General features: G+C 41.1%; 2 protein-coding genes across 4 annotated transcripts; one reads left to right on the top strand and one right to left on the bottom strand.

The window, feature by feature from the left end:
* Positions 1–32,617: 32,617 nt before the first annotated feature.
* On the bottom strand, positions 32,618–98,537 carry acvr2aa (activin A receptor type 2Aa). Its single transcript, XM_030081220.1, has 11 exons — positions 97,210–98,537; positions 70,944–71,157; positions 66,511–66,623; positions 58,643–58,797; positions 49,191–49,334; positions 46,179–46,322; positions 43,593–43,738; positions 43,343–43,457; positions 40,832–40,970; positions 37,354–37,484; positions 32,618–33,504 (listed from the first exon to the last, which is right to left on the bottom strand). The coding sequence occupies exons 1-11, from the start codon at positions 97,262–97,264 to the stop codon at positions 33,310–33,312; spliced, it is 1,551 nt and encodes a 516-aa protein (XP_029937080.1). The 5' UTR covers positions 97,265–98,537; the 3' UTR covers positions 32,618–33,309.
* An 11,953-nt stretch (positions 98,538–110,490) lies between these two features.
* On the top strand, positions 110,491–140,293 carry LOC115380144 (uncharacterized). 3 transcript variants are annotated; one of them, XM_030081232.1, is made up of 9 exons: positions 110,491–110,682; positions 133,748–133,910; positions 134,164–134,225; positions 134,567–134,655; positions 135,159–135,268; positions 135,902–135,925; positions 136,005–136,072; positions 136,172–136,243; positions 136,331–137,009. In XM_030081232.1, the coding sequence occupies exons 2-7, from the start codon at positions 133,773–133,775 to the stop codon at positions 136,005–136,007; spliced, it is 426 nt and encodes a 141-aa protein (XP_029937092.1). In that variant the 5' UTR covers positions 110,491–110,682; positions 133,748–133,772; the 3' UTR covers positions 136,008–136,072; positions 136,172–136,243; positions 136,331–137,009. The 3 variants fall into 3 exon arrangements, with proteins under 3 accessions (XP_029937092.1, XP_029937091.1, XP_029937090.1); XM_030081231.1 differs by having other exon boundaries at positions 136,169–136,243; XM_030081230.1 differs by lacking the exons at positions 135,902–135,925; positions 136,005–136,072; positions 136,172–136,243; positions 136,331–137,009 and adding an exon at positions 140,020–140,293.
* The last annotated feature ends 3,886 nt before the right edge of the window (positions 140,294–144,179 follow it).

Below are 144,179 nucleotides of genomic sequence, written 5' to 3'. Positions count from 1 at the left end.
CCTTAATGTCAGACCTGACTACCAGGCTCATTCTTGATAAGTCAATAGTTGTCTCTGGAGCTTCATTTTTTGCTTGTGTTGCTGGTGGCGTCTGTGTTGAGGTCAGTGGGGACTGGCTAGCTAGTAGGCGACTAGCTATTGACTGGCCTATCTGACTCCCTAGTTCACCAATGAGGTCATGTAACTGTTGAGTAGTGTCAACAAGAGGTGTAGAGGACTGAGGCCCGAGGGGTGGAATATCATCAATATCATCTGGCTGCAGTGGTCCCCCTCTAGCTAACAATGTAGATTCACTTTGGACCATCTGATCAAATGAACGGTTTAGCACACCTCTGCCTCTCCCTATGATTGGTGTGAAAACAAACGTATCCTGATCTTTCCCTGCCATATGTCACAATACACATTAACTTAATATCAAAGAACACCGAACAAATTTGTAACAGTAGTGGAAGAACAGTAATACAAAATTCACACAAAATCAAACTTTCAGTAATATGGATTCTTAACGAAACTTGGCTTATTGGCACTTTAATTGCTTGCTTTTTTTATAGTGTCCAACCAACTACTTAAACAGCTAACAGAATCCACGGATCCACCAACTTGGCATCACAGAAGTCACGTGCACACAGCTGAACCTCGGCGATCGGCGGCGGCTGACCAATGGATCCGGGTCACGGCACCAGTTTTATGTAGCAGACTTGAGGTGGCTCAAGCAGGCAGGCAATAAACCACACAGGTGTCAGGATCTGCACATTTATTCCACCTGCATAGCAAAGGGGGCACAGCCAGCACACACACGCACAGTCAGCAGTGAGGTCTCTCCTTCCATCACAAGAAGCTGTCCCATTCTCTTTTTTTTTTTAGAGCACACAGAAATAATTATACATAAACATTATACAAATAAAACATGTCATACTTTTTCCAACTTATGGTCACCATAAGTTCACAAAGGACAAAATAAAATATTTCGACAAAAGTTTTTTTCTCTTAGCTAATAGTGCAGTCATTTTTCTGAAGTGCATAAAACTCAAAACAATAAACATGAAAACGTCTCAACACACACCTGCATAGCAAAGGGGGCACAGCCAGCACACACACACACACACAGTCAGCAGTGAGGTCTCTCCTTCCTGTCGCGGATCAGAAGACATGCAAATGAGGGAGGAGAACTCCGCGAAAATTTTAAGCCGATTAAAACTATTTTTAAAACAATAAAAAACAATATTCTGACTCTTGTATGCTTTACAATCACTCTTTCCTGAAGTTTGTGGTGAATTTATCGAGTTATAGAGCGGCTAGCTTAAACAATGAGGGGGAGTGTTTCAACACGTCTTACCATCACAAGAAGCTGTCCCATTCTGCCGGGAAAATGCAGCTTCTACCTGTGTGTGTGCGGGGCGTGCATCACCAACTAACGTCCCCCCTGCTACAACAGGTAACCGGAACTACCAAAAAACTTGCATATACAACCAATATAAAAAAACAGTATAAACGATATAGACAATATGGACAGTATAGGCCAAAGTGGTGCTGAGGCAGCCAGTAATATTCATTTTTAAAGCAGAATGTTTATAGGTTTTGAGAATGTTCACAAAATACATACCACAATAATTCACTATAAAATATTTACTCAGCTACATATATTATAGGCGAGTTAATTCGGGAGGTGGAGCCACATGTGTCCAAGTGGACGTATCACAAGGTTGTACTGATTGAGTAAAATCCCACAGACACACAAGAGGCAGAGGTGGAACTATGTGTAAACTAATTTATTGACAAGGTAGATTGGGCAAATAAAATATTAAAAATAAAAATAGGCTATAGCACAGCTGCTGGCTTATGATAAAACAATAAAACGTGCTGGCGATAGTGTCCAATTAAAACGGTCTTTCCTCTAAACAGTCTATATGAGTAATATACTCAGTCCATTCCGGCGGCGTCCCGGTATCAGTCCGACCGTGTGCGTGGCGAGGCTCCGTCGGGGCGCGCATTGAAGCTGCCTGGGCGCGCTCTCGTAACAGCCCAAACTTGGTGTGTGCGCAAGATAGCAACTTTAGGGATAGCGCATGAAACACGCCCACGGACACACCTCCAGGCGCAAATGACGAGTCGGCATAACGGATAGCGGGTAGCGGGTGGCGCAAGATACCGTTTAGGGATAGCGGAAGTTCCTAAATCCGCAATTTGCGGGTAGCGGGTAGTGGCAGCGGATAGCGGGTGGCACAAGATAGGGCCCTATGGGTTCTTGCCAGCAAGTTTACATTCATCAGCAAGAATACTGCATCCTAAAGTAGTGGAACCTGTGTGGCTCAGTGGGAAGAGCAGTAAGCTTGTAATCAGAAGTTCAAATCCCATCCCCAGCACAGTGTGCTGTGGATGGAGATGGCAACAACATCAACCACTATATGCATAGAGCAGCAGGCACAGTCAGAATTTCCTCTGAATTTTATGTAGTTATTATTATTATGGACACTTTTCAGCATGCTACTCCTCCTGCAGCTTTTGCATTTCCCCCACACAGCAAATTCACAAAATGTGCGGCCCGTTTGTGAGAAGTGTGATATTACTTTTATAAGCTATCTGACTTACGGATTTTTCACAACTCCACCTAAATAAGGCTCTACCTCGCAAAGATTTTGTGCTACATCCATGCACAAAATACAAAAAAACATGTGTCTTGTGGTGAAGAAGTGGTGTGTCAATTTTCGAACCGATCTGACTTTCAGTTTTTTCGCAATTCCAGTTTAAAATCAGCATTTTGACACAATACACACTAATGGCGAAGAGCCTAATGTTCGGAGAGCCTGGCAGGGAGAAAGTCCCCTCTCACTGACACAGAGATACACACGCGGCTCTGTATCTCTCCTATTCTGTCTCAAGGGCCACTAGCACTGCAGCCAGTGCATCCCAGCACTCACCCCAAACTTCATAGCAAGTCCCTAGCAATCACCCCAAACACCCAAGCAACCCCATAGCAACCACCCTAAGTACCGTAGCAACCAAGTAGCAACGCCTTAGCAACCACCCAAAACACCATAGCAACTGCCTAGCAACACCCTTGAAACTGTTAGGACCACGATAGCAAAGCCCTTGCAACCACTCAGAACACCATACCATCCGCCTGGCAACACCCTAGCAACCACCAAGAGCACCATAGCAACCGCCTAGTAACAGCATAGCAACCATCAGGAGCACCATAGCAACCACCTAGCAACCACCCACAACACCATAGCAACTGCCTAGCAGCACCTTGGAAACCATCAGGAACACTATAGCAACCGATTAGCAAAGCCTTAGCAACCAACAAGAACACCATAGCAACTGCCTAGCAAAACCCAGAACACCATAGCAACTGCCAAACAATACCAACCACACAGAACACCATATCAACCACCTGGTAACCACACAGAACACCATAGCAATCACATAGCAACACTCTTGGACACCATAGCAACAGCCTTGCGATATCTTTGCAACCATCACGAACACCATAGCAGCCACCTACCAACGCCCTAGCAACCACCTGGAAGACCATCACAACTGTCTAGTAATGTTATAATAATGATAACACCATATTTGAATGCTCTGCCGCAGTTGCTGCTAGCCTGGATAGATTTTGAAAGTAAATGACTGAGGTTCAACGATATTATATTAAGTATCTATGATTTATGATACGCCGCTCGAAGGTTGTCAACATTGTGCTAACCACACAGGTTTTACTAGCAACAAACACATGCTTTAACCATATGGAACACGAAGCCATAGCATGGCGGCAAAGCAGGTCTGTTTGGCACTTTGTATACCACAGCAACAGTTTAGCAAAACAAATACACAACCACCTACAGCATAGCAAAGGGCTGGCTGTTTAACGCATGGCCACATGGTTGGCAATGGAGACAAGCACATTTCAAGTTTCTTCAGAAACTTTAGCAAAGTCTAGTATTTTCATAATATTTCTACATTAAAAACAACATACAGTCTCTAATATTTTAAAAACACACAATTCACATAGGAAAAAAAGACAGTGTACATATAGTTAGGTCCATAAGTATTTGCACAGTGACACAATATTCATAATTTTGCCCTTGTACACCACCACAGTGGACTTGAAATGGAATAATCAAGATGTGGTTGAAGTGCAGACTTTCAGCTTTAATTTCAGGGGTTGAACAAAAATATGGCATTAAACTTTTAAGAATTACAGCCAGTTTTATATATTGTCACCCCATTTTCAGAGGCTCAAAAGTAATTGGACAATTGCAGTTTCATGGCCACTTGTGGCCTTTTCCCTCATAATTCCATAATAAATTAAGAAAGTAAAAGGTCTGGAGTTCATTCCAAGGGTTTGTATGCATTTGGTAGCTGTTTATCAGAACCCCCAACATGCGATCCAAAGAGGTGTCTATGCAGGTGAAGGAGACCATCATTAGGCTCAAAAAGCCAAAGGAAAAAAAAAAAACTTTACAAGTAGCCAAATCAATGGTTTGATATATCCTGTAAAAAGAAGGAATGCACTGCTAAACTCAGCAACACCAAAAGACCTGGAAAACCATGGAAGACATTTAAAGTGGATGACCAAAGAATTTTTTCCCTGGTGAAGACAAACCCATTTACAACGTCTAGGGAAGTCAAAAACAATCTTGAGGAGGTAGACATATCATTGTCCAAATCTACAGTCAAGAAATGTTTGAGAGAAAATAAATACAGAGGGCATACAGCAACGTGCAAACCACTGGTGTCAGTCTAATCAGGAAGGCCAGATTAGACTTTGCAAAAAAAGCTCGTCCGATTCTGGCACAAGGTTCTCTCGACAGATGAAATGAAGATGAACTTGTACCTGAATGATGGGAAGAGCAAAGTGTGGAGAATGAAAGGAGCAGCTCATGATCCAAAGCAGAGTACATCATCTGTCCAGCATGGTGCAGGCAGTGTTATGGCATGGGCATGTATGGCTGCCAATTGAACTGGCTCACTAATGTTTATTGTGATGTGACTGCTGATGGAAGTAGCAGGATGAATTCTGATGTTTATAGGCCTATACTATCTGGTCAGATTCAGCCAGATGCCACAAAACTGATAGGATGGCGCTTCAGCAAAGAAGTGAAATATTCTTCAATGGCCAAGTCAGTCCCTAGACCTCAACCCAGCGGAGCTGCTTTTCACCTGCTGAAGACCAAACTGGCTGAAAGACCCACAAAGCAGCAACTGAAGGCAGCTGCAGTAAAGGCTTGGTAGAGCATCTCAGGGGAGGAAATGTTGGTGATGTTGTCCATGGGTTCCAGACTTAAGGCAGTCAGAGACTGCAAAGGATTTTCCTCCAAATATTGAATATAATCCTTAGAATTATGTTATGTATGATATGTATAATTCATCCAATTACTTTTGAGCTTCTGAAAATGACAATGTATAAAACTGGCTGTAATTCCTAAATGGATAACGACATGTTGTTTAAGACCTTAAATTAAAGCTGAAAGTCTTCAATCACATCTTAATTACTCCATTTCAAATCCAGTGTGGTGGTGTGCAAGGGTGAAATTGTGAATATTGTGTCACTGTCCAAATACTTATGAACCTAACTGTACATACAAATTATTAAACAACATCTGATCGAGACACTATCAATCTGGCCAATCCGCATCTTCCCCTTTCCAATAGCGTGTAAGCATGCGGAGCTGTGTTTCTTTGAAAGAGACATCAGCGATCAGGGCATCATACATATCTTAGACAGCACAAAATCTGGCTGGTCTTCATCTACATCCAAATTATGTGAGATATATATCTATATCTATATCTATCTATCTATCTATATATATATACACACACACACACACACACACACACACACATATATATATATATATATATATATATATTGCGTTTAGTTGGACGATCATTTATTTCTCAACAGGACAATGACCCCAAACACACCTCCAGGCTGTGTAAGGGCTATTTGACCAAGAAGGAGAGTGATGGAGTGCTGCGGCAGATGACCTGGCCTCCACAGTCACTGGACCTGAACCCAATCGAGATGGTTTGGGGTGAGCTGGACCGCAGAGTGAAGGCAAAGGGGCCAACAAGTGCTAAACACCTCTGGGAACTCCTTCAAGACTGTTGGAAAACCATTTCAGGTGACTACCTCTTGAAGCTCATGGAGAGAATGCCAAGAGTGTGCAAAGCAGTAATCACAGCAAAGGGTGGCTATTTTGAAGAAACTAAAATATAAAACATGTTTTCAGTTGTTTCACCTTTTTTTGTTAAGTACATAACTCCACATGTGTTCATTCATAGTTTTGATTCCTTCAGTTAGAATCTACAATGTAAATAGTCATGAAAATAAAGAAAACGCATTGAATGACAAGGTGTGTCCAAACTTTTGGCCTGTACTGTATATATATATATATATATATATATATAAAGATATATATAAAGCCACCTTGCTTGACCCTCAGTTGAACCCCTGAGAAAATCTACCGCCCTCTCTCCATCACGGGTTTAGGATTTAGGATTTAGGATTTAGGATAGCGCAGCCGGCCCTTAAAGACAATGGCACCTGGCACACTGATTGGTTTAATTGGCATAACGCCCAAAACACGCCTATGCATAATATAGCGGGTAGCGCAGGTGTTTTACGGATAACAGGAGGTGCGCAAGATAGCAACTTTTGCGAGGGAACGCCTCTTGTGCAATGCTAAATCCTCAAATAACGGGTTTAGGGACTCTGGCGCAAGATAGGGCCCTAAGTCTTTCCATTGGAAAAGTTTCTCTGTGCCATTGCATTACCAATAGGGTTTTTCTTGGATCCAATTAAATAGTATGCCTTTTCTTGCAAGACAAATAAGTTTGTTCAGTAGTTTAGATCTACAAGAGTCAAGCACTCCTGTTTTGGAAGGCAACCCCAATAAAAACTGCCCCAGGTCGAGCCTGAAGATAAGCAAAGAAATCTTTCTGCGCAACTCCGAATTTAGTTTTGACCATATCAAATGACATAAGGACATTATTATCATCAAACAAACTCCTATTACTCTGATCTCTATTATATCATGATCGGAAGACTGAGCTTCTAATTCCAGCAGGGAAGTTCCTGTTGTTTGAAAGTGGAGTTAGAAGAAGATATATGAAGAGGTATTCTTTCTACCCATATAATTTATTATTTATTGCCAAACCTTAATATGATTTGTAAGTATTGGATTGTCTGCTGTCCTAGGATGTAGTTTCTTGATACATGTAAGTTCCCCTAGTAATCCAAAGGGGGCACACTCTCGGCCTCCAAAGGTTCAGGTCCCACTCTAAGATAGCACTGAGACCACTCATGAAAATATTGATCATGGTATGCCCAGTTGTAATATATAATATTTGGGAACATTAGACGTTTATGTTTTGGTAACTGCATAATCTTCATATTTAATCTCGATTTTTTTTTTTGACCATAAAAAAAAAAAACTTTGTAAGGCCTGAATTTCCTTCACTTGTTTCCTCGTTATATGTAAAGGGAGCATCTGCATGGGAGAGAGAAGACCAGGTTCTAACCATCCATGAAAGAGGTAAATCATGCCATCTATTGAGGTCACTTCTGATATTTTTAAGTACATTATAAAAGTTCAGTCTTAAAATATTCTTAACGCTGGGAGTTATAGTAATTCCCGGGTATGTGAATCCTGAGGTAGACCAAGAGAATGGGAAAACAGTTAAGTTAGGTGTACCATCATATCCGAGTGGCATAGCTAATGATTTGTCAAAATTTATTTTGTACCCTGATAGTGAACTGAAGACCCGTATGATTGTCATTATAGCTGAGATGTATTCCTGTGGGTTGGAAAGAAATAGGAGGACGCCGTCCACATTTAAGGCAATGCTTATCTTCTGGCTCGACACTATATCAACACAGATATTAGGTTACCTCAGGACAGATCTCTTCTTGGGCCATTCAAGAAATCTATTTGCAGTACGCAAGAAATAAAGGTTATTCAGATGCTAAGGCATATCAGACAGTAACCAGGTACTTCCTGTTTTTAACCGCCATTAGATACAAAATCTAGACAGGAACTGAAACTTAGTGATAGTGTCACGGGGTGACAAGGGCAGTGGGAAGTGTCCATAATGTTTTCTATTGTGTGTAGATTTGGGTTGACATTACTTATTATGGGTTATTGTGTGTTGCGTTTTTTTGTGTATAGATTTCAGATGCTGTGAATTATTTTGGTTATTGTGTGTTGTGTTTATTTGCATGGATTTAGGTTGCTGTGGATTGTTTCTATTTATTTCAGCATTACGTTGTAGAGACTTGTATGGACAAACTGTACACGTCACCTTTCCCCCACTACACCTCCCCTCTGCCCTAATTGTTTGCACCCTATTGGCCCACAGCTAGTCTGCTTCACTTTAAGACAGGTGCGGGGCTTCAGCAAAGCAGGCGAATCAACCCAAGCAGCGTGCAGGTGTGCCGGGAGACGCGTGGCAGGCGGCATCCAAACGTGAGAGAGGACAGTGGCAGTCTTTCCCCGGACGGACCAGGACTCTCCCCTTGGCTGCAACTGAAGGTGCATCAGTTGCAGGTTGTGTGTTTGTGAGAGCGCAGCTCTGGTAAGAGGAGAGCCTGCCGGTGATTGTTTTTTTCATTCTGTTCTTAGCGGCCCGCTCTGGCCAGGAGGGTGAGCACAGTGACTGTGGACCGCCGACGGAGCCACGCCACGCATGTGACTGCGGACTGCGGGACTGCCGACGCCCGACGGAGCCACACCACGCATGTGAATTCGGAACTGCTAGACTGCCGACTGCCCGGACTGAGCCACACCACGCTCGCGGCTGCGGGACTGCCAGGTTTCCCGGACGGAGCTACGCCACGTTCACGGTTAGACTGCGGCAGCCGACCGGAGGACTGACGCGGGACATCGCCACAAAAGACTGAGTATTGCTCACACTGTTTAGAGGAGAGACTTGACTTGGTTATTTAAGCCAATGTTTTATTGTTGTTTTAAGCTAGCAGCTGTGTTTTATTTTTATTCAACTTTTTAAATTGCTAACTCTATTTCTTAATAAGTTATTGTAAACCAAATTCATCTCTGCCTTTTGTGTCTGTGTGGTGTGGCCCGGGGATTTTTACCAAAACTAGTACAACCTTGTGACAATAGCACCTCTGCTGAGTTCTTACTGTTATAAGGTTACTAAGTCAAAGGTAAAGAGAGCATTTTCCATTACAGCTGAACATCAGAATTTTGGTCACCAAATGAGTGAGAGGGTGAATTCTCAGCCTGTGCCACTGTGCCATTCTGTAAATGATGACAACAAACACACAAAATAGAAAATGGAAAGGATTTCAGCACCAGTAATATGTAATGGAACCATTATTCATGAATTGGGTTGATATTGCATTCATAAAACATTACTAAAAATAGACAAAAAATATGATCTTACTGTTTGGTCCCACAGCTCTGCAACATCATGTATGAGACACTGGAAAATTGCATCTCTCTCCTCCTCTCTTAGGAATTGCAGCTTCTTGAATCTTGTATCCAAAGCAGATGCATTGTGTAGGATTTGCTGCATGTCCACATATCACTGTTCAAGCTCCCTGGTCATAGTCTGCCTCATTTCTATTCCAAAAGTGGAGTCTCTATCTGAGATACTGAAATGCTCAAACAATTTAGCTTTAAGTGATGCAGTGATGCACACACTGCAACTTGTTGTTCCAGAAACCAGTAAATCGAATGAGCTATTCCAGTGTGTGCTCCGGACTTGTTTTAGTTGTGTTCTGGAAGTCCACACAACTTCTGCTTCTTTTTCAAAACTGCAGTTGCAATTGTGCTTCAATGAACAAAATGACATGACCCATCTCACTCGTCCCAAAACATGTGCTGCACTCACACATTTCGGGCCTTTCTCTGTGGCCAAGTTTATAGTATGTCTGAAGCATTTGATGTGTGGTGACAGATCTGGCAATGGTCATGTTACTGACATTGTCTGTTATGAGTACAGGTGTCTTGTATATTCCACTCCTCACATGCTTCTTTCAAAACTGTTCTCAGATTTGCTCCTGTGTATGCATCATTCAAAATCTGTGTCTGAAGAACATAATTCTTCATTTCCCAGTCAGTGTGAACATAATGACAGGTCACAGCTATATATGCTTGCATTGTACATGATGTCCACTAGGGCTGTGCGATATGACAATATATATTGAAGGTCTCATCAAAAAAATGAAGCTTTCCACCTGCCCCCTGGACCTCCCTCCCTACAGCACTCATCAAATCAAACCTGTCTGCCATTAGCCCTCTCATCACACAAATAATAAACCAATCGCTAAACTCTGGCCATGTCCCACCTTCACTCAAAACTGCTGTTATCAAACCTCTTCTGAAGAAACCCAACCTCGACCCAGAATGCCACTCTAACTACCGACCCATCTCTCACCTTCCATTCCTGTCCAAGGTGCTTGAAAAAGCTGTCGCTGCACAGCTACAGGAACACCTTCAACACCATTCACTGTTTGAAATATTTCAATCTGGTTTCCGCACCGCCCACAGCACAGAGACAGCATTGTTGAGGGTAACCAACGACCTTCTTATTGCCGTTGACTCTGGATCCCCCTCCCTACTCATCCTCCTTGACCTTACAGCGGCATTTGACACCATCGACCATCATATCCTCCTAAACCGCCTCCACACAGGCATGGAAGGGCGCAAAGGCGTAATTTTGTCTAGGGCACCAACACAGTTAAAGCCGGCACTGCTGGGGTCTGCCAGGTCTCAAGCAGCCCCCGTGTGGTGTCCCCCAGGGATCTGTCCTTGGACCCCTGCTCTGATTTTATACATGCTGCCACTGGGTCATGTTATCAGCCGTCACAGCATTTCCTTCCACTGCTATGCCGACGACACTCAGCTGTATCTGCGAACCGACCCCAACCAATGCTCTACCCTGGCCCCTTCTCCATCATCATCATCTGCTTCTTCTTCACCATCAGTTCTGGCCCTCTCCAACTGCCTGGAGGAGATTAAGGCATGGATGAGTCACAATTTCCTCCAGGTGAACAGCTCTAAAACCGAAGCCATACTAATTGGTACTCCTCGTCAGGTCCAGTCATCTCCCATAACTACCACCTCTTTTTCCGGTCAAGACATCCCCCTTTCAAACACAGTTACCAACCTTGGTGTGAAGCTGGACCCACAACTGACTTTTGCCAACCACATCAAACGCCTGTACAAAACCTGCTTTTTCCATCTCGGGAACATTTCCAAACTCCGCCCCTTCCTCACTTTCTCCGATGCAGAGAAACTCATCCACGCCCTAATCTCCTCCAGGCTTGACTACTGTAACAGCCTGCTCATCGGTGTACCTGGTAAAAATCTTCAGAAACTCCCATTCATTCAAAACTGTGCTTCCCGAACTTTGATGAAAGTTTGCAAAAATGATCACATCACCCCCATTCTTCAGAACCTCAACTGGCTCCCCATAATCGCAAGAATTCAGTACAAGACTGCCCTCATCACCCACCTCTGCATCTACAGCCCCGCCCCACAAGACCTCAAAGAGCTCCTTACCCCTCATTCATCCGCTCGCAACCTCCGGTCCCAAAACTCCAATCTCCTTCACCCTCCCCACACAAGACTCCGCACTATGGGAGACCGAGCTTTCTCCTGCGCTGCCCCCCACATCTGGAACTCCCTCCCTGATAATCTCAGAAAACCCCAGTCTGTGGACACCTTCAAAAAAGGACTTAAAACTTTCTTGTTCAGGCAGGCGTTTTTAAGCTGTCCTTAGCTGTCCTTGTATTTTTATCCTGTGTTTCTTACTCTTCCTTTTAGCTGTTTTCTCCCTGTTGATGATTTTTACTGTTTTACTGCTCTCTGTGTTTTTGTTATGTTATTTTAGGTTTTTGTAGCACTTTGAGATTCTTTTATGAAAAGCGCTTTACAAATAAAATTTATTATTATTATTATATCATGCGATGGTAAAAAAATGGTAGAAAAACATCAGTCATTCCATGTTTTGCCTTGTTGTTTATTTTATCATGTCACAAATTAATTCTTTGGTCATTTATAACGGGAGTTTATGTTCTGTAGTTTGGACGATGCTTAGCATTTCTCTGCACTGCAGCCTGAGTGTAGGCAACATAAACTGACAGCCTAACAAACATAATAACACAGTGTAATATAAATCCTGTGTGGAAGTGTAGCGGTAGCGGTCGACACGGTGTGAGTGTCACACTTCACTGGTCACTACAACACTGACAGCAGTGTCATTTTATTAACTCTGTGCTAACGAAGCTCCAGTAAACACAGCAGAACTCGTGGCTGCATCCACTGAGACAAAACGTCCACTCTGAAGCAATGTTTTCATTTTTTTTCTCACCATGAATTTAGTGACTCCTTGCACTCTGTAGAATTTGGGAATGAGCCACCAACATCAGAACAGATACAGAACAGATAGGCAGACCTCCTCAGTTCCAGCTGCTTGACGAGACATGCAAACTGGCATCATGCAGGTACAGTTTTGGACAGGAGCAGGAAGCCCTGGCAGCAGCCACTGCAGGGGCTACACACACCTGCAGCATAGCTCTGGTGGCATTTTGACAGAAGTAAATGGTCTGGGTAACTCACTGAAGAAGTGTTGCTCCATGTGGCATTTTCATGGCACTATTGTTGCCTGGGGAAAAAAAAGTGCCAGCACTGGAAAACATGTACAGATCACTGATAGACTCCTTCCTTCATTACACTTCTATTTTATATATTATATTTTGTTTACTGTTGAATTGAAAATTTGCACAAAGGTTCCAAACAAAAGGAGAAAAATAATAATTTTTGTCATGTATATAATTCAAAATGTAATAAGAAATAGGCCTCTTCAAGTGGTCATTTTACATAGAGTACTTATTCATCTAAGTTAGTGAAAATGTGCTTTATCATGATGTATATTGTTATCAGGATATGAAATGACCTATATTTAGATATGAGATTTAGGTCATATACAGAGGTGGGGAGTAACGAGTTACATTTACTTGAGTAAATTTTGAAAAAAAAAAAAAAGTACTTCTAGGAGTAGTTTTAAAATCACTATATTTTACTTGAGTAGATTTGTGAAGAAAAAACTGTACTCTTATTCCGCTACATTAGGCTACGGATCATTTTAATGTTTTATTTTGAGAGAGAGAGAGAGAGAGAGAGAGAGAGAGAGAGATCCACCAGGATGCAGCCTGCTGACAATTACCTAACTTACTTAACTGCTTAATTCCCCCTTCTGGAGGGTCACGCCATTTCTCAATGGCCTGTTAACGCATCTGTCTAAGGTGCTTCTCATTAACATTTGTGTGCACAAAAAAGTACTGCATCATCAACTGAATAGTACATAAAATAAAAATAAGCATATAAAAATAAATAAAAACATATTTGTTGAAATGTAAACATGACTGACATGACAAAACATTACATCAACCTGTCATCTGCTGTCAACACCACCATTCCTCCCAGGTGTCAGGCTCCTCATGACAGGGACAGCAGTGGCTGCTAGCTTGTTTGTAGACACACTTAGATGGAGATGGAGATGGAGATGGAGAGGGTGAACTAGTTTTGCAGTTGAGAGTCGAGACGACCATCACAATTTAAACAGTCAAAACAGGACATAAAACAAGATACATAAGACAAGAGACAAAAAGATAGAAAGAAAGTGCTGCAATCCATGAAATGAATAAAAGCAAAATAAAAGCAAATAATTAAGGTAATAATTAATTAAAAGACGCCAAGAGCAAATTCTTACATGTATGGGTTAAAAGAATAAGAACAATTCCATAAATTAAGACTATAACATGAGATAAAATCAATCAGTCAATGAATAAATAACTAAATAAATAAAGAGAAGATATGTGCTCCAAAGTGACTTGTGCAATTTCTACAGCTTGTTCACTAGTGTGATTGCAGCTGAAACAAAGCTGTTCTTATGCCGTTTTGTTCTACAGCTTGGGACTAAAAACCTCCGTCCCGAGGGAAGAAGCTGGAGCTCACTGTGCAGGGCATGCAAACTGTCATTTACAGGGCTTAAAGTGAAAAATTTTCCTGAGCCTGAAACCTGAAAACAGGGGGGGGGGGGTAACCCATTGACCCACAGGTACCTCAGTTTTGCTGATTACTGTGTAACCCCCCCCCCCCCCCCCCCAAAAAATAAAAAAATAAAAAAAAACGGATCTTTTGTAGCACTCAGGGGATATGATATGATATGAATATGATATGATAACTATCTTGAAGGAGAAGAGGTTTACCAGTAGGCTTGACTCCAATAATTTTTTTTTTTTTTTTATTACACCAAGTGAACATAAAGTACAGACAGTAGACATACAGTACAAAACACAACAGCCAGCACAATTGCAGTTACAATGACATGTATATAGGAAGGGTGTGTGTGTGTGTGTGTGTGTGTGTGTGTGTGTGTGTGTGTGTGTGTGTGTGTGTGTGTGTGCGCGTGTGTGTGCGTGGGTGAAGTAACAGAAGGTATAGTGTATTATATCCGATATGGTATAGATAATATAATACGGATAACTAAACAATAAAGTAAAGATCAAATTTAAAATAATTAAATTAATAAATAAATAAATAGATAATAATAATACTAATAATACTACTACTACCACTACTAATAATAATAATTTAGGATAAAATAAAAAAAAAAAAAAAAAACATACAGATATGCACGCACAGACATACACATACATATGCATACACATATTATATGTATATACAGTAATATAATGAGAGGTAATATAATGCATTATGATGTGATGTAGCACAACATGATATGACACAATATAATATAATATATATAGCACTATAAGAAATAATATTACATAACATAATATTTCACTGTTATATAATTAATATTATAATTATAGCACTATAATTATATACTATATGTAATAACTGTATAATTATATTATATATAATAGTTATAATAATCACAATCATATGTTGTATAATTATAACATAACCTAATATAAATGAATATAACATGGCAGCGACAATCATCAGAGTAGTAACTGATTAATGTATGTATTTATATATTGGTATATGATAATATGTATTTAGATATGTTGATATATATTGCAGCAGGGGATGAGATCAGACTGGGGCATCAGGGGGGCAAGCAAGAGGCCCTCCCACCAGGTCCAAGTGGTACGGCCGGGTGCCCCAGAGGGAGAAAGGCGAAACGGTAGTAGGTAAAAGCCCCCCCTCCCCCCTCTTATTTATTTATTTTAATTTTATTTTCCCCTTATTATTAATTTATATATATATACATATACACATTTTTTTTTTTTTTTTTTATATATAGTTTTTAATTTGGGGGCGATCATGCCTTGGGCCGCACCCAAACCCAGAGGTGGCTGCTGGCTCTTTGCAGATCAGGCCTCCTGTGCCTCTCCCTGCTCAGGGCAACTCCCAGACCCTTGGGAGGGGGTCTGCCCACTAAGGGGTGGCATTATTTTGTTTTAATTGTGTTTTATTTTATTTATTTATTTATTTATTTTTGGGGGAGAGGGAGAGAGGTAGGGCCCAACCTCTCCGCCCCCCACCTGCCCCCACCGGAGGTCCGTTGCGCCCCCAGAGAACCAGGCAGGGAGCTCCCGCTCACCTCCACCCTCAGCCAATCCAGTCCGGACCCACCCCCTGCCTATGTTTTATTATAATGATTACCGGTAAGATAAATTAAAATAATAAACGATAGTTATGCTGATGATATTACAATAACGATAATGACAACAACCATTAGAACAATTATAATTGTAGTCATAATTATATTAATAGTACTAATATGAAATAATAGTAGTAATAATAATATAATCAGTATCATCACACTAGCAATCACAGTTCGGGAAAGAGAAAACACCGATAGTGCACCAAGCTTGATCGCGAGCAACTAATAGTATACAATGTAATACAATATGATAAGATATAATGGTATTGTTAGGGGCTGCAATAATTTAACAATATGTTAAATTATTATTTGTTTTAAACATGTAAATTACTTATCAAACAGACCTAACAATTCAGTGAATGAGCAGGAGTATGCCTGTGATAACATGGTTTGAAAAATAAGCCGAAGTGATACCTCTTCTTTGAATAGACAAGCTAAGCTGTCAGTGTGCTGCTGTTAGCCAGTGAAAATAGAGTAGAGTGGCAAATAGAGTGGCGACTCTTCGCTTTGTTACACAATCTATGTCAGTGCGCTGCTGTAGCTGGAAAGTTTCTCTGCCTTTTGGACTCGTATGGTGCCGGTGCAGGTGTTGTAATGTTTTTTCTTGGTGGTGCAGTTGCAGGTGAAACCACTGGAGGGGTTGTGCCACCCAGATTCTCTCCATGTAATTTTCTCCAGATATATGTTCATATCCCACACAAAACAGCATTTCATTCAAATTATGTTAAATTCCGCGTTAAAAATAGATTCCGTTTTATTCGGCTAATTCCGCGATTCCGTGTTCGCGGAAATTATAGGGCCCTAGTTAAGTTGACCCTTAACTGCGCTGTTTGCATCCTTGTAAGTTGCTCAATATTCTTCAGATTTGTACTCATTGACCCATCTATATTATATCAATCTATATTAACAGAATAGGCTCTGGTCGTGAGTAACAGCAGCAGTAGTGCTTTAAACGCCCGTGTGGGCAAGGGCGCACATTTCCCTTAGACATTGGGGGGGACACATTTCGCTGGGGGTCAGGGGGTCCTCCCCCTGGAAATTTTGAGCATCTTACATTTAATTTCCTGCATTCTGGTGGATTTTTATGCATCAGTTTACTAGGAAAATAGGCCTATATTTCATAAAATGTAAAGGGAAAACAACATTCAGCTAAGCTAGCCAAGTAAACACCATGGGCTCTATTTTCCCGGCGCAGCGCAGGGTGGCGCAGTGAGGCGCACCCCGCACAAACCTATTTTCGACCAGCGCAACCCGTGGGGCGCACAGTTTCGTATTTTCGCAGATCTAGGTGCGCCGAGATGGGAGTGGTGGCGCAGCAGGGGGAGGTGTCAACAGATTCAGCTTGGCGCAGTGACATTTTCGTGCCAAAATGCTTCACTGAGGTGCGCCAAAAGCTCGCCTCCTGAAACCAGGTCTACTTTCAGCGCAAGGCACAGCGTGGCCGGCGCAGTGGAAGTTTGGCTGACAGGCGAGCAGTGCGCACACGTCACCAAAACCTCACAGATTGTCAGGCACAGTAACAATGCAATAAATACTCACAAAAAACACTATTCAATGCTATAATCTCAATCAGCGCATAAATGTATCTCCATATCGACTGTCCCGTCACAACTGATGTCAGATCAAAGGAGATTGGCACCGTTTGGCAGCGTAATGAAAACCCAACCTGATCACCTGTCAGTCAAACAATGTGTCCAGTACGGTGATGTCTTTTTTCCAGTCATGGTGTCTGGAGCTGCTCCTGTTAACTACACAGTTCTTCTTCCATATCTATAAATATTCCACACTGGGTTTCCGTTATCCAGTAATCACCGGACTTTGACTGGTAAAATCTGCCAAAGTCCGGAAATTTTTAAATGTCCAGTGAAAACATTCCCTCTAAGCACAATTTGAATTTTATTATTATTTTATTATTTTTAAAACAGTCAATTCCCACGAAATTTTATTTATTTATTTTTCTTAAAAAATAGCCTGCGTGATCCCTAATCTGTCTCCAGTGTGCCGGAGAGGGAGAGAGAGAGAGAGAGAGAGAGAGAGAGAGAGAGAGGCTTTTCTCTGCAGAACCGGATCAAAACAGCGCAGCGAAGTCGCCTGGGGGAGAACAAGGTCACAAGACTGATGCGCATTGCAAGTTGTGGAGAGACACTTGAGACTTTGGATTTTAATTCAGCTGCTGAATTAAGCTTTATTGCATCTGTTGGATTTCAAGCTGGCAGCACGCCGCGTTATTAAAATGGTATGAGCCAGTTTTTTTTGTTTTGTTTTTTTTTTTTTGTTATTTTGTTGTATTTTTTTGGCAAATTGTAGTTGCAATTGCTTGCAATTGTATGCAATGTTCATGTTAAAAGAGCACAGGCTTGTGCAATATTTATTTATTTAGACGTTACGCACATGAGTCAATTGACGGCACTTATTTTATTTGATATAGCCTACTTTTCAATAAAAAGATTACGCTATAAATTGACATGCCTCGATATCATTCTTATATAATATATAATATATATAATTTTAAGCTCAATCAATTCAGATAATATTTGACTGGAATTTCAAACATTTGTCCGGTAAATTGAAAACCTGTTTTTTTTCCAGGGGGAACCCCTTATTCCACACAAATCGAAAATGTAAATTGCATCACTTCCTTGCCAGACACTGGACGTTTAGAACAGCAAATGTAAAAGCTTTACTGGATTTTGTTTAGTCTCTAGTGTGCTGTTGCATCAGTAAGTGATGGAGTAGAAAGTTGCAAATCAAACATGTATTTATATGAATATGGCGAGGATTATCCTTTGAGGTAAAAACATTCATTAAAAACGGGGGCTTCACAGTTAAATTTGCTCGTAAAAATGCACAGACGTGTCTTTGTTTAGACTGTGAGAATGTTTCAAACTAAGCCTATGTGTAGGCATGTTTTTTGCCTTTTGGGCAAGTTAAAAAAGGAACTGTCTAAACTAAGACTGATAAATGATCAAATTAGTAAGATTCACTAAGTTTGTTATTGTTGTTATTTTTCTGTTTGTTGAAATACTGAAAGGTAAAATTTCTCAGGAGATGAGTTAAGTGATATTCAGCTGAGATTAAATTGTGTACAAATATTATCTAATATTATCTATCAAATATTATCAAATATAATCTCTGTCCTGTCTGGTCACTTATGTAAGTGAGGATAAACTTTGCTGTAATACAGTCTTGGCTTTCGTCTGGTTTACAAACATGTCCACAGTTTAATTCCACAGAGCTACAAACCAAAGAGCATAATTTACGTTCTGGGGTCCGTTTCACGAAGCAGGTTCAACAAACTCCTTTACCCTGAACTCTGAGTTGATCTACTCTGAGAGAGGAAACTCTGAGTTTTCGGTTCCAGAACAGCTGATTTGAGTCAGTTTGATCAACTCGGAGTAGTTTCACCTGGAGTTAAGCGCGTGACCCACAGCTGTAAAAAGACAGCGTCAATGGAGCTTCGATTTGGTGATTCACCATGGCAACGGGGATGTGTCGGGCTGCGTTTTTCGCCCCAGTTGAATTGGAAATCTTAATGCGTTCATACAGCGAGTTTGTACGGAGCCCCTAAAGTCCCAAAAGGTTTTTTTTTTTTTTAATCTTGTGCGCACAACTTATTATCTTGTGCGCACTATGAACTATACTATACTCATGCATCTCTAACGACTTCAGATGCAAACAGCAACCATATAATGGAGAAAACTAAGCTAATCAAGTTTTATTTTCATCTTGGAATGCTGTTTGCTGTTTGAATCGGAAGTCGTTGGTTCATAGTGCGCACAAGATAAATAACTTGTGCGCACAAGATAAAAAAAAAAAAAAAAAAACTTTTGCGACTTTAGGGGCTCCGTAAGTTTGAACATTTTTTTTTTTCGTTTTTTTTTTTTTTTTTTTTTTTTCTCAAAGGTGAGGGAGACGGCAAGGGAGAGCATTGCTGCTCGGGTCAGTGCGTAAGTTTAAATGGAGTCCGTTGCAATCACAATAATATTACAGGGGAAAACTGCTTGAATGGTAGCCTATTAATTTATTTAATTTAGGTGCAATCCCGCGGGGGAGAAGCGCACTTGGCAGCAGCTTAAGATGAAATATAAAAACACTGTTCAAACACGTAAAACATCTATGCGCGGTCTTATAACCATCTCCCGACGGATATTTAATTCTGTGCGCAGTAACACTGCACCTTCATCCACGGGATCGTTGTCGAAAGGACATGCCATGTTCGTGAAAAAAAGTCGCCACCTAACTACTAATGGACTTCTAATAAAGGCCTACTGACTGTTTTTTTTTTTTATTTATTTTTAAAAATTTTTTAACAACAGACGGCAGAGCTAATAGGCTATACCACGCCAAAACTCGCCTGCTGACTGAATGAATGAGGAAGTTAAATATGGTGTGTGGCTGAAAGAGGGTGGACACAGAGAGAAACTCTGGTCCCGACCAGGTTAGTTTCATGGAGTCTGTTACTGCGGTAACTGACCGAGAGCTTAAGTTACCTCCCTCTGTGAAACAGGCTAGAGTTACCCCTCTTTCTCTGCTTTGAGTTACCTCTCTTTGTGAAACGGAAAACTCAGAGTTTCCCTAATTTCAGGGTTAGACTTTATTGAGTGTTCACTAAACCTGCTTTGGGAAACGGACCCATGGTGTTACAACATGCTAGCATGCCATCGTTACATTAGAGGATGTATAGCAGGCTGTTTAAATACGATAAAAGTGCTTTGTTCGGGTGTCCAGTAATTATTACAAATATTTAGCATACGGAGTACTGCTATAATATGAAATTATATATTTAAAAAGGAATTTAATCCTTACCAGACAGCAGTGTCGTTGCTTCTGTGGCCGTATTTACTTCCTATCTACCTATTGACATAAGGCATGCAGCACAAGAGGGGGTGCCAAAGTAAAAATGGTATGGTCCAAGCATAGGGGTGTAAGGTTTTTTGGAAAACAATTATGAACGATTTTACAAGTGTTTTGTCACTCTGTATTGTTATATTACCTGTATTAGTAAGGGGTTTGTATCTCATGATATTTTTTTGGGGGGGGGGACAAATTTATCTTTTATAAATATTGGGGGGGACTTGTCCCCCCTGACACCCCCCTAAATTTACGCCCTTGCGTGTGGGCGTCCATTCGACTTGGACCGGGACCGGAGGAGTGCAAACGCACTCATCTTCGCCACTGGTGCTCGACTCAGGCTGTCGCGCCATGCGTTTAAAAAAACGCCGATATTTTCGCCTGTTTTCAGGAGGCTGGAGCCGACGCAACACTAATTCTTTATTTCACTTAAGTGGGTACAGGTGTGATCCTCATCTGATCTCCTCTCTCTGTCTGCATATGGATGAGTGCGGGTACAGAAACGTGACGTTAAATTAATTCTGTTGTGATTTTATTTATTTTTTACTTTGAAAATTAATTTAGCGTGTCGGGGGGCGGGCGCTGCGCCCCGCCAATAGAATGATAGGGGAAACACTGAATGTATTTTGCTTCCATCTCTCTGCCCTTCTCTACTCTACTTCAACGTTGCTTAGCTCCACCGGATCTATTCTACCGGACGGTAGACTGCCGCATCCACCTGTTGCACAAAACGCACAAGGCATGCTGTTCTTAGACCCTCCCCACTCAGCTCTTATTGGCCAACTGAGTTTGATAACACTATAGGGGAGAGTGGGGTAATTTGTGCCAAGGGGCAAGTAGTGCCACCCCTGTTATCTAGAAAACCATAGAAGAAGTTGGTCATGTGACCACATATTTTTGAAGAGGCATCCATTTCACTCATCCTGCAAAGAAGGGAGACACATGGCTTGAGAGGAAAGCACATTTAAGTTCAAAAAAATTTTTTTTGCCCTCCAAAGTAAAATTTCTATGATCAAGGTTTTTTAATTGCTGTGTTTGAACAATTATAGAAAACTTTGAAAACAGTTCACACAGGTTTTAGTACTTTAGTAAGCTACACCATGAGTCTATACAGTTAGCATGATGTTAGCTCAAAACAGCTGGGGGATGCATTTTTTTCAAAATGGTGGGCTTGGGGTAATTTGTGCCAAAGGGCCTTGGGGTAAGTTGTGCCAGTGGCACAACTTGTGATTATATACTATATATTACTTTCTTGTATTTTATTGTTATTGTACATTGTCTTCTTACCTTTGATCACTAAAACTATTCAGAATCAGATGAAGATGATTTGCAGGTGCTCATTTTGGAAGTTTTATTTTGTTCTGGGTATGTGTTCATGTGGCGCTAGGCCTTGTTATAGAAAAGTGGCCTGTGGTCTTGTTAAAATAATAAATAAATGTTTAATAAATAATTTTATATTGAATTTGTTTTGCTTTTATATAGCATTATCATTTGTGAGATTAAAATGATCTGTTTTACTTCAGTTATCAATGGCACAATTTACCCCAGTGTATTCTCTCTAATGGCACAATTTACCCCGCACCGGGGGCAAGTTGTGCCACAAAACCACTTTTTTTTTGAAAGCTATATTTCTCAAACAGTTTATATAAGATCCAAAGTGATTGTTCCCAGGGATGCACAACATCTTAAACTATATGTGCATATTTTAGTTGGAGGCATTACTGTAATCCCCTCACTTTAAAGGCACTTTAAGTAAAAATTGGCACTATTTACCCCACTCTCCCCTACTGCTTCGCTGAAAATCAGAAGATCATTCGTTAAATGCTAACTTAAGCCAAATTGTTGCCACAAAAAAAAAAAAAAAATGCCCGTCAAGCCGGAAATCCGGCACCATGCCGGAGTACTTTAAGCCCTGCATTTAAAATGGTCATGGCTATCCGCTGTAACTGTTCAGTATACAGGGAAGAGGGGTTCAGCTGGGACTCGCCGATCAGATTACTTGACCGTTTCACAATTTGATTCAAGGAGTTCTTGTTCTTAACAGAGAGGCTTCCGAAACATTACACCAAAGAAAAGGATAAAATGTATTCAATAAAAGCATGATAAAATAGGGTCATCATGGTATTATCTACATGAAAATAGGCCAATTTTCTCAGACAGTACAACCGTTGTTGTCCTTTTTTACACACAGCCTCATAGTTTTCGTGAAAGTTCAGTTTAAAATCAATAATAGTCCCAAGGTATTTGTAGGATTCCACACATTCCACTGACTGACCTTTTATGGTTGTGGCATCATGTGTGTGGGTTTGCTTGCTAAAATCAATTAACATATCCTTTGTTTTGGATATGTTAAGTTGAAGGTGTGACTCTTCACACCACTGCACAAAGTCATCAACTGTAGGGCCATGGCCTCTTTCATTTTTCTGGAGCAGACTCACAATAGCAGAATCATCTGCATACTTAATAATTGTCCTATTTTGATATTTGCTCTGGCACATGTTTGTGTAAAGGATGAACAGAAGCGGTGAAAGTACACATTCTTGTGGGGAGCCTGTGGAGCTGTAAAGCTGACTAGACAGGACTTCATTCACCCTTACTCTCTGTGTCCTGTTAGTTAAAAAATCCAAAATCCAACCAACAAGATTAGAATTAAAATTAAATTGTTCTAAAAGGCACTTGGCCAGAATGTGGGGTTGGATAGTATTAAACGCAGATGAAAAGTCAATAAAAAGCATCCGAGCATGAGATCCACTTCCTTCCAGATGCTTAAAGAGCAGGTGAAGCAAGGTGACTGTGGCATCTTCTACTCCCCTGCGTGGCCTGTAGGCAAACTGCATAGGATCAAGTGCATTTTTAGTGATCCTTAAGATTTCTGACGTAGAGGCTGGCACACATTACAGGATTCTTCAAACCTTCACAGATTTAGAGACCACACACTTGATGATAACAAAAGACAGATCGCACAAGATCTCTCTCTTCTGATCTTATAGTGTGTGGTGTGCACTACAGACCACACCACACACTATATGTTCTGTCCTTTCTAGATGTTGAAATGGCTATCCAGATAGACAGACAGCGAACAGCAAATGAGAATGGTTTTTAACTCTTCTTTAATCCAGTTGAGTCAGTGGTACATGTCTCACTCTTTTTTGTAAAACTATAAAGAAAAGAAAATACACCAAACAAAAGGCTATCAGTGTCTCTTCCTTCAATATCAAATATTACTATAGCTTAGTTACATGTCCAATATGTAAGACCTATGAATTTCTAAACAGAAATCTTTTACATGAATTTACACAAATTGCATGAACTGAATGAATCAGATGATTAAATTGCATATGCTCAATACAAAAACGCTAATTAGATGCAAATGAGCAGTCATCAATACAAAGAATTAGCCAGTCATATGCTAAAAGGCAATACTTTGCACAAAATGAAAATGCTAACAAGCTAACATTAAATGCGGCTAGGTAACATGCTGAGGCTAGGAGCTAACATAGCTAGCACAGTATCCAAATGGTCACAAAGTTGTTAGATCAACAAACAAACTAATTCCTTGAAGTACTCACATGCTGTGGGCATATTAACATAAATGATCGACATTCTTATGAGAAAGGATAACTTACAGACACTTGTGGGCCAGATTTCACCGAGAGACAGAACCATGTGCGTGCTCTCAACTAATGCTACAGGATGATGCAGTCTTTCCTGTTACAAAAGAATACCAAGAATAGCCAGAAGATGGCGCCAAAACACAAAGACAGGCTAAATAAAAGCACAGATTCATAACTATTGAAAAGTAAACTGACTCAGTCCCAACACACTATAAGATTCTTCAGCAGAGTATCAGGTTCTTCACGCTCAATATTCTAAATCTTGCATAGTCAAATGTGACTTCAGTGTAAATAAACATGGCTGACGAACAACAACAATAATAATAATGATAATAGTAATAATAATAATGAAAATGACAAAACCCTAAATGCCACTGTGTGTGTCATCTAGCCAATGACAGGCAGAATAATAAGTATCACTTCATTGTCATGGTTAACAACCAAGTGAGGTAATAAATCAATGATATCCTGTTCCCCAGATGAGGAATTGAACCCCTGGTATCCTGCATGGCAGGCGAAGAAACTAACCGCTCTGCCACTGACAACCGTATTAGCTTTTTCAGTTTGTGTTGATTGTCCATTCATGTTGATAAATTACGAAAAAAAAAGGATAATAACAACAACAACAACAACAACAACAACAATAATAACAATACCGTATTGACCCGCATAAAAGATTACCCTGATTTTAAGATGACCCCTCTCTTTCAAGACCCTTTTTTGGAAAAATACTTGGACATGGACAATATCTTGTTTGAATAAAAAAGCCACCCGCCGGCATCAGGTGGATGGCCGCGGCACCGGTCGGCATCAGGTGAGCCGGCTGCGGCACCAGCCGGTACCGCACCCACCCAGTCAGGTCTGCCGGATCTGACAGGTGAGCGGCGCACACATACTGCCATATGTAGCCTACCTTTCATTATAAATCAACTTTTGTTCATACGCGGCTGCAGCAGCACAACGGACAATGACACAGACAACATGGTTGATTATTGACTGTGCAATGCGGCCATTCGCCGGTAATTGCAGCATCAGGCAAGCCTACCTACTGGTTTACATATGCAAGCAGCCTACAATACATGTGTATTTGCTTAGACCCCCAATATTAGACGAGGGCGTTTTTTTAGGGCATTTTCAATGGAAAAAAATATCGTCTTATATTCGGATGAATACGGAAATAAAGCTAAAAAAGATCCGGGGCTTAAGTAACTCTGATTGCTGACAGAGAGCCTGCTCGGTTGAAGCCCGCATCAGTGAGCTCAGTTATAGCCTAGTAACGGTGCATTTTATTGTCAGTAACGGTAACAGCGTTATAACGGGGGAAACTGAGTTTTTTGAATACCATCCGCCCATCGGCCCACCAGGGAAATCCCCGGTTTCCCCTCACACCACTCCGCCCTTGTATGGGAGACTGGGGTAAGTTGAGCCAAAGGGTAAGTTGAGCCACCCCCTGTTGCTAGGAAACGGTAAAAAACATTGATCATTTGACCAAATATTTAGGAGGAAGGCATCATTTCACGGAGTCTGTGAAGGTAAGAACCACATGGGTAAAGTGGTTAGACATTTATTTCCAAAAAAACATTTTTTACTCTTGAAAGTGAATTCAGTCTATCATCAGTTTCATGAGAATTGTGTTAAGACCAAAACAGATCATTTAAAATTTGTTTTATACATCGGTTGTGGTATCTATGAGCTACAACATGAGGTCATAAACCTAGCCTAAAAGTGCACCATTTTAGTTGAGGGGACTAAAAAAGTCAAGATGGTAGCTCTGGGGTAACTTGAGCCGCCCCAGGAACAGCTGGAGAAGAAGTGTAGAGGCAGAAATGTCGGAGAGTGGGCTCAACTGGGGAGAGCTTGAGCAAAAAGCCACGAACAGTGAAATGGAGGATATTTGTCAGTGGCCTATGCACCCAAGAGGAGCAAAGGGCTTAAGTCAAGTAAGTCAAGTTGAGCTGGAGCCCCATACACTTAATAAGTGTATTTCGGCTGTAGCGTAAATGTCTTAAATATTAAATAAATATGAAATAATGAATGAATGAGTAGGGGGGGAGTAGGGATACGGCTCAACTTACCCCACTCCTATGCTCAACTTACCCCATACACGGGGTAAGTTGTGCCACGAGACCACTTTTTTTGGTCATGCTATATTATGGAAACAGTTATGTTTACACTCATTCTGTTTGTTTGAAGAAATGCACAACATCCTGAAATATATGCAGATATATTAGTTAGGGACAAAACTATGATTGCCTTGATGTAGTGATCCTAAATATGAAAAATGGCTCATCTTACCCCAGTCTCCCCTATTGTGCTTGCTCGGCCCCTCTCAGAGCACCCCACATAGTCTGACAATTTAAGAACGTTACTGAACAGTTCTCCACATCTATTTTGCCAAGAACACACGCAACAAAGTAACACTTTCCGTCTCCAACCTTTTTACACAAACCACAAGGAAATAATCTCTGACTATTTAAATATTATTTACCAGCTCTCCAGCAGCAGGGACTGGGTCTACTGATGCCACCGCAGGCAGAGGCAGGTGGATACTCTCCCCGGCTGCTCTCCGTTGTCATGGTTGTGGTGGTGCTTTTTTTCACAGGTGGTGGTTTCCCGAAAAAATCTGAAATTCGTTTTTGTGCCATATTCTTGAGCGTTTGTTTCTGTCATTGGACTAAGACTGTGTAACTAGTTACTTTCTTTCACTCTGCTGCTGCCGCTATGGATATATGCTGAATGGAGCAAGCAGGAAACCTGGGGGGTTTTCAACGACGTTACGATACGTAACGTTGTGTGACGTTGTCTCACTGAATGATCTGTTTGGTCGTAACATTTTGTAACAGAGAGCAACATGCCTCGGAGGTAGTTTTCCTCCGTTTTGTGGGCGTGTCACAGGTGTTATCCAATCAGCATCAGTCTGTATTTAAGCCTCCGCGATTTAAAACGACAGTGCTCCATTATGGCTTCCAAGATAGCATTTAAGTGTAGTCAATGCTTCAAATGTTACCCATCATTTGAAGAGGTAAAAGCACATGTATGTGGTAAGTATGATGATAGATCAGACATAGATGATTGTTTTTCTTCAATAATATGGCAACTTTTATTCAACTTAAAACACAGTGGTTAGAAAAAAAAAAAAAAACACTTTTATTCCATTTTATAAACAGTGGTTGGTAAGTCTATGTCTAAGTGATAGTTCAGCTCACAAGAGGTGCATAAACACAGCAGAGTACAGCAGATCCGTCACCTGAAATGTTTCTCTTCTCATCCTAAAATGAGCAACAAAGGTCGGGTCAGTGTAGTTTGGAACTACAGTTTCCACATAACCACCGATCTGGGCTGGAGGTCTCCTCCTGCGTCTGATCGCTAAAGCAGTGGCAGTGATGTCCAAAGTCTTTTGCAGTGCCCCTGTTATTAGTGATCCATTTAAAGTAATATCCTCAGTCAGTTCTTCCACCACAATCGTGAGGAGAATGGCCCTCTCAGCTTCCATACTTCCAACACTTGTGTAATGCAACAGGTTGTTCAGAGCTTTATCGTTTCTGTTAGACTGACGTTACGTACCGGTACGTCTACGTTGAATACACCCCTGACGTTGACAACGTAACTTCCGTGAGCTTGTGTTGATTAGGCCTAAAAATAATTAAATTAAAATCTAAAATACACATAATAGCCTACATGTGTCAAAAATCATTTCCCAAAATATTCATAAGGAATTTATAAATTTTGCAAAATATTTTAATAAATTTTTTAAAAATCTCCCCCTCGCCATTAGGGGGTGCTGCAGCACCCCCAGCACCCCCACTTCCTGCAGCCATGGTGGGCAGCCTAAACTGTAAGAGTTATTCAAAAGAAATTTTATGTGGAGGTTCAGACTGGTGCATGTATCTCTGTCACCAAAACTTAACCCCAACTCTCACGAATATCCACCAACAGGTGGTACTATAATCAAGCTCGGACCGTTGTGGCCTATAACCAAACTGAAAGTCACACATTCCAAAACCTTACATGCACTCATTCTGTGGATCGAGACGAACCTCCTAAAATGGGTAACATCCATTTCCACCCATACTTTTATCTTGCAAAATCACAAAATTTGTGCGATTCACATTTTCAAACTCCTCCTTGACCTAGGCCATAAGGCCGATTTTAACGAAACTTGCACATTGAATCTATGTACCCTCAAACAAAAAACCAAAAGAATTATGATACGACAAAAAATGCAAATGTTACAAACTTAAAACTTTGGTTGCATTGTTACAGCTACCACAGAGGGTCTGTGTAAAACTTGGTGCGAATTGGCTGCTGGGTGGTTCTGTTATACAAATTTATTTATATCTCAGGAGCAGTTCATCTGATTTACACATTTCCCATATTATACTGAGACTGTGTGCCAATTTTTGTGCAAATTAGCCACTCGATAGTGCTTTTTCCAAAAGAGAAACCTTTCTTAAAATTCTTTCTTAAAAACAACCATGCAATTTTAGGCTGTCAGCAAGGGGATTAAATATTGCTTGAAAGTGAGGCTAAATTCTGTCTTATATGTTCCTATATAAAATGACCTATTGTGGCATGTAATCACAGCTTCATCACACTTCATCTCTCCTTGAGGCCGTTAGCCCTGCTGATTAAATCTCCCTTGTCGCTGCTCAAGACCTGAGACTTGCAGCTCTGACTTGCGTGGGCTTCAGGCCCCGTTAATACCTGCTTGCAGGACTTCTTTTTTTTTTTTTTTTTAAACAGTCAACACTTTTATGCCATTTCAGGCAGTAGAAATACTGCTACATATCATCAAACTTAAGCTCTGTTTAACAATTCGAGTGGAGATATTGTATTTTTCAAAATGGGTGAACTTTGACTTTAAGTGTCCATTTAAGTGTCAGTTCTATAACACTCATCTATGCGTCCAAGAAGTTATACAAATGTTTTGAAGTTATCGCAATGACTTATACCCCTTTTCCACTAGTACCTACTCAGCTCGACTCGGCTCGACTCTACTCGGTTTAAGAGCTTTTCCATTAGGTCGTAGTACCTGCTAGCAGGTCCCATTTAGCACCGACTCAGCCGGGGTTCCAAGCGAGCTGAGTCGAGCTGAAAATGTGACGTAAACGCCGTGCAGGCAACTGATTGGACAGGGAGTGACGAGAGCGACTCCTGCACAAAAACAAAACCCGACATTTAAAAAAAAACAAAAAAAAACGGCAACAGCGGCCGTGCACATTGATCGTCAGTGAAGTTGTCAAAGTCGGAAAATGGCAAGCAAACCGCTACCGCGGTCAAATAAAGACGTGGAGACTTTTCTGAGCTTGGTGGCGGCCCAAAGAATCCAGAGGGAGCTGGACGGTGCGCCGCCTTGCTATGACGACTCCACCCACGGCGAGGTGCTACTCAATTGTAATGGAAAACCACCTAAACCGTGTCGAGGCGAGTAGAGTCGAGCCGAGTCGAGCCGAGTAGATACTAATGGAAAAGGGCCATTACTGTATCTTGTTCTTCTGCTGTTCTGACATGATGTGAATGTGGTATTCACTCAACAGCCAAGACCTGCCCTCTGAATACTCTGTTGCTGCCTAAAATAGCAGATAGTCAAAGGAAAGGAAGAACCTGCTGGGTGGTGAGGTAAGTTTGTGAGAAGATAGAGGAACCCATACATCAACATAGAGTTCAAACAGCAAATCAAATCATTAGTTATGATTTCAACTTGCCAGCCTCACTGAAAAGAAACACCAGAGACCAATGTCAACTGTTAAAACTTAGCACACCCTTTGATGAAAAGCATCAAATAATGTCACAAAAGGACTCAGAGTCTCAAAGCGAAGAGTTGGGCCAAAATCAAGGATGTTTCCTGAGACGCTTTAATATCTGGTGTAGCAAGCACACCACATAACAGAATGTACCACAAACAGGGTGGGGAGAAAACCAACAGGATTACAGTGGATAGTAGACATTTAAAGTATCACAGACTTTACATAGAGGCTCAAAAATGGGAGAGATGAACAGAAAAAAGGCATGCATTTTAAATATTCTGTGGACACCACAAACCTAAAAAGCGTAGTGCTTTCAGTTATTTTTCTATGATTTTCATATTATCAGGGATTTTTCTTCAATAGGATTAAAAAGATCTAAATTTTTGTAGAACAACTGACAGTCACTCTAGAATATCAGGGGCAACAAGGATATTCAAAGAAAACAAGTAAGAGGGTAAAAACACTGGTTTGTGAATGGCCATATTTTGTTGGCATACTCTGGGACGCCCACCCCGCCCTGCCCCACCCCCCGATTTAAAAAGTCTCAATATCAAACAGGTCAGCTGAATGTTATGTAGTGGTCTATTAGTGTTAACAAGAAAATCAGTTTATTGAAATTGAGGTATACCATGTTGAGTGATGGTTCTTTGGTTGAACTGTGTCTATGGACAGGGTGAAACTCAGTGGCCTGTTTCTCCGGTAATGCTTGTTGAATGGAAGTTATCATTTTATAATTGAGGTACAATTACATGTTGTGCAGGTGTGGCTAAATTGGCCTTAATGCAACACCTTCTACTTTTTTGCTTAACAAAGATAATTTTGCATAAAATTAAAATATGACTGTCTTTTTGACTCTCAGTCACATAGCCTTTGTAAAGAGCAAATTTCATTGACATACAGTGCATTCAGAAAGTGTTCAGACCCCCTTCACTTTTTTCACTTTTATGTTGCAGCCTGATACTACAATCGTTTAAATTCATTTTTTCTCTCATTAATCTACACTCAGTACCCTATAATGGCAAAGTGAAAACAGAATTTTAGAAATTTTTGTAAATTTATTAAAAAGAAAAAACTGAAATATCACATTGAAATAAGTATTCAGACCGTTTACTTAGTTGAAGCACCTTTGGCAGCAATATGGATTGGGGGATTTTCTGCCATTCTTCTTTGCAAATCCTCTCAAGCTGGGTCAGGCTGAATGGGGACTGTCGGTGGACAGACATTTTCAGGTGTCTCCAGAGATTAGGGTTAGGGAGTTGTCCCTAAGCCACTCCTGTGTTGTCTTGGCTGTGTGCTTAGGCTCATTGTAATGTTGGAAGTTAGGAATTAAGGCCCAACAGTTCAGTCCTGGTTTCATCAGACCAGAGAATCTTTTTTCTCACAGTCTGAGAGTCCTTCAGGTGCTTTTTTGCAAACTCCAAGCGGGCTTTCATAAGGCTTCAGTCTAGCCACTCTGCCATAAAGCCCAGATCAGTGGAGGGCCACAGTGATGGTTGTCCATCTGGAACATTGTCACATCTCCACACAGGGTCTCTGAAGCTCAGTCAGAGTGACCAATGGGTTCAATGCAGCAGAATCTTTTTCGTAGCCTTCCCCAGATCTGTGCCTTGCAACAATCCTGTCTCTGAGCTCTGCAAGCAGTTCCTTTGACCTCATGGCTTGGTTTTTGCTCTGATATGCATTGTCAGCTGTGAGGCCTTCTATAGAGAAATTTGCGCATTTCCAAATCATGTCCAATCAATTGAATTTAACACAGGTAGACTCTAATCAAGGTGTAGAATCATCTCAGCAACCATCAAGAGAAATGGGAGGTACCTGAGCTAAATTTCAAGTGTTGTTGCCAAGGGTCTGAATACTTGTGTCAATATGAAATTTTGGTTTTTCCTTTTTAATAAATTTTGCGAAAAATTCAAAAATTCTCTTCACTTTGTCATTATGGGGTACTGAGTGCAGATTAATGAGAGAAAAAATGAATTTAAACGATTGTAGCATCAGACTGCAACATAACAAAAGTGAAAAAAGTGAAGGGGGTCTGAATACTTTCTGAATGCACTGTATGTGTGGCAATTACCAGAGAATCAAAGTATATATAGACCAGTTTCTCCTAGTTCTTAGACTACTCCTGTTTAAGAACCACAGGTCTAAGTTATGCAAAAAGAAAATAAACAAACACTACAAAAAAAAAAAAAATCCTTTAATGCTTTAATGGTGGTTTTCGTGGTTTTCTAAAGACATGCTTTGAGGCAAGTCTGGAGAAATAAACCTTGATTACACTCCTCTCTGACACCCTCTTTCAGTTAATATATCTATCTCTCTATCTATCTATCTATCTATCGATAGATACCTAGATAGAGAGATAGATTATATATATATAGATATAGAGATATATATCTCTATATCTCTATATGTATGTATGTATATATAGATATAGACATATATGTATATATATATATACATACACGTATATATACGTATATATATGTGTGTATACATGTGTGTGTGTGTATATATATACATATATATACACACACACACATATACATATATATCGTGTGTATATATATATATATATATATATATATATATATATATATATATATATATATGTATATACATGTGTATAAATATATATATATATATACACACACACACACACACACACACGCATGTATGCACACAACATACATCTATATAGATATGTAGATATCTATATCTACATATACATACATATCTACATATCTATATCTATATATATATCTATATATGTGTGTGTGTGTGTGTGTGTGTGTGTGTGTGTGTGTGTGTGTGTGAATTTACATACAGCAGCAATAAACAAGACATTCAGAAGCTGTTTCTTGTTGGCATTACATAGTTATTCATAGAAACACAAAAAACAGCAAATGTGCTGAAAAACTAAGTTGCCCTTTTTATACTGAAATGAAAATAACTGTGAAGAATTTTTTTCTCCATGCCACTTTCTCTTAGAAAAAAGTGTGAAGCCTGTGGAGAAGTTCTACTTTTTTGTTTAAAAACAAAACAAAACACATTGATAATAATAATAATAATAATAATAATAATAATAATACTAGCCTAAGGGTCAACCATAAAATAATGTCCATTGTCAGGGTGCAGGATCAGCAGTGTTGACTCTGGAAGGGGGATCAGCATGATTTAGTCTCTTCTGCATCCTGTCCTTGAATTTCTCAAGGAGCCAGCCATAAGTCTGGAGGCACACATGTAGCCACATGCTACAGAGACCAGTGAAGAACAGGAGCTTTGGACCACACGGGACCTTACATGACTACATCTTGTCTACAATCAGTGACGGACTCAATAAAACAAAAAGAAGCCACAGCTCCCTCACTCGGGGAGTCTCTTGGTTTTACGCCCGCCTGTTCAGCTGTCCTGATTGGTCCTGAGCTTAGTCATAGGCTTGACTCTTTCGGCGGGTAGTCCATATTAGTAACCATGGTGACCACTGTGACAATCTCTTCGGGCACTGTGATGTTGGGTTGTCGCTGCATCTGCACCATGCGCTCCTCCACGCAGCCTGCTGACAGCCGAGCCTCCGCCTCGTGGTCCCAGCATTCCTCTATAGTCTCACACAGCATAGCCAGGCCCTGGGATTGGACATCAAACACATGACAGTTGTTATTACTCATCATACCCTTTTAATACAACAAAAATCAAAAGAAGTTTTCAAGATTAAGTTAGAAATGCTTTCTAAACCTCATATCCCATGTAACGGAACTTATATTGGCGTCAAAAAATTGTCAGGCCAACCACCTTCTGTATCACAAGGACATGCAACCCTGAGCCTGGGCTGTGGCCACGGAGGGCCACAACCCAGAGATCCCATTAATTATGTTAATTTACAGAGCATCCCAAAACAAAATAGTAGTACCAAGGAAGATACTGATACTGTGCAGAAGCAGTGAGAATAAGGCTACTTATGCTGCGTTCAAGATGTCCTAGGACATGGGAAGTACCCATGGGAAGAGAAGTATAATCAAGGAGTGTAACCAGTACCCAGTACTCCTTATTCCCACTGGGGTGGATTTGACAGCTTGGGAAAACAAAACAACAAACATGGCCGCCCACAAGCAAATGCAACTTATACTGCTACTGAAACTAAAAATCAAACAATAATGAAATTAACTGAACAATATCGAAAAGGAGAGAAGACACAGAAGGTATTTAGCATGTTCACTGCACACTATAGCCCAAAGCATTACCCCACACTTTTTTTTAGTTGGATTAAAAAAAAGTTGGTGGTGCAAAAAATTAAATGTCATAATGAAGTAATTGTGTGTGTTTATAGCTTTCACCTGACAGAAGACTCTTGTGGTAGCCAGGAATGTGCTATATGCTCTTTCTGGGTGAACTGGAGGTTCAGAAATCATACTCAAGCTCCCTGCTGGGAGTTCCCATTGAGAGCACTTTCCTAGTGGGACTTGGGACTTCTCCTAGTTCCCACGATGTCTCAAATGCAACATTAGCACCAATTTCAGACAGAAATAGCCGCCATCTTTTACACTGGGGTGGGGTGAAGATCTTGCCACAGAAAATGTATAGTGGAGTTTCCTATTGACTTTTGGATGTTCCAACCTCCAAGTTGGAACTACCCCCCTCTGTGCTGAATGCATTCCATTGCAACACACATAGACACCTGCAATGGCAATTAGAACTCTTGCATTTGTAATGAGCACTTTCACCAACAAACTGACTTACCATAAATGGCACAAAGTGTCAGCAATGACATTTTTGCAGTTAGGTAAAGTTGCTAAGTTAGACTGATTTGCAATAGCAAAGTGAACTGGCTAAAGCACCCACTGTTTTGACTGAAGACCAAGGCCAGGCTCAGACTACCAGAGTTTTGCGCTGATTCACCCCTCCTGACAATCAGAGATGAAATCTGGTCTGGGTCATCGGTACCGATGTTCAGCCCACATTATCTGGTAATGTGAGGGGTTTGAAGATCAAATCTTAATTCTTTTGACAGCTCGCAGACTCATCAGGGCTGCCTTGATAATTTTATCTGCCTTGATATTTAGGATTTAATTTCTGGATTATGTAACTACTTTCCGAGCGGGACTACATCAGCCAACAACAAGCTGTACAGGTGTGTTGGACATCTGAGATGGAGGAAAGGTTTGTCAATATATGGCAAGAACATGTCTGCCTATATAAATATAATCGTACAGACAAAGAGAGAAGCTAGGGAGAACTCACCTCCACTTTGAACGTACCACGTGAGAGAGAAATGGAGAGGTGTGTGAGAGATAGGTGTTTGTGTGTGTGAGAGAGAGAGGGGAGAGAGAGGCCATGCGTCCGCCTCATGCCTGTCGGGGATGGCCCATTTTTTCCAGTGTTGTAGGCTGATGTAGTTTGAGAGCTGTTTCTGCTCCCTCTGAGATCTTACAATGGGTGTGTATTGGGGGATGTGCAGGCACCTAGAGTGTGTCACATGACCAGGCAGAGTGCAGAGCAGACCAGAGTTAAAAACTGTTAAACAGGTCTTCACAGCGGCCACAAACTTTTTCCAATCCACACCAAAATATATTTTTGTAGGAATTTTTGTCCTCTATCCATCGGCATAGGTTTGGAAGCTGTCAGACTTTTACTTTAGACTGCCGGGGCCTTAATAGTGCCAAGTGTCTGCAAAGTTCCTGCTTCTGCACACCAGAGTCCATGGGAAAAACCGGAGGCTTTGGTTGTGGACACTCACTTTGAGGGCTTATAAAATAAAAACTAAGCGAGCAAGGAAAAAATCCTTCAGCACATTTGTTAAGCACTGTTTCCTCTGTCATATATTAGCTTTTGAAACTGATTCCATTTACACCCTGGGAGGAGATAGATTTTCTGCAAAGTGAAAATTTGGGTGAGAACATGATTTTGCAATGCAAATTGCGGACTTTCTGTTGATTTTAGGTGGGGGGGCCAGCACAAAAAATGTCAGGCTTGATGAGATCTACGTGTCGGCTTTGGTTTGGTCTTTCTATGACATTCCTGAGGGCCACAGTGGCTGCCTTGGGAGCCCATTTTTGCACTTACATTTTTGATTTTATCGAATTTTTCGCCAGACCTGTTGTACATGCCAAATTTGGTGAGTTTCTGAGCATGTTTAGGGGGTCAAATTAAGCGTCAAAAAGACATAATAATAATAATAATAAGAAAAACAGGAAAAAAAAGAAACACTACAGTTGCAATAGGGCCCTCTCTCCAAGAGAGAAGCGAGGGCCCTAATTATACTAATTATTCTACATGTAATAATAATAAACACAATACAACACTAGCCACAAGTGGCCAGGTCCACCAATTGTGAATCTGAGGAGGAGTGGCAGAAGACAGCAAAACAAAAGACTTTTAAGGGACAGAGCTCAGTTAACAATTCTTTGTTGGAATCTATGTTCCCATGTGTTTTATAAGTTATGTTATAAACTATGCATGTTTTCAGCATGAACTTGTATGTGCTTTATTAGTGTGCAATACTGAACATTTTGAAATTGAAATTGCTTGTACCATACAGAACAACTGAGTTAGAAATATAATGGCTGAAGTTTCTAAAAGTACACCTGCCAGATCTTTTCTACATGGTAGCTTGCAAGTTCATGCACAATTATTGGGTGTCAGTACAAGCAAGCAATGTGTTGCAAACATTATAGCAGCAGTTTAATGAAATCAAAAACATACTGACCTGGTCTGAGGATAATATTAATGATGCTGATGCTGTATATAGGGTCCTACACTATGAATAGTACAACATATGCAATTAAAGGACCATGCCAGTTATTTTGAATGTTTGGCCCATTTACCACAATTAGCCTACATTTTACATTTCAACAAACCATTCTGCAAATTGTGCTGGGACACTAAATGAATTTGAATTTCTTTGTTTGAATTACCCACCTTTTGCAAAAGCAAAAGCAAACTTTTTACAAGACTATCTTCTAGCTGACAGACCATTTCACTCTGCCCAATTTCAAGTCATCAAAACACAAGTGCTGCTACATTTTTAGTGAAAATGCAATACTGGTGTCAAGAAAGTTTAAAGTCTCTGAAGTTTCATATTGTAGTGGAATCAATGGGAACCACTGATTCCAATCAATGGCTGGATAAAAGGGAAGAAAAATTATATTACATTATAAAATAGGACTGCTTACTTTGGGAAAAGACTACCAAGAATGGGAATATAGATACAATATACATGGGTATCTACATTTTGTAGATATTAGTCTAAAACTGCTTGCAGATGAGGCAAATCACTGTTATAGCCCTTTAATTTCCAGGAACTTTTTAAACCTTATCTATAGCCAATGGAAACAATTCCAAAACACATAAAACAGACTTCACAGCATGGCATGCCTCACTGAGGTCTTACAGCCAAAAAAGGCTATAAGCCAGCCATCCAGGTAAAACCTGATGTGGGGCAGAGCAACCATGTGTAGGAAAAAAAAGTTTCTTCTCACCGCATGTTTCTGCCAGCACTCCCTGAGTGTGGGCCTTAGCTTCTTGTGGACCACAACCTCCTGCATGTCTTCAAGGGATGGATGCTGGCCCACCTCCTCCTCGAAAGGCAGCATGTACTCATCAACTGGACCTGGATTGGCCAGAGAAGGAACCATCAAACACATTTACACATGCACCCACACACACACACACACACACACACACCCACACACCCACACACCCACACACAGATTGTTCAAGTAAATGGATGCTTGCCAAGTGGTGGTTTCTGGAAATGGGTCTGTAATTGTATTGTTATAGTGCCTCCAGATGAGACACTTTAAGACAAACTCGTTATTAACCTGTTCTTCAGATTATTAAAACACATACTCCCTCATTCAGAAAAGTCAGTAATGGTCAACAGAAATAAATCAACAATGTTACCAATAAATCCATAAAAGGCGAAAAGCAAGCTGGTGAGTAATCTATGACAGGATGTTGCACGTAGTTACGAAGTCCAAGATGTGATGTTTTGGTGGTCAAAGTCAATGGATAGAAGAATCCCAGCCTCCTACACACCACTACTAATGAAATAGGTCACCCCAGGTATTCTGTCTGCGAACTGTGGAAAGCACATCCCAGTTGAAAGGTCTAATGCTGCATTCAGATGGAATTAGGTAGATGGCAGATGGTTAACCCAAAGTCATTATTTTTGATGAGAGCAGGTAAAAAGAAGAGACCAGCCGATAATCCTGGCAACGGAGGACAGTACTGTGGTCCAAAGTTACAATATTTTAACTTTTTCCATGTTCTGTGATGGAAATCACAACTAGATGTTACAAAAACATGGCAGATTTGAACAATGAAAATCTGATAATTCAGATGCAGAAATGCCCTGAAATACATTACCAGTGTCTTAAGTCCATTTGAGATATAAAAACATCAATTTTTGCAGTGGTAGGCTATATTGATATAGCCACATGAATTACCAGTATTATTGAATATAATTATATAAAATAAACACAAAACAATGTTGTAAAATATATACTTTTTCTGTAAACAACACAACATCCCCATAGCAGTCTGTCGTCCTGTGGTGTTTTTTTGCTATCTTGCCATTTACTGTCTCCTTATTTCCATCTGAACACAGCATAACACTCGACTACTTAATACTCAGCTGGGATCTATATTATTACTATATTATTGTGCTGCTCTGTTACAAGGATGTATTACGTTCTTTGGTAGAGGTCTACAATCCTCTGCAAAATGCACACATTTGCATGCAGCCATACACTGAGGACAATCTACTGACTTAAAATTATGTCCAAACCCTAAACTTTATTCACAGCAGTCATATTTGATTTAGCTCAGGAGATGTAGGTTGAGGGTATGTCAGCACACCTAACCTCATTTCCAGCCTTTCCCCTCTGTACAGAGTCAAAAGCTGGAAGGTCTCCTCTTATTGCAGAAAAGGAGGAAGTAATTAAGACCCATCCATCATCCTCTCAGTGATCTCAAGGATTCAAGGATTCAAGGATTCAAGGAACTTTATTGTCATACCAGTTCACACTTACATGCTAGTGGTACGAAATTAGCACTCAGGTCCCGGTATAAGCCAAACCCCCCCCCCCTCCCCCCCCCGAAAAAAAGACCAGAAAAAGAAGTGTAAATATAAGTGTAAATATAGAATATAAGATATATAAGATATATAACAGTATATATATATATATATATATATATATATATATATATATATATATATATATATATTATGTTTGGATACAGTATGTGTGGATATAAACAGTATGTAAACTATAAACAGTATATGTAAATAAATGTAAACAGCATATATAAATGTAAGTAAAAATATAAATAAAAATATAAATAGTATATATATAATAAGTATAAATAAACAGCCTATATATAAGTAAGTAGTATATGTGTAATAAATAATAAATATAATATATATATATATATATATATATATAAGCAGTAAATATAAAAATATAGAGAAAATATAAACAGCCTATGTAATATAGACAGTATATATATATATATAAATATGTATATATAATAATAAATATGTATATATGTATAAGTTGTCCCTTGTGAATTTGAAGAGGAGGGCACAATGTGTTAATTGTCCCAACGATTTATGTAAGTCTCTTCAATAGTACGATTCTGGTCATTCACCTTGCCTGGGCAACAGCTGTTTACACTTAACTGATGTCACCATGTCAGCAAAAGTTACTTTAGGAGAAATGATGCATGGCTAAGGGAAGCATGTTCTGTTTTCACAAAAAAAATGAAAAAAGAATTATGAAAATAACCTTGTGGCTCTTGATTTTGATTCCAAAAAGGCTGGTTTTGGGAAGAGTTGGTAGGTTGTTGACGGCTTTGCCAGAATACTATTTAGTAACTTTGTTTACAACAATGCAGCCGATTAAGATTAAATTAGTTCACATCAAATTAGTTAATATTAACATTAGCCTGATAGAGGCTATGAATTAGCTTCAAATATTTTTTTAAAAAACTTTAGCAGCACACCAATGATTTTAATTAATTTCATGCATTAACTTTAGCAGCACACCAATGATTTTAATTAATTTCATGCATTAACTTTAACTCACCCTTTCATTATTGCTGCAAGCAGGGCACACTAAAGGCTGATTTAAGGCTGATTTATGGTTCTGCGTACATGTAGTTTACGGAGGGTTTGTGTAGCAAATGCGTCCCTTGCAGGCCCTCTGCGACCGCCGCAGAGACTTGCCACGCACCTCCCAAAAATTGTAACTACTATGCAGACCCAACGCAGACCACAAGAGCTATGATTGGTCCGCCGAACTACATCATTTCGAGTATTTTGCCCCTCCAGCTTCACTGCCTGCTGTAGTACCACATTTGAGTAGTTTTCACCTCACTACTTTGCACCTTGTTTTCTACTGATTTGTGCATTTCAATTCTTTTGCACCATTTGTACTTAACATGCGCATTTCAATTCTTTTGCACTTTGTTTTGCACTATTTGTTTGAGAAAATAAAACAAGTATGTTTTGTAAAAACATGACTGTTTATTTACAATGCCACAAATAAGGCTTGTCAGTGTAGGTAACAATACGATAACAATGTATCGGTGGGGAATTGCTCAGCATAGGACACAGAAGCATGAGAGGCACACACCATCTGCAGAGCAACTGCGTGCATGTTGCATCCAGTGTCCGCAGAACCATAAATCAGCCATAATAGAGAGATCCACCAGACCACCTTAATACAGAGATCCACCAGACAGGAACTTGTTTTGTCACAATGGAAGTTTCAGTTAAGTTATTCAAACAAACTCTTCAGCCAGTCAGTGAACACTACAGCTGTTCTACCCATGTAATTTCCATGATTAGTACACACTACAAATCCTAACAAAGGCTACTGCACATTACACATGTTCACACACTCTTTTGACTGAAAGTGGACATTGCTCTCCCTCCTGTGTGAATTGTCTTACCATCAGCAGCCTTGCAGCGTGAGGCTAGCTCCCACAGCACCAGGCCCAAAGCATACATGTCTATTCTGAGGAAGGCATCTCGCTGGAAATTGATGGCCCCTTCCAGGACCTCAGGGGCCATGTACCTCCTGGTGCCCACCTGGAACACAAGGAGAAACATATCAACATCTGGTAAAAGCCCCAACCACGAGCAGATATAGGAATGGAAGGGGGTATCCTCATTGTGTTTTATTTTTATTTTAACATTATTAAATGTAGATTATGTCAAATTATTGCATCATTGTTGAATAACTGAGTGTTGAATTGCAATAGGAATTGCAATATGTATCAAATTGGCACCCAAGTACTGTGAAACATATCATATCACAGTTCTTCTGAAGGGGTATAACTCAGACATAAATGTCCAAGGAATTTCTGTTATGGGCTTACATGATAAATACATAGATTTAAGAAAAAAAAAAACACAGCCAGTTCATATTCCCCATACGCAATTTGTAAAACATATTAGAGGTTCAATTGTTAAAGCTTAGTTGCACACTGTGCTTGCGGATGAGGCGCATCACTTTGTCCAACCCATGAGGTTCAACGAAGTAAGTGTTGCTCACTGACAACGTTTTTTTTGCGTGATGGCCCCAGTTTCTTCATCTTGCTAACTGGCTACCATACCTGCAATGCTTATGTAATCTGTCTTGTGAGTAGGCTTCCTGCGAGTCATACATGACTTGTGAGATGCCTAGTTGCAATGCACCCATTCCAAACTTAACAGCTTTTCTACTACCAGTTTTCTTTTTTGTCATTTCAATGACATTTTCAACCTATGAAATGAAACTGATACTTTTTCGTTTTTACAAAGCTTGTCTCAGTGTTTACTCTTTCAAATACTCAAGCAACTACATAACTTTTCAGTACATACATTTTTATTTCTTCAGACAAAACAATGTTTTGTCTTACGTGAGCCTCTGAACACTAAATAGAAAAAACAACATCAAACAAACAGCACCAGCATTAAATAATAACTGCAATTTAAAAAAAAAAAAAAAAAAAGTCTCGAGCGCTTTTCTCTTTTTTTTTTGCTTTTAGCTTTTTGAAACCATAGGCCAGAGGCTTGGCTACACCTGATACTCGTTTGAGAGGATTTATTTTGTCCCTTTTCAACTGTGGTGCCTGGCATTCAAACACATCCATCCACACACAGGTTTTGGTTATTAAATTTCACATAGGCTTTGCGATGTTGATTACAAGCACAGAGAAAATATATGTTTATACAATTAATTGTTTATCCTTTAATTGCTGTTAATAATTTTACCAAAAATACATTACCGATCATGCAGAAGGCGCGGGACATGTGGTGTAACAGTTAGAAAATGTTCTTTAACAATATGCTGTTGTATACGATTGTGCCACCAGGTGGAACCTCTTACTTTTTTTAATTGAGATTGAGTTACAGGTGTGTTTGGTGCCCATCCATGAGGGCCACACAAACTGTAAAACAAATACACCTCCCTGCTTTCCAAGACAGAAAAAGGTGCAGTGTGCCTTGCTCTGCTCACTGAGGTAGTCCTATTGCTGTCTGGTGACTGTGCGGTTTAGCTATCTGAGGCTCATGCTAATACTAAACTACAATCTTCCACAGAAGCAGCTGCTCGGTTGATGTAGGCTGACAGCAGGACTCTAATTACACATGCTTCCAACAAAATCAATACAAAAGTGATGAACTATATAAGCGACACTCCCTTGCTCTGAGTATAAATGTATTTGTGTCAGAGTGACAGCTTTGTTTGTTGATGGGACCTCCATCCAGCTGAGCAGCTGTTTCCAGCAGCTGGACTGACGTTAGCTACGGTGAACAACACACATCACTGCATCATGTAGATAAAGTCTGCAGAATGAATTAATGTTAATTGTTGTTTGTTCTATGCATTCTTACTTACATCTCACTGTTTCACACCCCACCAGGCAAACAGGCTAGGCCTACAGTCTATGGGACACAATAAAATGTCTATCTGTATGTTATTTGTTTTAATAATAATGTTTTGATATTTACTTTCTACTGGTAGGCTAAACATGCACTTGCCAAGTGGAAGGCTAATGTTGGCTGGCCAGCAAACCGTTATCTATGTGTCCATCATTTATGTCAATTCGTTTCGCTGATTGAATATACAACAACAATAATGTGAATCTTACTGTTGTTATTCCAGCATGTCAAATTCCGATGTTTGATCTGTCATCTGGAACTACTATTTGTCAAAGGCTTCACAAAGCTTGGCACCTTGGACATATAGCTATTTTCCAGCATTCCTTGATTAAACCAATGGGTAGTGGTAGCTGTGAGCTAACAAGCTGGCTTATGACCAGTGGCTAATTTGGTTTGAATGACAAATGCTAACAACGCAAGCATGCCAAATTTGGGTGTTAGTGGAAGCACCAATACAGAGGTAAACTGCAATGTGCACAGTGAAATTAATGTGTGATGTTATCCCTTTATTAGTCAAAGTTATTAAGTTAACTCACCTGTCCGTGTGTGTCTCCAGCAGATTTACCAGCCTCAAACCTCAGAGCCAGGCCAAAGTCAGCAATGCAGGCAGTTAGGTTGGCCTTCAGCAGGACATTCTTACTTTTAATGTCCCTATGGAAAAAGACAAACAGGTGCCATTAAGAGAAGCAGTCATCTTACAACTCTGACAACATCTTACTACATCTTTGAACTGAAGGAAAATATCGTTTGAGATCTGAGCTATGTCTGGCTGAGGGAGGAGTTTACCTGTGGGCGATGGCAGGTTTGTGTCCATCCTTGAGGCCGGGAATGTCCTCATGAAGGTAGGCCAAGCCCCGGGCCATGGTCTGCGCTATGTAACACAGCTCATTCCAGGATACCACGCTGGCCTTCAGATAGTCTGTCAGAGACCCCTGAAAAAGCAGCCAGGCACATATAGAGGGTTTCAATAACAAAACCATTTAAACATTGCATGGTTTAATACTACTGCAATCATAATAATGACAAGACTGATGATGATGGTGATTTTTTCCTCAGTATTATTGTACCATTAAAATCTCAAACCATTATATCAATACTGAAAACTAAACAATATTTAAATAGAAATTGCGTAAAATGTAAATATAAAATTGAGACATGTACTGTAATTGTCTCTCAAACGTTCAGAGAGTTGGATGGGCTGTGCTATATCACTATTTTACTCCCCCCTAGCTGTTATGTGGGTCAGTAGTGGTGCTACCTTCCTCTGACTGGATGCTCCAAATGCTAACTGTTAGCCTCTTTCCATTGAAGTGGACTTGCCCATGGCGAACATTTCGGTAGCTAACGGTAACGTTAACTAGCAAAGATGGCAGCGTCAGCTTACGACCTCTTTCTAAACCAAGACAGTGACAGCAATGATGAGTTTTTGGGATTTCAAGATGAAGAGTTGGATGATCAGGAGCGGCAGGAGAGGAGAGATTTGGATGAGAGGCAGAGGAGAGAGCAGGTGCAACAGCAGCTTTCGGGGGAGTGGCGTCAGGTACCAGCGACTCCGGAGAGGGCCGGGCCGGAGCGGCCGGGTTGTTGAATTGGATATTTCCATTAATAGTGCAATTATTAAAATAGTGTTCAATTATGTTTGGACTCCTCTTTTCAGGGACGGTGGCGTGCGTTTCGTGACAGGTGCATCTTTGCATAGACGTATACCTAACGTCTGTTGTAACAATAACAATAATAATAATAATAAAAGTATACTGTTAATTTACCATACACCGGCGCTGTCACACTGTGTCCGCTTTGGGTGGAGATAAAAGGCAGGTGGATCAGGAGGCAGCAGGGAGAGGTAGGCTATTTCTCCAGGGAAATATCCAATTCAACATTAACGAGCCCAGATAGCCTGATGTGACATGATGAAGGCGCTAGATGAAAAAGCAATCTTAGCGTCTGTGTTGCTTGGCAACCATTCTGTCCACTCTATCTCGCTTGGTGGAAGAATAAATAGTTCTCAGTTTTATTGTTGCATTATTACCAATAAATTATTGATTTTTTTCTTGTGTGTTTATTTTATGGGCTATATGTAGGGTAACCGTTGAGAAATGAGAAATGTGTGTGATAGAGGGGAGAGGAGGACAACAAAAAGAAGCTAGCCACATCACTTTCCAGCTATTTCTAATAGTCTAGCGAAAGGTATTTTTGCCCTCCAACATGCATAATGCTTAATGAGGAAAACAAACAATAGCAAACTCGAGCAAGCTACTTCTGTCTCTCTGGTGGCTACTGCTTCTCTGAAGTGATTCAGGAAGAGCAGAAGTTATTGGATTTTTATGAATGCTGATAAAAGGAAAAATACAGTTCTGAAGGGTAATATGAGCAAAATTATCATCCGTGAGCGGATGTGCATTCTACTTTTCCAATGTGACAATTTTTGAGATAAATAAATTGATGCTTAATCTTCATTGGGTGGCTGAAGGTGTTTATTTTTAAGAATGTTAGCTGGGGAGAAGTCCACTTCAGTGGCAGGAAGCTAACAGTTAGCATTTGGAGGATCCAGCCAGTATCGAGCATTCAGTTACAATGAGAGGAAGACAGCACTACTGCTGTCCTACAGAACAGCTTGGGTGGGTGGGTGGGGTGGGGGGGGTGTAGTGCCCCAACACACTACACTCAGAGGTTTTCACCTTTTATTTTCCAGGACTGAGAAATTAGTTTTAACAATCTGAGTTGTGTAAGACTTTTCAAAGGGCTGTAGAAGTGTAATGTCTCTTTTTGGAAGACTGGCATGTTCTCTAAAAGATTATTCAATATCTTTTCCCCAACATCAGCCTCTATGGCAAAGGGGTCCTTGAGCTGCCTCTCACGAGCCTAACCGAAGAGTACAAGTGCTCTAAAGTAAGACTCCAGATGACGTTGAAGGTTTCCAGAGACAAGACCATCAGCAATGCTGCACCACCCCTGGTAACAGGATGGAAATGGACACTATCTGATGCTGTGCAGCATGCCGCGTCATTTATAAATACTTTATAAATGCGGTAATGATAATCAATTAAATATTTATTGATACCATATGAAGCATTTGTTAAGGAAAATTATTCCAAAGTGTGTGGGCTTTTGTTTTAAATTTTCACTGTTTCAATTTTCACTGTGGTAATTGCATTACCATATTGAATTCAACACTCAGATAAACCTGAATATAGCAAATGTCATAATGAAAAGATATTTATCTATTAGAATGAATATCTGATGACATGACAAACTCTTTAGGACTTATTAGTTATAACTGACACTTTAAAGCCAAGGTGTCCATATTTGGCACATGGCCACAATCTACAGATTGTTGTAACAAGCCTGTGTGGCCAGCAGGGGGAGTGTTACCTTCTCATGGTAGGCAGTGATGAGCCACAGTTCAATATCAAGGTTGGTGCCTCTCTTTTCAGCACCTATGAAGTGGAGCAAGTTCTCATGTCTCATGCCACTCAGGTTGTAGATCTCATACTCATTCTGCCATGACTGCTTGTCCTAAAGATCCAAACAGACAGAAAACCAAACACTGTAAGATCAGTTTTAGGTAGGAATATACCTGGTTACAATCTACATGATTTTACACAGAACACACCACAGTCAAGTCCAAGAATTTTTGTGGATTTCTCTCAGATGCTACAGATGGTTAAGAGAATAGGACATCCCACGCACTTGGGTCTCAAAAAATTCTGAAAAATTCACCAGTTGTTCCTTATTTATCCAATAGGCACACTGTAAAATTTTAGTTTGCTCGGATGGATACTTTTTGAGATACGGCCAATTTAGTGAGGGGAGTATGTGTCGATTTTGGTGCAATTTTGGTGCGTCCTTATTTTTCCTCCATTTTCAGGTGTCAATATCTCAGGAACTACACCACACAGGAAACTGAAATTTGGTATGATAATACACCTCTACCAACTCTCTCAGAATATACAAAAACTGTATATTCTGTCAAATCTGTCATACATCATAATTGGTAGGCATGCCAGCCCCTCAAAAATGGAAAAAAAATTACACAGGTTTTTTGGTCGACCATGTTTGGGCCTTCAGAAAACAACTTTGTATTTGCCCCAGCTTCTTGATTTTTTCAGAGCTTTGAGATAGTGGTGTCAAATTATCGCGTTAATTGAGATTAATTAATTACAGTCATATTTAGCGCGTTATGTTTTTTAATCGAGTTAATCAAATTTTTAATCTCTAACTTTACTTTTTATAAGATCGGTTTGTAAGCGTTGGGCTTCCTGTGCTTAAGTTGTTGGGGGTGGAAAACAATGGTCAGTCACACCCTGAAGTGGACATTGATTGGCTGTCATTGTGTTTGGGCTTGTTTAGCATAAGCTGATAGGCTCCTATTGTCAGGTCCGGACTGTACATCGGGAGATTTCCCGAAGCGCCGGCCTGTCACTGGCCCGGTGGCCTGCCCGTCTTTTTTTTTTTTTTTTTTTTTTTAAACAGGTCGCCGGGCAGGCCAATCAGCTGTCGGTCCGGTCCGGCTAGCCTCACCAGTCTGATTTTTTTTTTTTTTTTTTTTTTTTTAAGTCAGAGAGACAGGCCAGGCCAATCAGAGGCCAGCAACCTATGAAGAGGTCAAGACATGATTGGTTTGTTTTGATTAACACCCGCCCCAACAGTCCGAGTCCGTTGTAAACAGGCAGCATGTTGAGGAGGGGGTGTCGCGACTCGTGTGTGTGTGTCTGACTGTGGAGGAGAGGAGAGGAGGTGGAAGAAAAGGTTACGTGATCGAAGTTAATACATTACCGTATTCATCCGAATATAAGACGATATTTTTTCCATTGAAAATGCCCTGAAAAACGCCCTCGTCTAATATTGGGGGTCTAAGCAAATACACATGTATTGTGCATATGTAAACCAGCAGGTAGGCTCGCCGGATGCCGCGATTACCGGCGAATGGCCGCATTGCGCAGTCACTGCAGCCGCGTATGAACAAAAATTGATATGGCAGGTAGGCTATGTGTGCGCCGCTCACCTGTCAGATCCGGCAGACCAGACCCGGTGCCGCGGCCAGCCCGCCTGATGCCGACCGGTGGCTTTTTTATTCAAACAAGATTTTGTCCATATAATTAGGGCCCGAGCACTGGAACAGTGCGAAGCCCTATTGTTATTATTATTATTTTTTTTTCCAAAAAAGGGTCTTGAAAAAGAGGGGTCGTCCCCCCGACCCGCATCGGACTGATCTGCTACAATAATGTAATGAATTTAAAGGGAAATACCTCAAGTTGAGGGCTTTTCTCAGCAATTTTAGGTGAGATTAAAAAAGAGATTAATTAGATCAATTAATTACAGATCATAATTAATTAATCTCTCCATTTTTTTAATCTCTTGACACCACTACTTTGAGATACATACAGTACATGGACTGTTCAAAGCATTAATGGTTAGTCAAATATATGCATCAGTTTCTGGATGGCAGCTTCTCCAAATAAAAAAAAAAAGTTTTCATGTCACATTTTCATTGGCCCATAACTGCATGTGGGAATGTCTTAAAAAATCTGATTTTTGTTTTAATTTAAAGTTCAAAGCTTGCTCTTTCTTGGGATATAAAACAATTTTCTTTATGCAAGTCCTTAATTTTTTTTTTTTGTTATCCCAAACATGGGGCTATTTCACCACTCGCGAATATTCAAATTCTTCAATATTAGACCATTGTTTGTCTCTTATATTCATTTATTGTTTGTTATTTGGTCATTATTCACCTAAAATACAATGACAATTGCACCAGAAATGCATTTATTTGTCAAAACATCAACATTTTCATGAACTTTTTACCAAATCTCTTAAGCCGCACATTCATAGAGTTCGGGTTTTCGCTTAGAAATTTCCAGAGTTAAGTACCCATTCTGAATTTTGCCCCACAAAAAATATGCATAAAATTGTCTACTTTACAAATTGAAACCATTTTGGTGTGATTATCTTCAAAATTAAAAAACTGTAAAATGTCACACATAATAGGCACTTTACTGTGCAGTACAGTGCCCATTCTGTGCCCTTTCCTTATTTTTTCAATTTTGAAGATAATCACACCAAAATGGTCTCAATTTGTAAAGTTCTAAAGTACAACCGGGGGTGGGGTTAATGTTGACATTGGAAACACATGATCTGCTCCCAGTGATTTACTGGGTGTGTACTCATGTCAGTGTGTGTTTGGTGGTCAATTGAGGCCGCAAAGGGCTTAGTGGATAGTGACTGGCCTAAGCTTAGCACCGGCCAGTCTCAGGGGATTAAGGCTTGGAGGTTTAAGGCTGACGCTCTCTCTTCCATCCCCAAACCTGCCCTCCCTTCTCCCCTCCCTGAATAACACAGCAAAAGAATGGTGTTTGCACTGGCATAGCGCAAGCGCACACATACCTGAATGGGGAAGATTTTGACGGCTACATAATCATTGAGCAGCTGAGCCTTCCACACACAACCGAAGCGCCCCCTGGCCTTGATCTCCAGTAGCTGCAGCGGCTTCTGGCCCAGGATGGGAGAGGGAGGCATCGGACCTGGGTCCTGTTCAATCATGTAAACACAAAAGACCAGTTTAGCAATTTGTCTCCCAAAAATACCTTGAGATGAATGATGATATGACGTGTTTATGTGTGATATTCAAACCAGCTGTGGTAGTGCTGCATGGAACTGTGCTGTAGCCCTTATGTGGGATGAGGAGAAACTTGTGAGCAACTGCAGCTAGCAACTATGAGGTTTTGACAGAAGGGGCTTATGGGGACGAAGAAAGTCCTGAGCTTGTTAAACTTAATCACCAACCTCTTTCTCTGGACTACTGAATGGATAGAGGGATAGCGGAATGGAGGGATGGATGGGTACATGGATGAGGCTTGGGTGACCTAGTTTTCAACAGGCAGGAGACTATGGCAGGCAGTAATTATGCATCTGCCATGCTCAAACCCACTCCAGTCTTTAGTGAACATTCAGCCCAGGTGCTTTTTGAAAGCTCACTTTGAAAGGCTTGTGAGTATTGGTGGACTGATGGGTGTATGTGTGTCCATTAGAGCAAAGGACCACTATCCCTCCTACTCTCTTCTCCTCAAATGGGCCTTCAACTAGCCTACTCTATGTAACTAGAACCCTGCATCACTTTGTTAAATGTCACTAATAGTTGGGATACTAAAGGGAAGCCACTGCCTTGATTCAAACAAAGAGGAAAAGGCAAGACGACAGTAATGCCTGGCAGACTGATGAGACCTGTGAGTTGTACTAAGAGCTAACCTTTCCTGCTCTTTTATGGCTTAAGCGAACCCTCTGTTGTGTGCTGAGCCAGCTAGTTTCCTGTGTCAGCTCTGAGCAAAGTTTCACCAGGTCATATGTACTCTATGAATGTGATTGATCAGCCTAAGCATTATGTAGGTCTTTATCATCAAAATAAGTGGGACAGTCCCTCTATAAACTCTCTTCCCTGTGCATGTGACAGCAGGGGTCTCTAATCAATTAAGAGAACTATACCTGGGATTTGGCATGTTCAGTGTAATATATACAAAATGTATAGTATTCCATCATTATAATAAAGCTGTCCACATTAGTTTTTCTAAAAACAGCAGTACTACTGTGTTTTGATGACTTCAGACTGGGTGTGGTGAAGGTCCTTCTGATAGATGTCTCTGAGGAAATGTTTGCTTTACACAGCCAATTATCAGTTCCGTGGTTTACGAATGTTGTGAATGTTGCAGGATCATTAGTACAACCGCATGATTTACAAAATGGTTGCAACTAAAATGTAGGTAGGAAAAACGATATCATGATTCTAAATTACAACTGCTTGCTCTGGGAAAAGATTAGAGAGAAAATTTTTGAGTATATACGTTTTGTAGATATTATGCTAAATATGCAAAATCACTGGTATGGTCCTTTAATAAATTGAGCCCTTATGCTAAAGAGCAGAAAGACCCATTTAAGTGCCAAACTTCATGAGCTTCCAATGTTTTTCGTTTTTAAATCAGGATTGGCTTGCTATTAAGCCTTCAGTTGCTGAAATAAAAATGACACCAAGCAATGTAAAATGCATAGGGTGGCTTGTTTGTCTTTTCCTCTATGGGCTGGACATCCCCAAGGCCCACATGTGCATGGAACTATGTGTACAGCTACTGCTGTGGGAAGGTGAGTCACTGAATAACAAGCCAAACAGGGACAACAGACTGGATTGTTCACATGAGGGGGGTGGGGGTTAGATGAGGTAGATTTCATGGGATATGTAGGTTGTGAACTGGATCCTATACTTTGGCCTTTCACCATGCCTAGGCTCCTACAGCCCACTACTTGCAACAGCTTCATGCTCAAGGTCATGTTTGCATTGCCATTCTACCTGGTCAATCAAAGAGGAGTCAGTTGTAAACATAAATCAATAGAAAAATAATGAAAATAATGGCATTTTATAACATATTGGTCCTTGTGGGCTAGGACAGGATGAAGCATTTATCAAATTTATGAGCAGTTTTAGTCCAAAAATAATAATGATAATTAAATCGATACTTTTGTTTACAGGCAACTGAGAGTGGTTTAATCCTCTCAGTGAGTGCAGAACAAAATGAACCAGCTGTCCTTGACTATTAAGTGTGAAATGTCCGGCCTGTCTGAATTGGTGTTGAGTCTTGGAGATGGAAAAAGAGAGAGAAAGACAGACAGACAGAGAGCAGGTGGGAGTGTATGTGTGTGTGTATATGCATATGGACATCACTTCCAGCCTCAGCACTGACAGAAATAGTCATATCAGTCATTAACCACATGCTCAATCTGGCATTCTGATCAGTGTATCATCCAGATTTGTAATGGTCCATGCACATCAGTCCATGATTCTAGGGCATCTGTAGATTCCCCAATCAGGACAGTGGATTCACATATAGAGGCCATCCGTGCACAACATAAACCATCTCAAGAGCATCACAAAAGTAAAGTGTAGTGACATAGGTACGATGCAAAGAGAAACTGTGCATTTGAAAATAAGGGGGCAAGATCAACCTTTGGGATAATGGCAACCAGCATGAAAGATGCAAAAATCAAACCCAAAATGGTTGTTAAAAAAATAAATAAGTAAATAAAATTAAGCAAAAATAACAAATTCTCCAGTGAGCCAACAGCTAGATAAGATTTGTCTTACCTCTACCATAATATGAAAGGCGTGCTAGTCAAGGAAAAGAAGGCATAAAAGAAAGTTTCCAGCATGAGAAAAATGGAAGGAAGGCAGAAACAGAGTGGCAACAAAATGACAAATTGAACGAGGACCAGGAAAGGTCTTATTCAGTTATCCCACCTGCTAATTAACCAGGCTTTTGCAAGGTCAAATGCAGCATGCTATGTTGGTAGGCAGGCGGACTATGGCATTCACCAAGTCCGGCTCACTTTATTGCACAGTGGAGGCTGACAGAAACATCTGGAAATCAGCAAGCATTCAACCGTGAGCATTGCTCACCTGGGGCCAAGTTTCAAGTCACGGCAGTCCTCCCAAAGTCCATTAGCTCGGATGATAAAAGCTGAAAGGCAACTGCTCTAACACTACCCTCCTCCCATCCTCTCATTGCAAAACAATTGTACTCAAGCTCCAGCTAGCTCATTTCTCTGTAATTCCATGCATAGGTTGGGCACAAAAGGGGAGCCAATGAATAATGATGATACTTTGGGGGTAAATTACACATAGTAATAGTGTGTCATTCTTCCTCTCTCACATACAGGGCAGGGTACAGTGTGAAGAGGCTGTGAAGAGACCTGCAGAGGTTATCCAGCCACAAAACACACTTCCCCTGTATTGTGAATTACAAGCTGCCAGTAAGCATTTCAGCAACAGTTTCCCCCAGCATTTTGCACTAACTGTTAAGAGTGTGATTATGCCTCCATCCCATCCCTCCTGACATACCATATTTCAGAACAATCTATGTGTGCGCACACACACATGCATACATGAACACACGCAGTCTTCCACCTATACAAACACATGCAGACATTCAAAGAGGGGCTGCTGCTTCAGACTGTGGTAACATGTAAAAGAATGGCAGTGTGCATGAGATTGCATCTGCAGACACCAGAGCGTGAGACCGCCAGTGTGTGCAAAAGCCTTCTCACTTTATCAAAACTGTGATGCTGAAATCCAGTTCACAGCACTGAGGCCTACAGTGCAGGACAGAACAACAACCAGAAAGGTACAGTCTAGGGATGTCACAAGAACCAATACTATGGATACCCTGTCAATGCCAAATTTCAAGAAACCAAATGGTGCAATTTTTTATCCAATACTGGTAGTACAGAGTTGGTCCACGTTCTTGAGTAACTGCACACGCCCTGCCACACAAGAACATGCAAAAGCACAGTGCAGTACACAGAAAAAACAACAAAGATAGAAAGTGGTACTCCTGCTCTTCCTGATCCACAAACTGACAAAGAAGTCTAGAAAAAGCACATTACATAATCCATGTATGGAACAGGGTTGTCACAATACCAGAAATTCAGTAATCAATACCATTCCATGATTTTCTGAATAATTATTATTGGTTATTATTAAGATGAATTTCCATGATTCTCGATACCGGTTTTAATACCACGGTGTAAAATACAAAAAAGGAAAGAAAAAAAAAAGAATAAATCACAATTGCACAGAATTTCAATTGCAGAATCCAGCAGAGACATGAGAGAACTATGGAAATAATAAGTAGGCAGAATTAGCAAAAGAAACAACTATCTCATGGGAAACATCGGTGGCACCGTTTGCATATTTTGTTTTGTGAATTTATTATTAACCCCCGAGCACTTGCCTCAAATGCAATATCCTTCCATACACGACTCTTGTTGTGTTTCCTTTGGAGAAGCCGAGGTGGAGCTGCTGCTCCAGCTGTACCTGGAGGAGCCATCTTTCATGTGTTTGTCTCTTATTCGCTGCACACTTGAACAAGCATAAATCATATGTATACTGCCCCTGTCAGTTCCAGAAGAATATGATATGGCCCACTGAAGGCTAAACAGAAGGCTGAACAGACCACCACCAACAGAGAGGCCACACATTCCCAAGATCAGGACACCGCTAAACATCAAGTGTGACAGACCAACAAAGACTGAAATAAAAGCTGCAATCAAACAACTGAAAACTGGCAAGACTGCTGGCCCTGACAATATTCCACCTGAAGCCCTTAAGGCTGATAACACATCTACAGACATGCTCTACAGCCTCTTTGGGAGAATCTGGGAGGACGAAAAGACACCCACAGAGTGGGCAGAGGGGCACATAGTAAAACTACCAAAGAAAGGTGACCTAAGGAAGTGCAACAACTACCGAGGGATCACCCTACTTTCAGTGCCCAGTAAGGTCTTTAGTCGGGTTCTCAACCGTCTCCAGGAAGCTGTAGACAAGAGGCTCCGGGATCAGCAAGCAGGATTCAGGAAAGATCGTTCATGCACAGACCACATAGCAACACTACGCATCATCATTGAACAGTCTATTGAATGGAATACGTCCCTGTACATGAACTTCATTGATTTTGAAAAAGCATTTGACAGCTTAGACCGGACAACATTGTGGCAAATAATGGAACACTACGGAATCCCCACCAAGTTCATAAACCTTATCAAGAACTCGTATGATGGCACCTCGTGTAAAGTCATGCATGCAGGCCAGCTTTCCTGGAGCTTTGAAGTCAAGACAGGTGTCAAACAGGGATGTCTTCTGTCACCATTCCTCTTCCTTTTTGCTATTGACTGAGTCATGAGGGAAAAAACTGAGGGGAAGAGAAATGGAATTCAGTGGACAATGTGGGAGCAGCTGGATGATCTTGAATTTGCGGATGATATAGTTCTCCTTGCACATACACAGACACAAATGCAAGAGAAGACAGACAGACTTTCACAAACTGCAATAAAACTTGGTCTCACTCCCAAAACAACAAAAACATGTGATGAAGATCCACTCCAAAACCAGACCATCTTCTTGAATAGCACTGCCCTAGAGGAGGTAGAAGCTTTCACCTACCTAGGCAGTGTTGTAGATAGCACGGGAGGGACAGATGCTGACACTAGAAGCAGAATCAACAAGGCTAGAGTGGTGTTTAACATGCTCAGAAAGATCTGGAGCTCAAAAAACACCTCCACCAACATTAAGATATGCATCTTCAACTCCAACGTCAAACAAGTAATGCTACATGGATCTGACACATGGAGAACAACAAAACACACAACACACAGACTGCAAACATTCATCAACACCTGCCTCAGAAGCATATTAAACATCTGGTGGAAAGACAAAGTCAACAACGTGGACCTGTGTAAAAGAATAAACCAAGAACCCATAGACTTAAAAATCAGAAAGAGAAAGTGGAGTTGGATTGGCCACACCCTCAGAAAACCTGCCACAAACATCCCCGACAAGCCCTGAAATGGAACTCCCAAGGGAAAAGGAAAAGAGGTCACCCCAGGAACAGCTGGAGAAGAAGTGTAGAGGCAGAAATGTCGGAGAGTGGGCTCCACTGGGGAGAGCTTGAGCGAAAAGCCACGAACAGAGTGAAATGGAGGATATTTGTCAGTGGCCTATGCACCCAAGAGGAGCAAAGGGCTTAAGTCAAGTAAGTCACTGAAGGCTAAATCTAAATAAATACAAAATCTAAATAAATACATCCAGTAACTACGGTGCCATGAAAAAACGGGTACCATCGTTTTTTTGTTTTTTTTTTAGATTATTGGCATCAACTTGGTACTAAAGTATCCGTGACAACCCTAGTATGAGAGTATACTGCCTTCGAGGCAAATGGAGAAGACAACGAGCGAAACCAGTGTGCAAATGGTGCTTTCGCATTTTCTAGGTGAAATGTGGAAACTCATCCAACCTTGCCAACCACATTTATTGTTTGTAACCATTATATTATACAAATTTATTCTGAAGTATATGGGATATTGCTTTCTCTGTGGTATCGAAACTGGTGTTGAAAATCATGGATTTTTTACTGGTACTGGCACTGACTACCAAAATTCTGGTATCATGACATGCCTCGTTACAGTCCACCCTCATTTGTTTGTCAACTTGAGCAGGTTTAGCAGAAGGTGCCGGACACTGGCACTGAACACAACAAGATGACAAACAGGAGCATTAAAGGGACAGTTTACTCATTTTGAAAAATTTGATATATTTGAAATAAATTAAATAGACTGATGCTAAACCTTCATTGGGTGGCTTAAGGTGGTTATTTTTAAGAATATTAGCTGGAGGGAAGTCCACTTCGATGGCAGGAGGCTAGTTAGAATATGGAGCATCCAGGCAGTATCCAGCACTCAGAAACAATGTGAGGAAGGCAGCAACACTACTGTCCTACATAACAGCTTGGGGTGAAGTGACATAAAATAAATTTTTTTCAAAGTGGGTGAACTATCTCTTTAAGTCATTACGTTACACACAGAGGTTCTCTCCTTATATTTTCCTGGCCTGTGAATTGAGTTTTTACAATCTGAGTTGTGTCAGACTTTTTAAAGGGCAGGGTAGAGGTGCAGTAGTCACCTCCCCTACAGCTACGGGGGAGGTGAAACAATTTCAATTTTTGTTGAAATGGGTGAACCATCCCTTTAAGGAAGGATAAAAGTCTACTGCCCTAATTCACAAACCCTTTCCTTTTTCCTCCCCTCCCCTTTTCTTTCTGTGTGCTGAGAGCCATTATTACTCAGAGGGTGCTTGTAGGAGCCTGATGAATAATGAACAAGCTCTTTCCTTCCTTGCACTGCACTTCTCTAGCGGGGTGAGGCTCGATTGATTGATCAGGCCTCAATGTCAAACTATTCACAATGTGAGACTGTGTATTTTATTTTATTTTTTTTTTTTGCAAATGGTGTGCATGGTAAGTGCTTTTCTAGTCTACTGACCACTCAAAGCTCACATTCACCCATTCACACACTGATGGCAGAAGCTGTCCATCAGGAGCGGTGAGGGGACAAACTCTGGAGGAGTGTATTGGAGGATCCGGGGATCGAACCCGGAACCCTCCAGTTACCAGACGACCGCTCTACCTCCTGAGCCACGCCGCCCCACAAGGAGATTCTGATCTGCCCTAATTTGATGTCATTTTGCTATACTAGTTAGCCCACTACAGAGTGAACAATATCTGAGCAAATGGTAATACAATCAGCACAGTGTACATGCTTTCTCAACTTGTTTGAAGGGCACAGTATGAGAGGCACTTCACATGCAGTACATGTAGCATGATTCCTACTGGTGTGTAAATCATGCTGTTATTGATGCTGCCTAGCAAGACAAAAGGCTGCTGCAGCAGTGGGTGGGATTAGCAAAAACATGGTTTGTTATTGATTAAACTCTGGCATATCTAACTGACCTACAGGCAGCCTTCCTTTTTATAACTACCAGGCTGGGGGAGGGGAGAGTTACATAGAGCTTGCTAAGAGCGGGAGAAATAAAAGAATGGCAAAGAGAGCAAGAGAGGGAGAGAGCATGCATTATTAATCCACCCCCTCCCCCACTCTGAACGCTTTCTTGAGCTCAGTGTTCTGTACTGTGGCGTGGGTGATGAGTAGGCGAGGACCACACACAGTCTCACAAATAACCATGCATACAGTCACTCCCACTTGAATCTGCCTCAAGCAATCAGTGTCTCATAATTACTAGGATGCTGATAGGATGCCTATATAAAGACAGTCCGGTACATCCTTGGTCTGACTGCCCAGTGTGTTGCCCTCCCTTCCATCTTATACTGTGAACTGCACTGACTGTGCGCCCACCTATCACAAAATGGCAGGGCTATTTTCTGGTGCACTCGAACCTCTCTGTGCTGGTTCTCAGTTAAAACTGTGGCTGGCAGGTGCCTAGGAGGTATGCAAAACGTGACAGAATGAAGTGGAAGGAAAGAAGCCAGCAAAGAAGGTAGACACACTAACCTAATGTAGCTTTGTCAATGACAAAACAAAGGATAGAAAACTCAAGCAATCTGCTTCTGTCTAAGTCGTGGCTACTTCTTCACAGTGATACAGAAATGCCGAAGTTAGGTGGTTATTATTAAGAGTGTTAGCTGTGAGGGAAGCATCTAGCCAGTATTCCATCACTTAGTAAAAAAGAGGAAGACACCAAAATGCTCAGTGTTTATGGTTGAATCCAGCCATACCAAGAGTGAAGCAAACTGATGGGTACTTTTGACATGACGACCATCGGAACCTAAGGAGGCACCTTCACGCAATACAAAGTCAGTGAAGAGGGACTGAATGTTTTCCCCCATGCTGGGCATAGTTTTTGGTGTATGACACACTGCATTCTGTCTCTATACCATAGCAAATACATTTGTTTATTGCTTTTCTGATGCCAGGCAGCTAGTGAGGCAGACAGGGACAATGTAAACAATTTACATGACTTTTCTTGAACTTTTTGGTATTTATATTTCTTCTGCACTTTTCCAGGTCTGGAAATAACAGCTATCAAATTCTATGATTCTATGCCACATCAAACTATGGAACTTCAGGACATGATGGCACTAGACATTTCATAGGGTTTTAAAAGTGAGGAGAGGTGGTGTTACATTAAGCAGAGTGGGATTTTAAGAATGTTGCATCTCTGTCTGCAGCCTGCTGGAGGAAACCCAGAATATATAATCCCACTTTAGTGCAAAGGCAGCTGGGTATAGCATGTGCATGACAGTCAGCCTGGGCCTGTTTTTTGCACCACAGAATAGTATTTGCCACAATTTTCCCTTATAACATACTTTCTTAGAGGTGTAACCAGGCCTGCCCCAAAAACAAAAGCCTGACATGGATTTGTTCACATGCCAGTTCTTATATGAGTAGTAATGTCAAGCTATTTCAATATGAGAAAAAAGAGACAATGTAACTGTGTCTGTTCTCACCTGGGTGGGAACCAGGACTGGTGGGTAGGCCAACTTGTGGTGGCGGTACATCCAGAAGGAGAAGAGGATGATGGCAGTGATGCCCATTATGGGCACCAATGAGTACATCAAAGTAGTCAACACCTGGGGCTTTTGGGGCACCGGGTTGGAAGTGGCTGAAGAGGGAAAATAAGATAGAGAATGGTCATTCTAAATAAAGTTGCAACACCACAAAAGACAACAACATTTTGCCTCACGGCATTTACTGCATGGACTGGTGTGGCCTTACGCAGGGCAAGTCAGGCTGGAAAATCTGTATTACTGAATGTCTCACCAGCCCTGGCTAGAATTCTGCCATATTTGTCTGGGCTTAGTGCTAGTGAGTACGATGGTCAAGACCAAGGATTTCATGCTGACCCACTCCACTTTCTGTCTCTCTCATCCACACACAATAGAGAAGCTTTACAGGAAGAGAATCCTTAACTTGTCTCAAATGATAACTTGTCTCTTGTCCTCAAATGATACAAATCATTAATTTGAAACTTACTTTTTAAAAAGGTACAGTTAATTCTGCATCATTTCTTGAAGACTGGAATCTGCTAATCAAAAATAATCTCCTGGCACATTTAAATCTTCAGCATAAACTGAACTACAAGCCAATTAGGTGCCAAACAATCCAAGTGTGAACAAGTTACTTATGACTTCAAAACATGCATTTATCAATGCAGAGTGAGAGAGAAAAGAGTTGAGTGACCTGAGTTGCACTGGCATGTGGTTATGCCTTTGCATTACCACCATCACTCAACCAGCACTTAGTTTTAGCTGTGAGTGGGATAAGAGCCTGGATTAGCCTCTTTGAGCTGAAAAAAAGCAACATCAGCCTTAACTCAACCAGCAACCCCCACTTTCTCCACTCGCAGTCCATGTGTGCCAGCTGCCAGGCTGCCAGCTAGCACCCCCCCCCCCCCCCCCCCCCCCCCCCCCCTAATTTTAACTGGAACTCATCGCACATCAAATATTTGGGAGTAAATTTATGCAAAGATGTGTCACATCTATTTGATATTAATTACAATTACATTAATAAATAATGGGGTTTCTCAACATTGGCAGCAGAATCAGATCAGTTAAAATGAATGGGTTAACCACTCTGGGTGGGTCTCATCCCTCAGCAGCTGGTTCATTTGTCCTGCTAGGTGTTCATGGAGTGCAGTTAGCTTCTTCAGCCAGTAGGTGTGGATCATATCAGGCGCCGGTGCTGTCCAGCTCTTCATCTTTGACACTCGCTCTTGGATGTCTGCCATTGAAATGGTTACTTGCTCTTGTTCTGGAAGGTTGCTGTGGTCAGTTCTCAGGTCCACTAGCCATTGGGCATCGGTGTTGTGTGATGCCTCTCTTTCCCATACGTTCGTCCAGTATTTTTCCATCTCACTTCTTGGTGTGTCTGACCAGTTGCTATTTCCCTGCCACTGAGAGTACATCTTGGCTGCTTCCGTGGAGAACATCTTGTTTATTCTCCTGGCCTCTACCTCCTTGGTGTATTTCTTCAGCCGGGTGGCCAGAGCTGTTTGTCTCTGTTTGGCAGTTTCAAGTGCCTCAGGTATGGAGAGCTTGTTGTAGGTGCCCCTTTGTTCACCTTGTTTCCTTTCTAGTTAGCTAGCTGGCTAACTTCTCTCCATGTTGCCCTTATTTTTGCCTCTAATAGTCTCTTCCATGGAGGGTACTGCTTGTTACATTTTGTTGAAGCCTCTCCTCAGTGCAAAAAACATGAAAGCCCACTTTGGAGTTAGCAAAAAAAGTACCTGAAGGACTCCCAGACTGTGAGAAACGAGATTCTTTGGTCTGATGAAACCAAGATTGAACTGTCTGGCCCCAATTCTAAATGTCTGGAGGAAACCAGGCACCGCTCATCACCTGCCCAATATCATCCCAACAGTGACGCATGGTGGTGTTTTTCAGCAGCAGGGACTGGGAGACTGGTCAGGGTTGAGGGAAAGCTGAGTGAAGCAAAATACAGCATCCTCAATGAAAACCTCAGACTGCGCCAAAGGTTCACCTTCCAACATGACAGTGACTCTAAGTGCATAGCCAAGATAACACAGGAGTGGCTCAGGGACAACTCTGTGAATGTCCTAGAGTGGCCTAGCCAGGACTCCGACTTGAACCTTATTGAACATCTCTGGAGAGACCTGAAAGTGGCTGTCCACTGATGGTCCCCATCCAACCTGACCATGCTTGAGAGGATTTGCAAAGAAGAATCCCCCAATCCAGGTGTGCAAAGCTAGTTGCATCACACCCAAAAAGACTCGAGGCTGTAATTGCTGCCAAAGGTGCTTCATCTAAGTACTGAGTAAAAGGTCTGAATACCTGTGTCAATGTGCTATTTCAGTTTTTCCTCTTTAATAAATTTGGAAAAATTTCTGCAATTCTGTCTTCACTTCATCATTATGGGGTACTGAGTGTAGATCGAGAGAAAAAATGAATTTAAATGATTGTAGCATTAGTCTGCAACATAAGCAAGTGAAAAAAGTGAAGGGGGTCTGAATACTTTCTGAATGGACTGTATATATCAGCAGATTATTTTCCTCTGTCTATTTTTGCAAAGAAGCGTGCACCTCACAAAGAGGAAAGCAGAGAGTAGAGTAAGCAGAAGCTTACTCTATGAGTAGCATATTTGTTAAATAAACTGATGATATGGATGGCTTGAAAGATGGATGAAAAGGAGATGAGGTACTAAATAAAATATGCAAATGAGTCTTAACTTACTAAGGTTTGGACTCATTACTCATTAGTATTTACTTTCCTGTGGTTCACCTATGTCCACCTCAATGGCAGGAGTCTAACAGTATTTACTTTCCTGTGGTTCACCTATGTCCACCTCAGTGGCAGGAGTTAGCATTTGGAGCATCCAGCCAGTATCCAGCACTCAGTAACAATGAGAGGAAGATAGCACGACTACAGTCACTGTACAGTCACTACAGCACCACACTGCATAATTGCTAGGAGGGAAGTGAAATATTACATTTTTCAAAATGGGTGGACTATCCTTTTATATGCAGTTCAAAAATGAATGGGGTAAGTGTTAAGCTTGCAGGACAGAAAGTGTGACTGAAGTCATGACCTCTAGTGAGTCAAGGTATTCTTCATGATAAGAGGATGTTTAGCAGGCAGGTCCATTAGCTCAACAGGGATGAGGAGGACAAATCAGTCCCTGTAATCTGAAAGACACAACAATCCCTCAGGCATGACACAGGACAAGCCGTGGCACATGGTTCTCTGGCAGCTGCAGTACATGCCACTGCATTCACAGGTCAGTCACTGGCACAAGGGACGGAGCGTTTCTGTCTCCACAGTTACAGAATACACACATTATCATTTTGAATCTATCATGAGACATAACTGTATATGGGCTGCTGTTGCTGATAAATTCAGGTTGAATTCAATTAGGTTCGTTTTTCTTGGCAAGATGGCATGTCTTGGGACAAAGATGTCTTTCAACAAATTGCTGTTTATATTCAACAATGAGTGAGAAACAATTGTCATGATTTGTCATGGCAAAAACTGAAGAAACTGATTGACCTTTCCACCAAGTGCACAAACAAAGAAATGAAAACATAACTCACTAACAAAAACATAACCCCCATCCAACTCTGTTAGCAGAGTTGGATGGTATAGGGTAGAGTAGGGTATAGAGTATACAGGTATAAGAGAGTTTAAGTTAAGGCTTTCTAACCTTTTTAAGACAAATTATTTAATCTGAATTTCCTATTAAAAGGAGAATTCCTGTTAAATAAAGGTAAGGAGGCCTAAATTTGTTTTGGATATAAAAGGTATAAGTAAGGTATAAAACTATACATAAAATACTGTAAAATATAGCAGTACCAGTTTTCTAGGTATGGTGTATACTTGTTGGGTAATAATGTAATAAATCTGGTCTGATGAGGTCTGGGTTTGGCGAATGCCATGAGAACGTTCCCTGCCTGACTGCATTGTGCCAACTGGTGAGTTTGGTGGAGGTGGGATAATGCTATGGGCTTGTTTTTCTGGGGTCAGTCTCAGCACCTTAGTTCCAGTGAAGGGAAATCTTAATGTTGTGGGAACAGTTTGGGGAAAGCCCTTTTCTGCTCCAGCATGACTGTGCTTCAGTGCACAAAGCAAGGCATGGTTAGTTGAGTTTGGTGTGGGAGAACATGACTGGTCTGCACAGAGCCCTGACCTCAAACCCATCCAACACCTTTGAAATGAACTGATGGTGAGCCTGGCCCTCTCATCCAACACCAGAGTCCGACCTGACAAGTGCTCTTCTGGATTAATGGGCAAAAATTCCCTCAAACACACAAAAATCTTGTACAAAACTTTCCTAGAATAGTGGAAGCTGTTATAGCTGCAAAGAGGGAGCAACTCCATATTAATGGCTATGGATTTAGAATAGGGTGTTATAAATGCTCCTGTAGGTGTGATGTGTAGGTAGCCCAATACCTTTGTCCATATGGTATATTTTGTGCCACAGCACTCTCACTGTGTCACCACGCATTGAATTATTATCACCACAAATTTGAATTATCAAATTCGAATTTGACTCTAAGACATCATGAATTCAATTTTAAGATTATTTAATGACTTTTCACATTAATGCATATAAAATGAAAAAAACTTTGAACTTTTTTTTTCCTCACCTAAATTTCTTTTAATATATCTACAGTGTGCTGTGTAACTCATTTTGTTACTCTGATTTACCTTAATACATGTTTTGTCTTCAATGTTACAATTTTTACCACTTTTAACAAGATGTCACCATAATATAGTACAGTGACCCCTGTTTACTTGGTTTCCTGCAGGTGGGCAGGTGTGCAGTAAAAATAAACCCGGGAGAATATAATTCAAACAAAAATCATTTGTCTGTGTTGTTAAGGCATAAGTACATTGATGTGAGTTAAAAAAAAAAAAAAGTGTGTGCATGCGTGCCCACGGACATATGATCAAATGTGACAGTATCAGAGGGTAGAAGCAACTAATAAAATAAGGCTATTTAGGGGAATGGTTCATTCCTTCGTATTTGTCTCTCTCTTTCTCTGTTTCAGAAAAAAAAAAAACTAACTAAACTAAAACAAATGTCCAGAGCACCAGCAAGTCACCTATGGCACCTGTGGTTCATGCTTTAAGATCAAACATCTTGCCGAGCTTCAAGATTCTGGTAACAAAAATAAACTTTTATCAGTTTATAAAAATGCAGTGGAAGATAAATTTGTGCAACAGCTCCGGGGTTCATTTTGGCACAATAGTTGGAAAAAGGTTTACAGCAAGTCAAGCTGCTGCCATTTGCACGGTGCAGAGAACAGAGAAAGAGGGGACAGAGTTATCCCTCTTGTCCTCCTTGTCCTCTTCCTCCTCCAAATCTGAGCAATCTGATGAGAGTGATGTGGATTATGCGGTGGGGATGTCAGAACTGTCTTCCAACAGTGAAGAGGAGACAGAGTCTTCAGAGGAAGAGGGGGCAACAGCAGGTGAGTGGACCTCCAAGAATGTAATGATTTCCTGGTCTTCACTCTGCTACACCCCTTACCCCAGCGGCATCATCCTCGGGCCAACTGCGTACACCCTGGCCAGCATAAGGGACATCAAGAGTTGCTTCGACCTCCTCTACACTACAGAAATCCTCCAGCTGGTAACTGTCAACACCAATCTCCAAGAGAGGAGGGGGTCCCGTGAACGGAAAGATGTGGATGCTTAAGAAAAGGAGGCTTTCCTGGGGCTTCTCATCCTGGCTAGGTTGTACAGGTCCTACAACGAGGCAACAAAGAGCTTGTGGGATCAATGGTCCGGTTGGGCCATGTTTCAGGCCATCATGACCTGCAAACAATTTGTCCTGATTAGCGCTCAATTGTGCTTCAATGACTGTCTGATGAGACCCTGCCACCACAGGGTGGACAAGCTGGCGGCATTCCACGACCTGTGGGAGAAATGGGCAAGCCACCTCCCTACGCTTTTTAACTCAGGATCAGACATCTGCATCAATGAGCAGCTTGTGGGGTTCAGGGGGCGATGCTTGTTCAAACAGTACATCCCAAGCAAGCCAGCCCAATATGGACTGAAAATCTGGATGCTGTGCAAAGTTGGAACACTGTATGCCTGGCGCATGCAAATTTACACTGGGAAAGCCGAAGGGGCACCCCCCGAAAGAAACCAGGGAATGAGGGTGGTCCTGGAGTTGACCAGGACTAGTGGCTTCACATCAGAAACTGATATTTACAGGGTTAAAACTAAAAAAAAAAAATTAAGTATTTTGTAGTTATGATCGGGACATTTTAAGAATTTAAAGAAAAATTCAATATATAATATTTTCATAGCAATTTTAAGTAAAGATACATTTTTTGTACTTAAGGCTCTGAAAGTGATGTCTTTTTTACATCTGACATTGCACAAAAAAATGATAATGCAATAAGTAATGTTGTTACTGATTAACATATCCAAGACCGAGTAAATATAAGAAGAAAAAAAATCCATAGAATTTAGTTCATGGAAAATACTTTTTGTGTTTTTCTTACTTTGAAATGTTAGTGGCATCCAGGGTTTCCCCCAGTGCTTTATAGGCCTGGCAGGCCGCCAGGCTTTTCTTGCCCCCCCGCCAGGCTAAGCGTCGCTTGTTTATTTATTTTAAATAGTTTTTTTTATGCACCAGAAACAGTGATACCAAAGACGGTATATAGAGCTCTTAACCGCATCTGGTGATACGGTTGAAAGCGCAATGGCGACATCTTATGGTATGAATGAAATGTCGTTTTTGAGTGGAATATGAACGTATGTCTGGCAAAGGCACGGAAAATTTCCAGCTACCGCAGCGCACTGACATAGATTGTGTAACAAAGTGAAGAGTCGCCACTCTTCTCTATTTTCACTGGCTAACAGCAGTACACTGGCTTAGCTTGTCTATTCAGAGAAGAGGTATCACTCTGGCTTATTTTTAAATCTATGTTATCACAGGTGTGTTTGATAAGTAATTTACATTTTTAAAATAATAATAATAATTTAACATGTTGTTAAATTATTGGAGTCAAACCCCCCCCCCCAGCGGCCCGACCACCAGGCTTATCAAGTTTTCTGGGGGAAACCCTGGGCATCATATTTGAAACTGGTATTTAAAGGGTTAAAATTCTTAAAAATAAATAACTTTTTCTATTTGTGATCTAGAGTGATGCTGATTAAAAAAATTAACTCAAAGTAAAAAAAAAAAAAAAAAAAAAAATACAGTATTTTTTTACAGCAGTTTTAAGAAGAGGTACATTTTTGTTCTCTAGGGGACCCAATGGAGGCTTTTTTTTTTTTTATCTACCATTGCACAAAAAATAATTACACTTAATGAACAATGTTGCCATAAATCATTAACATATCCCAGACTGTGTTAATATAAGGGGGTGGGGGTGGGGGGTTGGGGGGGATCCATAGCATTTAGTTTATAGCACAAAGTAAAATTTGCATTTTTTTTTTACAGGAACATTGCATTAACAAACTGGCATTTAATGGGTTAAAATCCTGAAAATTAATGAATATTTTATATTAATGGGGAGCTCTGAAGTCAGTGAAAGCAATTAATCAATTGAAGTTGAAATCAATCATTAATATATAAAAACACCATATTAATGCTCTCAGTACAAAAAATGTACCAAGGGGGCCCAAGGTACAGTGATTTAAAGGGATCCAAGAGGGTTAAGGTTTTATATTTCTAAAACTAAATTTAAGACATTTTAAGACTTTAAGGACGATCTTCTTCCTGAAATGTAGATGACAACTGGGCATGCTGAAAACAATAGCAGCATCTTTTGTGAACCAGGCACAAGACTTTTTTTTCCCATAAAACTGGTGTAAATGGACATGTAGAGATACACTCAACTTACTTGGAATTTGTGCCTGTGTGTCTGGGATGTAGAAGAACTTCTCATTGCACAAGCTGCCTTCACAGCAGCAGAAGAACACTTCTGGTGCATCCTTCTTCTCCACACATTCGTTCCTGTGTGAAGAAAAGGGGCATGTCACCATAATATGTCAGATACCTAGCCTTCATCTGGTAGAAATTATCTGATTCAAGCAATCTACCTATATGTGACAGCCACAGGAAGACCCAGGCACAGGAAGGACTAAAACAGCATACTGACACCAGTATCAGCTGTGGGCTTGCAGTTTGTAACAGCTTTGGATGTCTTTGTTATGGTGTGGTGTACATCTTCCTCCTGTCATTAAAGTATAAAACCATTATAATTTTGATTCTAACTACATGACCATGGTCAGTTCAAATTCATGGAATGTCACTGTTCATTCTGTGTCTCTGTGTGTCTCTCTTTCCTCACACACACACACACACACACACACGCACACAAGTAATTAAGGCCTGTGTCTGTGTCTATTTTGACTGCCCTAATTGTATTCCTAACCACTAAAGCTGAATGACATGGTTAAAAAAAAAAGCATATTGTGATTAAATTTATAGACATTGTGATGCAATTTGTCATTTTAATATAACTGATAAGTTTTGCATTATAATTTTTATTTTCACTGACATTGTCACTGATGGTGTGATTTTTGCTGGGCTCTGTACCAAACAAACATGTTTTCTTCCATCTGAAAAATACAATTTGTAGGCTGAAGCATCTCTGTAGCACCACAGTATTTTGTTTACAATGTTTTGCAACAAATTTTATTTATTATTTGTGAATTTTTAATATTTATTTATTATTAAAACATCAGATCAGCATCCCTTATCCAATATTTTAATATGTAATTTATTTTTTGCCTTTTTTTTTTTTTTTTTTTTTACTAATGTGGTAATTTTTTGCTGATTTGCTAATCATTTTTTTCCCCATGTTTCTGAAACAACAGAAGTGAATTTGCCGAAAAGTGCACCAGATTCAAAACAAAAGTAAGTGCTCCAGTTTACTGGAGACATACATACAAAAAACAATTACATATATTTATATATTTTACTGGTTGTTTACATGTTGGTCACATAAACACCAGGAAGCTCCTGGGCTACCTGTTGAACTCCATTGAGTAATAATATGGCAGCACGCCATACCGTACAAAAACAAATTGATCCAGTCACTGCAGGTGGGAGGTAATAAAGTTCAGCAACATGCTAAGACAAGAGAGGCCAGTTCTGGCCGTCTTTCTCATGTCTGTCTTTCCATATGTCACGCTAGAAAGAAGACTGAAATATTTTCTGGCAGGCATGTTGAATGGGGAGATGATAATACAGGTGATGTGTGATTTGGAAGAATGGGAGGGAGTGGCAAAACCTACACAACAAAGGAGACCTGAGGTGTGACTAACATCAGCGGATGTATAGGCTACCATGAATGATGTACAGCAAAATGGCTTCTTGAGAACTCCCACCCTGACTAGAAGGATATTTTAAGTAAAGTTTGTTTGAAACCACCTCCAGTGTCAAAATCAGGTGATACTAAACATGACTCTTCCTAGCAGTTCATGGAGTGTTTGAACATGTCAAACTGAGTCCTCTGAGTTTACTGTTGGCATCAATCCACAGCACTCCTGTGTACTCAACACCTTTCACAGGACATTAAAAACCTTTATCAATCGAAACAGAATTATCCATTGTTGTATGTTATTGATAATCCCCATATCGCAACTTAAAGGACCATACCAGTGTTTTTAAATGTTTGCCCCATTTACTACAATCTACCAACATTTTTACATTGCAATAAACCATTTTGCAAATCTTGCAGGGGTAATAAAACTTTAACAACATTTAATCAAAATCTCTCAATTTTCAAATATGAATTGTAAATAATTTGGTTGAAACACCCACCTTATAATGTTCTGCTTCTCTGGCTAACAAAGTCAACACCATTTATGAACCACTGAACTGATAATTGTGTGTAAAGCAAGTGTTTCCCTGGGGACTATTTTCCAGCAGGGGGACTGTTTCACTTCACTCAATTTCAAGTCACCAAAACACAATACCACTGCTGCTTTCAGGAAAATTTATACAGACAACCTTATTACAGTTATGGAATAGCAGTATGAAGAGAGTTTACAGTGCATTCAGAAAGCATTCAGACCCTCTTCATTTTTTCACTTTTGTTATGTTGCAGCCTGATGCTACAATTGTTTAAATTCATTTTTTCTCTCATTAATCTACACTAAGTACCCTATAATGACAAACTGAAAACAGAATTTTAGAAATGTTTGCAAATTTATTAAAAAGGAAAAACTGAAATATCACACTAAGTATTCAGACCCTTTACAACAACACTTGAAATTTAGCTCAGGTGCCTCCCATTTCTCTTGATCATTGTTAATATGTTTCTACACCTTGATTAGAGTCCACCTGTGGTAAATTAAATTGATTGGACATAATTTGGAAAGGCCTACACCTCTCTATAGAAGACCTCAAAGCTGACAATGCATATCAGAGCAAAAACCAAGCCATGATGTCACAGGAACTGTCTGCAGAGCTCAGAGACAGGATTGTTGCAAGGCACAGATCTAGGGAAATCTACAAAAATTTTTTGTTGCACTGAAGCTTCCCAAGAGCACAGTGGCCTCAATAATTCTCAAATGGAAGATGTTTGGCATGGGGCACCCCGGTGGCTCACCGGTTAAGAACGCGCACCATGTACCAGAGCTCAGTCACGATCGCAGCGACTGGGGTTCGAATCCGACCTCAGGTCCTTTGCTGCACGTCATTCCCTCTCTCTCCCCTGCCTTTCCTGTCTATCTCTACTGTGACTGTCAAAGCAGAAATGCCAAAAAAAAAAATAAATAAATAAATAAAAAAAAATAAAAGAAAAAAAAAAAAGAAGGAAGATGTTTGGCACAACCAGGACTCTTCCAAGAGCTGGTTGCCCAGCCAAATTGGGCAATCGTGGGAGAAGGGCCTCAGTAAGAAAGGTTACCAAGAACCCAATGGTCAGTCTGACTGAGTGGAGATGGGACAAAGCTCCAGCAGGACAACCATCACTGCAGCCTCCACTGATCTGGGTTTTATGGCAGAGTGGCTTGATGGCCTTTCCTCATTGCAAAACACATGAAAGCCCACTAGGAGTTTGCAAAAAGCACCCAGACTGTGAGAAACAAGATTCTCTGGTCTGATTAAACTAAGATTGAACTGCCTCAATTCCAAACATTATGTCTGGAGGAAACCAGGCACCGCTCATCACCTGCCCAATACCATCCCAACAGTTAAGTATGGTAGTGGCAGCACCATGATGTGGGGGTGTTTTTCAGCAGCAGGGACTGGGAGACTGGACAGGGTTGAGAGAAAGCTGAGCGGAGCAAAGTACAGAGATATCCTCAATGAAAACCTGTTCCACAGCACTCAGGACCTCAGACTGGGCCAAAGGTTCACCTTCCAATATGACAGTGACCCCAAGCACTCAGCCAAGACAACACAGGAGTGACTCAGGGACAACTCTGTGAATGTCCTAGAGCGGCCCAGCCAGAGCTCTGACTTGAACACTATTGAACATCTCTGGAAAGACTTGAAAATAGTTGTCCACCGATGGTCCCCATCCAACCTGACCGAGCTTGAGAGGATTTGCAAAGAACGGCAGAAAATCCCCCTATCCAGGTGTGCAAAGCTTTTTGTGTCGTACCCAAAAAGACTCGAGGCTGTAATTGCTGCAAAAGGTGCTTCAACTAAGTACTGAGTAAAGAGTCAGAATACTTATGTCAATGTGATATTTCAATTTTTCCTTTTTAATACATTTTCAAAAAATTGTAAAATTCTGTTTTCACTTTGTCATTATGGGGTTCTGAGTGTAGATCAGTTGGAGAAAAAATGAATTTGAACGACTGTAGCATCAGGCTGCAACATAACAAAAGTGAAAAAAGTGAAGGGGTCTCAATACTTTCTGAATACACTATCAGTCTGAAAGAAAATTTCATATGGTAGTGGAATGATTACAGAAAAGCTTAGCACAAACATTAAGTATATATACTTTATAGATAATAGGCTAGCCATGCAAAATCACTGGCATGGTCCTTTATGGACACACAGCAGTTTGACCTACCCCTGTTTATTCCCCAGCGCTTTATGTGTTGAATTTAGATGTTCTTTTGGACATCCTTCCACAGTCCAAAGACATTCAAATCAGGTGGACTAAACACTCAGAAGCATCCATTGGTATGAATGAGAATTGACTATCAATGTTAATGTCAGTGTTAGCCTATGTTAACCGCAAACCACTGCATAAGATGTAATCAAGGCCTGTGGTTCCACCTACAATGGATCCAGATAGAGCAATCTATCAAACAAGCTGCTCATGATGTGAATTCATGGTGACAGATACAGAGCAAACACAGATAATACCTGTCATAACAATTGACGTCATCCAACCAGCAGCCTTGCTTGACCACCTCCACTGTGCCGGACACATTCCTCCAGGTAGCAAAGCAGTGGAGTCTTTTGTCCTTCTCACCAGAACAGGTCACAATAGCACTGTGGTTCCCCCGGCTCTCCACCGCTGATGGGTTGTAGTTGTAGTGGATGCACTCCTGCGTTTCTGATCGTCCCAGGATAGCGCCTAATGAGAAAAGTGGACAGAAGTTAGGACAGTTAGCAAGAATGGTTGCATATTGTGAATTTTTTGGAACTAAAGCAGAGATTTAGCCTCTAACCTTGGAACACAGATTGTTGAGAACATATCGCTACTTTGTAAGGACCCACGTCCAGAATGCTCATGCTCCAAGCTTTCAGAAATCAGGCTTCTGAGCATCTCTACAAGTGGATTGCTATCAGCTGATGTGCAGTTTACCTGCTACAAATGTCCCCTACAGCAGCTTAACTAGTAAGGCCAAACTACACTAAACAGGGTAAATCTGAAAACATAGCACCTTTTTTCTATGTTCCAGCCACACTAAGCCGGCATTTTCAAATAACATCATGCGCATATTAACGTGAGTGACATCCCATTCTTAAACTATGGGATTTAATATGATGTCAGCCCACCCTTTGCAGCTATAACAGCTTCAACTCTTCTAGGAAGGCTTTCCACAAGATTTAGGAGTGTGTTTATGGGAATTTTTGATCATTCTTCCAGAAGTGCATTTGTGAGGTCAGACACTGATGTTGGACGAGAAGGCCTGGCTCGCAGTCTCCGCTCTAATTCATCCCAAAGGTGTTCTGTCGGGTTGAGGTCAGGACTCTATGCAGGCCAGTCAAGTTCTTCCACACCAAACTGGCTCATCCATGTCTTTATGGACCTTGCTTTGTGCACTGTTGCGCAGTCATGTTGGAACAGGAAGGGGCCATCTCCAAACTGTTCCCACAAAGTTGGGAGCATGAAATTGTCCAAAATGTCTCGGTATGCTGAAGCATTAATGCCCCTTTTCCACCAAAAAGAACCTGGTGCTAGTTCGGTGCTGGTGCTAGAGCCAGTGCTTAACTGGTTCCAACAAAGAACCGGTTTGCTTTTCCATTGGCCAAGAGCCAAGCGGACCCAAGTAAGACCCACGTCATTACGTCAGCGTAAACCGTTATCACGTGTGGGTGTGGATGTGCGAGTGTCACAGGAATCACAATAACCAACATGGACGACCTCATAGTAGCAATGCAAGTGCTGCTCATGTCTTTACAAGCCTACATTGCGATCCAGAGGCAAAAAACACAATTATTGCTGGCTACCCGTTGTATTCGTAGTCGGAACGAACGACGGTCGCGGTTCCTGTTTGGGTCTGTAACCCCGCCCACCAATGACGGTGTGGGTTGCATCATCGGTTCTTTCTCTGTCCCCTGTTTAGCCCCTGCTCGAAGTTGGTGCTTGCCAGAAACCGGTTTGGAACCAGTTTGGCCGGTGCTTGGGCGGTGGAAAAACAAAGAACCAGTGCTAAGTCAGGCACTGGCTCCGAACCAGCCCTGGAACCTCTTTGGTGGAAAAGGGGTATAAGAGTTCCTTTCACTGGAACTAAGGGGCCGAGCCCAATTCCCGAAAAACAACCCCACACCATAATACCCCCTCCACCAAACTTAACACTTGGCACAATGCAGTCAGACAAGTACCGTTCTCCTGGCAACCGCCAAACCCAGACTCGTCCATCAGATTGCCAGATGGAGAAGCGTGATTGGTCACTCCAGAGAACACGTCTCCACTGCTCTAGAGTCCAGTGGCAGCGTGCTTTACACCACTGCATCCAACACTTTGCATTGCGCTTGGTGATGAAAGGCTTGGATGCAGCTGCTCGACCATGGAAACCCATTCCTTGAAGCTCTCTACACACTGTTCTTGAGCTAATCTGAAGATCACATGAAGTTTGGAGGTCTGTAGTTATTGACTCTGCAGAAAGTTGGCGACCTCTGCGCACTATGCGCCTCAGCATCCACTGATCTGTAATTTTACATGGCCTACCACTTCATGGCTGAGTTGCTGTCGTTCCCAATCGCTTCCACTTTGTTATAGTACCACTAACAGTTGATTGTGGAATATTTAGTAGTGAGGAAATTTCATGACTGGACTTATTGCACAGGTGGCATCCTATCATGGTACCATGCTGGAATTAACTAAGATCCTAACAATCCAGCCTGAGCTGGAGATATGATCTCAAACCTGACTAAATGTACAAAATGTAATTGCTGTAGATTTTTCTGCAACATTGTCTAAACTGAGCCTGATCTGGTAGAGTTATGGCATTAACAGGACAGGATATTGGCGAGGCCCTCACCTAATGATTTGTTTTTGACAGTGTGTGTGTATTAAATGGACCAATATTACACATTACTAATGATTATTTGGTTCTTTATGAAATTCAAACCTCTATAAGCCCAGTCCTGTTTCCAGTGTGCTCAATATTATGTCACAGAAATCTGTTACAGTACTGGCATATGATGAGCAACATGCACACATAAACGTTTGTAGATGGCTGGCAAGGAGGCTTAGCAATGCTCCAAAGTTAAGCTAAATTGTGGAGAGAGGAAAAAGGCATAGCCATTTTCAAAGAGGTCCCTTGACCTTTCACCTCAAGACAGCTGAAGAAAAATAGGTTCGCCATCTGAAAGCTCGCCATCTGAAACCACGTCTACTTTCAGCGCAAGGTGGAGCGGAGCTGGTGTAGTGGAAGTTTGGCTGACTGGCGCACATCACCAAAACCTCACAATCACCATAAATGGTGCCAATCTCCTTTGATCTGACATCAGTTGTGACGGGACAGTTGATATGGAGATAAATGTATGTGCTAACTGAGATAGCAGCATTGAATAGTGGTTTTTGTCGGTATTTATTGCATTGTTCATGTGCCTGACATTCCAGAAGCCTGCCTGTGAGGTTTTGGTGACGTGTGCGCACTGTGCGCCTGTCAGCCAAACTTCCACGACACCGGCTCCGCTCCGCCTGCGGCAGTAGACTTCCATGCCAATTGTATAAACGTTCAATACGCCTTTGCACAGCGCATTTTAAAGGCGAGGACAGGGGCTCATTTGATTGGTTTAAAGTGAATCGGCTGTGTCAAACCCACTCCACGCCTTCTCTCCTCCCTTGCGCCGGTAGGAGGAGTACTTGGCCACCATACACGGCGTGCCAAACTTGCAAAATCCACCTGGCCACACCCAGCTGGCGAAGCGCAGCCTTGCCCGGTCTGCGAAACTAGAGCCCTTGAAGTCTATGGGAGTTGTTAGCCTGGTTCTGTCAAAGTGAAAAAACAAACCTTACTGCAATTCTGAAGCTGTCTTATTTACACAGTGGATCATGTGGATTTCAAGTACATGTCTTGGAATCAAAAAAAAAAGAAAAAGAAAACTGGTTTCAGAAGAGTGGATCTTCCTATTAATTATTATTATTCCTATTCTTCAGTAGTGCGTGGATCATTGCAACACACCAAAGGATAAATGTGGTCAGCAGTTACACTTCCACCATCTGACTTCCTGAAACAAATCAGGGTTTTTTTGTTTTGAAACTCCAAGATGTTTATTTCAAATCTACATGATACACATGATGTACATAAGACAGCTTCAGAGTTCTGCAAGGTTTATTTTTTCATTTTTGTCTTAATCAGGGTAAATCAGAAAAAGGGTATTTTGCCCAAAATGTTTGGAGTATTCCTTTAAAACATAGTAACTATAATAAAAATAAGAAAAATATTTCAACATTTGTCCCCTGATAGAAGGAAAAAATAAATTGAACTACCAAGATGTTAGGCAGGATGTATATCAACGCTAGCCAACACTATGAAATTCTCAAGATATGCCATGTCCATGTCACATGGTTGACCAAATTAAAGTTTTGTCTTATTTTTCATGATTATAATTGAAGCCAATGTTTTTGTTTGATAAATTCCAACATCATGTGTGCATTGTTGATGTAGGGAATGTTTCTGTTGCTAGAAAAAAAAAAGTTACAAGATAATTAGGAAAAAAATTAAATGAAAGAAACCTATATTCATAAATATTAAAATGATGTACTTAAATGTCAGATCAGTGACGTTGGATTGACATCAGATTTCTTGTGTTTAAATGCTTGTGAAATCATAACCCTTACCTTTCACAAGCATTTAAGTTTTATAGTTTCAAGAAATAAACAATGCAACAAAAAAGTCAACACAAACATATAGCATAATTTTGTCTATCACTACTACCACCTCTTCTACCACCATCGATCTTCAAATAACACTCCGATGAAAATCTCAATGCATATACAAGAGAAAGGTGGGTTGAGAACAATAAACCACTTTGCCTGTTCAAACCAGAATATTGTGCCATGTAAACACCTTAATCGGAAAATGCCCTGTACCGGAATATTCAGTTACGTCTGCACATGCTCGATTCACAATGAATCCTGGGGCATCTTTGTTGCTATGGTTACTGCAAGCAGAGAGAAAGACATGGCGAAAAGCAGAAAGAGCCAGCATGTTTGGAGTGAGAAGGAGACTGCAGTCTGCCTTCAGCTAATCAAAGACTTAAATATCATGGAGTATATCGATGGGAAAAAACAGAAATAGTGACTTCTTCTTCTTCTGTATTTCCGGCAGACCAGATGCCTATCAGTGTATTGCTGTCCCCCAGAAGGTTGAGTGTTGCATTAAATAAGAGCGTGGAATACGCCGAAACACGGGAATATGTGAAGTAACATGTAAACAGAATATTCCAGTTGCTGCAGCACATATAAACACCTTATTTGGAATATTACCTTAACCAGAATATTGACCCGAATACGAATACGGTGTGCATGTAAACGTAGTCATTCTCAGTTTTGCTGTAGGCAACCAATCAAGCAGGTGTGTCTCGTTCCATAGTAGGGCTATAGCTAAATACAGTGATTCTGATGGTGGCAGCCTTTTTTCTTTATATTTATAATCTTTATATAATTTAACAATATGTTAAATTATTATTTGTTTTAAAAATGTAAATTATTTATCAAACAGACCTATCAATTCAACTACTCATGAATGAGCAGGAGTATGCCTGTGATAACATAGATTGAATATGAAAAATAAGCCGAAGTGATTCCACTTCTATGAATAGACAAGCTAAGCTGTCAGTGTGCTGCTGTTAGCCAGTGAAAATAAAGCGGAGTGGCAACTCTTCGCTTTGTTACACAATCTATGTCAGCGTGCTGCTGTAAGCTGGAAATTTTCTTTTCCTTTCCTTTTGGACTCGTACGGTGCCAGTGCAATTGTTTTTTTTCTTGTTGGTGCAGGTGAAACTACTGGAGGGGTTTTGCCACCCAGATTTGCTTCCCTCCATGTAATTTTTCCCAGACATACGTTCATATTCCACACAAAAACAGCATTTCATTAAAATGATGTCAAATTCCACGTTAAAAATAGATTCCGTTTTATTTGGCTAATTCCGCGATTCTGTCCGCGATTCCGTGTTCGCGGAGATTATAGGGCCCTAGTTAAGCTCCTCTCTCTTGCCTTTCTCCCAGAGCTCTGGCAGCACGGTTCGTTTGGCCCAGGGATGTCAAACTGGTGCCATGGAGGGCCAAGAGGCTGCAGGTTTTCATTCCAACCAAAAATTCAACCAGGTGATTTCACTGATTAGTCCCTCCTCTCTGCTTGAAGGTGAGGTGATCATTGAAATCACCTGGTGGAGTTTTCGGTTGGAATGAAAACCTGCAGCCTCCTGGCCCTCCATGGCACCAGTTTGACACCCTTGGTTTAGCCAATCAGATCACTGTTTGGCTGACTGTTTTCTGAGTGACATATGGTTGGGCCAATCACAGGCAAGTGAACAGCTGTAACGTTATCAACAGTACTAATGAAAAACTTTACAACTTCTGAAAACGATGCCGTCTTGATGAGACAAAGAAAAAAAATCAGTTACTGGTCGCGGAGTTGACGTTGGTCCAGACAGTGTGGGGACAGCAGTATCCTTTACCAAAAGTTTCTTTGTGAAACCGGCATTGTATTGTGTCAGGTTGATAAAACAGTCGGCGCTGAAATGAGCCAAACAGACGAACAAATTTGGACTAAAATCCCGCAGGACATGGGAAAAAATGGAGGAGGCGTGCTGGCTAGTTTAAGTGGGCGGAGTCACCTTATGTGTGAAAAAAGGAGGAAGTGCTGTCTGCTCGAGTTTTAAAGAACGGACTGAGTGCATTCCTCCATCACAAAAAAACAAACAAAAAAAAACCCAATGAAAATTGCATTTTTCATGCCATGGGGCCTTTAAACTGACAGTTAACCCTAAAAATATCTTGATGCTAAAACTGTAGGTCATGCAGCTCACACAGAGTTTTTAACCATTAAGTTCCATACAGAGCATGGAGTCTGAATTTCCAGGATTTCCAGCAGAACAAGTCCCCATTCACTGGTTGGCTTTCAACGGGGTAAGGGCAGAGATGGGTGGAGTTGGCCGAGGTGTGTAGTGCGTTATGGCATTATGGTTATTTGTGTACCTACAAATCTCTGCCCTTAATACACAGATGTTGTTTTCTGCAAGATGACAGAATTTCTGTGGTAAATTCCACAGTCCTGTAGGATTTGTTATTACTTATAAATATATCAATACTACCTGCTTCATTACAAGCATTCAAATCTGATTCTCCAAAGCAGCTTAACCCAAGGTCTGCAAATAGGTTGGCAGCCCATTATGGTGGTTTAGTTAAATGTGCTCCTCACCTAAAATGTTTCTCTTAGGAGCAGATACTCCAATCAAATGTCCCTCTTGTGATTTAGACTCTGATTCACAATCCAAAGACGAATTCCATGTGTAATCAATTGTTGTGGCACCTCTGGACACAGCCTAGACTATAAAACAGGAGCATGTGAATTGTGCCGATGTTTAAAACTCAATACTATCATTTAGCTGCTCACTACAGATGCACAGACTGCTCTTAGACGTGGGGAACAAGGGCAGCATGTTTGAAAACAGAAAAGGGAAATGAATGTGATTTTGAAACACACTTCCTTTAAGAGAGTGAAGTCAGCTCCAACTGCTTACCGTAAATAATTTAAGCAATCATGACCTGCAACATTATCTTAGTTGCTGAAATCCACCTCTGCACTGCAAAACCAAAGACCAAAAAAACATGCTCCCAAGGCAATGTATTCTTATCATTATGAAAAATATACTGGAGATCAACATGTCTTGAAAATATAAGTTGTGGGAAACCTCATATCTTATGACTGAAAAACAGAGATTACAGTATTGAATGATTGTTGCTTATAGCTAGGGTTGAGCCTGATACTCGGCTGAAACGAGTATCCGGTACGGATAAAGCACGTTTGACGAGTACGAGTATGATCCAAGTAATATGAATCAATATTCGTGCTAGTGATGAACGAAAATCTTCATTAGGCAGCTGACTGTGTCCACGTTGTGTGATAGGCCAGTTACACACAGCGCCCCTCCCCTACACACACATACACACACTGCAGCTGTGACCCACTCTCTCACACACACACACACACACACACACACACACAGTGACAACCTCTCTCTCACTCACTCAGGTGTAACAGCTCACGTCACGTCTCTCTTCAGTAGCGGTCAGGTTTTTTCGGCTCGCTCTTCCCTCGGTCTGTAATCACTGATAATCAGTAGAGTTTCTGCTAAACTTGGTCGGTGTGTGTGTGTGTGTATATATATATATATACAGTCCAGGCCAAAAGTTTGGACACACCTTCTCATTCAATGCATTTTCTTTATTTTCATGACTATTTACATTGTAGATTCTAACTGAAGGAATGAAAAATATGAATGAACACATGTGGAGTTATGTACTTAACAAAAAAAGGTGAAATAACTGAAAACATGTTTTATATTCTAGTTTCTTCAAAATAGCCACCCTTTGCTCTGATTACTGCTTTGCACACTCTTGGCATTCTCTCCATGAGCTTCAAGAGGTAGTCACCTGAAATGGTTTTCCAACAGTCTTGAAGGAGTTCCCAGAGGTGTTTAGCACTTGTTGGCCCCTTTGCCTTCACTCTGCGGTCCAGCTCACCCCAAACCATCTGGATTGGGTTCAGGTCCGATGACTGTGGAGGCCAGGTCATCTGCCGCAGCACTCCATCACTCTCCTTCTTGGTCAAATAGCCCTTACACAGCCTGGAGGTGTGTTTGGGGTCATTGTCCTGTTGAAAAATAAATGATCGTCCAACTAAACGCAAACTGGATGGGATGCAATGTTGCTGCAGGATGCTGTGGTAGCCATGCTGGTTCAGTGTGCCTTCAATTTTGAATAAATCCCCAACAGTGTCACCAGCAAAACACCCCCACACCATCACACCTCCTCCTCCATGCTTCACAGTGGGAACCAGGCATGTGGAATCCATCCGTTCACCTTTTCTGCGTCTCACAAAGACACGGCGGTTGGAACCAAAGATCTCAAATTTGGACTCATCAGACCAAAGCACAGATTTCCACTGGTCTAATGTCCATTCCTTGTGTTTCTTGGCCCAAACAAATCTCTTCTGCTTGTTGCCTCTCCTTAGCAGTGGTTTCCTAGCAGCTATTTGACCATGAAGGCCTGATTCGCACAGTCTCCTCTTAACAGTTGTTCTAGAGATGGGTCTGCTGCTAGAACTCTGTGTGGCATTTATCTGGTCTCTGATCTGAGCTGCTGTTAACTTGCGATTTCTGAGGCTGGTGACTCGGATGACCTTGTCCTCAGAAGCAGAGGTGACTCTTGGTCTTCCTTTCCTGGGTTGGTCCTCATGTGTGCCAGTTTCGTTGTAGCGCTTGATGGTTTTTGCGACTCCACTTGGGGACAAATTTAAAGTTTTTGCAATTTTCCGGACTGACTGACCTTCATTTCTTAAAGTAATGATGGCCACTCGTTTTTCTTTAGTTAGCTGATTGGTTCTTGCCATAATATGAATTTTAACAGTTGTCCAATAGGGCTGTCGGCTGTGTAGTAACCTGACTTCTGCACAACACAACTGATGGTCCCAACCCCATTGATAAAGCAAGAAATTCCACTAATTAACCCTGATAAGGCACACCTGTGAAGTGAAAACCATTTCAGGTGACTACCTCTTGAAGCTCATCGAGAGAATGCCAAGAGTGTGCAAAGCAGTAATCAGAGCAAAGGGTGGCTATTTGAAGAAACTAGAATATAAAACATGTTTTCAGTTATTTCACCTTTTTTGTTAAGTACATAACTCCACATGTGTTCATTCATAGTTTTGATGCCTTCAGTTAGAATCTACAATGTAAATAGTCATGAAAATAAAGAAAACGCATTGAATGAGAAGGTGTGTCCAAACTTTTGGCCTGTACTGTATATATATAAACTCTCTAGTACTTCATAATTGGCTACTGCATGTGTTGTATTCATCGATGCACTTAAGAATATTCATGTTCTGTGTTTACAAAAAAAACCTTGTTCAGTAAATAGTTTTACAATTGTGATAAAAAAAAAAAAAGATCTGAAGTTCAATTCTGAGGCTTTTCTGTAAATAGTTTTCTAATAAACAATAAATATAGCAACTTGTGATCAACCCGTATCAATTTCAGGCTTAAAATAACATACCAGTTTAAGCCCCACCCATTTCTGGTCAAACCCCATCAACTTCCGGTTTAAGTCCAACCCCCTTCCGGTTTAGGCCTCACCTGCTCCGAGTACAGATACGGATAGGCTAATGGATATGGATAATGTAGATGGTTGAACAGATACAGATAGTGGTATACTTGCTCATCCCTACCTAGAGCACAGTCTCCAGAAGCCTGATAATGATCAGAAAGAGAGAGAGGGGGAAAAAATACAATCAGAGGACCTGTAAGGACTGCGTTATTTGATATGGCAAGTCACTGAGAGTCGTTGAGGCAGGGATGGTGGTTCTGTTGACAGAGTAGCAAGGTCTACTGGTGTTCAAGTAGTGCCTTGGAACAACAATGGCTACATTTCATTAAGGTAATGGACCACCTCCTCAGATAGAAAGAGAGTGAGCAAAACAACTTTCAGTAAACACTCTGGCCACTAGATGAGGGAGGTGTACTGGTATGTGATACTAAGACACTGCCAAAAATCCATCACAGGGACATTGATGAATCATGTCAAGGCAGGAAGGATTATTTTTGGCCTGTGGTGAACTGGTAGGGGGCCTCTACCATCTGAATTTTAGCAGCGTGTTTATGACTGCAGTTATCACATTACCCATAGTGGTTCTTCCAACAGCCATGCCTAGAGGACAGTTACAGTGTATACTGCTTATTACTAAGTGCTCTTCTGGTCAAATCAGGCAAGCAGTGCAGCTCTTCATGACAATGTTGCATAAGTTTTCTTGTATAAAACAAGCAAGGGGTAAATAGTCCAGAGACATGATAGTCTACTCCCTTGGCTATACTGAACACGTGACATATATGGACCACTCACAGCGTATGCTGCGACCCTTCGCTTCCACTATAATCAGTGGAACTGGCTATACCAAACATGACAGCAGCACACAAGTGGCACATATGTGTTGCGGAGATCCACACAAACAATTTTTTTTTTTTTTAAAGGATTATTTTTGGTATTTGTTCTTTATTTGACAGTCACAGTAGAGAAAACAGGAAAGGTGGAGTGGAGAGAGGGGATGACATGTAGCAAATGGCCTGAGGTCGGATTAGAACCCAGGACACTGCAATCAGGACTCAGCTTTAACAAGTGATGCACAATCTTAGCCAAGGAGCTACCGAGGCACCCCGTTCATATTTTTTATGGGAAGTGTGCATTACTTGTCAATGTTAACTTACCCTTATACAAATTCTGTGAAAAAGTTACATTTCACAGCACTGTGATGCATCCAAAAAGTAAAGATACACTCCCACACAATCCACAAATGAGCACTCACCGTCTTTTTTCCTGTGACTTGTCATACAACCATATTCCGTATGTGTGCAGCAGGTGTAGCCGGTAAAAAGATACATTTTGTTGCACATCTGCGCTGCCAATAGTCCACGTATGTTATGTGTTCAATGTAAACAAGGCATTAGACTATTATGTCTCTGGGTGATTTACCCTTTGCTTGTTTCAAACTACGATACTTATGCAACATTGTCATTAGGGATGTGCATTTAGATTAATTTTATAACCGAGTAACCTAGCCTGGGCCTACTCGAGTACCCGAGTAATTAGGCTAAATGGGGACACATAAAATCGTTCATATACAGTGCATCGATATACCCCTGTTTAATCGAGGAGAAAACTTTTTTCACAGTCATCGTTATCTTGGTGGTAGACTGCTTTCATGTTTTATCCATGTCCGAGTAGGCTAAATAAAATAAACATGTATAAATGCTCCCTGGTGTGCGTGGTTGAATCCATTTATTAAATAAATCGGTCTCAACCAGTGTTCACGAAGCTGACGGAATAAGCAGTCTTCGGTGTGGATGCGCATAGCTAAGTAGGTACCCTCTCTCTGAAAATTGAAAATGTATATCTATCTAGATGTTAGACTAAATTATTTATTTGCTAGCTCAATCATGTTGTTACTATAGAATATCCGCTGGAATTTTTTTTTTTCATGGACTGATAGTTATAGCCTACTTCTTCCGACTTCTCAGTCATTTTTAATCTAACAGGTGCCGTGACAGCGACACAGCTGATCTTTATCTACAACCAACTTATATTAACAGTTATATTTAAATACAGGCTACTGCTTTCCAGTGTCGGCACCACAACAAACATCTATCTTTTCATAAACTCACCGGCCGATGTTTTATTTCAGCTGGGGCTGCGTTACTCCAATTTTTACGTCAGCTCCGATTAATGTGGCTAAGCAGCAAAAGTAACAGTAAGCAGTCACATTAAGGCTGAACAGAGTTATATAATTTCAGCCCCACCTTTCGGAGGCTTTTGCTAATTACCTTTTCAGGCTGTTATCAATTTACCTCTGAAATAAAGACGACAGTTTTCTCAGATGTGTCGATTTATTAAATGTTCACGTCAGTGTACAGATGCAAACGAATTGACAAATTAATTAAATCAATGGTCTTGGCAACTCATAAAGACTAAACAAATTAATAACGATTAATAGGCTGATTAATAACTGATTACATTAGCACATTAATAACAAGAAAAAAGTTATAGCCGCACATCTCCGTGGAAAATCTTACAGGTAGCCTACTGTCCGTGGTGCTGACTCCGCATTTCATTCTCTATTATAGCCTAGAAATTAAAGCCCCATAAAATTCACGGAGGATCTTGTTTAGCTCTTCTTTCCTTAGGTGAGAAATCAGCTGTTTGCCCGGTGTTTGTCAGGTAGTCTTGTAGACATTTGACGGCCCAAGACGTTGACCGGGCCGTACCGGCTTCATTTCCTGACCTCTCCAGCTGATCCAGCTCTTCACTCGTCACTCTCTCGTATCTCTCCTTTTTCTCTTCTGTCTTGTCTTCCTCGCTCAGCCGTTTATCCAAACTTAGGTCGCCAAACAAATCAAAATTGACAACCAAACGGTCCATTATGCAGGCGAACAAAGCTGACAGCGGCATTTGATGCGGGTTTTCAGTGAAACGTTTTGCGTTGCCATGGAAACCACACAGACTTAGGAAATAGCTAATATTGCGGGAGGAGTAATATGTTCAGTGATGAGTTGTTTTTTTGTTTTTTTTTCATTTAAGCACAGCTAGCCGTACTCAATTGCTCATTTGAGCACATTCTAAACGTCTGATTGACCAATCAGATTGCTCGGTCGGATCTACCTGTTGTATAAATGTAGTTTGATCCTAAGCTGGACTGGGCACTTTTGTATGCCGCGGATAACCGAGTAGTAATTTGTAACCGAGTAACAAATTCTCCCCTCGGATAGTCGGGTACCCGGTTAACCCCGCCCATCCCTAATTGTCATGAAGAGCTGCACTGATTGTTTCATTTGACCTGAAGAACACTCAGTAATAAGCAATATACACTGTAACTGTCCTCTGAACATGAATCTTGTAAGAACCACTATGGGTAATGTGATAACTGCAGTTGTAAAAACTTTATGGGTAAATAGGCCAAGCTCTCATGTATCAAAAATAAAGAAATAACATACAAAGTAGAGGCAGGTGATATGGGCTTAAAATAATATCATAATATTTCAGGGTATTTTTGTGGTAACAATATTGACAAAATAGTAAAAAAAAAAAAATGTTTTAAATTAATTTATAGCTGCAGCAATACATATGAAGAGAGCAGTTAGATTGCATACCGTTCATTGATACAATATCCTGCACACCTCACATTCCTGAATTAGTTACATGCCAATGACCACAGTAAGAGGAGAGAGAGAAGGTTTTAACAAAAAACAAAAAAGAGGACAGAGGATGTCTGCATGAATACTGTACATGAATACAATATCCTGCACACCTTACATTCGTGATTTTCTTGCAATGGCAGCAGAATGTACGAAAGGAGACAAAAGACATAATACAATCAATAGGAAGAGTGAAAGGAGCACGGGGGAAAAAGTAGGGTAGAGAGGTGTGGGCCCACTAATCCAAAGTGTTTGCATCAAATTCATTGGCATAATAGTCTAAAAAGATTTTTTAAAACCTTTTCAAAGAGTTCTAGACAGTGCATTTGATTTTTTTCTATTTTGAAAACTGACATAACCTCATGGACCCAGCATGAAAGAGATGGAGGGATAGGGGGTTTCACACTAAGAAGAATAAGCCTACGGGCAAGTAACGTTGAAAATGCTATTAGATCTGACTGATGTCTGGATATCCTGCTGTTGCTGGGGGCAACCCAAAATGTTGGAGTAACAGGATAAGGGTCAACTTTTTTTTTTTTTTTTAACATATGCAGGAGAATGTGCTAAAAATCTCTGACCATAATGTGTATAATTTTGGGCATGTCCAAAACATATGGCCTAGAGTAGCAGGGGGCTGATGGCATCTAGTGCACTTTGGGTGGTTAAGTACTTTAAACTGTAACAATCTTTGCCTGTCACAAATTGAAGATCTATATATATTTTTTGACAGGTTTCATCAGGCAATTGTGTGGTGGTGGTGAAGGGAATAGCATTCCATTTTCTGAATATTACTATATAAGTGGGATGCACAGCCTGGTAGGTAGGGCTCAATCTTCACACAGTGAGCGGGTTGACCAGTGGTTTGGATGGGAATGCTAGGAAGTGTGTGTAAGTGAAATCGCAAATTTGTAGGTACCTGAAAAAAATGGGAGTGCGGTAAGTCTTATTCCTTTACAAAATGGTCAAGGGAACCATATAGCCCATCAGTGAATAGGTAGTGGACCACACAACATGGAAGCTAAGGAGACTGGTGAACACACCTGCTGTTCCATAAGGGACCAGTTTGGGCCTTCTCCATTCACAAAGGTGTCATACCAAATAGTTATTTTATGAATGTAGTGGCAGTGCTAGACCACCATTTGCCTTGCACCTCTCCAGAACCACTTTGCGTAGTTTTATTCCAAATGAAAATGTTAATGCATTTATCTAAGATTTCTATGGGCCTGCTCCGTATCGTACTAGAGCAAAAATGCCCCTCTCTCCAGTCCCTGGCTGGTGCCCAAATGCGATTGCCCCCGGTATGCACGTCATCACGTTGAAATACGACAACAGGCATGGTCCGACATCATCGTAAATCAATATAGTTCAAATACATTCATCATGTCTTCCTTTTAACTAAAAGACGTTTTTGTTTCTGATAGTGGTGCAACAGATCATCATTGATCCGTGATCCGTATGGATCCCTCTCCACGGTTCAGCACGCACATGGTCCGCGGATTGGTTGATGAAAAAAAAAAAAAAATTGTGCGCGTTCACGTGAAGGGTGCATGTGCAATGCACACTGGTCAAGTGCTGCGGTAATCATGGCTAGCGGAGGAGCAGAGGAACTTGAAAAACCTCCTGCATCATTTAAGTCGCATGTGTGGGAGCATTTTGGCTTCCCTGTAACATACAGTGATGATGGAAAAAGGAAGGTGTACAAAACCATTACCGTGTGTAGGCACTGTGGCACACGAAAGTCATATGATAGTGGAAATACATCGAGCATGGCCACCCATTTGAAGCGACATCACCCAAGAAGGAGCCAAGATGAAGGCTGCTCAACAGCCGCTTATCACCGCGGCATTTAAGCAGCCCTTTGCTGCAGAATCCGACCGGGCTAAAGCTATTACAAAAGCTATTGGGCAGTTTATAGCTGCAGACATGAGGCCATATTCTGTTGTGCAAAACAAGGGGTTTAAAAACATGCTGAATATGCTTGAGCCATGTTACGAGATCCCGTCACGCACTCACTTCAGTGAGAAGATCGTGCCAAGTCTTTATGAGCAGGAAAAGACAACAATTGTGGAAGAATTATCCCAGGCATCCTCTGTTGCGCTCACCACAGACGGGTGGACCTCCAGGGCAACGGAAAGCTATGTAACCATAACTGCAATGGCTGAGTGGAAGTTAGAGAGGCCCAATACTAATATTAGGGGTGCACGATAAATATCGGGCCGATAATTATCGGACCGATAACAGGAAATTATGACGTCATTCCGATAAGTCCGATATCATGACGAATTGCCCCATATATATAACATATATATATATATATATAACATATATATTTTTGTCAGCACAGCAGTGCCTCGCTCACACTATGAGACCCAAATGACCTGCAGTGAATGCTGCATTCAAGTGACGTTGGCATAATCAGAAAAACTCTTTCTCACTGGGAAAAATCAAGAATACCCCCTCATGCCAGAAAACAACTTGTTAACTTGGTCATAATTTTGGTAGTTGCTGACTTGAATTGATATTCGCAGTATTTTCCCACATGCTACACATAAAAAAATAGAAACATGAACTTAAAAAGGCCGAAAGAACGACTAGGAAACGAGGGAACGGGGGATTTTACATTACACCTTGAATGCAGCACACGGCACAGCATGCTTACCAAAACAGAGAACATGGCGTCGATTGTGTGGGACTTCTTCAAAGTTTCCGAAGACAGTTCACTGGTTATTTGTAACAAATGTTCCAAGCGAGTTCCACAAGGAGGGAGAAATAGCACGAGCTTTAATACTTCAAACCTGATCAGCCACCTGAAACATAACCATCGCTTCGACGGAGTTTTGAAGGCGTATGAGGACGCCCGGGCTGCTAAAGATGCTAACGTTAGCAAGCCAGCTGCAAAGAAGCCACCGGGACTTACACACATCAGCGAGGCTTTCGAAAAATCCAAGAAATTTGCCAAAGATGACACATGGGCTAAGGTTATTGAAAATTTAATCATGGACATGATGACGCTTGATGACCAGCCCTTCATCCTCGTTGAGGACAGAGGCTTTTCTCGTCTGATTAATCACTTGGAGCCATGGTTTACATTAGGGGTGCTCCATCGCAGGTACCTCACGATTCGATTCGATTTCGATTATGGGAGCTTCGATTTTTCGATTATAGCGATTGTCGATTCGATGCGATTATTGGTGCCACGATTCTTCGATTATTGTGATTTTTACAGCTATTTTCGATGCAAGAATGATTTTGTGTTAATCTGTGGCTAGCTTTGTAAATAAATAGCCCATAAATTAACTCATGCCACTCTCAAAATGAAAATTTTTTGAACATTTGACTAGGAATTATTTTTCAAGGACACAAAATATTTTGACTATGTAATCGGGGAATAGCTCCCAACATTTAACCCAACATTGCCATGGAGCACAGCCCCATCTAGGGGCCAGTGAAAGAACTGCATGAGCCAGTTCCATCATAACAAAGAGTAACTCAAAATTTGGTCCACAGGCACTACAGTACACAACTGACTATAATTTATTTATTTATTTATAATAATTTATAATTTATCGTGTTGCGAAAGTACTTGACGGTGGCATGCATTTCGTGGATGGAGATAAAAGGCAGGTGGATCTTGTCTGTCTGTAGCGTCTGGTTTGACGTGCAGCTTCATATGGGATGCAGGGCGAACGAGGGCAACCGCAAATTAAAGCCCGACTCCTTCAGCATTCACCACAACGAAAATGGCCTAAAATATGTCACCCTGTCTTTCAACGAATGCACAAAAAATCACAAAGATGCTGCTGAAAAAAAACAGACAGCCTGCGGGGATTCATATATGAGCAGTCGGGTAACCCACTGTGTCTGGTGGCCTCCCTGGAGAAATAGCCTACCTCTCCCTGCTGCCTCCTGATCCACCTGCCTTTTATCTCCACCCAAAGCGGACACAGTGTGACAGCGCCCATGTATGGTAAATTAACAGTATACTTTTACTATTGTTATTGTTACAACCGACATTAGGCATAGGCGTACGTCTGCGCAAAAAAGCACCTGTCGCGAAACGCACGCCATCATCCCTGCAAAGAGGAGTCCAAACATAATTGAACACTATTTTAACAATTGCACTATTAATGGAAATATCCAGTTCAACATTAACGAGCCTAAATAGCCTGATGTGACATGATGAAGGCGCTAGATGAAAAAGCTATCTTACCATCGGTGTTACTTGGCAACCGTTCTGTCCACTCTATCTTGCTTGGTGGAAGAATGAATAGTTCTCAGTTTTATTGTTGCATTATTACCAATAAATTATTGATTTTTTTCTTGTGTGTTTATTTTATGGGCTATATGTAGGGTAACCGTTTTATAAAAGCAATAAGCCCACCGAAGCCGTGAGTTACAGTAATTTTACAACGGCGTTCCATTTGCTATGGTCCCACCTACTAAACTGTCCGGGTGGCGTGCACGTTACCTACTTTTTGTTACGGGTACCTGTATTTTTTTCCGGGCTTGGTGGAAAAGAATCGACGTGAAAAAAAATCGATGCAAATTGATGCACGAAAGCATCGCGATGAATCGCGATTTCGATGAATCTAACCCACCACTAGTTTACATTGCCGAGCCGCTGCTACTTTTCCGATGTGTGCCTTCCAGCTAAGTATGATGCGATCGCCAAATGTATTCACACTTTGATTGATAACAACGTGAAAGACATAAGCTTCACCATGGATATATGGACTTGTGATGTCATGTCATGTCATTTGAGTGGAACCACAAGCCAAAATCCTTTAAACTTAATTTTTTGTTACTATGGAGTGCACTTTTTCAGTTTGTTTACATAGACAAGTCTAACTTGTGTCAGTTCAATATGCACTGTGCATTATTTTTTTATTGTCATTGAGGAATGCACTTTTTCAGTTTGTTTTGACAAGTCTAACTAAAATGTTTGAATCTAACTTGTGTCAGTGCATTAATTTTCTATGTATATTTATTTTTTGTAAACTTCTGGAATGCACTTTTTCAGTTTGTAATCCTGATGCATGTATTTGCATCGGTTCAAAGGGCCTTTATTTTTTTTATCAGTAAGTAATGCACCTTATTTAAATTGATGTGAGATATCAAATAGGTTTGTTTGATAGCTTTAAGAAAATGTTTGAGAGGCTTGCCAATAGTTTTTCATTGGAAAAAATAAATATCTCTTCATTTAAAGAGTCAAAACTGTTTTTGGTTTTGTTCATAGTATTGATGTCATGATCTTAGGTATATGTGTGTGTTATCAGTTATCGGTATCGGTTTTAAAAAACAGTTATCGTGCATCCCTAACTAATATCCCAGTCACAACAGATAATGCTAAAAACCAAATAAATGCAGTGAATGAGGCAGGTCTGGGCCCACAGATAGGATGCTTTGCACATGCAGTAAATTTAGCATCCCAAAAGGGAATTACGGTGAATAAGATGGACCACCTCCTTGGGAGGATTAGAAAGGTGGTTTCCTACTTCCACAGAAGCACAACAGTGGCTCATGTGCTTAAGACAAAGCAATAAATGCTACAGCTGCCTACTCATAAGCTCATACATGATGTCACAACAAGGTGGAACTCCACATATGATATGAGCGTTATCTTGAGCAGCAGGCAGCTATATACTCTGCACTGACAGACAAGACCCTGAAGAAAAATGTCAGAGGAGGTCCTCCAGGTGCTCAAACCCCTCAAAACGGTTACAACACTGTTGAGCACTGAAGCTGCACCATCTGTGTCCATGAGCCTGCCTCTGAAAACAAAGGTTCTACAATCCATGACCCCAAGTGAGGAAGACGGCGTTATCACAAGAGATGTCAAGACTGCCATGAGAGAGGACCTGAAGCCCAGATACACTTCACCCCTACTCTACAGGACTACCTTCACAGATCTACTGCACTGGATCCAAGGTTCAAGTCCCTGTCTCACCCAGACCCTGCCCTATGCCAGAGGACATACAGTGATCTCACCACTGAGATTGTGAGCAGTCTGAGCAAAGACTGTGAAGAGGTAAAGAAAAAAAAGAAAAAATGATATATTTTACATATTTTTATATTGAATAATAATAGCTTTTTTAAGGGTTATTGCCACATTTTTCATGTCTATGAAATATGAAAATAAATAATTGGTTTAATTAATCTAGTAATTTTTTTTTGCAGGGTCAAGCTGCAGAGCCAACAGGAGCAAACTTGGACACATCTCCACAAAAGAAGTCGGCCATGGCAGAGCTTTTTGGGGAGACCTTTGCAAGCAAGGACATGGGCAGCAAGACTTCTGCTGACACCATCAAAGAAGAGGTGGCATCCTACCAAGCAGCAAGCGGCATTCCAGTGGATGGTGATCCACTGACATGGTGGAAAAGCAATGAGTGTAAATACCCTCACATTGCCATGATGGCAAGATGCTATCTTGCTGTGCCTGGCACTTCAGTGCCTAGCGAGAGGGTGTTCTCTACAGCAGGGGACATAGTGACTGCAAAGAGGTCTACACTCTCCCCAGACAATGTAGACACCCTTATCTTTTTGAAAAAGAATTTAAAATTATAAGCTCAGGTATTTGCTTTCTTTCTTCTCTTCTTGTTCAATGATGTAGACATAGGCTAGTTTTTAATTCACTCTCCATATTTAAAGGAAGAAGATATGCCGTTTAATTCACTGTCCACATTAAAGGAAGAAGGTATTATGACTTATTTGCACTTTAAGTTGTTTTTCATTCAGGTTCATGTTTAAAAGAAGATATCATGCCTTAAATTGAACTTTAAGTTGTTTTTACATAATTTAAAATTTTAATTAAACATTGGATGGACATTTTAGTTGAATGTTTTTATTTAATAGGCAAAAGTTAATGCGCAAAAATAAATGGAGGACAAAGTTATATTTGTCGTCTTATTTATTTATTTTTTTTTTTTGCTGATCCGATCCGTGACTCAAAACCGTGATACGATCCAATCTGTGAGTTTTTTTTATCCGTTGCACCCCTAATTTCTGATGCCGTTAGGTGCACGTTAAACGATTTTGCAGAGGCAGGAGAAAGTCTCATGATTTATGTTCTATCCATATTCACGCGCTGCGTGCATGACCGTGCATGTGCTCATGCATGAACGCCCGTACCGTGCTGGAGCACACCCCTTCCAACCGTGCCAGAGCGGGGGAAGTGTCCTGTATTCAAGCAAGGTACAGAGCAATCACACTAGTCAAACAATGCAGATTTTAGAGGCAAACGTGCTTGGGCACGGTACAAACTTGGTAATGTGAGCAGGCCCTTAGTACAACTTTGGTAAAAACAAGAGAACTATCTGAAATAGATACAAGAACTTGGGTAGAATAATGATCATTATCAAATAAATGCAGCCAGCCAGTACATACTCTTTTGTTAAAATTTTAACATATCGGTCAAACACAAAATAGCTGTGATTATTAAATTACATTTTTAATATGAAACCGCAGCCTTTGCGTCTAGTAGGCAAGAGCCAGCGTGTGAATTTGGTGGTAGGTGTCAAAAGTGGACACTCTACCAAGACTGCACTCCTGACTAGGCTATAGCTGCCGGTTAGTCCTCTGTCCTGCTTTTGCTTGACCTATCAGCTGCCTTTGACACAGTTAACCACCAGATCCTCCTCTCTGCACTCGCTGAACTTGGCTTCTCAGGATCTGCCCTTCGCTGGTTTTGAGTCCTACCTCTACGGGAGAGCTTTCAGAGTATCATGGAGAGGAGCAGTGTTTAAATCCTACTGCTTGTCCACAGGGGTACCTGAAGGCTCAGTGCTTGGTCTCCTTTCTTTCCAATATACACCTTCTCTTGGCAGGGCCATATTAACACTCCACTGTGCCCCTGGGAAAGTCAGACCATACCTGTCTGAACATGCAGAACATCTCCTGGTACAGGTGCTTGTGATTTCATGCCCTGACTACTGCAACGCCTTACTGACAGGGCTCCCAACGGGCACGCTCAAGCCTCTGTAGAAGATCAAGAATGCAGGTGTGGGTCTCATATACAACCAGACAAAAACTGCACGTGTCACTCCACTGTTCATATCCCTCCACTGCCTCCCAGGTTTGCACTCTCTCCCGCCTACTTTGCTTCACCATGGACCAGTGCCTGGTGTTGCCAACATGACAAAGCCCTAAATCACTCGCTACAATCTTCTCCTCTGTGGTTCCACAGTGGCGGAACGAGCTACCAAACTCCATCCTACAGAGTCCCTGTCAATCTTTAAGAGAAGGTTAAAAAAAAACCAGCTCCACAGGGAACACCTTCTCACCTAATGGATTGTGTATCCTTCATATATATATATATAATCTGCCTCTATGCTGTCTTCCTTCCTCTATGCACTTGATGTATTTGCCTACATTGCATTCTTTCACTGTCTTGCAGCACTGCCTGGTAGCATCTATGTCCTTTGGATGAGAACCAGAGCGTTATGGCACTTAATGTCATTGTTCTCTCCTGAATAGATCTTTGCTTGTGGTATATAAAAATCTCATATGTATGTTGCTTTGGATAAAAGTGTCTGCCAAATGTGAATTGTTATTATATTTATTTAAAAAATGACCAGAAAATTACCCTAAAAATAATGACAATAACAATAATAATAAGCATTAATAATAAGCATTCATAATAATAGTCACAATAAAAACAGACACAAGAGGTTTAAAAAACCTCTCAAAATAAAAAGTCAAGCCAAAACCTTCATGGGTTTCAAAAGGTTAATGCCATGGGGAAAACTCCAGCAGTATCACTCACACAGTGTGTTTGATTGCCAAGAACACAACCAGCTGTCAATCCATAGACAACAGCACTGAAGCATGTTATTGACCTCTAAGCAAAAGCACTAAGTTTTCCATGTCGATGCCACAACCTCTGCAGAGGACACACTTATCAAATACCTTTTAACTTCCATGTGACAATGACGACCAGCACTTAGACAAAAGTTTCTCATACAGTTTCGGTTCTACATACCATACTCACATACAATCAAATTATGAGGCAACACTAATGAGCAACACTGCCTCAGGTAGGGTGCAGATCTGCAAGAGTCAAAAATCCATGTGGACACTAGGCTGTAAAACACATGAAAGGGGGGTCATTTTTGCCAAATTCGCTTGTGGACAGTGCCTCCTTAGAGCCCTAAGTATCAAGAGGATTAGGGTTGAAGCAGCACTGGACTCAGGAATGTGGCATCCTCCTCTCAGGTCAGAGTCAATGCCAGATAGAGCAGAGTCAATTGCTTCAATTCCATCTGCACACAATTCACTGTCCACTGTGATAAATTCTAAATAAATGACTCTTTGAGTCTTAAAATGATTGGTTCTATCAATCTGGAAAGTAGGCCTGTCACAGTAGGCCTGTCACAATAACAAATTTTGCTGTGCAATTAATTGCGTCAGAAATTATCGCGATAAGCTTTAGCCTAATGTTGCGTAATATTGTGCTTTTAAGACCATTTTTATTATTGTTGGAATTTTGACATTTTCAGACCATTCTTTAAACTTATATTATGATAATAAAGGCATAATGATCCAATTACACCCTTTTGAAGAGAAATAAACATTTATTCAACAAGAATATCTAAAAAAGTAAACAAGAAAAATTAAATATCCAAAATAAAAAAGATGTAAAAATACCAAAATAAATATATAAAGACTGTATGAATACAAAAAAAATTGACCAACTGGCCCTGATAACAAAAAGTGCACTGTAAAAAAAAAAAAAACAAAAAAAAAAAAAACACAACCAAAAACTCTGAAATGGAAAAGAAGAAAAACCAAAAACAATATAAAAAAATAGACTTTTTCTCTATTAAGAAAAAAAAAAAAAACACTCAAAAAACTACACACAACCAAAACAACAAATAAAATGGATGATCAAGTCTTTATAAACAATACTTGGATAAATATTAAACAGTAGCAGAGAGGTATAGAGACTAACATTCCTTAACAGTCAACACTTCCTACACTTCCCTTTGCATCTTGGCTTTTTTTTTTTTTTCCTTGACTGAGAAAATTGTGCGGGCTGGCTGTGCTTTAGCTGTGCAGTGAAGTTGCTCGTATTCCCTCTTTTAGTTTGGATAGTTTTAAAACAAACGCGGCACAGCGCCTCGTCCAGGTTACTGGGCTCCCCTCTCTCATTTGCTTTGAGTCCAAAACATTCCCACACAGGGGCTGCTGTGTTTGGTTTGGGAAGAAGTTCCATGTCGTTCTCGTTCACTCTTTTCTCCGCCTCGTCTCTACCTCACAAGGCCCGCACTGTGTGTGTGTGTGTGTAGCCCATGCCCCCCACCCCCTCCCCACAGAGACAAAGAGCACGTTTACATGCACACCATATTCCTGTTTTAACCAGAATATTCGCAATATTCTGGTTGCGCATGCGTCATGTAAACACGCACCAAACCTGATTAAGGTCATATTCCGGTTGGAAAGAATTCCGAATAAGACCCTTGGCATATGCCTGTTCCAACCGGAATACTGTGGCATGTAAACACCTTAGTCGGAAAATGCCCCGAACAGGAATATTCAGTCGCGTCTGCGCATGCTTGACTCACAATGAATCCTGGGGCGTCTTTGTTGCTATGGTTACTGCAAGCGGGGAGAACGACCTGGCAAACAGCATGGCGAAAAGCAGCAAGAGTCAGCATTTTTGGAGTGAGGAGGAGACTGCAGTCTGCCTTCAGCTAATGAAAGATTTTAATATCATGTAGTATATCGATGGGAGAAAAAAATAGCTAGAGGGTCTTCTTCTACTACTTCTTCTTCTTCTGTATTTCCAGCAGACCAGATGCCTATACGCATGCTGCTGCCCCCCGCAGCTGAGTGTCGCATTACGTAAGAGAGTGGAATACGCTGAAACACGGGAACATGCCAAGTAACATGTAAACGGAATACCGTATTTCACCAATTAATCGCCCGGGCGTTTAATATGCAAAATCGACTTGGACCCCGGGCGTTTAAAAGAACCAGGCGGCTATTCGCTGCAGGCCTTTATTTATTTTTGCACCAGGTCATTATCGTGATGACAGCTACTGTCCAACATATTTTCAGTCGGTCGATTTAATATTACGGTACACCCTTTTGTTCTAACGTTCGCTAGCGCTCTTATTTTGACAGAAAACGGAAGTGCCGCACTGTTATTGTGCGGCTAACTGTTTACTTCTGCAAAAATAAGGTGAGTAGCCTTATTTTGGGTTACCTCATTATGATGCAAATAATCGCCCCGGCGGTTATTCGGGTGGGCGTTTAATACGCAAAATGCGTGCAGACCCCAGGCGTTTATAAGAACCCGGCGGCTATTTGCGGCCGGGCGATTAATTGGTGAAATACGGTATTCCAGTTGCCGCAGCGCAGTTACCCGAACCGGAATATTAACCCGAACCGGAATATGGTGTGCATGTAAACGTAGTCAAAGACACTCGATGACAAGAGCGTTCCCTCCATTCATTATGCTAATGAACCAATTCACCTCGCTGACAGACAAACGCATGACAGTGAACGCTCTTGCCGTCTGGTCTCTTTGGTAGAGAGAAATGAGGAAAACAAACACGCATGAATGTGGCAATTAATCGCGGTCAGAAAAGTTACCAACTTCATTTAAATTTACCGTGCAATTAACCGACTTGTCACATATCGCGACAGGCCTACTGGAAAGTACATCTCTGTATTGGTCTCAGCATTTCTAACAGGCGGAGCTGATGTGTTTATTTAATATTTCTGCTCCACGGCTTATATGCTCTTTGACCCCTTTAGACCATGACCTGACTGCAGGCTTTCTTTTTATTTACATGTAAGGACATCACTGTTTGTTCAGCATTCATGTAGCAGGGGTGGGTCATCACAGTAAGGAAATCACCACCACTCTAAGAGAAAATGAGAAATCAAAATAAACACTGAATTAAACAGAACTGTCCTTTATTGTCCACAAAGTGGAACTTTGGCTTCACAATTTTTTAAAAATACACTATTCAGAAGAACTGCATGCCTACACATATAGAAAAAATAAATAAAAATAGACAAGTAGTGGCCACCACATTTTAAGATGAACACAGCACAAAACCTAGTCACTAATACTGAGCATGGAGGACTTGGTATAGGAGAAATTTAAAAGTTCAATAAAATAACTGCATCTCACTATTGACACTACCATTTTTAGCAGCAGAGCCACAAGCTGAATCATAAATTTGGCCCAAACATTGGCAGATACTGGGCAAATGTGGAACTGTTGCTCAAGAGCACCACAGCTGCACAACAATCACAGAGGAAACACTGATTCACAGCATAATTTTAAGAATTTTCAGGGGAAGCAATTTAATATGCAGTCCATATATTACATGCAAAACACACAATGCATTAATCATTACACAATATGCATTATACAACTGCCAGCTCTCAACCGCACACATACTGGAATTGCTCTCTGAAGAGCCCACCTCTCCCTTAAGCAGAGCTGGCTGTGATAACTGGACAGGCTCAGCTGCTGTGTGAGGAGATTATAGTGAGTGTTTTCTCAAAGTTAGCCTACAGATGCTGATTACCCATTGCTGAGGAGTAAAGAGCTGCTTAGGTTTTACATCACACTAGAACTCTCAATGACAAAGGGGCTCATATGACGTACAAGGATACAAGGAAGTTTATTTGTCATTATACAACAGGTTGAATAATGAAATTAAAGTGTGGTTCCCTCTTGATTGATTAATTGATTGTATAGAAAATAAAATTATTAAACATGGAGGAGTTCAGATGGTGCATTTAGTAGTCTCACAGCCTGAGGGAAGAAGCTGCTCTGTAGTCTGGTGGTACGGCAGCGGATACTTCTGTATCTTTTGCCTGACGGCAGGGATACTATGTTCATCTAATAATTGTGCATTTTGACTCCAAAAAAAAAAAATGTCTATTTGTGTGTCACTAATATGGCCATCCCACCTCAGACCTGCAATATTGTGTAATATCCACTAAAAGATTAACACAAGAGACCCACCTGAGGAACAAGAGATGAGGAACACGCTGAATGCCAGTTTGGTCGCTGATCCCATCTTCAATCCAATATCGAAATCCTTTATTTCCGTTAAATCCCAAAATGATGACTCCCAAGGATTGTCAACCTATCAAACGTGTTTTTATTTACAAATGAGAGCGTATCAGTTCCGTGACACCTGCCACATGGACGAGGTTTTGCCTCATTGAAAACATCCACGTCAGAGTCCTTGGCATCCACAGTTTGCGTGAGGAAATGAATTAACACTGCTCAAAAGAACTTAAAATACGCAAATACCAAGAAAGAGGGGATTCCTGTGTTCTTAGGATCCCAGGGCACAGTTCAGGAGAAATACGTTTATCTGTAACAACCGGCCTAGCCAGCTACATGAACTTGCTAGGAGGTTGCACTGATGTACAAAAAAACATAACACTAAGTTGTTAACTTCAGTTTCAAATCGCCAACAGAACAGGCTAGCCATCAATAAAGTTAGCTAAGTCATTGGCAACTATGTAGTATTTGAGTCGAGATCAAATTAAAAAGTGAGGAGCGCAGCCCCTTTCAAAACAGTCTTGCCCAAGACATCATCGTCTCCGTTAACATTTTCACTGGCTTGCATAATATTTACATTTCATATATTTTCAGAACATGGGAAATGATAAAGGCGGGACTGAATAGTTAAATGGACGTCCGATAATTGCTCCAAATATCCTTTCTAATTCAGAAAGGCATTCCACCTTGTTCAAATAACTCACGGTCAAACGGGGGCTGAAAAGTTGACACCGAAGCAACCAGCTGAGCTTTCAACTAACGTTAGCCGTGTTACAGTAGGCCCTTGCCACTGAGGGCTGTAGTGTATGCTTGTGTGTAATAATGCAAATACTTCTAAAACATGTTGGCCAAAGTAAGTTGTTTTTGTTTGTTTGTTTGTTTGTTTGTTTTGTTTTGTTTTGCCGATGTGACACAAAGATTTCAAGCCCACGCCTTATGCCAAATCGAAACAGTCGTCCCCAACCACAATGTTGTCAAGCTATATCGCTAAATCCGCTGATGGTGAACGACGGGTCGGCGACCTAGCTAGCTCTGCTAACGTTAGCGCTAGCTGTCCGACAGATTTGGCTGTGCAAATTCCAACTTCACCTAACAAGAGGAATAGGTAGAACCCGGAAGCGAGCCTACATGACGATATCAGATTTGAAAGGTGAGTCTGAGTCCTCAATGTGGGGAGTGGATTCGTTCCGTATTCTTGATTTAAGGTCTGCGGTTTCTTCCAGCAATCCCTTTCGGTATTCCCATTCCTCTCTCCTTGTGTGAGCACACGCAAGATGGCTGCTTACACTGGGTGGTTGTTTTGTTTTTTTTACACACTCATCCGTCACTACGCTGCAAAGAAGGTGAGTGACACAACAATAGCCAATGGGACGCGTCGAAGGAACTCAGCCCGTTCATCTCCGCCAATCATGTGAAGTGTCGTCCTGCCTTACGACACATGATGCCTGCAATGAAATGACAGGCAAAGAACGCCCACTGTCACAGTACATTGATTTACAGGGGCAGAGAGCCTGAATATGAATGTATGCTGATCATAGCTTATTGTTTAAGTATTACACTCAGTTTGTAACACAGCCCCAGTTGAGCTATTTTGCCTGGTTAGAACTTAAATTGAGAGAAATAATGCACGTTAATGAAAATGTAAACAGTTGTTTAATAAGCATGAAATGTAGGCCAGACCAGTTAAAAAAAATAAATAAATATATATTAATAAATATAGATAGATAGATAGATAGATAGATAGACAGATAGATATAGATACATATAGATATAGATATAGATATACACATCACATTGTTTTTTTTTTTTCTTTAACTTAAAATTAAGTAACCTTTTAGGGGCAACTTAGGCCAGGTGGAAGGAAGGATCATCCACAAGGAGTATTAATATACCACAAGGAATAACTGACTAAATCAGCCAATAGGTTATACGGAATGTTGTGAGTCACGTGAGTGGCACGTTGAACATGGCGCTCTGTTAGGCGAGCTGCTACACACCAGACCAAACAACGTGTGTTTAAATCCGAATGACAAGTTAACTGGAAGATCGGAACCAACCGAGTAATACAGTCACAAGTGGGCGAATGTCTGAAAGAGTTACAAGACAGAAAGCCAAACAACAAAAAGAACAAGACAAGGCAATCGTCAGCATGGCCGCGGAGGTGACTCACCTGTTGGAAGCTGAAGATACACCTGTCTGGGCGAAAGTTTTACTCCACGAAACAATGACGATCAAATCAGACATAGCACAGAAGTTTGAACAGCTTGAAAACAAGTTCGAAAGCATGCAAAAGTCCATCCAGTCTCTGACAAAAGAAAACAAGGCTACTGTCAGCAGAGTATCTAATGCGGAAAAGCGCATCAGCGCACTGGAGGACGAAAATAACTCTGTCAGTCCGATAGTGGAAAAACTCCAGAAAGAAATCGAAGTGCTTCACAATCAGGTGGATGCCTTTATCAGCAAGAGCAAAAGAAACAATATACGTCTAACGAACATCAAGGAAGGAGCCGAAGCTGGTGGAATGGATGGCTTCCTCTCCAAAATCCTCAGCTACATCCTGGATCTCAAGGAAGACGAGAGACCACCAGAGGTCGACAGGGCGCACAGGGCGCCTCGTCCACGTCCACATCCAGATCCCGGCCAGCCGCCGAGGGCCATCTTCATCCGTCTGCTCCGGTGGCCTGACTGTCAAAATATCCTCCAGGCTGCGGGGAAGAAGCCGAGCCTGTCCTGGGAGAGTACACGGTCTTTTGTCCGCCAGGATCTCTCTGCCAGGGTGCAGCAACAACGAGCAACATACAACCACATCATCGAAAAGATCAAAAGATATGGGTACCGGTTTGGAATACGTTACCCGGCGAAGCTAATCATCACCAATTGACTCCGCAGTCGAGGCGGAGAAGGACCTTAAAGTGAGACTGCCGAGTATCTTCTGAGTTGGTGTCGATTTTGTTCTCACTGTAAACGAACCGCTCCAGGGCTCGAATGCAAGCGAGCCGAGACCGCCTCTTCTAGGCGATCTCGGCCCGCTTGTTTTGTTCCGCATCCAAGTGCGATAGCTGTGTTCACATATGTCCAAGCGAACCGATCTTTAGGGGGAAACACTCCCTGTTTCGGAACAACTGCTCCAAACGGGACAGGTCTGAAAACACCCTAAGACTAATGCACTGTAAAAAAAAAAAAAATGTTACCTGGGATCGCAACCGAGAGCACTCATAAGTGAAATATGAAAGTGCAAAGGGGAGTAGGTGCAATTTTTGAGTGAGGGGGAAAATGTTTGGGATAGCTTGTTGAATAGGCTACTTTTTTTTTTCTTCCATATACTCATTTCTTTGTATCTAGGCTATTTTTGTTTTGTTTTGTTTCCTGTTTGTGTTCTGTCTAATGATTAAAGGGAAATGTTATATTAAAAAAGAAGGTGTCAATCAAGGCACAGTCAGTGTTATGCCTATTTTTCAGATTGTTATCCAAAGAAAAAGCGATTGGTCTGGGTGTTCTGGCTTGTCACAAGAGGCCTACACCTAACACTCACAGATAGGAGATGGACATAGTCTCCATCTTAGGGTTAGTTTGTGTTTTTGCTTGCTATTCAGCAGTTTTTTGTTTTCCTTGAATTTTTCTGTGTTATGTGTTTCGTGTACCATTTCCCCCTTTTCCTCACAGTGTAAAGAGATAAAGTGGACAGTAGTAAAGTAGAAAGGTTTTGTTCAGTAATTGTCATCCTGCATTCTTTATGTCAGTGTTACATCATCAACCATAAATTGTCCCACAATCTTTTAAATATGCATAGCTCATTAAAGGATGGTTAAAGTGTTAAAAATAGTTTCTTGGAATGTAAATGGGATTCAGAACCCTGTAAAAAGGTATAAGATTTCATCCCACCTGCAAGCTTTGAAATGTGAGATTGCCATGATCCAAGAGACACACCTAACTAAGGCTACGTTTACACGTAGTCGGGTATTTTGAGAAACAAATATTTCCCTCCCTCTGTTTTCCAAAATAACATCGTGCACACGGCATCGATTTCAAAAAAGTTTACGTTTACATCAACCCGCATAATTGCGCCGTCGAGCGCCATCATAACTACACCAAGCCAATGGGCGGCGGTGTAGGAAGAAGATGCATCCATGATCATCACCATCATAGACATAATTTACGTATATCATGTCTATGATCACCATAGCCAAATGTAAACATTGCGCGCACTTTTGGCACATAATGTGACGTCGGCTGCCTGAAACTCTGTATTTCTCCGTTTTTCTCAGTTTACATGCAAACGCCAAACAGGAGTTTTCCTAAATCTCCACTTTTGCCGGAGTTTTTAGAAAGAAAAGTTTTCAGAGGCGAATTCGCCGTTTGCGTGTAAATGAAGGGCACAAATGAAGGGAAATGTCTCTGTTTTTAAAAATACCCGTGTATGTGTAAACGTAGCCTAAGCAGGAGTCTCTGAAATTAAAACAAAGGTGGGTGGGTCAAGTATTCTCCTCTCCAGGTTCGGGAGCTTCCAGAGGTGTTAGCATACTGATAGCTAAAAGAATTTATTTTAAACTGCTGGAATTGAGAGTGGATGAGGATGGGCGCTATGTAGTTTTTTCGGGTATACTTCAGAATTAAAAATGCACCTTGGTTAACATTTATGCACCAAACTCAGCTCAGGCCCGTTTTCTTACTCCCCTCACTACCTTGTTAGCTCAATATACAGACACTCCTTTATTTCTGAGTGGCGACCTTAACTTAGTCAATGATGCTAATGTGGATTGATCTGGTAGCCCTCTACCATCAGATAGAGCATTATCTGCAGCTTTTGGTGAAATGCTGAGCTCACTGGCACTGACTGATGTGTGGCGTTTGGTTAACCCGCAAGAACGGAGGTATACATACTATTCACTAAGGCTGAGCAATTTTATCGATTCTGCGATATATATCGATATTTTGTTTCCCCAGAAAGTATCGATTTTTCAGCCGCGAGTATCGATACATTAAGCCCCATTCAAATCCCCCATGTTCCGTCTGACGCTCTGCTCGCCGCCCATTTCCCCCGTTCGCATTGCAGGAGAGCCATTAGGTCAGCCAGCCGCTAGTGTCCATGTAGAGCATTTCTAGCAAGTTACCCGTCTAGATACTCTCTTTACACAGATGCCGACGTCTTTCTCTCCCTGTTTACGCAGTCAGAGCTAAGAGATTCAGGAGAGAGGCGCTACAGCATAGACATAATATACGTAGACGCCTCATGACGTCCTGGAACGTGAGCAGCGTCGCCGCCATATTGGATGGGTCTCTTCACTCTAGGCTAGCACCAGAGTCAACCAGAGTCAATGGAGAGCTAGCAAAAATGCCGGTATTTTGTGCAGCTTATGATTGCAATAACCGGCACAGGATTTAAACCAGATCGCGTGGGATTACCTTTCAGAAGTAAGACTGAACAATAATTTTGGTCATTTTACCATTTATAATATTATATCATTGTTACTTACGTGTAACGTTATTACAGCAGGAACTGGTACTCTCTCTCTCTCTCTCTCTCTTTGACTCTTGCTGGTTTTTTTTTCTTTTTCTTTTTAAAGGTTTCCCAGTGATACAGGCTTGAGGAGGCAGTGGGAAGTTGCTATAAGACGGGAGGGTTTTGTTGCGACCGAGTCGTCAAAGCTCTGTAGTGAGCACTTCAAGCCTGATGATTTTGTCAGGACGGGTCAGATTGTCAGTGATGTCCTCTGTGTGTGTGTGAATGAGAGAAAGAGAGACAAATAAATTCAAATGAACAATCAAACTTGTTTCTTTTTTAAATTATAAAATTAATTCATTTATACATTTATCTATATGCCATACTATATGTTTTTGTTATAATACAAAGTCTTTCAGCATGAAAGTACGTATTTTTAATGTGTGACAGCATCCTGTATCATAACTGAAACTCTGCTGTTTGTAACAAACCAAACCCTGGGAAAATCGGGTAAAAATTCGTTATGGATTATTAAAGTTGGGGACCTTCTGCAGTTGAAATAAATGCACTGGGAGCGCATTAGGGACCCATCCAAGATGGCGGCCACGCTGCTACGTCAGCTCCAATAGGCAGCAGCAGCCTATGAGGCGTCTACGTATATTAGCCCTGCGTTCCAAATCGCATACTTATACTTTTTACTTTTAGTAGGTACTGCAGCTGCCCTTACAAAGTATGTAGTTTAGTATGAAATATGCATGCATATGCATACTATTGGGACACACTACATACATCATCCCTGAAGTCCGGCCCTCTCGCTCACTTCCGCCGCCGTCCGTAGCGGCAAATTTGAATGTTGTTGTCAAAATGCCGGTGCTGTTTCATACTGCGCTGTCGTCTGTCATATTTATTATCTTCTATCTTCCTGTCGCTTCTGCGGTCACTGAGCGAGTTTTGTGCGATATGTGTGTTTTGTTGTCGTCCGTATGTGGGCGTGGCCTGTATACGCAGTGCGACGTAACGTCCGCTGCACAAAGGATTGTGGGTCAGAATGGCCAGAGCAGCATGCTGAAATCCATACTGCGAAATCTGACCGGATATAGTAGAACATCCTGGTACTCTTGGCATACTGCATCTGACATACTATGTATTGGGACACACTAAATCTTTTTTTCCCTACTAAATAGTATGATAGTATGAGTATTGGAACGCAGGGTATGTCTATGCGCTACAGCAGCGCACTGACATAGATTGTGAAACAAAGTGAAGAGTTGCCACTCTGGTCTATTTTCATTGGCTAACAGCAGCACACTGGCTTAGCTTGTCTATTCAGAGAAGAGGTATCACTTCGGCTTATTTTTCGATCTATGTTATCACATGCATACTACTGCTCATTCATTGGTAGCTGAATTGTTAGGTCTGGGTTAGGGTTAGGGTTAGGTCTGTTTGATAAGTAATTTACCTTTTTAAAATAATAATAATAATTTAACATATTGTTAAATTATTGGAGTCAAGCCAAACTAATTTTCTCAACACATCTTTGATTCATTTTGTCCAGCATTTGCAAACTGTAGACTCTCTGTCCAGTCAGTCAGTCCAGCCATATATTGTGTAATTGTGTAAAATCACTCTGTCCCTTTAAAATCTTTCAGAAAATGATGTAAGTGTATCGAATCGTATCGTATCGTATTGTATCGTATCGTTGGCCGAATATCGTGATATATATCGTATCGTGAGCTGAATATCGTGTATCGTATCGTATCGTGAGATCAGTGTATCGCTACAGCCCTACTATTCACACGCACACAATTCATATTCGAGGATTGATTACCTCCTCATTTCATCTACACACTCTGTGAATGTCATTGACACAGAAATCCATAACATTCTCATTTCAGATCATGCACCTCTGTCAATGATTTTCAGCCCTATATTTGATAACCAGCATAGAACACGACAATGGTGATTTAATAATTCATTATGGCAGGATACAGAATTTGTTTCCCTAATAAGACAGAGAACCACCAACAAATTTTTAAAAATAAACATGAGTTGAGTCTCTTCCATGCAAACAGTCTGGGAAGCTTAAGGTAACATGCAGGGGCTGGATAATTAGTTATTCCACCGCCCAACCCAAGTTGAAAAGCGAAAAGAAAAATAATCTACTTGGAAAAATTAAGGCACTAGAAGCCCAACATATGCTTGATACAACACACCTGGCCTTGAAGAGAAATCTTTTAATAGCTAGAGCTGATTTAGAAGCAATACTTCACAAGGAGACTGCCTTTGCTCTCTTTCATCTGCGTAGAAGACATTTTGAGAGTGTTGATAAAGTAGGTAAAATGCTAGCCTATCAACTTAAACAGCAGGAAAAAAAGCAATCAATACCAGCAATAAGAGACCGCAGCAGTAATATTATTGTAGATCAAGCTTCTGTATGCACTTCTTTTAAAGAGTTTTATTCCAAATTGTATCAAGCTGAATGTCAATGTCAGGAGCACAAGGTGGAAGAGTTCCTTAAGGATATCCACCTTCCTATATTGAGTACGCAGCATAAAGATGAGTTGGAGGCACGTGCTAGGGAAACAGAGATTCTCACTTCAATTAAGAGGCTTGCCAACGGCAAATCTCCAGGGGGAGATGGCTACACCATAGAATTCTACAAACAATTCCAGAATAACCTGTCGCCAGTTTTGTCCTTGCTTTTCAATAACATAATTGAAAACAAGTCAATGCCAGTGACAATGCGTGCAGCCGCAATTTCACTTCTTCCGAAACCAAGGAAGGATCTCCTAGACATGGGTAATTTCCGACCCCTAAGTTTACTGAATATTGACTATAAAGTGTTTGCAAAAATTCTGGCTCTCCGTCTCGAGAAGGTTATGACCTTTTTGGTGCACATAGATCAGGTAGGATTTATACCAGGCAGACTTCCAGCCGATAATATGAGAAGACTGTTTCAAGTCTTGTTAAAAGCCAGCTCTCTCCAGTGTCCAGTGGTAGCGATATCGCTGGACGCAGAGAAAGCCTTTGACAGAATAGAGTGGCCTTACCTACTCCAGATACTGTTGAAATATGGCTTCGGTCCAACCTCTACGCAGTGGTTCAAGGCGCTCTATAACAACCCTGTCTCCTCAGTCAAGGCTAATGGTCTGATTTCCGAACCCTTTAACCTTTACCGCGGCACAAGACAAGGCTGTCCATTAAGCCCTTTAATATTTGTCTTAGCCCTGGAACCATTAGCATGCGCCCTTTGTGATAATATTAAAATAACCGGCATAATGATAGGCAACCATGATTTTAAGTTAAATATGATATTTTACTGACCTTATCGGACCCAGCACATTCTATACCAGAAGTTCTGGAATTAATCAAATCATTTTGCTCGTTCTCGGGCTACCAAATCAACTGGAGCAAGAGTGAAACAATTCCATTGAATTCTAGAACATTCTCTGTGGTTCTGAACTCCGCCCCGTTTGTTTGAAAACCTGAGGGAATGAGATACTTAGGAATAACGATCACAATGCCGATCTCAAAAATTTTTGATCTTAATGGACCCTCTTTACTTAGAACAATCCCAGATGACATTAAACGATGGACGGTCCTCCCACTGTCATTGTGGGGTAGAGCAGAGGTAATTAAAACAAACATACTGCTCAGACTGACCTACATTATATCTGCTCTCCCATTACAATGTCCACAAGGCTGGTTTAAAGAAATCAATGCTCTTTTTTCCACCTTCTTATGGAGAGATAAGAAGCCAAAAATAAACCGCAGAAAGCTCTCAAAACTAAGAACTCAAGGTGGACTAGGTGTCCCAGATGTATTTTTGTATTATTTGTCTTATAATGTGAGATTCCCCCTTTCTTGGGGTTACAATGATACTGTTCCACGGGGCACCTGGAAATGGCTTGAAAGGGAATTAATTGCTGAAAGTAACAGGTCCATTTCATTATCTTCTTTATGGTACTGGCCTAACCCCCCTGCCAAATTAGACAGTCCAATAATTAAATTCTCCTATAACGTGGTGAAAAAGCTGCATAGCAAATTGGGCTTCAATGGAACCTCCCTCCCCTCTTGTCCTTTATGGAACAATCCATTGTTATCAGTAAGTGGGAATTCACTGTCTGACAAATCATGGCAGAGACAGAACATACATAAGCTCGGGCAGGTGCTGAAGGATGGTTCAATGCTTTCATTAATGGCACTCAATACAAAATTTGGACTGAGCAGAAATTCTTTTTTAACATATGCACAACTTAAAGCCACATTAACCAGACTATCGAAGTTGGGTTATCCTATCGGTAGCCTTGGGGAAATAGATGAGAAGTTGGAGGTTATTGCTCATGGGAGAGGAATAGTCTTCAAACTTTATAGGCTGTTGTGCCTTTCAGCCCCCAACTGTAATATCCCGACCCAACTGCAATGGCAGCGAGATCTGGCAATTAACTTGTCATCTTCAGAATGGGATAGTTTGTAGAGGAACTCAATTTGTATGAGCAAATGTGTCAGATACAGAGTAATTTAGATGAAAATATTGCATAGGGCATATTTAACTCCCGCAAAACTAAAAAAGATGGACCAGAGCTTATCTGACCAATGCTGGCATGGATGTGAAGAGGTGGGTACTCTCATCCATATGCTATGGCACTGCCCTGTCATTGTTTCCCTGTGGAGGGAGGTGGAATTTATTCTGTCAGGGGTCCTCACAACACTGACCTGCAATTTTCGCCTACCACATGCCTGCTGGGGGCCCGCATCGAAAATATCCAAAGTGCTAAACACCAAAAAGTGATCGCCCTGGTGTGCCTTACAACAACACATCTAATCTTAATGAACTGGAAGGTGAGGAAACCCTCCTGCTTCTCCAGAGAGAGATGGCTGGGGGAATTCCCCCATCACTCCGTCACTAAGATCTTTTCTTGATGCACAACCTCACAAATATTTTTTCCCTGCATAACCAGCGTGTAGTACATATAGAATGCTAGTCTTTATTTTATTTATTTATTTATTTATTTGTGTGTGTTTTCATCAAAGTAAGTTAATCTTGCCTATTGCGTTTCAGTCTAGTCAACCACCTTTCTGTTTACTGATCTACTTATTTTAAAACTTCCACATGGATGCTGACATGGATCATGCCTGCATCCCATTTGAACAAGTGCACTGTGATCCCCTTCTCCTTTTCTGTATGTCAGTGTAATTTGTCATAATTTATTGTTATAGGTCATGTTTATTGTTTCTGTTGTTATTGTATTGTTGTCATTTATTATTGTAGGTCTTGTTATTGTTTTTGTTGTTATCGTCAATCATTGTTGTAGATTCTAAAAAAATGCCACTTAAAAAATTATAAACAAAATACACTGATTGTTGCAATGATAAAAAAAATTTTAAAAAGCCAATAGGTTATACATAAGTTTTAGGGCTCTATTTTCGCAGACCGGGTGAGATGGGGGCACAGCGCAGCTGCGCTTCGCCAACTAGGTGTGGCCAAGTGGATTTTGCAATTTTGGCACGCCGTGCGCCGTGGCGCAAGTACTCCGCCTTTCCTCCTACCGGCGGAAGGGAGGAGAGAAGGCGTGGCGTCACTTTAAACCAATCAAATGAGCCCCTGTCCTCACCTTTAAAATGCGCTGCGCGAAGGCGTAATGAAAATTTACGCAATTGACAAGGAGGTCTACTGCCGCAGGCGGAGCGCAGCCGGTGTAGTGCAACTTTGGCAGACAGGCACGCAGTGCACACACGTCACCAAAACCTCACAGGCAGGTTTCCGGAATGTCAGGCACATTAACAATGCAATAAATACCGACAAAAAACACTATACCACATAAATTTATCTCCATATCGACTGTCCCGTCAAAACTGATGTCAGATCAAAGGAGATTGGCACCGTTTGTGCTGATTGCGAGGTTTGGTGACGTGTGCGCACTGTGCGCTGGTCAGCCAAAATTGCACTACGCTGGGCCCGCTCCGCCTTGCGCTGAAAGTAGACCTGGTTTCAGATGGCGAGCTTTGGGCGCACCTCGGCGAAGCCTATTGGCACGAAAATATCACTGCGCCAAGCTGAATCTGTCGACACCTCCCCCAGCTGCAACGCCACTCCCATCTCAGCTCACCTCGGTCTGCCACAATACGAAACTGTGCGCCCCTCGGGTTGCGCTGGTCCAAACTAGCTCTGCACGGGGTTCGCCTCACTGCGCTACCCTGTGCTGCGCTGCGCCGCACCAGGAAAATACAGCCCTTAAACATTAACTTTAAAAAAATGAATATTGTGAAAAAGAAAAATTAACTGCAGTTACATTGTCAGCTAAACTTTATGATATTGCATCAGGCCCCCTCACTTCCTTTTTTTAAATCCCTCTTAAAAACACACTTTTACTCCGTGGCCTTTAATATCTTATAATTTATCATGTTGGGGATCCAGTATAAAGGCACTTGCCATGAGCTTGTCTGTTTTCTTTATTTGTATGTTTGCTTTGCTTTGTTTGCAAATGTTTTATCTATATGTTTTTACTGTGCAGCACTTTGGCTACCCCCGTGGTTCTTTTTAAATGTGCTATACAAATAAAGTTGTATTGTATTGTATTGTATTGTGTAATTGTAATTACACCGGAAAAAAGGTACCAGAACTTGTCTTTTAGCATAATCAGCTTTGTTCACATTTATTCATTCACTAAAAGTATTGTTTTGGGACCTGTTTGGCGATGGAAATGAATGGAAAAACACATTTTTCTGGATTTGCAATTCAGGGGAGCACAGAGCAACTATGTGGACACCATGTGGACTCAAATCACACCCAGGGAAACATGCAACCCAATACTCTACCAAAGTTCAATTTTCATTTATGGAAGACTTAATGCAAGTACAATTTCCAACTAAAATGATGACAGTATTAACAGGATCTTAACTATTGTAAAATACTGAAATGATCCCTTCCTGATAATACCAGATGGATTCAGTTTAAAGCAGTGCTTATCAACTAGATCTGCTAACAAATCTACTTCCTTGAGTATCTGGCTCATTTAACACAAGGCATTCAGCAGAACTGACCTTTGGCCTAATTGCCATTTGTTCTCAAACCTGGTGGCTGAAGTTGACCCTTGGTGACACAGGAAATCACTGCTGCCTGTCACCTGTGCTGAAAATACCAGTGTCATTAAGAAAGGATTCAAACACTGGAATTTTACTTTATCAAAATGCAACTGATCAAATCGCCATGATGTCCTACTATTTCAGCCACTGCCAGGTGGAAATCTGGCGGCCATTTGAAGTGCAGAACCTAGTGAGTTCAGCAGATTATTTATTTCTGTTGTTACTTTTCAGCTATAGTTGTAACGTTCCAATCCGCCCCTGCAGCACCAGTTGGCCGCGGCACCGGGGCACCATCAGTCGGCATCAGGCGAGCCGGCCGTGGCACCGGCCGGCATCAGGCCACTCACCTGTAAGATCCGGCAGACCTGACAGGGTGGGCGCGGTACCGGGTGGTGCCGCGGCCGGCCCGCCTGATGTCGACCGGTGTTGGCCGGTGCCAGTGAATAAAACAATCTTGTTTTATTCAAACAAGAGAGGCAGCCACAGTCTGACACAGACCTGCTCTGTAATGCTGACATGTTCTACATGTATATAAAAAGGCCAATTTTAACCAAACAAATGTAGAATTTTGTGACAAATTCTATCTGAAAACACCATTTGTGACCTTCTGTATTTTAATGTGCTAGATAATGAAACCTGTCCAGTGAGTGGCAGTGATGTTGTAACCCAGTGGTCATCTAGCCAGTAGCCTATGTATTCAGTGTCAACAGGCACGCTGTCCCTTTAAGAGTTACAACAGTAAGCTCTGCTTTACGGCTGTAGAGCAGCTACCTCAGAGCAGGAGAGTTCGCGGATTTGTTTGCGCTTGACTGATGCTGAGAGGGGAGAGGACGTGGCTGAGCTGGAGCCAGTGTCTGCTAGCCGCCTTTCACCTCAAATTTATGCTGTTTTCCTGCTAGGTGAGCACATATACTGACGTTATGTGATTATGTTTGTGTTATGAAAGAGGTTGCTGGTATATATGTGTAAATGTGTATGTGTAAATATGCATCTTCGCTGTTAGATGCTAATCGCGAGCTAACCGCTAATTCATAGCTGAGAACTAACGGCAAACAGGCTTGTAAAGGAGTCACTGTAATGATTTCATTCGTTATATGTGTGTTCAATATTGTAAAGACTCTATAGAGTTTAAAATATTTGCACTTGACTGATGCTGAGAGGGGAGAAGACGTGGCTGAGCTGGAGCCAGTGTCTGCTAGCTGCCTTTCACCTCAACTTGCCATTTTTTTTAAAATGCTATTTTCCTGCTAGTTTTCCTGCTAGAGTGGGCGGACCGGAGCCAGGCAGAGACCGCTGGTTCCCAGGACATGTTGTCAGTCATCGCTCAGCTTTGCTCCTGGACCATTTGAGTATCAGAAACTAATTTTTTTCTGTAGAGCTCTATAGTATTTTTTTTTTTTTGTGGAGAGGATTGATTGTTCATTATCCCAGAACATAAGGATTGATTTACTTTGATTGAACATAAGGATTGATTTACAGAGACATTACACAAGATTTTGAATTGTGACATTTCATTTATATTGTAGGCATCTATTTGTGATATCGGGTTAAGTCAGATCATTCATATTGAAGTTAAAGAGAATTTATTTTTATATTGAAGTTGAAGAGAATTTACTATACATACACACACACACACACACACACACACACACACACACACACACACACACATATATATATATATATATATACAGTACAGGCCAAAAGTTTGGACACACCTCCTCATTCAATGCGTTTTCTTTATTTTCATGACTATTTACATTGTAGATTCTCACTGAAGGAATCAAAACTATGAATGAACACATGTGGAGTTATGTACTTAACAAAAAAAGGTGAAATAACTGAAAACATGTTTTATATTCTACTTTTTTCAAAATAGCCACCCTTTGCTCTGATTACTGCTTTGCACACTCTTGGCATTCTCTCGATGAGCTTCAAGAGGTAGTCACCTGAAATGGTTTGCACTTCACAGGTGTGCCTTATCAGGGTTAATTAGTGGAATTTCTTGCTTTATCAATGGGGTTGGGACCATCAGTTGTGTTGTGCAGAAGTCAGGTTACTACACAGCCGACAGCCCTATTGGACAACTGGTAAAATTCATATTATGGCAAGAACCAATCAGCTAACTAAAGAAAAACGAGTGGCCATCATTACTTTAAGAAATGAAGGTCAGTCAGTCCGGAAAATTTCAAAAACTTTAAATGTGTCCCCAAGTGGAGTCGCAAAAACCATCAAGCGCTACAACGAAACTGGCACACATGAGGACCAACCCAGGAAAGGAAGACCAAGAGTCACCTCTGCTTCTGAGGACAAGTTCATCCGAGTCACCAGCCTCAGAAATCGCAAGTTAACAGCAGCTCAGATCAGAGACCAGATAAATGCCACACAGAGTTCTAGCAGCAGACCCATCTCTAGAACAACTGTTAAGAGGAGACTGCGTGAATCAGGCCTTCATGGTCAAATAGCTGCTAGGAAACCACTGCTAAGGAGAGGCAACAAGCAGAAGAGATTTGTTTGGGCCAAGAAACACAAGGAATGGACATTAGACCAGTGGAAATCTGTGCTTTGGTCTGATGAGTCCAAATTTGAGATCTTTGGTTCCAACCTCCATGTCTTTGTGAGACACAGAAAAGGTGAACGGATGGATTCCACATGCCTGGTTCCCACTGTGAAGCATGGAGGAGGAGGTGTGATGGTGTGGGGGTGTTTTGCTGGTGACACTGTTGGGGATTTATTCAAAATTGAAGGCACACTGAACCAGCATGGCTACCACAGCATCCTGCAGCGACATGCCATCCCATCCGGTTTGCGTTTAGTTGGACCATCATTTATTTTTCAACAGTACAATGACCCCAAACACACCTCCAGGCTGTGTAAGGGCTATTTGACCAAGAAGGAGAGTGATGGAGTGCTGCGGCAGATGACCTGGCCTCCACGGTCACTGGACCTGAACCCAATCGAGATGGTTTGGGGTGAGCTGGACCGCAGAGTGAAGGCAAAGGGGCCAACAAGTGCTAAACTCCTCTGGGAACTCCTTCAAGACTGTTGGAAAACCATTTCAGGTGACTACCTCTTGAAGCTCATGGAGAGAATGCCAAGAGTGTGCAAAGCAGTAATCAGAGCAAAGGGTGGCTATTTTGAAGAAAGTAGAATATAAAACATGTTTTCAGTTATTTCACCTTTTTTTTGTTAAGTACATAACTCCACATGTGTTCATTCATAGTTTTGATTCCTTCAGTTAGAATCTACAATGTAAATAGTCATGAAAATAAAGAAAACGCATTGAATGAGAGGGTGTGTCCAAACTTTTGGCCTGTACTGTATATATATATGTATATATGTATATGTATATTTTATTTTATTTTATTTTTTTGTGCTTCGGTCACTACAATGCAAGAGCATAATTGAGTTAAATAAATAGACTCTGATTTAAAGGGAAAGATACGTTCCAGTCCATAAAAATTTTATATTTTATTTTAATGGACTTAGGTAGCGTACTACTGCCAGACCCAGAATCAATTCCGGCTGGGTATATATTTGAATCAGGTCTCATCTTTGTTTGTGGTCATGTGAAAAGAGAGACAAATACTTGGTTACAATGTCAGATGAATCTAGTAGAAGCAGCTCAGTGCAGGGAGGTAGTGAGTGGTTAGCAGTGGAGAGCTGCTGTCAGCTGCTGCTACCTTGAACACCCAGCAGTGTGTCCCTGATGAACTGCTCCAGGTCTTCAGCTCATTTACAAATCCTTTCTGCATCATCTTCCACTTGCTCTCCATCAGCAGACACTTTAGTGGCCTTCACACACACACACACACACACGCACACACACACACACAATGTTTGTAAATGAATAAGTAAACACAACAGTGAACACACAATCAGTTTAGTGGTAGTTTACCCTGTGCTAACTGAAATAGAGTTCCATTTGACTGCCACATCAAATGGGACAGATGGCATGATGTGGGCCTCCTAACTGAGAGTACTGTTCACATCAGCTTGCGAGTCCCAGAGGCTGTTCAGACCTGGCATTAACATCCATCCTGGGTGGTTTGATCATAACTGGACAGTTCTAAATACGGGTCTTAACACACCCAAAACATTTGATCTGATCACTCAAGCCACATTTGGAGGTGGCCTGGGACATATTTGTCCAAATGTGTTTTTTAGCGTGAGCACGTATGTGTCCCCGTGTAACCTAATGGATGTATGTGCGATATCCATGATATCACACAACTGACAATAGTCCGTAAAAATAAAGTAAGAGTGCACAAAACATGGTCTGTGGTAGAGGCCGTCTGTATTTTGATTTGGAGTGTGGATGCAGGAACAGAAATGAATAGAGGTGCTGTAGTAATGGAAGTGATGTAGTAAGTATTTGCATATATGGTGGGGATGGGGTATCTGAGCACAGGTGGACCCTTGAGATGTATTTTTAATGCCAGGTGTGAACTACACTCCATCTCAGTTGTCACAATATGGATGTATCTTGACACAAAACACCAGGTCTGAACAGGATCATGGGTATTAATGGCTAAAATACTTGCAGCTCTCCAAGGCGGCTGCTCAACAGAAAGCAAACATCCATGCTTTTCAACTAAATTGAAGTTAAACCTCCCAGTGCGCTGACCTCTATGAGGCGATTCCAATGACATTCCTGCAGGCGGAATTTTTAGTGTTTGTTGAATTTGTCAACAAAGACTCGTGGAGGAGCAGCTCATTGTTTTACTGCTAGTTAAGGTGTACTGTGACTTGTAAAGAAAAGTGTCAGCATGGCAGAAGATATCAGAGATGATGGGGATACCACGTTGTGTTTACATATTTTACATTCTGATTCAAGGAGATGTATGTCAATCTGCCTACAGTGGACTATTTAATTTTACAATTTGGTGTTGAAATTGCTGTTTATTGCTGCAGCTTGTGCTCTACCTTGTGCAGTGGAACCACAATTGCACTTCTGGTGTAACATCCATCAGCAGGCAATATACCCTTCATTATTTTGTGTGTTCAGAAGTAGAATCCCCTCTTCTTTGGGGCTCCTTGTGCAGTCTTGTGCTTTGATTGTGTTCAGTGTCTTCTGAATGCAAGCCTAAGGATCTGTTCACACCAAGTCTGAATTTTTGGCACATGAAAAATGTGCACGCCAAGATTTTAAAACGCCTCTAGTCTAGAACTGCTGGACCTATTGATATCCTGGGTCTCTGAGAATAGAGAGTGATATGATAAAAGCCATAACGGCCATGATCAAGTGGAACAAAAACAACCAATATGGCAGTCAGCTGCTGACAGGAATCCATGATGGTGAGTTTCTATCACAAAGTGTCATCTTATATTTACACTGTAGTTTCTCTAGCAAAATCGTCCCCACAAAGAAAGTCAAATCAACAATAAAACTCAAAGGTGTTCCTCAGACAGCTGTGTGAGTGAGCTTTCTGTCCAGGGAAATTAGAACTGACCTTCAGAGGCTTAACCTTCCAACTTGACATTAAGGAGAAGACGTCAGTTTATGGGATTTCTGGTTAATGAAGTCCTGCACACTCAAACATTCAGAGAGTTGTCTCTTGCTGCCACTTGGGACCGCCAGAGTGTTGCAGGGTTCTGTGTCAGTCTCCTCAAAAATTGGCAAAACACCAGTGTAGTCAGAAAATGTGACGATGGTGTGATTTGTTATACTGGCACAAAAATGTGCAAAAAGATGAAAAACAGTTTTAAAAAAATACACACAACAAAATGAAATATTACAAAAGAGAGATCCTCAATAACTCAAATGTTATTCATAGAAATACAATCCAAAAAGCAATTTGAAAATGATGTTACCTGGTAGGCTCCAGCACTCCGTGTCCTGTGACCCTAAGGAGTAGGAGTGGCTTGGAAAATGCATGAATGAATGAATGAATGAATGAAGAGATGTTACCTCCTCTGTGGCCAAGCCAGTTTTTAAACTAGTGTCCCCTCCCACTTAGAATGACAAGCTTTTCCTTCTGTCACACACTTTTTGTGAAAGTCTGAGTCTCACGCAGCACATTTGGTGAATAGCCTCCAGATATCACCATCCTGGAGGCCATTGGGAATGTCTGTAATTGGCCACATGTTGGACCTGATATTTAACAGTAAAGGACAGACAGAAGGTCACAAGTAGTGTTTTCAGATAGAATTTGTTCCAACATTCTACAAACTTAAAAATACACCTCTGTGATTGAAGCAGCAGGAATGAGGCAAAGATTTTGTTCAGATTGGCTGACTGAAATTGCAATGTTTCAGACAATTTGCACTTCCCCACTTCTGCTTTTCCATATTCATGGTCTCTTTGTCCTTGATTAGATCCATTAGCAGCCACCTCACATCCCCCCTCTACTGTTACATATTGATGGGCCCATTAAGATTTCAACACACCTGGCTTTAACCTCAAGGTGTTTGAACACCTTCCATGAGACTAAGTCTGTTTGGTTTTAGTCTAATTTTTAAAGTTTTTTAATTTTTAAAAATGTCATGATTAAATACAATCTCAACATCTAGCACATTAAAATACAGAAGGTCACAAGTAGTGTTTTCAGACTGAATTTGTCACAAAATTCTACATTTGTTTGATTAAAATTGGCCTTTTTGTTGATGGGTGAAAACAGACTTTCAGCTGCTGCTCTAAAGGACCAAAGGGCTGGGAGTGGACCACAGCACAAGTTGTGGGTGGTCAGTAACCCTTGAGCAAACGCAGGTGTGACAGACCCAGTGGCCTCACTCCCCATTCTGTGAGCCGGTGATGAAGAGGGTGCTGAGTTGGACAGGCCAGAGAGTTGTATAAGACGGGTCAGTTAGTTCCAGCCACAGGTGTGGACAGTGGGAGCTGATGAGGCTGACAGAGACAGATGGGCGCCGGCCTGAAAGAGTGGAGCGTCTTTGCCCCGTCTAAACATGTGAAGGATCTCTGTGCCTCTCTGTCTCCTTACTGAAGAAAATAGAGGCCGCTTACTCTTATTTAACAGGGTGTCCGCGGAGTCTAAAAAAGTCTAAAAACAGACATTTTCAATTTTAGGCCTAAAGGCCTAAAGGTTTAGGATTTAGGATAGCGCATCTTGCCCTTAAAGGCAATGGCACCTGGCACACTGATTGGTTTAACTGGCGTAACGCCCAAAACACACCTATGCATAATATAGCGGGTAGCGCAGGTGTTTTGCGGATAGCGGGAGTTGCACAAGATAGCAACTTTTACGGGGGACCGCCTCTTGCGCAACCCTAAATCCGCAAATAACGGGTTTAGGGAGTCTGGCGCAAGATAGGGCGCTGTAATTGCTACCAAAAGTGCAGAGCTAAGAAGCATGTAGTGCTGCGCATTACACACACACACACACACATGCCCACACACAATCGCTCTCGGGCTCTCTCTCGTTCTCCCCATCTGAAGATGTAAAATGTGTATAAATGTGGTTTGTTTCAATGTTTTCAATGTTCAGCATTTGAAGTAGTTTCATTTGAAGGCATTATTTTGAAAAAAAAAAAAACTGAAAATGTTGCATGCTGTAGTTTCTTGCATCTGTTTGTTTAAATGACAATAAATGTTGTCATTTGAATGCAATCTGGATCTGTTTTTTCTTAGTTTTAATACTTCGTGATAGAGATGCACCGATCCACTTTTTTCAGGTCCGATACCGATACCGATACGAGAATGTGAATATTGGCCGATACCGATACCTCCGTTTGTTTTTTGTGGCAGGACATACCTCGGCTCTAGGTGCTCAATGAGGCCACGAAATCCAACATTTTTCACCACAGAGTGGTGCTTTTAATGTTAATGACTAAAATGTTAATGACTAGAATGCACACAAATGAAATAGAAATTACCTTAAATTAACTGAGGTAACAAATAAACAACACTTTATGTATTTGTTTATTTAATGATTACGTTGTTATAGCAATAAAAGGTGAAAATTATATGTTATTAATGATTGAACAAAAATGACAAGAGGATGCATCAGTAATTATTTCACGAGGGTTGACAGAGTACTTTTTACAGTAACAGTATGTTAAATTATTATTTGTTTTAACAATGTAAATTACTTATCAAACAGACCTAACAATTCAGCTACCAATGAATGAGCAGTAGTATGCATGTGACAACATAGACTGAAGAATAATCCAAAGTGATACCTCTTCTCTGAATAGACAAGCTAAGCCAGTGTGCTGCTGTTAGCCAGTGAAAATAGAGCGGCGGAGTGGCAGCTCTTCGCTTTGTTTCACAATCTGTCAGTGCGCTGCTGTAGCCTGGAAAGTTTCTTTGCCTTTTGGACTTGGTTTCCGTTTTATTTGGCTAATTCCGCGATTCCGTCCATGATTGTTCAGCGTGAGAAATACAATGTGTGGCGGGAGTGCGTGACAAAAGAAGTGACCCAAAAGAGTGACTGTCACGCTCAATGCGTGACACTTGAGAGCCCTGTCCTCGTGCTCTTTCACATGGCGCTTCTGTAGATGTTTCTGTAAATTTGTAGTACTGTAGGCGGCAACACGACTTCCACCCCTCGAAACTTTGGCTGTACATATTTTGCACGTTGCTGTGTCACTTTTCGGGTCCTCGAGACTGAAATATCTCCAGACTAGCGACATATTTGCTTGGCGGCAAACGTGTCGTGATGAGCTTCAGATAGCGTCATGTTACGTGATTAGCATCACTTGCGTAACTGGTAGAATTCTGGGGGGGAGGGAAGGGGAAGCTGAGTAACTTTGTAGAAGTGTATTTGTATGCTTAACTGTGTTGGCTATGGGCTTGAATTTGCATTATTCATATAGGCTAACAGCAGAAACTGATTGTGGATCGGGAAGAGGATCGGTGACGTCGGGCCGATATCTGATACCTGAATTACGTCAATATCGGCATCCGATACCGATACTGGATCAGATCGGTCCCATCTCTACTTCGTGATGGTCTTAAATTTTACACAGGATTGTCTAAAAAAGGTCTAAAAAAGTCTAGAATTGCACTTGTTAAAACCTGCAGACACCCTGTTTAACCTCTTCAACCTTGCTAGTCCCATCAGCGGGTTCGCCATTACAAATGCTTCACGCTGTGCAGCAGAGCTTTACTCAAATCCAGAGTAGTTCACTTTAAATGTTAGTGGAGATTCCAGTTTTTTCCAGAGGTAGCCTACCAAATATGTCCTGCTGAATTACGGGCAAATGTCTATAACATTATGCACAAGACATCTAGATATTTTCTATCTGATGTCATGGTGCAGCCATAAAACAGTGGTGTCTTGGCTTTGAATATTTTCCTCAGTATAAGAGAAGTAGCTTCAATAAAGTCTGGTAACCAGCAAGAACAGAATGTGACATTGTCCTACATTATAGAAAAGAAATGTTTTTGTCTAACTAACTATAAGTCTATTATTCAGGAAAGCAGAACTCCTGGAGACATTTGAGTGCAATAATGGTGGAACTTTTATTGCAGACAAAGGAACAAAAGACAATCTATGGCTCTTTTTTATTCCTGTGAGAGATCAATCATTTTAACATAATTAGTCACAAACTCTTGAAGACTAATATAAAATGCAGCGAAGGGAAGAGCACTCACCGTGTACCTTGAGGCAGGAGCTCCTCAATGCTTGTAAGATAAACTAACAGTCAGAAAATTACAGACTTCATAGAAAAAAAATAAGTTTTTTTTCCAAAAATAAAAAACAGCCACATTTCCTGAACAATACACTGCAAAAACTCAAAATCTTACCAAGATTATTTGTCTTATTTCAAGTCAAAAATGTCTTATTCCTAGTCAAAATATCTCATTACACTTAAAATAAGACATGATCACCTCAGAAGTAACTTGTTTTTAGACAACTGTCTCTTGTTTCAAGTGCGTTTTTGCAGTGTAATATAATAATGACTCTGGCCTGCCTAAATTTCCAGTGAAACTTAACTAATTACAACTAATGAATTTTTGCTATTCTTCCCTATCTTTGTGTTCAGTGGGGTGGTCGGGCTAAATGATGAACTCCTGGCTGCCTATGCTGCCCTTGTCCCCATGTATCTCCTGCAGCTCATGCGGCTGCACGACATCCAGCTGAGACCTCTTCTGTATGTCGGAGCGTCTCAGGCACTGCTTGGGGTAGTAGACTCCTCTGAAGGTTCTGCGCTGGTGCATGTAATAGGCCCTGCCCAGAATCAGCAAGAGAAGCAGGAACAGAATTCCACCGACTGCGCCGCCAACTGTGGATCCCAGGCTGCACTCAGGCAAGGAGGCAGCTGTAGTGAGGGGAGGGTCTGTGAAGAGAACATGTGATAAGGAGATTGAGCAAACAGGGACAATGGCAGATGGGAGTAGGAGTCATAAAAATAAACAGTCAAATATTCTGAGGAGAAATGCTGCAATTTTTGTTCCATGCCTATCCACAAACAAATGTAAATGGATCTTGAATTTCTAACATAGTGTACTCGTGAGGCAGAAACATGCCTGGCCTGAGACTGAAGAGCCTGTTGAAAGCTGTGCTGTAGAACGAAAAGGGGGTATGAGAGGGGCTGAGAAAGGTTCTCGGGATCCACGCCTAACTTGAGAATAATGAAGTCATGTAGCACGCTGTGGAAAGACAGAGGAAACAGACGGGAGGTTCCCAGTAACCTGTGTGTTGTCTGACCACAGTTTACGTCATGGACGCCCAGTAACCTGTTCCACTGCAAATTTTCTTTGGAAGATTTGGGGAAACCCTCTGTCGGATCATTTTCAAAAGATGCTGTCTGTCATCTCAGCCACAACTACTCAACGAGTACATACATACGGTGGAGCAAAAACAAGTTTTGATGGGGTAAGCAAATGCTTCTGTATATGTACTATAAATCTGTGTACATAATTCCACTGTATCCAACCATGAAATTTGACCTTGAAGAAAACAAAGAAAAAAGGCTCCATTGGTGCATACTCTGCTGAGTGCACTGGTCAAAATTGGAATGAGTTACTAAAAAAAAAAAAAAATTCATTTGTGTTATACATTTTGTCTTCTGATTCTTTGACTCTTTCACCTCCCACAACACGCGCCCTAGAATGTCACCTGGTAGAATGAGTACCACGAATCAAAGCTGTGTCCTTACTGCAGCAGCCTGGATTCGAATCAAGCCTAAGCCCTTTGCTGCATGTTGTTCCCACTCTTCCACCTGCCTTTCCTGTCTCTCTGTATTGTCACTATCAAATAAGGCAGAAATGCCAAAATAAATAAAATAAATAACATAAGCAAAACCCTAGTAGTGAGTTTGATTTTTTTTTTTTTAAGTTGCTCTGGAATTGTTTGAGGATTTCTCCGAAAAATGCTATAAAATACTATATATAGATATTTTTCACTCATTCACACTGAGACCTGTACATGCACATGCATATGATGACAAATGAGCTTTTCCATAAGGAACAAAGCAAGCATCACAAGCTCAATAGTGATGACAAAAACCAAAAGGAGTACAGACTCTGCTGGTGAAAACAAGCTGTCCCTATATTGGACCAAGCTCTTGGGCTTAACTCTTTCTCTGTACTCGAGGCTTTCTCTGTACTTAATAACACCCATTTGTTTAACCCTCTCTCTGTGGGGTAAATTCTCACTATAATTTCCTACACTCTACAACTTTGCCTTCTCCCTGAACAACACATTTTCCTTATACTGTATCTTCCTAATCCTTAACTGACGTTTTTCCCTAAGCAACATATTCAACTTCTCCTGCGCCTTTTGTTTCTGCCTGAGATACTTGGACTTAACAGACTTTCTACCTAACACTGCCTTGCTAGCAGCCTCCACAACCTTGGCACTATCCTCTACACCTACATCAGAACCTACTACATCAGTACTACACCTAACCGCTGTGTTGTCACTATCGGTAACCACTACATCCATCATCCTAGATCTAATGCTATAACCTGTGACTTCACTAACTTTACAGTAACTGTAGCAACTTTGCAGTCCAGGCTTACACACACAAACAACATTCTCAAAATGTTGTCCCATTATATTCTCCAAGTAAACACACTCTGATGACAAATGCTTAGTACTACAGCTATACTTCAACCAGCGTCCATCATGGAACGTAAATACACTTAACGCCTAACCAATCGGCTGTCACCTGAATCTCCACATCTGTGGCCCAACTGCCGACACGTGTCATCCTGGACTGCTGAATGTACTCTAACACAGAGGAGTACTTACTTCTCAAGAGACTCTGATATCTGTCTGCATTCCTCTCCAACTCTTTACATACAGCTAGCCTAATCCTACGATGGTGCTTCTGTGAACCACTCACAGCCTGAGAGATGGCTCTGAAGAAGCAGTTACCATCAGCCACAATCTTCTCTTTGCTACAAGGGAAACCCAACAGCCCCACCTCTGTGGATACTGCACTACCAACCTTCACGCAGTCGACGTTTAACTTTGTGCACAAAGCACGACAAACATCTACGCCAAGGGGACGGAAAACCAGCTCTTCACTTCTCACCTCGCTAACAAACTCTACATCCAAATTGACCTCAGTAACATCGACGCTCTTGGATTTCTTCGACATACAAGTGCCAGAAGAAATGACACGCTTTCTGCCACCACTCACTGTTGGTTCTGCTGTTGAACTGCTGCTCACCTCGCTGGAGAAACTAAAAACAGAAATGTCAGACAGTGCCGGACTTGTGGCCATGCCGACACCAAACTCACGACTGCCTGCAGACACCTCAGTTTTTCTCCCAGCCTCAGTGAGCACACAAGACTCTGGTGCTGGAGCAGCACTCATTCCAGTGATGAGGCTCTCCACAGACACACCAGACCGCGCTGGACTTGCACCCCCGCTGACCGTAACGCCACACAGCTCAAAGAGCTTCTCCCCTGCACAGAGACTGTCGGCCAAACGACAGATGTAGTGGTGCAGGTCATCAAGACACGCAAAATGCAGAACCACGCTTGTACCGTTAAACTGTAACAAACCAGTGTTACTGCGTGAGTGACTGTTGACCACAGCGAACCGTCCATCCTCACACACGATGGCAGTGGTGTTTCCACATTGTCAGAAGACATGTGGTGTACTGACTGAAGATCCTCTCCAGCCCATTTCGCAAGCTGATGAACACACCGAAGTCGATGTGTTCACCTTCAGTTACGCCTACTTCACCTAACACCGTGTCACCAAAACTGAACCTAAACACCTCTCCTTCTAATTCTAACATTTGTGGCAAATCTGGCACAGACAGCAGATTTGACACATGGCTGAAGATATGTATATATATATATATATATATATATATATATATATATATTTGTTGAGGTCACGCAAACTGGTGTACAACTCATCACCTAAAAGCACAGCACAATCCAGATCGACCCTGTCCCATGAGAATGCACTGCTCACAGTGTGTTTGGCTAAGCTGACCAAACCTACAGCCATACACTGGACTCCTCCATACACAAATCACGAATCGCCCTGGTGAAACGATCCACGCACAGCCTTTGCTAGCCTAAAGGCTGAATTATGCTTCAGCGTTGGAAGAGTGTACGGGGGTTGTGCGAAGCACGCATTTCCTACGCAGCGCGTGTGTGTCCAACATACCTCTGCAAACACACAGAGCAATTCTCCTCCCACCAACGTAGACCCTGTGACGTATGGTCGCTGCTCTTCTGTGGCGAGTGGACGAGTCGTATAGGTGCGGGCACTCTCCAAAGTTTTCAAACACAACCGACGAGTCGAGACACAACAGTTTTAAAAAAAAAAAAAAAAAAAAAAACGGCGCTGACGGCACAACAACAGGAATGTGATGCTGGTTGCAACGAAATGCCGGAAATAGTGTACTTCGGCGGACCAATCACAGCTCTTGTGGGGCTGCGGAGGGTCCGCGTAGTTACAATTTTTGGGAGGCGCGCGGCAAGGCTCTGCGGCGGTCGCACAACCCCCGTAAGCTTCACACAACCTCCGTACGCTCTTCCTACGCGGAAGCATAATTCAGCCTTAATCCCAAGACGATCTAGCTGCAGACCTCCAGCGTCAGGCGTCTTCCGGTGCAGGCTCCCGTCTCAGGCCAACCTCCAGCGTGAGGCCGGTTGGGACCGGAAGCGCGCACAATAAATTCCAAAATAAAGCCACCTCAAGTGTGAAGTCGTTTGGGACAGAAAATGCGCACAACAAACTTCAAAATAAAACCAAGTTATCGATTTTGTAAGATATTTTTATATATTTAATTAGTAAACTTTGATACGTGAAAGACATCAGTTTCTTAAATATATAGCACTTTTGATGTTGTCTACCTTTAATTTGTGGCATTTACCACAATTACACCACTAACATCAAATTTTAGTCCTACAATGGGATAAACTCCAGGTGCACGTACAAGAAATTTCAAATAAACCTTTAAGTCCTTCTGAAGAGTAGTTACATGAAAACATCAGTCTATGCACATTTGTTCAGACTTAACAGCTCTTGTATAACATTTAAGGTAGTTGCCTTATTTTTCAAATTTCTATTGTATTAAATGTCTTCAATGATATACTGTACACCTGAAGATCTTAAGAATATTGGCACCAATCAGATTTTCAACTATGCTTAAATATAAAATTGTCAGCATTTAGGGAGAGGAAAAGATAAAACTGCAGTCATTTTCTTGAAATACACTAACTCACCTGTGATCTTCACGGCATAATTAAAGTAAATAAATAAATATCTAATAACTATATATTTTATATACAAAATGAAAATATAATACAATTAAAGCAATAAGGAAAACAGATAAAAGGACACCAAATCACTCGCTTTTATTCAGCCTTTTATTAAACATTGTTAGCCTTAAATCCAATATGACAACCCATCCTTATTAGCCTACTCCTTCATTTCACATTCAGTGTAGGTCATGTATCCTCTTTTGTCAGCAATCTCCTCACAAAAGACCCACATATGTTAATTTTTATGGAATTTAAATTTGAAATGGTCAAGGATTGCTTCTGTCTCCTGGTCATGGAGGTGGCAACGTTCTTTTTCATCCCTAAGCCTTCTGTACTGCCTCACAGCCTCTTCCAGTTCTTTCTCTCCCACAGTGAGGACACAGGGAAACCTTGACCGAAAACAAGTGTTGGTTTGTTTCGTCCCACTCTGCGGCCTTTTTGCAGTGATGAAGTACCCTGTCCCCCACTTCGTCCTATGAAAAAGACAGAGAAAAAAGTGTTAAATAAAAACTTGGGGGGTGATTTGTGTTTGTTTTAAGAGCAGTTAACAGACCGGTTGAATTTGACTGGGACCACTAAAGTAAGGGGCAAGAGGTGAACACGACAGAGGGTGAAATAGCTTTGGACTAACTGTGATGTTAGATACTGCATGTGACGCTAACTTTGGAGAGTGAAAGGTGTCGTCTCAGTAACACCGCGGCACAAACACGCCTCGTAAAACGTAGGCCATTACCTCGTTTGGACAGATAACACTACACAAATACAAACATCGTAGCACTTACAGGATAATCCACCCACTATTTGATTTATCAATGGCTAGATATAATGTACGACCAGGAGCGGGGTCCGCAAAACAGCGGAGAACTGACCCGGGACTTGTAGATGCTAAATGCAATTTAGCCTTCAAGTCAATAAAAGTCGTGTTTTGATCAACGTTAGGCTATGTCTCAAAAAAAATTATTTCAAACAAATTGTCGCTACCGCCCAACTTCCGACCCTAAGTTAACACAGTTCACATATTTAATTGTAAACATGCAATAAAATATATGTAATGTATTGGGTAGTTTGAGTGCAGATGACCGCTAGTACAACTGCAAACATAACTCGACTATTGTCATTTTTTGGACTTTCACTTACTGTCACAACTGTCGGTCGTACACGTAAATGTCGGAGTCTCCTTCTTCTTGGTGTTTGGCCAAAATGCCGGAGTCCCTCAGCAGGTGTGAAAAAAGTTTGTTATTTCCGGTTATTTGTGGCCTCACGCTGGAGGTTGGCCTGAGACGGGAGCCTGCACCGGAAGACGCCTCACGCTGGAGGTCTGCAGCTAGACCCCTCTCCTTAATCCTGCTGCTATCTCTGCCAGCCTCTGTTGCCACAGCATTACCATCAAACTCTAACTGAACATCAGCAACACAAACAGAAGGAACAAAACCAGCCTTAGCTTTGATGATCTTCCTTGGCATGTCGGGGACAGCAGGGCACGCTGCGGCCACCTCCAGGACAGCAGGGCACGCTGCGGCCACCTCCAGGACAGCAGGGCACGCTGCGGCCACCTCCAGGACAGCAGGGCACGCTGCGGCCACCTCCAGGACAGCAGGGCACGCTGCGGCCACCTCCAGGACAGCAGGGCACGCTGCGGCCACCTCCAGGACAGCAGGACACGCTGCAGCAACCTCCTTCTGAGCGACGACCACCCCCGGAACCGCGTTTGCAGACTCCTGGGCTGTCACCTCCACCTGCCACAAAAATCAAAAACAAGGTTTTACTGAATAAGAAAACAGGAGAACTATTTCCCTGCTACTTCTCATAATGATAACTCACATATTATGTTTAGACAAAGACAAACCTGCTGCACCGCTGGTCTGGGCCCAGAGGCAGACACGGTCACATGCGCAGGTGAAGGTGTTGCCGGCACCTAAAAAAGAAAGGGGATGACAAAAGACTCCTTTCAATAATGCACTCATTCATTTGGGTTCTGTATGTGGTATCAAAATATGACAAAAAAATCCACAGTTCACACACTAAATATGATACCAACCTGTCGCTTTCCTCCTTTACGCCTTGTTGCAACACCTTTTGGCGAACGCCTCACACGAGAAGTCTAAAAATAGGAAAGCAAACCTTGTTAAATGCATCCTAAATTCAATATGATCCACACATCACATTATCCATTCACACAGACTCACTGAAGATGAGGGCAAACATTAGAGACATGGGGCAACCCCTTGTAAGATTTTATAGGTTAACAGAAGCACACACACACACTCAACCAAGCTAGCTACGCAACCAACCGCTAAATAAAGCGCGCACACACACACACACACACACACACACACACACAATTATTCACAGCTAGCGCTAGCTTAGCGGTTGGTTACGTAGCGAACTATTAGGAAAGGGTTCCTCTCAAAATCTTACTGAACCAACCACAAGCACAGCTAACCTGACACAACTTAATCTGCTCCTTGAAAGCACACAAAAGCCACACACATGCAACCAAGGTTCCTCCTTCATCCATCCCCTCACACTCATGTCAACAAGCCAAGCCACAGTAACAAAAATAACTGGGACCATTTCTGCTGCACTGAATAGCCGATGATAGATTTATTATTCTGAATAAGCCAGACTTGCCAACTCTCACTGACTCACTGGGGAAAGTTTTTCCCAACAATGTTAACAGTTAGCATCATACTTTTTAAGCCTACCTCCCATTTCAAGACATTTATCCCTGACAAAGGCTGCCTAATCTAGAAGCATAGCTTTATTAATGTAATTGAATATCCTCTTCAAGTTGTTCAAAAAATATTAAATGAGCTACGATACAGATGTTCAATATCTCTACTCTGATACTCTCAAATGGAGAGGCACCATAGTGACAACTGGCATGGTGCTTTGAGGCACTAGTGGCCGGCTCATCTGATAGACAGGTTGCTTTGCGCCTTATCCCTGGGAACCCTTTTCATCATCTAGGAGCAGAAGGCCCCAGAGTTGAACAAAGCGGTGGCCTCAGCACTGACTTGAATCATTTCAAAGGGTTGCCACAAAAAGGCCCATGTGGCCAGGCACAGTAAGTATAAGTGTGTTTTCACTGTTGTTTAGGGGACTCTGGCAGAGTCTTTGTTTCAAAACACCAGGCAGTGGAACAGTGGGAACAGCAGTGACTGGATGGCTGTTTCATTGCGAATGGCCTCTTCCCTACAGGATTTGAAACAGGAAAGAGATGAGGATCAAATAAAGCTTTCCCCTCAACATGCATACACAACCCATAGATGAATTGGCACACCATTAACATTATCTGGTGCCAGACAAACCCATCAAAATGAATTAAATGATTGATTTACTGGTTACTCTGCTCAATCAATCAATCAATCTTTATTTATATAGTGTCAAATCACAACAGAAGTTATCTCATGACGCTTTACAGGTAGAGCAGGTAAAGACCACGCTCTACAAATTACAGTAGAAAGGAAAACAAAGAAACCCAACAGATTCCTTCCTGAGCATGCTCATTCCCTCCTGAGCATCCTCATCCTTTATTACCCAAGAGGATAAGTATACTATAACTCTAAAGCACTCTTTTCACTTTTTTCAGGATGGTGAGACCTGTGAAATAGCATTTATACCATAAAATACCCAGCCAAGACACTAATACTAGGATGCCATTTTTCAGCTGTTTAAAGAAAAACGGGCAAGTGAGATGGAATAATCAAAAATGAGTTCAGGTCAGAAGTTGATGTGAAATTCAATCTGTCCAAGAGGAAAAGATCTTTATATGCTTTTAGATGGTATAACACACACACACACACACACACACAAAATCATTTATTCATTTGTTAGTGTAGATCCTTTTTGGCAACATGGCAGCTCCTCTTTGGGGAAAACTGTGTCAATATTTGTGTTACTCAAAAATGTAGTTAAGTGAGAAAATTTGCTAATATGTAAAGTGATTTTACTGCTGTAACTAAGTTACTATCTAACTATCTAAAAATCAATCAATCAATCAAACTTTATTTATAGAGCACTTTTCATACATAAAATGTAGCACAAAGTGCTTTACATGTTAAAAGCACCCCCCACCCCCACCCCTCCCCACCCCACGACTTTCTCTCTCTCTCTCTCACACACACACACACACACACACAATGTTTGTTTGGCTGAGTACAGAGGAACCAGGTCAGGAAACCCTGCCATCTGCGCTGGGGGCTACCCACGGCCCAGGCCAGAATGCCACAGCTCAGGGGCCCCCCAAACCACAGGTAGGCAGAGGACCCATGGCGCTGCAGCGGGGCACCACCACAGAGCCCCCACCCACCCCAGCCGGTGTGCCCCACAAGAGAGAAACACCCCAGCCCCAGCTGATAACAGCCCCCAGCGCAGAGGGCCCCCACTGAGGAAACACTGGATATATGGGATAAAAGTATGAAAACATAAGATAAAAATATAAAAAGTATAAAAAGAAATAAAAACATATGATAAAGATATATAGGAACATTAATAAAAGCTAAAATAAGCATGTATAAACATAAGAACATTTTGTTAAAAGCCAAAACAAAAAGTATAGGGTATAAGAAGAACATTAAATAAAAGCCAGGTTAAAATAAAAAGTATATTAAGAATATGAGTTAAATGCCAAATTAAATAGGTGGGTCTTGAGCCTGTTTTTAAAAATATCACCATTCTCTGCGGCCCTCAGGCCCTCCTGCAGGCTGTTCCACAATCGGGGGCCAAAAAACTGGAAAGATGCCTCACCGTGTGTTCGTGTTTTAACTCTGGGAATAGATAACAGGCCGGTGTCGGAGGACCTGAGGGTCCGCGAAGGTTCGTAAGGTAAAAGCAATTCAGAAAGATAAGAAGGCCCAAGACCCCTCACTGGACAAAAAGGGCCTGTATCCGGAAAGATCCAACAGTATACAAGTTTATGTATCTGTCACATATCCATAACATATACAGAGAGTATACTGGAAGATCTGATCCCTGACAGATCCGTACATATCATGTTGTCCGGATATGATATCTGTGACATATCCTTTAGATTTTAAAGGATATATCACAGATCCGGATATGATATCTGCGACACATGCTTTAGATTCTAAAGATTCATGCAACCTAGTGATTTCTCAAAGATTAACGTTAACATTGTAATATTTAGGCTATAATTATATATAGATTAGGTGTCTTTTACCCCAAAATCTTAGAAAGACAAAGGTGCTTGCAGCTAACCTGAAAGATCCATTAGTATACATTTTAATTTATCCCTCACATATCCATAGATATCCGGAGTATCGCATCTGTCATATATGCTTATGGATATTATCCATAAGCATATATGACAGATACCAGATTCAAACTGTGTCTTACCGTACAAGGACTGTTGATCTAAAAATGAAAGCACCTGCCTAGTGAGATACAGAGAAATGTAATGATGGTATTTCCCATGACCTGGCATATCCCCTACACAGAAATTCTGAACAAACAGCATGTTTTTACCATAGAAACTATAAGGTGGGGTGACAGTTTGTGGTGATTTTTTAATGAAGTTGTGGAAACACACACAAATTAGCGATGTATCCAGTGTTTTAAATTCATAACATATTTTTATTGACATCTGGTGTTATATATGGTTATATATTACAAAGACTTGTGTATAATAGAAAATGAATCAACAGTCACTGAACTTTACAGAAGTATCATACATTTTACTTACTTACTTACTTTCACTGATTCAAACAGCTTTTTTCAAATCTACAATAAAAGCATGACTTCCACATCCCTACTGTATTGAATTTCTGTACTGAATTTCCTCATTTTGAGTGTCAGAATTCAATATTTAATTCATAATGTCTGTGTTAGCAGTGGTGTGTGTTCTACTAAGGACACTGAGGCATAACTCCTGCATTTCCTATTTTGAAGTACATATTTCAATTTTGTATACACATACATTTCAGTTTTCAGTCACAATTTAGCTTGTCAGAGTATGGACATTTTTTATGACTGTTTTCAATATCCATATTCTTATCTTGCAAATAATTTTTTTTTTTTTTCTTTTTTTTTTAACAAAACTGGCAATACAAGTTTGCACAGCTGAAAGGCTGCCAGGCTGTCAAACACCACTACTTTGGATCACAACATCATCTTGTACCTAAATGCATCTTATCGATGACACTGGAACAACAATGCTTACAATTTCCTCTCTGGTCTTTGAAAAATGAACCTTAGCCTTGGTATAGGCACAGCGACCTATAACTCTTTTCAGTGGGAGGTATGCTGCATGCGAAAATGGCTCAAAGTTTGTCTCCCATACAGAACATGAGTCATTCTGACAATAGTAGCATCTGTCACTGTGTTGTTTAAACCATTTAACCTCTGCTACAGTATGTTCGTGTTTAACTTTTTTACCATCAGTTTTCAAATAGACAGTGACCTTCAGCATCCTGGATATTAAAGCTGGACGAGCCTCAGCCTCGGGGTCAATAACAGGCTCTCCGGTGTCACGGTCGTTACGAAACCACTTTGCATGCACACACGAGTTTGTATCAGCTCTATGATCTTCTGATGAAAATAACTCACCGCCTAGAATATACCTGTTGAACTGTGTGCAGTGGTAAGACACTCTGTAGATGTCATTTCCATACAACGTTCTCAACATTAGAAGCAATGCTTGGTTTTCATCAAAAGAAATACTTCCCGGATTTAGAGGTGGAAGCAGATTCTCCAATGTGCCATTATACAGTACAGGCCAAAAGTTTGGACACACCTTCTCATTCAATGCGTTTTCTTTATTTTCATGACTATTTACATTGTAGATTCTCACTGAAGGCATCAAAACTATGAATGAACACATGTGGAGTTATGTACTTAACAAAAAAAGGTGAAATAACTGAAAACATGTTTTATATTCTAGTTTCTTCAAAATAGCCACCCTTTGCTCTGATTACTGCTTTGCACACTCTTGGCATTCTCTCGATGAGCTTCAAGAGGTAGTCACCTGAAATGGTTTGCACTTCACAGGTGTGCCTTATCAGGGTTAATTAGTGGAATTTCTTGCTTTATCAATGGGGTTGGGACCATCAGTTGTGTTGTGCAGAAGTCAGGTTACTACACAGCTGACAGCCCTATTGGACAACTGTTAAAATTCATATTATGGCAAGAACCAATCAGCTAACTAAAGAAAAATGAGTGGCCATCATTACTTTAAGAAATGAAGGTCAGTCAGTCCGGAAAATTGCAAAAACTTTAAATGTGTCCCCAAGTGGAGTCGCAAAAACCATCAAGCGCTACAACGAAACTGGCACACATGAGGACCGACCCAGGAAAGGAAGACCAAGAGTCACCTCTGCTTCTGAGGACAAGGTCATCCGAGTCACCAGCCTCAGAAATCGCAAGTTAACAGCAGCTCAGATCAGAGACCAGATAAATGCCACACAGAGTTCTAGCAGCAGACCCATCTCTAGAACAACTGTTAAGAGGAGACTGCGCCAATCAGGCCTTCATGGTCAAATAGCTGCTAGGAAACCACTGCTAAGGAGAGGCAACAAGCAGAAGAGATTTGTTTGGGCCAAGAAACACAAGGAATGGACATTAGACCAGTGGAAATCTGTGCTTTGGTCTGATGAGTCCAAATTTGAGATCTTTGGTTCCACATGCCTGGTTCCCACTGTGAAGCATGGAGGAGGAGGTGTGATGGTGTGGGGGTGTTTTGCTGGTGACACTGTTGGGGATTTATTCAAAATTGAAGGCACACTGAACCAGCATGGCTACCACAGCATCCTGCAGCGACATGCCATCCCATCCGGTTTGCGTTTAGTTGGACGATCATTTATTTTTCAACAGAACAATGACCCCAAACACACCTCCAGGCTATGTAAGGGCTATTTGACCAAGAAGGAGAGTGATGGAGTGCTGCGGCAGATGACCTGGCCTCCACAGTCACCGGACCTGAACCCAATGGAGATGGTTTGGGGTGAGCTGGACCGCAGAGTGAAGGCAAAGGGGCCAACAAGTGCTAAACACCTCTGGGAACTCCTTCAAGACTGTTGGAAAACCATTTCAGGTGACTACCTCTTGAAGCTCATCGAGAGAATGCCAAGAGTGTGCAAAGCAGTAATCAGAGCAAAGGGTGGCTATTTTGAAGAAACTAGAATATAAAACATGTTTTCAGTTATTTCCCCTTTTTTTGTTAAGTACATAACTCCACGTGTTCATTCATAGTTTTGATTCCTTCAGTGAGAATCTATAATGTAAATAGTCATGAAAATAAAGAAAACGCATTGAATGAGAAGATGTGTCCAAACTTTTGGCCTGTACTGTACATATATAATTTTTTAATGCACCACTCAAAGAGGTTAGCCGCGCCAAAAGAACATGGCCAAGGCTCCTTGGCATTACAAGACTTGAGCCGCAGCACCCTGCTCAAATGAGTGGGATATGCAGCCAGTGTGTGTTTAGTTAACAGGCTGATGGTTCCCAGCTAACGTATAGCGCTGCTTGCTTCAGATCATAGCTAGTAAAGCACTGAAGTTATATATCCAGCATGGAACAATGCAGCAAGTTACCAGGCAGTGCTACTCCTAATATGTTAACGTTACCTGTAAATTGGAATTGGAGTTTGTGGATTTCCACGGGTCACGGGATTCCTGCGGGACAGGAAAAAAAGTCAGCGGGAGTGGGCGGGAGCGGGAACTATGAAAACAATAGACCAGTTTTTATATATAAATACGCACATGCAGGTATTTTCCATTTTCTTTTCTTTTTTATAATAGTTTTTCCAGTCAAGGAATAACTCAACCAAGGAGAAAAAACTGAACAGGATAGGATGGGAGCGAGGTTATTCTTCCGGGAGCTGTACATCATTCGTCTCATTCGTATTTGTCCTGTGTTACTGGTGGTAGCCAACAGAGTAATTAAAATGTTTCTGATGGTATTATAATCTGCCGCTCTCTGATTTTGTCTTCTTTGCCTCCTCCATCCACACTGTCACCTGCGGGATCGCTGAAATTGTTGTCAGATATGGTGAGAGGAACAAGCACTTGAGCTATGGAAACGCCGAAAATATGCGAACTTGTTTTTAAAAAAAAAAAAAAAAAAAAAACTCACACCAGACAAATTCATCTGAGGGACAGGCCGCATGATCAATTCATACTGTATTCCATGCATGTAAGAATTTATTTAGCATTTCAAGAGAAAGCAAAAAAAAAAAAAAAAAAAAGCAACCACTGGCCAACAAAAAAATTAATATCATAAGTCAACAGTCAACATTGTTTGGGTAACAGTAATACTTAACTAAAATGATTTAACCCAATATTTTAATTCCATTTTTTAGGGCACTGTCAAACATAAATAGAACTATGGCAAAGTTGGTGTACAAAGTGGATAATTTAAATGACAAAATGGACAAAATCGCAGAGGATGTGGACCACCTGAAAGCGGAAGCAACAGCAGCTATGCCACAGCACACCCCCCTGAGAATTCCCAAGGCCTTATCTGTAAGTTATGTTGAAGGCATAGGTCAGTAATTTGTAGAACATTATGTAAGAAAGGGGAAAAAAAACCACTTAAAATTATGATTCCTGTGGTAAAAAGCTTTCATCTTTACTTACTAATTCTGTTTTGTTATTGTTAACCTGGAGGAGTTGAGATCGTTTTGTTAAGACATGTCTTGTTAAACTGATGTTACTTTTTTGTTGTTGTTTTTTTTTTTGTTTTGTTTTGTTTTGTTTTGTTTTTTGGCTTAACTAGCGCGAAGTCAAAAGGATCCATGCTGGTCTGGGCAGTGACCATAAGTACAAGGGCAATGAGAGGTAAGAAAATTAATATTAACAATAAATAATATCATCAAGGGGAAAAAATACTTATTTTAGTCAACTATCAGTTTTTAATCTTTCATGTACATCTCCCACTGGGGAGAAGAGCTTTCTCTGTGTATTGTCATGTTAACTGTAAAGTATTTACGGTTGTACGAGTTTCGTTGCATTATAAAATAATAACTTATTTAATTTTTAGAAGATTGTGCTTTTCAAATTGTTTTCATTTATTTATTCATTTATTTATTCATTTTCATTTCCAATGAACTGATAACAGTAGCTTCCATGTCAAGTAATCCATTATGTTGTCTTGTCATTCCTACCAATGTACCCTACAGGTTTGCGTCTGAGTACAACTCAGAGGTGACCAAACTCATTTCTCAGGCTATAATGGACGGGGATGACTTTGATGCTTCTTTGATAAGAAGTGAGTTCAGTTTCCTGAAATTAGCTCTGAATAAATCCCCCAAAAAATATTAATCCTAAATTTTGCTTCATTAGATGTTCTAGGAGTGCATTCAGACTAGTTCAAAACTGGCACCTAAATGGTTTCTTTATGTTGCAACCTGACAGTTGTTTAGCTTTCATTTTCTGTTTCTCTTGTCAAAACATTGTTTATTCCCTAGGTGTAGGCACAAAAACACTTGGTTACGGTTAGGAAAGCATAATTTCTTGGCTTAAAATACCCGTATTTGGTTGAATCCATCATTTGTGGGAGATACTCCAACTTCCCGTGAAAAATAGATCTTATAGATCCCATGGTTGGAGTTGATCTTTGGTTGGATATGTAGCAGCCTTGTTGTGTTTTTGTAAACATCAACTGCTAATATCCAATGACTGGGCTGAATTTGCGACTGATCCATCACTGTCATATTTGATGGTGTGCAATATGTAAAAGTCTTTTTTTTTAACATGGCTTTTTGTTGATAGGAGCCTGCAACCGTTATTATGAGAACGTTAAAAGGGAGTTCAAGCTTTTGGTGGAGAACAAGACGGCAGAAGATCGCCGGGCCAAAGCCCTCAACAACCGGCGACACAGGGTATGCATAATCAAAATGAACTTTTGGATAAAATAATGCAAGCGTATGTAAAGCTAGAGTAAAATTCATGTTTTAAATGTAATACAAAAAAAAGTACACTAGGCAGAGGAATAGGCCTACATTTTATTATACAACACGTAGATCGAGACCGAGCAATCTGATTGGTCAATCAGACGTTTAGAATGTGCTCAAATGAACACGACAGCACGGCAAGCCGTGCTCAAATGAAAAATGCCTCATCACTGAAAATATTACTCCGCCTATATCTTTTTTTTTATAAGATTGAAATGAAAACTGTTTGTGGTCTTACCTTTATTTGTAGATGAAGTCTATGTGCCTATCCTTCGCCACAAAAATCTCCGTTACTTTGTTGTAAAAGTCCTCCTTATTTTCCTTTATGTAGCAGGATAGTCTCTTCCTCCTCCCCTTCCCCCTCCTTTTCGCTTGCTCCACACCAGGTGTGGGTCATCTCGCGGCACTAATTGCAGGGTGGAGCCGCTAGCCTTTTAACTGCTCCGGTGTGTGTGTTTGCTCAGTGTGCTACCTTGTCTCCCTCGGGGCTGGCGTCCGTGTGTGTCGCGGCGTTCCGTGTGCTGTGAACCGTGTGGCGGTTGGCGTTGCTGATTTTGCCAGGTCTTCTCCATCTCTCCGAAAATTGTAAGTCCTTTTCGCCTTGTGGTATTTGGGTGTCTCTGCGGTCTCTGGGCATTACACCTGCTTTACGTTGTGCTTGCAGTGAGGCTGTCGGCTGGCTGCGGCTGTGTGGGACTGGAGGTTGTCTACGCTGTTGTTCGCTCCCTCCAGGTATGTCGGCTCAGTTAACCCAACGGCAGCTGTAATCCAGCTCGCTAGTGGCTGCTATCCGGCTAGCCGCTAAACTTTCTTTTTGTGGTCTCTCAGCAGCGTTTAACTGCGGCCTGCTGCTCTCCCTCTCCTCCCCGGCGGAGACGCTGTGCCTGTGCTCTGTGCTCTGTGGTAGGTGGCCTGTAGCCAGGTTACACCTGGTCATTCACATTTTAACCAACATAATTGTAAATGCTATTTTGTGTGCGCACTTCGTAGGCACGTTTTGGCCTGGCTGTGCGCTGCGGTGCTCCACTCTCCGGCGGTCAACGCTCTGGTGCACCGGGACTCTACTGCTGTCTTGTTTGAGCTTGTCTTGTATTGCTGTGTATGCTGCCTTGTCAATTAGTTCATCTATTGTCTTGCATGCCGCATGTTTTGCACAGCCGCATTTATATTGTTGGCTCCCACTGTGGCCGCAATTATGCCACTGTTGTTTTACCCTGTTTGTTATCGCCAGTGACTACTATAAGTGCCGTGCTGTGATTGGCTGATCTCCCGCACCATTGTACGCGGGGACGAACTGCAATTGGCCCACTCTTGGGTCAGTCCCAGTAAACCCTGATTTATTTTATTTATTTACTTGGTGTTGTATATTATGAATATTGTGTTTTGAGTTTATTATAATTTGCTCTGCTTTATTTTTGTTTTCTTTCTTAATGTTTTTGTGTGCTTATGTTTGGTTTGTGTGAGGTTTAAGTGTTTAATTCATTGTTTATTCCCTTGGTTGTTTTGAGTTTTTCTTTATTGTAATTGTTTTGATTTCCTACGCATACTGGTACTGGTGACCCTAAGTGAGATTGTTGTAGTGGCCGTGTTACAGTATTTGAAAAGACCTTTGTCACTGTTTGTATTTTACTTTGTTAATATTGTGAAAATAAATCTATTTTTATATTGATTTCACGTCTGGTCTGGGTGCATTACGAACCTGAATTAAGTTCCTGGGGGTGAAATTCCCCCAGGTGGCGTTGTCGAGCACCTTTACATTCAGGCCTTACATCATTATCTTCCAACCACCCGTTTTGCCACATTTAGTTCTAAAAGTCTCTCCGCCTCAATGGAGATGATTGCCAGGGAGGAAAGTCGTCCAGAATCGGTCCTATTCCGACTGTTTGTTTTCAGTCTTTTCAATGCAGAGAATGACCTTTCCGGACGCTGTTGTAGCTGGTATAGTGAGCACCAGTTGGAGTAAATTTGTCGCCTCAGGAACATAGCATTTAACATTTAAAATCATTTATTCATTTAAAATCATTTATTCATTTAATGTCATATCTAATCACATCACCGGCTGCTTCAGTTAGATCGTTCTGTATTCTATTTGACAAGCCAGAAAACACAGTGGATGTCTCCAAATGTCTAGCTAACCTTTCATCTTCCTCAGCAAAAGTATAGTTCTACATAGTTGCCACGATTAGAAGAGCTTGCCCTCTCATCGTTACCAGGAAATGCCAACTCCTGTTTAGCTAGGAAGCAGGTTGCATTAATGAGGTCTTTCAAAATCTCTCGGTTTTCCTTTACCTTAGCGTTAGCGTTGTGGATGCTAATATTGAGTCTCCGCTGTTCATTCAAAGCCAAATCGATCCTTGAGCTTCCAAAAGTTTTTAAAGCAATCTGGCTTTGAACGTGAGTGGTCGATCTCTCATGTTTGCTGAGGCTTCGTGGTAAATTTTTCATGTCACAATATCCTGTGTTAGTCCAGACGTTGTCACAAGTTGAGAACAAAAGGCAGGGAAAGCAGTAAAGGCGGTTTCGAAGGACAGCCACACAGCCAGTCTTTTCGGGTGTACTACTCCGTTTGAAAAGAGCAAGTTATCTTCTGTCCCATAGTTTGAAGCAAACCTTTTAGCTCCGGTGTTGGTCTTCCGTTGTTAATCACTTCCCTTTTGACTGAAAGTCCAGTTTTGAGAAATTTTTAAGCTTAGATTTATAATCCTCTTCCATTTCGGCAGTCCGACTGAGCAAAACACACACACACACAAAACCCCGGCTCGCAGCAGTGCACTTGACTCGCTTGGCGCCTCTGCGTAGAAAGACAGCAGCAACAAGCACCCCTTGGCTCACATACTCCCCCTTCAGTGCGGTGGAGTACTATCTGCCTCACCCTGTGCCTTTTCACTGCGGTTTTATGTCCCATCAGCAAAACTTTGTCACTTACAAATATTAAACTTTAATGGTTAAAGACATTAGCCAGACTGTGGAAAATCAGGGTATATAAACACATCTGCAAAAATTATATTGGCGACATGCAGAGATTCTGCAACAGGCACGCGCCAATTGCATGTATCAACCCAGTTTGTGATGGATTGCGCAGTGAGAGGTGAGGCTCGGCTCGTTGCTGCCACACCTCGCGTTTTATGTTATCATTATTATTTTTTTTTACTTGTCATGATGCCTCCCCTGACCAGGAAGACAAGACAGAAGAGAAAAAAGAGAGATACGCGAGAGTGACGAGTTGGTCCATCAAATGTCTACAAGACTACCTGACAAACACCAGGCAAACAACTGATTTTTTCAACTGTAAGTAATGAAGAGCTAAACAAGATCCTCAGTGAATTTTATGGAGCTTTAATTTCTAGCCTAGCACCTGTTCGCTTAAAAATCACTGAGAAGTCAGCAAAAGTATAACTATGAGTCCATGAAGAAAAATATTTTTTCCAGCGGATTCTAGTAACATTATTGAGCTAGCAGAGCAGTTTTGTGTTGCTATGTGTGGTATTTATTCAGTTTTGCGAAATCGTGATGTGTGATGTCTAGAAAACATGAAAAGCCCAAGTTGGCTGGCTATAATAATATCCGCTGGAAAAAAAAAATTTTTTTTGATGGAACGATACTTCTGCCGTCATTTTTAATCTAACAGGTGCCGTGACAGCGACTCAGCAGCACAGCTGATCTTTATCTACAACCAACTTATATTAACAGTTATATTTAAATATAGGATACTTCTTTCCAGTGTCAGCGCCACAACAAACATCTGTCTTTTCATAAACTCACCCGCAGATGCTTTATTTCAGCTGAGGGTATGTCACTCCAATTTAACGTCAGCTCCGATTAATGTGGCTAAGCAGCAATAATACCAACAGTAAGCAGTAACATTAAGGCTGAACAGAGTTATATTATTTCAACCCCACCTTTCGGGGCCTTTTGCTAATCACCTTTTCAGGCTGTTATCAATTTACCTCTGAAATAAAGACGACAGTTTTCACAAATGTGTTTATTTATTAAATGTTCACTTCAGTGTACAGATGCAAACAAATTGACAAATTAATTAAATCAATGGCCTAGGCAACTCATAAAGAATAAACAAATTAATAACGATTAATAGGCTAATTAATAACTGATAACATTAACACGTTAATAACAAGAACAAAGTTATAGCCGCACATCTCCAAGGAAAATCTTACAGATTCTGTCCGTGGTGCTGAATCCGCTGCGGCACATTATCATAGGCTAGAAATTAAAGCTCCATAAAATTCACGGAGGATCTTGTTTAGCTCTTCTTTCCTTACAGCTGAGAAATCAGCTGTTTGCCCGGTGTTTGTCAGGTAGTCCTGTAGACATTTGACGGCCCAAAACGTTGACCGGGCCGTACCGGCTTCATTTCCTGACCTCTCCAGCTGATCCAGCTCTTCACTCGTTACTCAGCTTTTTCTCATCTTCCTCGTTCAGCCATTTATCCAAACTTTGGTCTCCAAATTAATCAAAATTGACAACATAATGGTCCATTATGCAGACTAACAAAGTTGACGGCGGCTTTTGGTGCGGGTTTCAGTGAAACGTTTCGTGTTGCCATGGAAACCACACAGACTCTGGCAATAATATTGCCAGGCGGAGTAATATTTTTAGTGGTGAGGTTTTTTTTTTTTGTTTGTTTTTTGTTTTTTTCATTTTTTCTTTTTTCTTTCTTTAAGGATGTCATGGCATGCCTAATGAGTGACGAAGAGTCGGATGAGGACGACAGGCTGACCTGGAAAGTGAGCCAGCCTGCATGGAGGGCCAGCAGGCTGACTGACATTTTACAGAAATGCCAGCACAAAATAAACGAGCAGCATCGCAGCTCCGTAAGGATTGTACACCGGCGGGTGGCCACTGGCATGGCCAGCCTCAGAGAGCCTCCCAGAGGGGTTAAGACTGATTATATCAAGAACAATTAAACAGGTTGTGGTACTGTTGTGTGGTTGTGTGTCTAAAACATATTATAAGGAAATAAAAAGTTCATGCACCTTAACTTGATTACTTTCATTTATTTTTTTGGTTGCTCATTCAGTGTTTGTCTGAAAAGGTATGACACATGAGAATATGACTTCAGGATCCTTATTGATACTTAAAATGAAACAATGCATATGGGAAAAAACTGAATGTTGGATATTTTGTTTATTTATTAGGTATGTAGAGTTCGGATTTTTCAGGATATCAGAAATTTGTTAAATATAAGAAATTATGTCTATCGGGTATCAGATGTATATCTGATAGTCAGTCATAAACAGGATAGATCACAGGTGCATTTTACATATAGACATGAAGATCCTTAGCATATTAAATTGCAGGATATTATATGGATATTTCAGCATATCTGAGATTCAATAAATATAAGAAAGTATCTGTTAGATATCCGGTCTATTCGTTTCTGTTACCTAAAACAGGATACGTTAAAGATGCGGTTAAAATATAAGAAGATCTGACAAACGCATCTTCAACAGATTACATTGGAGGATATTTCCGTATATTTCACAGATAAGTATCTTGATTCAGGATTTTTCAGGATCCAAACTTGTCCGTTTACGGAGATATATCAATACATGATCTGTCAAAGATCCAGTGTGTTTTCTTCCGGATATCCCCCGTATCTCTGAAAAATACAACCATATCCGACCTTCGATAGGTCCGTATTTTTGAGCCTTTTTTCCAGTGCCTAAGACATTTAAAAACTATTAAGAGAACCTTAAAATCGATCCTGAAACATACAGGGAGCCAATGCAGTGATTCTAAAACCGGTGCACTGCAAAAACTCAAAATCTTACCAAGATTATTTGTCTTATTTCAAGTCAAAAATGTCTTATTCCTAGTCAAAATATCTCATTACACTTAAAATAAGACATGATCACCTCAGAAGTAACTTGTTTTTAGACAATTGTCTCTTGTTTCAAGTGAAAATTTGCTTGAAACAAGTGAAAATTTGCTTGTTTCATTGGCAAATTTTGTTTCTTGTTTCTAGCTAATTTTCACTTATTTCAAGTGAATTTTCACTTTTTCCACTGGCAAATTTTGCCAATGAAACAAGCAAATTTTCACTTGTTTCAAGCAAATTTTCACTTGAAACAAGAGACAATTACCTAAAAACAAGTTACTTCTGAGGTGATCATGTCTTATTTTAAGTGTGATGAAATATTTTGACTAGTAATAAGACATTTTTGACTTGAAATAAGACAAATAATCTTGGTAAGATTTTGCATTTTTGCAGTGTGTAATGCGCCTGCCTTCTGGTCCTCGTCAGCACATGTGCAGCTGAGTTCTGTAGAAGTTGTAAACTTGCAATGTTTCTTTTAGGAAGACCAGAAAGCAGGGCATTGCAATAGTCAATACGACTGGAGATAAAAGCATGCCTCAGCATCTCTGTGTTTGCCCGAGAGAGAAACAGGCAGACTCTGGCCATATTCTTTAAATGATAAAATCCTGTTTTTGTAACATATTTAATGTGTGGGATAAAATTGAGCTCAGAATCAAAAATGACGCCCAGATTTTTGACCTGATTGGATGGATTTAAAGACAGTGTTTGTAGTTTTGATAAAATTTTCACTCTGGGCCTCAGGACCGATGATTAAAACTTCAGTTTTGTCCTGTTTGAGCTGCAGGAAGTTTTCTGCTATTCAGGATTTGATGTCTAAAATACAGTTAAAAAGGTCATCAAGTGGCCCTGTGTCAACAGGAGACATGGAAATATACAGCTGTGTGTCATCCGCATAGCTGTGAAAATTGATCCCATGTCTCCTGATGACACTGCCAAGTGGGAGCATATATAAATTAAAAAGAATTGGGCCTAAAATTGATCCTTGGGGCACACCACATTTTATTTCATGTATTCTTGAGGAGCATGTATCCAAGCTTACCAGGAATTTTCTCGCTTGGAGTTAGGAAGTGAACCACTTAAGAACAGTGCCAGAAAGGCCGACCAGGTGTCTGAGTCTATTTAAAAGAATAGTGTGATCTACTGTATTGAAAGCAGTGCTTAGATCCAGTAGCACAAGGACTGAAAGCTTGTGTGTGTCCAAATTGCACCTGAGGTCATTAACAATTTTTAACAGTGCAGTCTCTGTACTGTGATTCATCCTAAAACCGGATTTAAATTTCTCAAAGATTGAATGATTAATTAAGAAATCATCAATTTTTTTCTAAAATTTTACTTAAAAATGGTAAGTTGGATACTGGTCTGTAATTATTAAGAATGCTGGGATCCAAATTGTTCTTCTTCAGAAGAGGCCTCACTACAACTGTTTTAAAAGCTGCAGGGAAGACACCTGTCTGAAGAGAACAACTGACAATGTTTAAAAGCTCAACTTCAAAGAATCCATAAAATGTTTTAAAAAGTGATGTTGGGATCGGGTCTAAAAGGCAGGTTGTTGGTTTAACTTGGGAACTTACTCTACCAAGCATGTCAGCATCAACCAAGACAAAACTGTCCAGTGTTTCCTCGGGGTAAAACAGACATTCAAATGTATTAAAAATAATATTTTGATTACCTAAAATTGTGGATCTGATTAAATCAATTTTACCTCTGAAGTGGTCCGCAAAATCCTCGCAAAGAGAGTTTGTTGGAGTGTGTTGGAACTTGCTGGAATCCGGATTAATTAAACGGTCGTTTGTGTCAAAAAGGATTTTGGGATTGTTGTTGTGAAATGAGATTATTCTGCCAAAATGGTTATTTCTTGCTTCTCTCAGAGCTTTGTTGTATATTTTTAATTGCTCACGGTACATCTGGTAGTTAATTGTTAATTTGTTTTTCCTCCATTTTCTCTCGGCCACCCTGCAATTTCTCTTCAGTTTTTTGATTTCTTCATTTCTCCACAGCGTTGTATGTTTAATTGGGACTTCCTTTAAAACTGGTGGAGCAACAATATCATTGGCTTTAATTTACTGTTAAAATCATGAACAATAAAATCGCAGGGTGCAGGTAAAGAAACTGGAGGATGTTTATCTAAAATGTCAATAAAATTTGCAGCCACTTCAGAGGTAATGTAATGTTTCCTGACAGTTCTCTCTGTGGTCTCCTGCTGAATAAAACCGGCAGAGGTGGGGGACTCGAGTCACATGACTTGACTCGAGTCAGACTCGAGTCGCAAATTTGAGGACTTGAGACTTGCTTGACTAACACTGATAAAAGACTCGACTTGACTTTTGACTTGGTCTTCATGACTTGAGACTTGATTTAGACTTGAGACAGATGACTCGAAAGGACTTGACTTTTTTAATTTAAATATTTGCATTTTTTGCAACTTTTTTAAACGTTAGATTACGTTAGAAATTATATTTTATTTTGAAAAATGATCAGGTGATTTTACAGTGCAATGCACGCAGCACGCAGCACGCTGCGCGGGACAAACAGCGGTCAGCCCATGGGTCAGCAGGTACTCATAGGAGCAGCATGGAGGCGACTAAACCAAAGATTATAAGATTTGGGTTCAAGGACTATGTTGTAGACAACTGCATGAAGAAGAGAACAGCAGTGTGCAATGTCTGCAGCTCGAAAATTAGTGACACGACCACCACAACATCTAATTTCATCCGTCACTTCAAAACCCACAAAGAAAGGTAAGCTATGTGAATTTGTCTTTTAGCTAGCTGTTACGGCTGTTGGGAAGCTAACGTTGGCTAACACCTCTCAATGTCCTCTCAATAAAATGCGCAGTAAAAGTGTCTTTAGCTAACTTATTGGCTAGTCTAATGGGTCAAACGTTAACTAGAAAGGTAACGTTTGCTAATTAAGCAATAAGCCCCGAGAAGCCGTGGGTTACAGTGATTTTTTACAACGGCTGGGGGGCGTTCTAAGGCAGTTTAAGATACACAAAGATTAACG

This window comes from Myripristis murdjan, chromosome 21 (assembly GCF_902150065.1).
Source record: "Myripristis murdjan chromosome 21, fMyrMur1.1, whole genome shotgun sequence".
In the NCBI taxonomy this organism is placed as follows: Eukaryota; Metazoa; Chordata; class Actinopteri; order Holocentriformes; family Holocentridae; genus Myripristis; species Myripristis murdjan.
Note: the sequence above shows the minus strand (reverse complement) of the source record. Positions and strands in the feature narration are given on the sequence as shown.

Bases quoted from the DNA above. Each gene is read 5' to 3' on its own strand.
- acvr2aa (XM_030081220.1), bottom strand. From the start codon at position 97,264: ATGGGATCAGCGACCAAACTGGCATTCAGCGTGTTCCTCATCTCTTGT. The intron at 58,798-66,510 runs GTAAGTTGAGTG...TTCCCTCTTCAG, and splicing joins CACACAGGCACAAATTCCAA to CCACTTCCAACCCGGTGCCC. The intron at 43,739-46,178 runs GTAACACTCCCC...CTGCTTTTTCAG, and splicing joins TCACTGCCTACCATGAGAAG to GGGTCTCTGACAGACTATCT.
- LOC115380144 (XM_030081230.1), top strand. From the start codon at position 133,773: ATGGCAAAGTTGGTGTACAAAGTGGATAATTTAAATGACAAAATGGAC. The intron at 134,656-135,158 runs GTGAGTTCAGTT...TTTTGTTGATAG, and splicing joins TGATGCTTCTTTGATAAGAA to GAGCCTGCAACCGTTATTAT. The intron at 135,269-140,019 runs GTATGCATAATC...TCTTTCTTTAAG, and splicing joins TCAACAACCGGCGACACAGG to GATGTCATGGCATGCCTAAT.